Source organism: Canis lupus, chromosome 14 (assembly GCF_048164855.1).
Source record: "Canis lupus baileyi chromosome 14, mCanLup2.hap1, whole genome shotgun sequence".
Lineage (NCBI taxonomy): Eukaryota > Metazoa > Chordata > Mammalia > Carnivora > Canidae > Canis > Canis lupus.
The window spans coordinates 39092719-39214527 of NC_132851.1; the positions used below are offsets into that span (position 1 = coordinate 39092719).

Sequence of the window (121809 nt, forward strand, 5' to 3'; positions counted from 1 at the left end):
GGGCCCACGCGAGGCCAAGGCCGGGGGTCTGCATGTCACCCCGGGCACAGCCCTCCCCCGCGCAGGACCAGGCCGGGCCACCCGGAGGCTTCCGGAGGAGGGGGCGGTGACCGCAGGGAAGGGAAGGGGCGGGGCTTGGAGGGGAGGGGAAGGGGGAGGGGGAGGCGGAGGCCGAGCGAGCCGATCCCGGGGAGTGGGCACCTGGTGAGCTGGGGGCCCCAGGCCGCCCCAGGCCGCCCCGCCGCGGGCTAACGAGCTGACAGCTCGGGCCTGAGCAGCTGAGCGGCGTCACCGTGAACTGGGCCCGCTGAGCCCGCCAACAGCAAATTACTCGTCACTGCTCCGCTGCTGCGGGTCCGCGCGTGGGCGTGCGCGTGGGCGCGGAAGGTGGGCGTGGTGGCCCCCCCCCCCCGCCTCCTCCCCCGTGCGCCCTGCGCCCGCCTCCCGCGTCCCTACAGGCCGCCCCAGCTCAGGGCACACAGGGCCCCCCTGGCCCCAGTGCAGCCCCCACTCTGGCCCCCCTGCTCCCCAGCCCTCCCTGGCTGGCCCTGGCCTGTGCCCCGTCCTGGGGGTACTCCGGCCCTAAGCGCCCTCTCTGGACAGCGGGGTGTGGGGCTGCTGCCCTCCCCACCCGGGACACTGCAGTCGGGGCCCAGCCAAGCCTGCCCCCTGCAGCCCGGCTCCCACCTGCCCCTTCCCTCCTCAGAGAAGCTCCCCCAGCCAGTCAGCTCCAGCCCAGGCCTCCCTGCTTCCCACCAGGGGGCCGGGGTCCCTCCACCCCTCCCTCCCCTACCTCACCTCATCCCTCCTCCGAGCACCGGTGCTGGGTGTCCCCCTGCGCACTGCAGGTCCACCGCTGGGCTGTGCTGGCCGCAGCCCACCCCCATGAGCCCTGCTGGCCAAATTCCCACCTCTGTCCCCGCCTCCTAGGATCTGCACACAGTAGGCACTTAATCAATAGCCTTGAGTGAATAAATGAGTCCCCTCCCACTGTCACAGCCGGCAGAGCTTTCTCCAGGCCAAGAGTCCTGGCTGCCCGATGACGAGGTGGGGTGTCCCTGTGGGGGCCTGCGTGGTGTGGGCTTGGGTCTGGGAGAGGAGGGGCACCCAGGCCTCCCTCCCCTGCCCCCACCCCCCCCCCCCATGCTGGACCCCGTGGCTCAGGAGCTGCTGAACACGCAGCTGGGCCAGGGGAGGTGACACAGCTGGTCCTGCAGTGGGAGCAGCGGGCAGGCCTGGGGACCCTTCTCTGGCCCCCCACAGCCCCTCAGGTGCGGGACAACCCTGCTGGCCGCCTCCGTGGCTGGTCAAGGCTCTGGCTAGTTTGCTTCCCAACAGGCAGAGGAGGAGTCGCAGGCTCCGGGGTCGGGGCACAGCCGAATTTCTTCCTGCTGCTCGCCCTCCCCAAGTCCCCAGGCCCCGGGCCAGGCAGTCCCACGCATGGCCACAGACAAGGTGTGGTTTGGCATTCCTGGGACCCAGAAGGGGCCATGAGCCCAGGCTCCGGGCCCTGCCTCGCAGGCTGGCCTCCCAAGCCCCCCAGCACCCCTCAGGCCCAGCCCCGGCTGCCCCAGGGCCTCCTGAGTGAGTGAGCCCCAACCTGGAGCCCCCAACCCGGCACACTTGGTAACAGTCCAACTGAGGCAGAGGCTCTGTGTCACTTCAGGGGTGGGCGAAGTCTCGGGAAGGCCACGAGGCAAGGAACAGGGTCTCCGTGCAGGGGCGCACCCGGGCCCACGCCGTGGCACTGACGGGCCAGCCTGGGACCCGGGCTGTGAGGAGTCCAGGGCAGGTGGCCCGGGCCGTGGGGTTTACAGACAGGCAGCCGACAGTGGCTGACGACACTTCCCTGTGGTGGCCGGTGTCGGGCCCTCTAGGCTACACGGCCAGAATATGGGGTCAGGGGACCGGGACAGACGAAACTCAAGGGATCCCCGTGTGAAGGTCACATGTGTGTGCGCTGATCTTTATGTGCGCATCCGTGTGCACTCACGTGTGCGTGCCTGCGTGTGGGGGGGTCGAGATTTGTGCATTGTATGCCTCAGTCTACACCCACGGCCACGTGTACGTGCACACGTGCCTGCCTGCGTGTGCCACCGGCTGCAGAGGGTGGAGCTGGGGGGCAGTGGAGAGTGGTGGCTGCAGGCTGCAGAAGGAAGTGGGGTGGTGGGGTGCCCCCAACACAGAGCAGCCCTGGGGCCCCCGTAGGGCCAGCAGCTGGGAGCTGGATTCCTGGGACCCTTAACCAGCTGATGACAAGGGAGCAACTGTGTGGTGTGCGTTCATGTTGGGGTGTGGGGAGCCCTGCAGGCGTCGAGGACGAAGCCCAAGTGGGTGGTACGTGTGGGAGTTGGGGGGCCTGGAATGACGCCCCCAGAGGTGCTGGGACAGCAAGGGTGGGGTGGGGTCTGGGGTGCTGGGAGCGGTCTGGGCTCCCCCCTGGTTAGGAGCAGGGCGGCCATGGCCCAGCGTTGGGGCGTCCCCGCAACCGCTGAGCACAGCTGCTGTGGGTAAGGGTGTGGAGAGCGGCCTCGGTCCAGGGACAGCTGCGGTGGGGGCGGCCATGCAGGGGGCACAGGGGCGGGGCGTGTCGGGCGCTGAGTGTACGCGTGAGTCCGTGCTGGTGATGAGGGTGCCCAGGGCCAGCATGTGTGTGAGGCCCCGTTCTCCCCCGGGTCCCCGGGCTCCGTGTGCACACACAGCCCTTCCCCCGGCTCCTCCGGTCTGTCCCCGCCGCCCGGCCCCCGCCCTGGAGCAGGGGTCCTGGGCCACCGTGCCACCAGCCCTGCCACATGCAAACCTGCACCCAAGTCCTCCCTTCCCCCTGCGCTCAGGAGCCCGGGCAGCTGGGAACTGAGTGACTTCGCTGACTTTACCGCCTCCGTCTGGAGCTCTGGGCCTGGGCTGTCACCTGGGTCCCTGCCGGGCCTGGTACAGAGGACGGAGTCCCAGAAGGAATGAATGCAGGCAGGGTACCGGGCGGGGAGGCCCCAAGGCCTTGGTGCACCGACTCCATCAGAAGACGGCTCCTGGGACCCCTCTGGGGACAGAGGATGACGTGTGCGCTGAGCGGCTGAGGCGACGGTCACCCCTCAGCTGGGGTGGGGGCCTGTCCTGCAGCCTGGCCACTCTGGTCGCCCCGCCCCGGGGCTGCCGGCCTCTGGTCCAGGTGGCTCCAGGTTGCCACCCAAGCTGCCACAGCGCCGCACCCCTGGTCCCCACGGCTTCCCGGCACTCATGACACGCGGGCACGCCCCCGCCGCAGGGCCCCGCTCCGGGATGGCCGGGCAGTAGGTCCTCACGGTCCCTGCGGCGGGGAGGCCCTGAGGAGCCCCGAGCTGCCTCCCCGGCCTCCGGGGCTGCCAGCCTCCAGGCTCATCCCCCCGGTGGGCGCAGAGCACGGAGGAAGGGGGCGGGTGGGGAGGGAGGGGCGGGAGAGCAGAGGCGGGGCCGGGACGCCAAGCCCAGCGCCCCACAAACCCTCGAGGCAGCGGCCAGAGGCGGGGGCTCTGCTTGTGGGGCCGGCCCAGTGGGGGGCTCGAGTGTGGGGCCCGGGAGGCCGGAGCGGGAGCCCGAGGTGGGATGAGTCCGCCCCCACCGCCTCCTCGGAGCCGCCTGGGGCCTCGACGGCTCCTCCGGCCTCTGCGGGTAGCGGGGGCACTCCAGGCTGCTCTTCCTGCGGCAAGTGTCCCCGTCACAAAGCAGCCAGCGGGTCCCACCCACACGCGAAAGGGCACCCCACCCTGGTGACCCTCCGGTGCCCGCCCTCTGTGCCGCAGCCTCCCCCAGCCCGTCCCGCACCCCCACCTTCTACTGCTCTCGCACCAGCACTTCCGACCTCTCCGCGTCTGCCTCTCCCTCCCCTGCTGAGGGCTCGGGACCCCAGCCCCCCGGTTGGCGGATTTTGCTCAAAGCCCCACGAAGACCGGAGACCGACACCCACCGAGCTCTTGCTACAAGTCTCATCCTGAAGCCAAAGGGAGGCGGCGGCCTTCACCTTCTCTCTGGTCCCCCAGGCTGCGCGGAGCAGCTCGGGCCACTCAGCAGCAGCTGTCCCAACCCTGAGGGGGAGCAGCACCGAGAGCTCATCCCCTAAACACACAAACCTTGGACCTTCATGCCTGGCCCCGCCGTGAAGGCGGACAGCCCAGCTCATCCTGGAACTGCCCTGGACCCTCCGGGAGTGAGGCAGGTCGTGAGGTGCCCTGCTGCCCCCGCAGCCCGCGCCCTGGCCCTTTAGAAGACACAGCCAGGCCACCTGTCCCTGGGAGACGGCAGCGTCAGGACTGGGGACGAGCACCTGCCAGCAGCTCGCGATGGCCTTGCGTGTGGAGTCACCGCCATCCTGCGTTGGGGAGCGGGGGGGCCACTGCCTCAGGCCTTCCCCCCAGGCAGCCCCAGAGCGCGGGCAGGGCACAGGCCTGCAGGTGCCACCGGCTGACCCCGCAGCCTCCACTACGACTCTGCTCAGTGTCCCCGGGGGGAGGGAGGGCCCAGGCAGGTCACTCAGAGCTCAGGCAGGGCCCCCGGTCACCCACCTCCTTTTCTTTCCATTCAGGGAGAAACAGGGCAAAAACGAAAGCCACAGAAAAACCAACAACGCTCCAGGGACTTCTGGATCTAAACGGATTTATTTTGTGTTTTTTTCCCCCCTTTTCTCGGCTTCTTAGCAAATGAAAAAATTATCCGACGAAACCCAACAACACAAGAAAAACTTCCAACAACTCCGCGCCTCCCGCTCAGAGCGCTGGGCGGGAGCAGGCCCGGCAGGAGCGCAGGACCCGCTGGAGGCCAGGGGCCTGGCTGTCTTGCAGGGATCCAGCGGCCAGTGGCCACGCTCCCTTCTCCCCACTGGCTTGTCCAAAAAAGCCACTGGGCTTTAAAAAAAAAAAAGGTTCCACCAACAAAACACAATTTAAATTAAAATAAAAACACTTTCTTCACTCGCCCCCATGCCAGGAGATTCAAGCTGAAACCTCCTTTTAAAAAAAAAATTTTTTTTTGTTTGCTAGAAATACTGTGCATTACTTCCCCCCCCCCTTCCGCTTCTCTTGAAGATTAAAATAAGATATATTTCCCCGGGAGTCATAAATACGATCTGGTGCATAGAGAAATAGCAGCAGGGGAGTCCGGGCGGGCCAGCCCCACCCCGCGGCGCGGCGCGCCCCTCCCCCCGTGAGCACAGTAGGGCAGCAGGGCTGGACGCGGTTCCGTCTGGAGGGGACGCCGGCGGGGCGGGGGGCAGGCGGGCGGGCGGGCAGGCAGGGACCGGGCCCCTCCGGGCGGGCGAGCGAGCGAGCGACACATGCTGGGACACGCGGACGTCCGAGGGCTTCCTCCGGGGTTCCGTGTCCTAATCACCGAGCAAAATAAATAGAAATGCTTCGAAAATAAGATCGCTTTAAAAAGGAGTCGTAAAAACGGGCGAGGGAGGTGAGGCGGCCGGCGGGCAGGCGGGCGCCCGAGGGGGTTGGCCCCGGCCCCGTCCGACGGCCCAGCCGGGGGCGCGGGGCGCGGGGCGCGGAGTCCGGCCGGGGGCCGCGCGCTCACAGGAAGAAGTCGGGGGCGCCCTTGGCCCCGCCGGGCCCGGCCTGCGGCTGCGGCGGCGAGGACTCCCGCGGGAAGCCGGCCCCGCCCCGGCCCGCCAGCTTCTCGTATTTCTCCTTGTACAGGTCCCGCTCCTTGGCCAGGCGCCCCACCTCCAGCTTCAGCTGCTCCACCTGGCTCTGGAGCTGGCACTTCTCGCTCTCCAGGATGTGCCGCTGCTGCACGCGCTTGAAGCGGCACGACTGCGCGTAGCCGCGGTTCTTGAGCGTGCGGCGCTTCTGCTTCAGCCGGATGACCTCCTCCTTGCTGAAGCCGCGGAGCTGCCGGTTCAGCTCGCGCACCGACATGGACACCAGCTGGTCGTCGGAGAAGCGCTCCTCCAGGCGCACGTGCAGGCCCGCGCCGCCGTGGGCCGCGGCCGCGTGGTGGTGGTGGTGGTGGTGCGCGGCGTGGTGGTGGTGGTGCGCCGCGTGGTGCGCGCCGTGCGGGGGGCCGGCGCCCAGCTCGTCCGCGCCGCCGCCGCCCGCGAAGCCCGGGCCCCGGAAGGCCTCGTAGGCCGCGGCGGCCGCCGGGTGGTGCGCGCCGTGGTGCCCCGCGTGGTGGCCGCTGCCGAGGAGCGCGTCCACCGCGTCCTCGGGCGTCAGGTGGAGCGCCTCGGGGTTCAGGTGCTGCGGGTAGCCGCTCATCCAGTACAGATCCTCCAGCGCCGGCTTCCCCGCGGCGCCCCCGCCGGCGCCCGGGCCCCCGCCCGGCGGCCCCGCCGCGGCCCCGGCCTGCGCGCCGCCGCCCCCGCCGCCCCCCGCGCCCGCGCCGCCGGTGCCCGGGCTGGGCGCGCAGAAGCTGGGCGAGGAGGGCACGGAGGAGCAGGGCGTGCTGAGCGGCGTCGACGACAGCGAGCCGGGCGGCAGGCGGTGGCAGAAGCGCTCGGCCTCGGGCGGCTCCTTCTTCACCTCGAACTTCATCAGGTCGAAGTCGTTGACGTACTCGATGGCCAGCGGGCTGCTGGGCAGCTCGGCGCCCATCGCCAGCTCCGCGGCCATCGCCCGGGGCGCCGGCTGCGCCCGCCGGGGGGGGAGGGAGCCGCGGCCTCTCCCCCCCCTTCGCTCCGCACGGCCGGCGGGGCCCGGTGGGGGCGGCGCCCGGACGCGCGGGGAAAAGTTTCGCGCGGACAACTTGGGGCCGCCGCCGCTCGGGGCGCCCGGCCGCACCCGGGGGGGACGCAGCGGGCCGCGCTCCCCGTCCCCGCGTCGGCCGCCGGGCGGGTGGCGGCGCGGGTGGCGGTGCGGCCGCCGCCTCGGGCTGCTCGGGCTCCCCGCGCTCCACCCGCGTCCAAGCGGCCCCGCCTCCACGGCCCGGCGCCGCGCCGCGCGCTCCCCTTTATAGAGCCGGGCGCTCGGGCCCGCCTCCCTGGGAGGGGCGCGAGCCTCCAGGCCAATCGGAGCCCCAGACCCGCCGCCCTCATTTGCCTATCCCCATGACAACGCGGAGCCCAGCTGTCAATCTCCTGCGGGAACAGCTGTGGGAAGGGGTGCGGCCGCGCCGGCCGCGGGGGGGGGGAGGCGGAGCCCTCTGGTGGCCGCCGCGGAGCACTGCAGGCGCGGAGGGCGCGGGCCCGAGGGGCGCGGAGGGCGCGCCGCGCGGGGGGCGGGCCTGCGGCCTCGGGGCCCCGCGTCCGCGACCGGGAGCGGACGGCGCCTGGTGGCTCGGCCTCCCCGCAGCCCCGGGAGCGTGGCGCGCCGGGACCTTCCGGCTGCGGACGCCGGGGCCCCGCCGGGAGCGGCGAGGGGAGTGCCGCTTATTTTTAGCCCCGCGGTCCGGGCGGGCGCAGGAATGTAGTCAACAAAGTTGCTGGCACCTCGTCGGCTCCGCGGCTCCACCGCTGGGCGCAGGTGCGGCGGGGCGGGGCGCGGGGAGCGCGGGGCGGGGCGGGGCGGGGGCGTCGCCGGGAGGGGCCCGCCGGGCTTCAGCGTGGCCGAGCCTGGTGACCCCCGGGTTTTCCATGCTGCTGCTGTAGGGCTATTACAATCAACAAACTCAATCTTAAATGTAATCAGTTGTGCATAGAGAGAAAATTCTGGAAGGAACTGGGCAGGAAGTCACTAGGGTCGCTTGTTTTTATGTTGTTCCAGGCATAAATGCTTACTATTTTATGGTAAGAAAAATTCATACAAATGGGAGGGAAACCCCACTTCCTAAGATGTCATGGGGTGGCCGTGCCCGCTGTGCCCGGAGGGCACCACTCACCCCTTCCTCCTCGTCCCTACATCCCCCAGGTGCGGGTAGAGCCCTTCACTGGCCCCTCCTGCCCCCCACTGCCCCATGGCTCAGCGCCAGAAGCGAGGCCCCCCCTGGGTGCAGGCTGGGTGGGTTGTGGGTCTGGCAGTTCACGAGTTCAGAGGGAGGCGCACCCTCAGCCACCACCTAGTCAGGCCAAGTGGGGATAGGTGTCCTGCCTCCCAGGCTGCTGGGCCTCCTCGCCATCACACAGACTCATCCACTGGGCACGTAGCGTTTCTTCATTTCTGCAGCCATTCATTCATGCACTGCCCTGGGGAAGAGGCGGCCTGGGGCCCAGCGGGCCACTGTGTCCCCACTGGCTCCGGCGCTGGCCTTGGGGTCAGACTCGCCAGCAGGCTTGCCCTCAGCTCTCAGCTGCTCTGGGGCCTCAGGAGGAGAAGCCCCCCAAGGTGCAGCAGCCCCCAGGAGGTCCCCAGCTTCCCGCCTGTGGCTGCCCTCCCTGGGGGCTCTCTCCTCGCCAGTCACGGAGGGTCCTGTGGGAAAGGGGCCCGGGGTCCCGCCCGCAGGCTCCGGGGGGGCTCACCCCTGCAGCGTGCCACGTCGCGGACAGGGTGGGCTTCTCCAGCCCAGGGAAGGTGCTGGACTTCCCGCCCTGGACGCCGGCACCAAGCACCTCCCTGTGGTGGCCGAGGGACAGCGTGCCGTGCACCCTGAGCCTCGGTGGCCCCGGAGCAGCCACGGCAGGTGGCCCCAGAGGACGCTGCTCCTTCCTGTCCCTGTGGCCTTCTGGGGCCTCAGGCCTCCCCAACAGTGCTCCAGCCAGGGGAGTTCCTCGGGCCGTGCCCTGGCTCCCCACTAAACGCACCCCACATCTTGCCTGGGACCTGGCCCGCGCCCCGGGCGGCTCCTGGGAGGGAGCGGGAGGCCCCAGAGCTCCTGAGCTTCCTGGGCTCCGTGGGGGGCTGCTCGCCCAGGCCTCGAGGGCTCCCTGCAGCCGGGAGGGCCGGGCAGGGGTGAGGCCTGGCTGGTGGTGGCGGTGGGCTCCCGGCAGCGGGGGCTGCTCCCCAGGGTGAGGGGCCTGCAGAGCGGGGGGCCCTGCAGGGTGAGCGGAGCCTGGCAGGTCTGTGTGCACCCAGCACCCAGAGGCCGGTGGGGACGCCTCGCAGTGACACCCCAGTAAGTGACGCAACGCTACGGAGCGGTGCCCACGCCTGGCGACTTCACCCACGTCAACTAGCTCAGTGCCTGGGGTCCAGGGTCTTGCTGGGCTTGGCGGTCTCGGGGGCGGGCTCCCCAGTGCAGGACACCTGCCCGCTCGGGCTGCCGCCTGGGGTCTGAGGAGCCGGGCCCGCTGCCTGGGGGCTGGGGGTCCCCGGAGCTGCCCCCACCGGGCCCTGAGTCGAGGCTTGCGTCTGTGGGGGGCAAAGTCAGCCAGGTCCTGGGCCTCCCAGGGCGGGGGGTGGGGGGACCGCCAGGCGGGAGCCGCAGAGCAGGGGAGAGGCCAGAGGGGTGGGAGGGCGCCCACCCGCATCCCAGCCGCCCTGCTGCTCAGCCCCCCAGAGGGCCCCTCTCCACCTCCTCCCCACTTAGGGGCACCTTCGCCCTTTTTTTTTTTTTTTTTTTAAAGATTTTATTTATTTATTCATGAGACAGAGAGAGGGAGAGAGAGGCAGAGACACAGGAGGAGGGAGAAGCAGTCTCCATGCCGGGAGCCCGATGTGGGACTCGATCAGGGGACTCCAGGATGGCGCCCTTGGCCAAAGGCAGGCGCTAAACCGCTGACCCAGGGATCCCCGCCTTCGCCCTTGAAACTGTGCTCCAGGCACCGCCCTGGGAAAGGGCTTCCGCTCCCCAATCAGCTTCCTCCGCCCCCGGTGAGGCCAGGCTCCGTCCAACCCCCCTCACTGCTCCCACTTCAGGCTCCTCACTTCACCCGGAGACTACCAACCCCCCAGCTTTGAGCTTAGACGCGACCGAGCTGCGAGCTCACCTCCCATCTATTGGGGCCCAGTGCATCGCCTCCAGCTCGGAGGGTCAGGGTCGGAGCCGGTCCACCAGCCGGCCTGGCGCCCTCAGGGGGCTCCACATCCGTGTGAGGCCAGTCTCGGGAAGTCCCGTGACCCGGCACGCCAGGGCCACCCCAGGAGGGCCTGGGCCTCGGATGGAGAAGTCGAGAAGTCGGGGTGGCCCTTCCAAGGCCTGGAGGAGTTCATGCTGCGCTCTCGGCAAAGGCCAGAGGCTCTGCCTGGAATCCACGTCACCCCAGCGGCACCCTGGTCAGTCGGGGTGGGCCCAGGTGTGGCAGAGGTGACCAGCACTTCATCCCCGAGGGTCTCTGCTGGCCTGCTCCTGGGCTCGAGAAGCCAGAGTGACCAGTGGGCGTGCTCGGCCCAGGGGGCCACCCCCTCCCTGCTCAGGGGCAGACCCTGACCGCACCGACCCCGAGGTCTGCGAGGTCCCCCGATGGGTCGCGGGGAGTGTGGGCAAGCTAGGCCCGGGCCCACAACCACTGGCCGGGCACCTCCCGCTTCCCCGAGTGCCAGCCCTCCCCGAGGCCTCCCTGCTGGCCCACGGCAGGTGGGGGGGCTTCCTGCACCGGGCGGGCAGGCTGGGGGCCGTCCAGCTGCCCCCAGACTGTGGGGAGCCCCCCCAGTGCACCCAGCAGCCCGTGGTGGGTGTGTTCACCCTGAATGGCAGGGCAGGGAGGCCGCGCGGGGGGAGGGCCTGGGGGGGCCACAGCTCACAGCAGGCTGCCCAGCAGGGGTGTCTCTCCATCCGTCCATCTGTCCAGGTGGACGTCTTGTTCTCGGCTGGCCATCTGCGGCCACAGACGCTGGCCGGGCTCCTTGCGATGAACCAGCCCTGGAACCCATCATCTCTGGGGCTGGCACAGCGATGCCACCCCTCCCGGACCTGGACTGGCAGGGAGCAGGATCCCCCCCACCCCCCATCCTCATCGTGGCCTCCGGGGGTGTGGCCGGGGCCGAGGAGGGATCCGCTTTGGCCAAGGGGCGAGAGGACATGGTGCGGGCAGTGGCCCGGGGCTGCACCCCCTGGCCCGCAAGGGACAGGCGGAGGAGGGGCGGTCGGGCGGTGGACCCAACTCCAGGCAGCAGCAGGCCCATGCTCGGGCGTGCAGTGGCACAGAACACCCGGAATGGCCGTGTGCCCCCCCTAGGCCTTGGCCCTGGCCTCCCAGGATCTGTCCCGGGCCCCTGAGCGGTGCAGATGCTCCGGCGTGGGGGGTGTGCGCCTAGAGAAGCTGGCCCCGCCCACCCTCCGTCCTAGTCCTTGGCCCAGCCACTGTCCCAAGACACCCAGAGGAGGGGCTGGGTCAGGAACCTTAGCCTGGGGGACCCTGGCCCAGTCCGTCGCATCCAACACGTCCCCTGGACCACCTCCTGGGCCTCTCACCAAGTCACGTGGGCTTGGCCACGGGGAAACAGGCTGTGCCCAACCCTCTGAGCGCTTCAGGCAGCGGGGAGGACAGCCGACGATCCTGCCCAGGGCCCTTGTGGCCGCCAAGGGCCTGTGGCCAGCCCTTCCTCCTCTGCGAGGCACCCCTCAAAGCCCAGGCCTCCAGGTCCCCTCGTCGGGGGGGCGCCTCTGGGGTCTGTGGGCAAGTGTGTCCGTCCGGGCGGGTGTGCAGCAGGGCCGGGTGGCAACGCGACAGCAGCCAGAAGAGCCAGGCAGACACAGGACAGAATCTTTATTGCTGAACATAAAACACCCACCAGGGAGCCTGGCAGGAGTCCTGGGGGAAGGTGGGGTACGTTGCACAGCTGCTGCTGCACCCACAGTGGGCGCAGGCCTGGCGGGAGGCTGGGTTGTGTGGAGGGTGTGGGGCTGAGGACCCGGGGTGGGCGGTGGGCAAGGGGCTGGCTGGGCAGAGCGGGCCCACGGAGACGGCGAGCCCGGGGCCCACACTGGTCACGGAAGACTGAGAGCCAGGCGGGCAGAGCAACAACCCCGGGGCCCCAGGGGGGGGACTCGGTGGCAGGCGGCCCCTCCTCTGGGGCAGTGGCAGGCGGAGCCTCCTTGTCTCCAGGAACGAGGGACTGAGGTAGGCACAGGCTGGCCCCCCGGGCCCTCACAGACGGGGCTTGATGTGCAGAGTCTTCCCTGTTCCGAGAGGGGCAAAGGTCAGGTGCTGGGAACCCCCCAGCCGGGGAGGAATACCCCCCCACTACCAAAGCTTCTGGGTCAGGCCCAGGCCTGCAGGGGGCGGGGGGGGGGTGGCTTCATCAGCAGCCCTCCCGCCCCCTGCCTGCCCATTCCCATCCCGCAGGTCCCGCGGTCCAGCAGCACAGGTCCAGCAGCGCAGGCCGGGTCACACGCGGGAGCCGCAACAGCCTGTGCGGGGCTTAAATACCAGGTGCTGGCCCCGCGCAGGCCCGACACAGGGCGCACACTCACACCTGCGGCAAGGCTGCAGACGCACACCTGGCGGCTGCACTGTGCCTTCAACCTCAGGAGCCAGGGCACGGGAGCAGCTGCTGGGCAGGGGTGGGAGGGACCTGGTGCCTGTACAGAGTGACAGGGCCTGGAGGTAGGAGGGGCAGGAGGGGCTGGGGCAGGAGGGCAGGGGGCAGGAGGGCAGGGGGCAGGGGCAGGAGGGGGGCTTGGGCGGCAGGAGGGGCTGGGGGCGAGGGGGCAGGAGAGGGTTTTGGGGGCAGGAGGGGCTGGGGCAGGAGGACAGGGGGCAGGAGGGCAGGAGGGGCTGGGGGCGAGGGGGCAGGAGAGGGTTTTGGGGGGCAGGCGGGGCAGGGGGTGGCAAGGGGGGCACAGGAGGGCAGGGGGGGCAGGAGGGGCAAGGAGGGCTTCCCGCAGCAGAGCAGGGGGCCTGAGGACAGAAAGTCCAGTCCAAGGGGGGGCTCCACCTGGGGGCCCCACGCACGCTGGGACTCAGCGCCTCTCCTGTGCTGTGAATACTCAGGCCACCTCTCCGGCTGGCTCCCCACTGACCACGGATGCCTCCATGTGGCTGCCCATGGCATGGCACCATCCACATTTCCCTGAGAGCCCGCCTCTCCCCTGGGACCCCACGACAGGACAGGACAGAGGACTCCCGTCATCTGCTTGGCCAGGCCAGAGCTCAGAGCCAGGCCCAGCAGGGGCTCCAGGCCTCCTGCCCCAGAGCCCTCCCAGGCCCTCCTCCGCCTGCCCCTCCGGCTCTGGGCCCTGGCCGGTCGGGGGAGGCCCGAGCAGGAAATGAAGGCTCGGGAGGGGGGGGGGGGGGCTCTGTAGCCCCCGGGGCCCTGCCCACCCTGCTGGCCTCCAGTGACTCTGGGGTTGGCTGCCTGGGGGGCACCTGCTCCCCGCCCCCCGGAGGCCCGCCCAGATGGAGGGGGCTGCTGCCCTAGTCCCGGCGGCAGGTGGAGGCCTGGCTGCAGCTCTGCGCCCCGCAGTGGGGGCCGCACACGGGCGCCGGCCCAGCCCCTCGGAGGCAGGCGTTTGAGTGTGCTCAGCGGAGCCGTTAGAGAAGGCTGCGGCAAGCATCTTCCATTAACGTTACGACCGTGAAATATGACAATAAAATGATAGCCGTATGGTCGCAAATTTGCAGCCCGCCGAGCTGCGTGGGGTTTATCGTCACTCAAACGCGCGGAGAGCTGTAAAATGTTTACAGAAAGGGTCGTTTGCAGCCATAAAATCCTCTTTTCTCTCCTAAACAAGGCTGAGTGGAGCCATTTACCAAGCCCCAAATGTTCATCAGGGGAGAGGGAACATCTGTTCTCTCCAGGAGCGCGCAGTGATCTTCCAGAACAAATTAACAGAAATGGGTGCTTTCTAATTAAATCAGCCCTCGGCTGGCGTGGTCTGCGCGTGGCCGCGGCTGTGCTCGCACGTCGGCCAGCTCTGCCCCGGGAGGCGCGCACCTGCCAGCGGGGGACGTGGCCAGCGGCACCCAGCCTGTGCCGGCCGCTCACACAGCATCCAGGCCCCACCTGCGAATTCTGACCCGGGGGGTCTGAGGTGGGCACTGAAAGAAGAGCCCCTGGCTGTGCCACGCCGGGCCCCCAGGGCCATGCTACCTACCTGAGTCCCTGGCTGGGGGGCTCCTGGGGGTCCGGGCCCTGGGCTGGCCTCCTGGGCTCGGCGAGGACTGCAGGGAGATGAAGGAGGGCAGCTTGGAGAGGCTGCCGGAGCCCGTCGCTGGCGAGGCAGCCTCCTCCTGGAGAGACAGCTCCTCCTGGTCCAAGGACAGGGAGGGGGTGGAAGGGGAGGGGGAGAAGGGGGAGGAGGAGGAGGGAGGGGAAAGGGGGGAGGAGGGAGAGGGGGAAGAGGGAGGTGGCTTTGATGACAGGGGGGAGCCCGAGGCTGCAGCTAACACCCGAGGGGAGGAGGGAGGGGAGCTGGGCGTCTGTCTGGTGGGGCGCTGGGCAGCCGAGGACTTCCTGCAGGAAAGGAAGGGGGCAGAAGTGTGAGGGTGGGCAGCTGCTCGGCAGGGCTGGGGTCCAGAGGGCGCTGGCGACCAGCTGCGCGGCACCTGTCCCAGCAGCCACGGGGCACCGCCATCCGGCTCTGAGGCCAGCCCTTGACCCCAGAGGACAGGCTGGTGATGACACGCAGCCTCTGGCCCGAAGCAGCGGGGCAAGCCCGGCCAGGGAACCCCGCTCCTCCCTGACCCTGCTCTCAGCACCCCACTCACAAGACCGGTGAGCACACCGTGGGGCCCCAGCCACGAGCATCACCCAGGAGCCTCCCTCTGCTGGGGAGTGGGAGCTGCGGAGGTAGCTGGGGGTAGCTGCGGAGCCCCATGCTTCCACAGAGGCTGGTCTGGGCTGGGGACGTCCTCAGCTCTGTCCAGCCTGGGGACGTCCGGTGGGCACCTCTAGGGGTCACTTGAGCCTCAACTCTGAACTGAGGTTTCTTTTGGGGTCTGAAGCCTTAAGAGCTAGGAAGGGGCGAGAGGCTCCCCATGAGAAGCCGAGAGCAGGGAGGGGCTGCTTCCAGACAATTCCTGGAGCTTACCCACACGGCACCCACTGTCCCTGTCACCTGGGTCCATGGCTGGAGGAGGCCTTGTTCCTGGGAGGCGCGCTACCCGGCTCCGAGGCTGGGGCTGAGGCTGCCCGCCGGCCGAGGCGCTTCTGGTTGCGGTGGAGCAGCTGGCACTGGGCACCCCGGGGGCAGGTGCCCCTGCGAGAGAAGTCAGGGCACAGCAGCGTGTGCTTCTTCTTGCACTGTGGGAGGGAAGAGGGTCAGCGGGGTGAGCCCAGAGTGGCCTGCGCCCCCTCCTATCCACACCCCTTGAGCAATCAGCACGGTGAGGGCGCCACCCTGGTGGTGCCAGCACTGCCTGGTGGGCCCTGGGCCTGGACTGAAGACAGGGACCAGGCTGGCCTAGGGGTCTCGCTCAGCTGCCATGGGGATTCCTGACTGCAGCCCACCCATCCTAGCAGAAGACGGGGACAGAGGCTCAGTGCCCGGGGGACCTCACTGCATGGGGTTTAGGCTTCAAGCCCAGGGGTGCCCAGGTCAGCTGAGGCCAGCGGCACACCCGATCCACCACACCTGTCATGGTGGCTAATTATACCCACTGTGGGGCGCGCCATCCAGCAGGTGCTTGGTGCAACACGAGGCCTCAGCTCTGCCCACCAGGGCCACAGGGAACCACGGAGCTCTGCCCACGGCCTGCCTTTCCTTGGCCCATCTGCTTCCGGGGGTGGGAGCTTGAGGGAGTGATAGGCCCCTTTACAGGCCTGCCATGCACCCATATCCTGCCTGAGGCCGTTCCAGGGGAGGGGTCGTCAGATCTCCACCAGCCCCTCATGCTGGACCAGGCAACGGGAGACACAGTCCCAGACAAGAACCACTGTAGAGTGCCCACCAATCCTACCCAGAGCTCAGTTTAAAACCAGCCTGGGGGGGATCCCTGGGTGGTGCAGCAGTTTGGCGCCTGCCTTTGGCCTAGGGCGTGATCCTGGAGACTTGGGATCGAGTCCCACGTCGGGCTCCGGGTGCATGGAGCCTGCTTCTTCGTCTGCCTATGTCTCTGCCCCTCACTCCCTCTCTCTCTGTGTGTGTGTGACTATCATAAATAAATAAAAATTAAAAAAAATAAATAAATAAAACCAGCCTGGGTGCTGCAGCGCTCACACCCAATACTGGGGCTGTGCACCAGCTGAACCACTTCTCACCAAGCCCCGAAACCTCCCTCCTGGGAACTTGTCCCCAGAGTCCCAATCTTGGTCCTGTTCCCAGCACCCAGGACAAAGAGCCTGGCTGAGGACCCCATGGGGCATGTGCCCCTTCTTGGAGCAGAATCTGGGCACTGGCCCCATTTGTGGCCTTACACCTGCCCCCCTCGCTGTCACCAGGAGGCTAGAAGCTCCTCACACTGGTGCATGGGGGCTGGTGTGGAAACAGCAGGGCCAACTGGGCAGGCAGCAGGACCCCTGAACACCCACTGCACCCCCACACCAGACCCACCCCTGCCCCCGAGAGAAGGCTAATGCTTGCTCACGTGCTCAATTGCCTATGCCCTCCACATGGGGTTGAAGCCTCGTGGGGCCCACCCACAGAGGTACTGAGGCACCGCGGCAAGCGTGGGCCGTGGGCCCAGTGGGTAGGGTCTTGCTGGGGAAGGAGGGCAGTTTGCGTGGGTGGAGAGGGCCTGGCACTGGACAAGAGGAGACCCGCTGCCAGCAGGATCCTCCAACAGCCAGGTCCCCGGATGCCAAGCACATGCTGAGAGACGGAGGCGGGTGCCTGGACCTGTGCTGTCCCGAGCCAAGGCGGGAACACAGGTTTAGTGAAGACGGGAGAGAGTGAAAGGCCACAGTGAGGTTTCCTCCCCGATTGCATGTTGAAACATGAGACAGAGTAACTAAAATTCATTTCATCTGTTCTGTTTTTACTCTTTTAAGGTGGCTACTAGAACACTTGAAATCTCACACGGGGTTCGAGTCTGGCAGGTCTTCCTACTGGACGGTGCTGCTCTGAACTAGAACAGCCAACATCTGGGGTCAGATGTAAAGAGGACCTCGAATCATCCAGGAACTGACGAGGCAGCACAATGATGGCCCACGTCTGCTCGGAAGCACACGGGACACAAACAGAGTCTCCCAATTCCAAAGGCCTGTCATCTTCACGTAGACCCGACCCGCTAAGGAAAGGGCAAAGCCAAACCACCAAACAGAAGCCCCAGGAAATCCCTGAAAGGCCCAGAAATTAAGAAAGATACTACTAATTGCCGGGTCAAATAGGAAACAATGGTGAGAAGCGCTGGGGCTCTGTTAGCTGGGGGGGGGGCACTCTGCATTTGGGGGGAGCAGCAGGATGACCCACGCTCAGCACTCAGCAGAGGGAAGGAAATACAAGGTAAGAACAGAAATAAAATGAAGTAACAAAAGAACAGCAAAAACCAAAAGGGCAAAGAGTCGGTTCGTGGAAGAGATTAATAACTTTGTCCAATACGATGAATCAGAGAGAAGAGGGACACAGCAGCATTAGAACGGATGTGCCCTGACGGTCCATGCCGCAGAGAAACGGCCCCAGCGTGACATCACCAACAAACTTTATGCCAGTGAACCTGAAAACACGGATGGAACTGACAAGTTCCAGAAACCCTGTCAGGAGAGAAACAGAACCCGAGTGAATGTTTCCAGGACCACAAGTGAATGGGAGTCAGAGTGAGCGCAGCCCAGGGTCTTACTGTGGGTTCTCCCAGAGGTCCAAGGAGCCCACCGTGCGGGAACCGGTGCACGGCCCGGGGCAGAGTGGGCGCTCCTCAAGCCCGTTTGCAGGCTGGAGCAACCCTGAGGGCAGCACCCGAGCAGGTGAGATCACTGAGCAACACTTGGCCGTCCTCACGCATGCCTGGGGATTCGGGCGTAGAGTACCGCAGGACTAGGCTGGCTTTACCTCAGGAGTGGGGAGGGTCAACGAGCAGAAATCGGCTCATTGACAGACCACACGGTGGAATCGTATAATCACTTCATTAGATACGAAAAGTGTTTAATAAATTCAGCACTAATTCAAAGTTTAGCAGATTACTGATTGAACTACCTTAGTTTAAGATAAAGGGTTTATTTAAAAAAAAAAAAAGATTTATTTATTTTAGAGAGAGTACACTGGGGGAGGGACAGAGGGAGAGGGAGACAGAGGGTCTCAAGCAGACACCCCCTCCCCAGCACAGAGCCTGATGCAGGGCTCGATCCATGACCCCGAGATCATGACCTGAGACCACATCAAGAGTTGGGACACTCAACCCACTGAGCCACCCAGGCGCCCCAGTATAAAGAGTTTCTTAAAAGAACCTTCCAGAAAGCATCATTCACCCCGGGGGAAAGGCAAGAAGCCCACAACCATCACTAGTTAGCGCCGAGGCAGCAAAGAGAAAGAAAACACATCTGTGTTCCAAGGAGGGAAAGTGGCCCTTATCTGCAAAATACCTGTTTATGTAGGAAGTCCGAGAGTCGGAGAGTCTGGGTTCACTGTAACCATCACTAATACAGTTTAGCTGGGCTCCTGGAGACAACGTCAGTATAAAGAATTGCATGTCTACCAATGAACAGTGAAAAAATACAATCTGAAAATGTTATTTATAATAATAATAAAAAAGACAGCAACAAGTCTCACAAAGACAAAGCACTTCAGTGAGTGGCGTCGAGAAGTGGCCTGTGTGACCGGAGCCAGATGCCTGCTCTTGGGCAGGAAGACGGGACCAAGTCTCACCGAACAGAGACACTATTTAGGACAATTTTAATCAAATTTCCAACTTTTTTTGTTTTACTTACACTGGATCTACAATAGAGCTCTGGAAGGCGAGGGAGCAGGGGTGGTGACAGCGGCGGTGAGAAGGATGAGGGGAGGGAACACTAGCCAGGCCACAGGCCCGGCTCTAGGTACACAGGGGGAGCCGAGGGCCCCACCTCAGGGGAGCCGCTTGCAGCCCCGCGGGTCCCGGGCTTTCCACTGCAAGGCACCCTGACCTCACACCAGACACCTGGAACAAAGGAGACAGGCCCACGTGGGAAGGGCCAGCCCACGGGGCTTCTGGAAAGTGGCGAGAGTTTGCCTACAAGACACAAGGGTGCCCGCTGTAAGCAAAGACCAGTAAAACCATTTCCATTATAATCAAGAACTTCTGTTCTTCAAAATAAACCATGAAGAAGATATTTGCCACTTCTAGGACTGACAAAAGGCTAATGTCCAGAATATCTGATGTATTTTTCTGTTCATACTTATATTTCATACTTTATAAATTTCCTGTGAATCAGCAAAAAAAAAACCAATCCAGTGGAAAACTGCTCCCACTTGCACCTAAGAAGACCAACAGAACCCCAAGTGTTTTTCAGAAGGAAAGGTCCAAAAGGTTTAAACACAGGGAAGGCGTTTGGCCTCCCTGAGCCGTGAGTCCAGTAAAGGCAAATTAAAAAATACAGTGAAGTAACTTCTTGTCCTGCAACTGTTCAAAGAGGAAAAAGGATGTTGAATGTCACCACCAAGTGCTGTCAAGAAAACCAGTCCACAAGTGTGAACAGGCATAAGCCACCTGGAAACTGTCTCCAGAGTGCACCACGGCTGACAGCCTCCCTCCAGACCCGTGGCCTGCGCCTTGCTGAAGACACACGCTAAAGCCCTGATCCCCACAGGCCACCCATGGAGCCTGTGACACAGACGGTTCCCCAAGATGCCAGCCTGCCCCCCATGAAGCACCTCCCAGAGAGGGGAGGCCAGGCCCAACCGCGATGCCCACCTGTGCTTGCCCCCAGAGCCAATGGGGCTCCCAGGGCCCTTTCCCACTGGCGGCCTGCTCCAGGCCAGGCACTCTGTGTCTCCACAGCGCTCTCCCTTGGTCAAAATTTTCCATCTAGCTCATCTACAGTAGCCTCCAATGCAGGTGCCATGCCGCCTGTCCCTTCTGGGGGCCGGGTCCCACTTCTATTGCCAGCAACACAAGTGGGGTGGTTCACCAAGGTCCCCAGTGACTCACCAACTGCCTCCCCACCCTCCCACATCAAAGCTACCCCTTGCGCACCTTGGAGATGGTCCCGGATCCCCTCTCTCTCTGTCCCTCCTCTGACTATGCCCAACCACTCTCCCTCTGAACATCCCCGAAGCCACCCATCCTCGTCCCTTCCTGCAGTCACTTGGGTCAAGGCCTCACAGTCACTCATTCCAAAATGCTAATAACCATATCCAATGGCTACCCCAGAACAGAAAACGGAAATTAGTGGGAAACTGGACAGAGTGCAGACAGACCCTGGAGTCAGGCTGGCAGGAATGTGCCATGCTACTCTCCCTCTTTTCAGTAAATCCACAATTATTACAAACAATAAGTTTATCAAACACAGGAAATGTCACAGCACAGGATTCTCTGTGCTGGGCCCTAAATAGTGAATAAGCACCCAGAGGAGGCAGCAGAGGCAGGTAGCTGGGGGCACTGGGTGCTACACATGTGACAACCACAGGAAGGTTCTCTAAGAGACCTAGGGACCAATGTAGAAGTGGGTCCCTGGGACTTCCTTCTGCTTTATCATTCCTGACTTGGGGCTGAAGAAGCAACCTGGATGTGTCAACAGGTGCAGATAGAGGGTAGTCCAGCCAGCAAGAAGCCTCAAAACACTGTGACCCCACCCTACTCAGGCTAGCAAAGACTGGGTGGGGAGACCTGGCCCCCAGCATCCCTCCCTGCCTTGCTAGGGTGGTGCCACAGTAGGTCCTGAAGAAGCAGGACCTTCCCCTTCCAATCAGGGACTACCACCCACCCAAGAGGACTAGGGAAGCCGTTCCTCAGGTGTCAGTGGAGGCCAAGTGGGAGACCTGGATGTGGACCTCCACCTGGCAAGGATGAGACACCCATGGTATCACAGAAAACCAGCTGAAAAAGATGGTTTAAATAAGATCCAGACCCTCAAACACAACAGTCAAAATGTCCAGGTTTCAATAAAAAATGACTCATCATACTAGAAAAAGGTAAGACCCTGGGTAGCCCCGATGGCTCAGCGGTTTGGCGCCACCTGCAGCCAGGGGTGTGATCCTGAAGACCCGGGATCGAGTCCCACATTGGGCTCCCTGCATGGAGCCTGCTTCTCCCTCTGTCTGTGTTTCTGCCTCTCTCTGTGTCTATGAATAAATAAATAAAATCTTCTAAAAAAATTAAAAAAAAGAAAAGAAAAAGGTAAGACCTCAAACCGAATGGAATTCCAGATAATCAGTGCACGAGGCAACAGAGGTGTTGGGAGTTTTTTGACAACGATTTTAAAGGAATACCACAAATGTGTTTATTTTATTTTTAAGTAATTTCTACACCCAAAGCAGGGCTCAAACTCACAACCTTGAAATCAGGAGTTGCACACTCCACTGACCAAGCGCTCCAGGCTCCCCCATAAATGTGTTTTTTTTCCCATAAATGTGTTTTAACAAGCAATTAAAAACATGTTGGAAACAATGAAAACATAGAAAGTCTCAACTAAGAAAAAAAACATAAAGAACCAAATGGAAATTTTATAACTGAAAAGTACAATAACTGAAAACAAAACAGATAACCACCTCAGTGTATGGGCTCAACAGCAGAAGGGAGGTACAGAGGAAAGATTCTGTGAGCGGGAAGACAGAATGACAGAATTAACCAATCTGAGTGACTTTCAAACATGGAGAGTATCTCAAGGGCCTGTGGAAATGTCCCATCCATGCATCAGAGCTATAGAAGGAGAGAAGAAAGAGTACAAGAGTAATGGCTGAAAATGTCCCAAACTTGGCAAAAAAACATAACCCTACAGATTCAAGAAGTTGAGTAAACCCCAAACAGTAAAAAAGCAAAGAAATTCCCCCCCAAATGCACCAGTCAAACTTGTAAAAGCTACAAAGAATCCTCCAAACAGCCAGAGAGAAATGACACTACCTGTGGGGGGCAAAGTTCAAATGGCAGTGGATCTCTCCTTAAGCACCGCTGGGGCCAGTGCTCAAAGGGAAGACCTATCAGCTCAGAAACCCACAGTCAGTAAAAAATATCCTTCAAGAATGTGGGGAAATCCAGACATTCTTAGATGAAGGAAAACCGAGAGAATTGGTCATGAGCAGACCTGCTCTAGAAATGGCTACAGTAGGTTCTCTAGACAGTAAGGAAACAATAAAAGACAAAGCTCTGGAACAACAGAAAGGCAGACTGAGATACATGGGCAAATGTACCAGATGTTTCTTGGGTCTCCTAAATTATGTTTGATTATTGAAGCAAAAATGGTCAGGGTCTGTTGTGGTTCTAAATGTCTGTGGAAGAGATATGTAAGGCAGTTACAGATGGGTAAGGGGTAAAGACACAGAAAGGTAGCTGCGGTTTCACTCTTCACCTGTACTGGAAAATGACAACACCAGGGGTAAGCTATGGTTATACAACAGAATGCTTAGTACAACCACTAGAAAAGCTATGCAGAAATATATACACACTCAAAAGTACTAACAGATAAATCAAAACAAAATTCTAAAATTGTTCAAGTAACCCCTAAGACAGAAGTGAAAAACATCAAGAACAAAAACCAGACACTAATCAGAAGTCAAATTGCAGATGTAAGCCCTAGCATAGCAATAATTACATTAAGTGTAAATGGCCTAAATATACCAAATAAAAGATGGAGATTGGCAAAGTAAATTTTAAAACATGACCCAAATATCTGCTGTCTACAAGAAAGGTACTTCAAATATAATGCGACAGGTAAGTTGAAAGCAAAGGGATGGAAGTAAGTTATATCATGCAAATGCTGATCAAAAGATAGCAGGAATGGCCATATTAATACCACATAAAGCAGACTTAGAAGGGAAAAAATTACAGACAGGGAGGCACACTTTATAATGATAAAAAGATCAATATCTATCAAAGACAGAGCAATCTGAAATTTACATGTGCAAGATAAGAGAGCTATGAAATACATGAAGTAAAAGCTGAGAGATATGGAGAAAGAAACAAGTCCAAAATTACAGGTGGTGACTTCAAGTTCCCTCTCACAACAACTGATTGAACAACTAAATAGAAAATCAGCAAGGACAGAGAACAACTAAAAAAAAAAAAAAAAAAAGCCCTTACCCAGCAAAACCTAATCAACATTTATAAAGCATTACACTGTATGCAACAAGAGTGGAGTGTATATTTTCAAGTGCACATAGAACATATACCAAGCATATCCTGGTCCATAAAACAAAGCCCAAAAAACTTAAAATAATTAAAATCATACAGGGTATATTCTCTACCATCATAGACTCAAACTTGAAATCACTCACAGAAAGATAACAGGAAAATATCCAAACACTTGGAAATCAAACAATAATATGTGAATCAAAAAGAAAGTCTCAAAGGGAGGCAAGGAGAGACAACGAACAAAAAACAACCAAAACTAAATGAAAACATATCTCAAAATTTATAGGACCCAGCTAACTAAATTCATACATAAAAGGAAAAAAAAATTATTTTATTTTATTTTTTAATTTGTTTTAGGAAAAAAATATTTAAAAGATATTACTTATTTATTCATAAGAGACACACAGAGAGAGGCAGAGACACAGGCAGAGGGAGAAGCAGGCTCCATGCAGGGAGCCTGATGCGGGACTCGATCCCAGGACTGCAGGATCACGCACTGGGCTGAAGGCAGATGCTCAACCCCTGAGCCACCCAGGTGTCCCAAGAGGAAAAATTTTAAATCAATAGTCTAACTCCTACCTCAAGACCCTGGGGGGGGGGGGGGGGGGAGAGCAAAATAAACCTAAAGCAGTAGTAAGAAACAGAAATGATACAAGCAGAAATCAAGAAAACAAAACAAAACAAAACAAAACAAACAAACAAACAAAAAAAACAATAAGAGAAAAATCAATGAAACAAAGAGCTGGCCCTTTAAAAAGATCAATTAATATTGACAAACCTCTAGCAAAACAAACAAAGAAAAAAAGATAAAAGTCACAAATTTCCAATATCAGGAACGAAACAGAGATCACTACAGACATCAGAAGGATAATTAGGGCAAACTTCAAACAATTCTACAAACATAATTTTAACAATTTAGATGAGATGGACAAATTCATCGAGATACACAATCTACCAAAACTGACTCAAGAAGAAAGAGAAACTCCGACTAGCTCTCTATATAGTAAGGAGACTGAATCAGTAATCAGGAACCTCCCAATAGGGCAGTCCTGGTGGCACAGCGGTTTAGCACCGCCTACAGCCCAGGGTGTGATCCTGGAGACCCGGGATTGAGTCCCACATCAGGTTCTCTGCATGGGGCCTGCTTCTCCCTCTACCTGTGTCTCTGCCTCTCATTCTGTCTCTCTATGTCTCTATGAATAAATAAATAAAATCTAAAAAAAAAAAAAAGAAAGAAAAAGAAACCTCCCAATAAAGAGTATCTCAAGATCAGAGGGCTTCACTGGTGAATTCTACTGAATGTGTAAAGAAGAATGAACACCTATTCTTCTCAATTCTTCCAAAAAACTGAAGAGTAAGGAATCCTTCCTAACTCTAAATGGCCAAACTGTGAGGCTAGCCCTACCCTGATACCAAAACCAGACAAAGATACTACAAGAAAGGAACTAGAGATCAATATTCCTCATAAATATAGATGCAAAAATCATCAACAGAATACTAGAAACTGAAATCAGCAGTGGGATTTATTCTTAGAATGCAAGGATAGTCAACATATAAAAATCACCCAACATAACTGTTATTCAAGGTGGTCCACGTGACTGATTGGCCACATTAACAGAATGAGGGAAGAAGAAAACTGTGTGATCATCTCAACTGATGCAAAAAAGATTTGACAAGATTCAACACCTTTTATGATAAAGACACCAAATAAACTAGGAATAGAAAGGAACACCCTCAACAAGATAAAAATCATATGTAAAAAGCCAACAGCTAACAATCACACTCAATGGTGAAAGACTGAAAGCTTTTCCTCTGATAAAGAACCAGACAAGGATGCCCCCCTTTGCCACTTTTATTCAACATAGTACTAGAAATTTTAACGAGAACAATTAGGCTAAGTAAATATTAAAAATATATTTAAAATCTAAATTTAAAAGGAAGAAAATTATTTCTGTTAGCAGGTGACATGATCTTATATAGAGAAAACCCTAAAGAAGCCACAAAAAATTGTCAGAGCTAAGATATGTAGTCAGTAAAATTCCAATTATAAAAACAACACACACACATACACACACACAAAATAAATAAATAAATAAATAAATAAATAAATAAATAAATAAATAAAATAAAAAACAACACACACACATAAAATCAACTTATTACTACATACTTGCAACAAACAATCTAAAAAGGGAAATAAAGTTCCATTTACAATAACATAAAAAAATAGAAGACATTTACAGGAATAAATTTAACCAAGGAGGCAGAAGCCTTAGACGGTAAAAAATGTAACACACTGCTGAAATAAAAAAATGAAGGTCTAAATACATAGAAAGACATCCCATGTTCATGGACTGGAAGACTTCCTTTTATCACCCAGAGTGATCTACGGATTCAATGCAATCCCTACCAAAATTCCAAAGGCCTTTATTTATTTTTTATTTTTTAAAAGATTTCATTTACCCATTCACGAGAGACACAGAGAGGAAGGCAGAGACATAGGGAGAAGCAGGCTCCCTGCAGGGAACCCGACGCAGAACTCGATCCCAGGACCCCAGGATCACAACCCAAGCCAAAGGCAGACGCTCAACCACTGAGCCACCCAGGCATCCCTAAAAGCTTTTGGAAAGGAAAAGGAAAAGGAAAAGGAAAAGGAAAAGGAAAAGGAAAAGGAAAAGGAAAAGGAAAAGAATCCATCCTAAAATTCATATGGAATCTCAAAGGACTCTGACAAGTCAAAATAATATTGGGAAAGAAGAAAAAAAATTGAGGGATTTACATTTCCTGGTTTCAAAACTTATTATAAAGCTATTGTAATCAAAATACTTGCTTAAGGATAGACATAGAGACCCATGGAACAGAACACAGCACCTGGAAACCAACCACCATATTTATGGTGAACGGACTTTTTTTTTTTTTTTTAAGATTTTATTTATTTATTCATGAGAGACACAGAGAGAGAGGCAGAGAACAGGCAGAGGGAGACGCAGGCTCCATACAGGGAGCCCGATGCGGGACTCGATCCCAGACCCCGGGAACATGCCCTGAGCCAAAGGCAAATGCTCAACCACTGAGCCACCCAGGCGTCTGAATGGACTTTCAACAAAAGTGCCATGACCATTAGGTGGGGGAAGCACAGCCTTTTCAGCAAATGATGCTGGGCAAACTCCCCACACACAGGAGACTGATGCTGGGCCCTCATCTCATACCACGTACGAAAATGGACTTTCAAAATGGACCGAAAACCTAAACTTAAGAACTGAAAACTATTCAACTCTTATGAAAAAACATAGGGAAAAGCTTTGCTGACATTGGGTTTGACAAGTATTTCTTGGATATAAAACCCAAAGCACATGCAATAAAAAAAAAGAAGAGATCGGGATGCCTGGTGGCTCAGCGGTTGAGCATCTGACTTTAGCTCAGGGTGCGATCCTGGAGACCCGGGATCGAGTCCCACATCAGGCTCCCCGCAGGGAGCCTGCTTCTCCCTCCACCTGTGTCTCTGCCTCTCTCTCTGTGTCTCTCATGAATAAATAAAATCTTTTTTTAAAAAAAGGATAAATTTTACTTAATCAATGAAAAACTCTATGTGTCAGAATACACTGCCAAGAGAGTGAAAAGACAATGGGAGGAAAGAGTCATACATCGTGTCCTGATAAGGGTTTACTTTCCAGATCATATAAAAAAGTCTTAACAACAAAACACCCCCAAATAACCCCATTCAAAAATCGGCAAAACAGGTGGACAGACATTTCTGCAAAGAAGATGTACCAATGATCAACAAGCACATGAAAAGGTGCTGCGTCCTTAGTCTTTAGGGAGATGCAAATTGAAACAACTAGATACTCACTAGGATGCCTATTAAAAAAGGGGGAGGTAGGGCAGCCCCGGTGGCGCAGCAGTTTAGCGCCACCTGCAGCCCAGGGTGTGATCCTGGAGACCCTGGATCGAGTCCTACGTCAGGCGCTCTGTGTGGAGCCTGCTTCTCCCTCTGCCTGTATCTCTGCCTCTCTCTCTCTCTCTGTGTCTCTATGAATAAATAAATACAATCTTTTTTAAAAAATTAAAAAAAAGGGGGGGGGGAGGTGGGGGCAGCCCGGGTGGCTCAGTGGTTTAGCGCCGCCTTCAGCCCAGGATGTGACCCTGGGGTCCCGGGATCGAGTCCCGCGTCGGGCTCCCTGCATGAAGCCTGCTTCTCCCTCTGCCTGTGTCTCTGCCTCTCTCTCTCTCTCTCTCTGTGTCTCTCATGAATAAATAAAATCTTTAAAAAAAAAGGAACGGCCAATAAATGCACAGTGTTCAACCTCATTAGCTGTCAGAGAATGCAACATGAAGCCACAGTGAGCCCGCCTGCACCCCGAGAGGCTGAGGTCACCGGGGCAGGTAACGAATGACAAGCATGTGACAGAACAAAAGCGTCACTGGCTCCTGGCGCCCGGTAGTGAGGCCTACCTACAGCTGCCAGGTGACCCGGCAGCCCCGCCTACAGGGGTCTACCCCAGAGAGACAGAAGCCTGTGCACTCACCAAGATCCAGTCAGACGTCCACACACTGACCGCTGACCACCGAATGAGCACAACGTGGTCTCTGCACACACCGGAGCACCGTCCAGCCACCAAGTGGGAAGTAGGCCTGGTGCAGAATGCGACTGGATGGCCCTCAGAAACCCGTTAGACAGGCGGGACAGCTTTGCTGCAGGACTCCCGTGGGGGGCACGTCCAGAAAAACCCAGCGCACGGAGGCAGGGGTGGATCACTACGTCTGGCTGGGTGGGTGTGGGGGGAGCAGGTGGGATTGAGCACGAAGGGAGCAGGGAGGGCATGGGGTGATGGACGTGTTCCAAAACTGGATGCCGGGGGTGGCTACACAGCCCTGCCTGCGCCGTGAACCGGGTGACACTGAACTGGACCTCCCCGAGGCTGGGCTCTTTAAAACTGGCACCCAAAGCAGAGAGGAGAGAAGGGGTGTCTCATCCGCAGTTCTGGGGGACAGGGTCTACTGTGTGGAGGAAGCCAACCCAACGACAGCTAACACTTGCCCAAGGCCAGCTCAAAAGGCAGCAAATGAAGCCTTCATTGTCCCCATCCCCTCCTGCAGCAGCGACTCTCATTAGCCTAATTTTACCCAAAAAGCAGAGGTCCAGAGGGGTGAGGTAACAGGTGTGCAGTGGACCTCACGCGGTGGGGACCAGGTCAGGTGAGGTCTGAGCCCCTGCTCTGGGGCCTGAGGAGGACGGAGGAGAGTCCTTGTGGCCTTGGGACGGGGCAGGTCCAGGAACAAGGCCACAGGGGGAACGTTCTGGAAGGACCCAGCCCACAAAACGCAGGAAGGATTTCAGCTGAAGGAAGGACATCACAGGCAAAGTCAGCAGGTGATGACAGCCACGGAAACTCGGCCTGTGACCCTGAAGCCAAAGAGTGACGTCCAGAGGACACGAGAGCTTCAATGAGGCAGGGTGAGCTAGGGGACAGGAGCGGTCATGAAGGGGGCGTCCCCAGCAAGTCAGCGCATGCCAGGAGCCCCACTAGCAAGCAGAGCACCCTGCACAGGCCGTGCACTGACGTGCAGGAGATGGACGGACAGGGAGGCCCGCCGAGGCACAAGAAGAGCGCACGCTGGGCACCAGCAGGGCCATGGCCAAGGGCTGAGTGACGCCCACAGGCACACGGGCGCCCCCCAGTTCTGTACCCCCGCGGCCTGCGGCATCAGGTGGGCCAGAGTGGGAGGAGTGCCTGCCACACACATGGAGGGCCGCGGAGCGCTGACCTAGACGGTGAGCACGGCAGGCTGTGGCCCCCCATGCACAGCAGGAGCCCCAGGTCCACGGCACACACGCCTAGACGGGGAGGAAGGGGTGCCAGGAAGGAGAAGGGGGCACGCGAGACCCCCCAGGGGTAGGAAAACTAGCAGGTGACAATGCGGTCCTCCTGAGTCTCCAAGTGTCTCCTTCAACACAGGCATCACCCAGAGAGGGGACCAGCGCAGCCCCAGCTGACACCCCGTCAAGTAGCTACGGGGGGCACAGTCCTCGCTGGGACGGTGGAGAAACAGCCCAGGGCAATGCCGTGTCACCTGGTGTCAGGCCCCCCAAGGGAAGGACAGCATACTTGGCGATGTGTCCTGAGCGGCTGCGGGACAGAAGGGATGTTCCTGAGGGAAGGACAGGAGATGGCCCAGGGGCTGGGGGCCAGCGGCAGGTCCCGCGGCACCGTGTGGCCCCCGAAGACAGAAAGGAGTGCAGATTTACTCCTAGCCTAAATTATTCACAAGAAAAGGGAGCGCGCCTCTTTAACAAGCCACGGCTTTATGAAGCAAGGTTAACAATTTCACTTGATTCAGTGGAATATTATAAACTCTCTGGGGCCCGTTTGAGGACTTGTACATCAGGCACAAGGCGACGACTCAGCACTTTTTATATTATTTAGAGAATAAAATTAACCCTCGCCGGCCCAGGCCGCTGCCTCCCCTCCCGCTGGATCTGGCCTGCTCAGCGCTTTCCCCCATATATAATTACAAGCCGCTATCCATCATGTGGCAGCCACGCAGCGCCAACACGCCGAAAGGGACGCAGTAAGCACTTCCGCTAATAGAAGCACAACTTAAATATCACTTTGATATTTTCATTTACGCTGGAATATCTTATAATGATCACGCACAGCCTGCGTGGAGGGGTCCCGCCACCCCACCCCTGGGCCCGGCCTCACTGGGAGGGCCCCCTGCGGGGATCTGGGTGTCCTTCATGATGATCCGCTGGCTGCGGGTCAGGCCGCCAGCTCTGCCAAGCCTGGCTGGGCCCAGCCCATCTTCGTGGCAGGAGGGAGAGGACGTGGGGAAAGAATGGGCCTGGGCCCCACGGTGTGAAGTGGGGGTGGAGTGGGGGAGGGTCGGCAGGGTGCCCCCTCTCAGGCCCATCCCTGCCGCCCTGCCCACTGGGGGTGCCCAGGGAGCCTGATTCGGACTGCAGGCCCTGCGCCGGCGAGCAGGCTCCCCCTTGGGGCCCCCGAGACTAAAGAGGCCCGTCCTGGGGTTCCCAGCCCAGGGCCCCACCTGCAGGCGGGGGGTGGGGGGGGTGGGGATGAGGAGGGGCGACAGCGTCCCCTCTAGAGAGCAGGATAGCAATTATGCAGGGAAGGAGCCAGGTGCTCAGCTGTCCTCAGCTGTCGGGAACTTCCCACCACAGCAGCATTCTCGCAGACAGGTGAGGGTGACAGGCGGCCCTCGGGACCCAGTTCCCTAATTCCCTTTGCCCTAGCCCACTTCCACCCCCCGTCACCCTGTCACTCGAGCTCCAAGGAAGGCACTGAGGTGCACGACTGGCCCACTGCTGGGGGCCCGGTGCTGCCCACGGCCCACCCCTGCCCCTCACCTTTGCGCCCAGCGGGCAGTAGCCTTTGAGGAAGTCCGTGCAGACCTCCGCCTTCCGGGACACATAGACATGGCTGTAGGGACAGTTGCTGTTGCTGCAAATCCCCTTCAGGAAGTAGGAGCACACAGGCATCTGCGGGGGCCAGAGGACCGGTGGTGAGGGTTAGCAGACTCCCGTGGCTCCCTTTGGCACAGGGGCCCAGTCTGCCCAGTGCTCACCGACCCCCACCTCCCTCCAACCCTGCGTCAGGAGCCTATACCTCGCTGACAGATAAAACACCTGGACTCGAAGGACCTGCTGAGGGTCCCAAGGCCAGGCATGAGCCACAGAGAGACTGGCTGGAGACCCCCACCCCCCAGGGAGAAACGGGCACCCAGTGCTGGCCCGCAGGAGCGCAGCCATCAGGGCCCAAGGGCACCTGGGCCATGCCAGGGGAGGGCTGCCCACCCTAAAGGCAGGTCCTCAGTTTCCCCAGAAGGCAGGGCACACACGCCCTCACAGTCCAGGTGAAGATCCCCCTGCAGGTGGCTCAGGTCCAGGTGTCCTATTACCTGCTCTGAGACTGCCCAGTTTCCAGGCAGTGGGGCCATGGAGGGGTTGGTGTCTGGAAGATATGGGGACAGAGCATGGGGGCTCTAGGTGGGGCAACAGCCTACAGGGCCTGGACACCTGGCAGTGTCCATGGGCTGTGACCTGATTCCACCCAGGGAAGCCTAGGGATGGACTCTGGGTAGGCAGGGAGATGCCCTGGAGCAGCCCAGGGGGGCGCTGAACACAGGCTGGCATTGTGCAGGCCTGGCAGGGGGCCCGGCTCCAGTGCCCTGGCCAGCAGGTGGGCCCTGGGCACAACTGGATGGGGAAGGGGGACACAGAGAAGGCAGCCTGGGCAGGGCCCCACAGCCCAGCAGTCCCTGGCCCCCCAGTTGGGAGAGAGAAATGCAGCCCACGTTCTCCCCACTGGAGGAAACTGAGGCCTGAGAGCCAGCGAGGAGGGCTCTCTGGTCTTGCCCACCCTGACCTCTGCAGCTTCCACTTTGCCAAGCGACTCTCCTCTGGGGCCCCTTTCTGGGCATCCGCTGGGCCGTCTAGTCAGGCCCGTTACCCCTGCAGGAGCCCCTCTGGGAGCTCGCCCTCTTCTCCTCTCCGCTGCTGGACCCACCCCTCGGGCACCCTGCGGCGCCCCTGGGCTCAGCTCCCCCTCACATGTCCACACTGAGCTTGGCCAGCCCGCCAGGGGCCCCACACCGGGGCTTCCAGGGCAGGGCAGAGGGGAGGCCAGGGCGGGGATGAGGGAGAAAGCAAAGAAACAAAGGGTGATTTAACGTGCAAGAGTTTATTTTTAATTGTCTTTTAACTGCAGCGCACAGGGGAGAAGGGCTGGCCCGTTTGGGGCTGGCGGTGGTGCGGCTGCAAACAATTCCCTTAATGTGGCTTTTGATATAGAGCCCAAATTAGCTCTAATAAAAAGGGATAATAAAGCCAACTCTTACACCAAACGGAACTCCTCCTAGCTGTCAGCACGGCCGTTATCGAGAGGAAACTGCATTCTCATTTCAATTAACCTTGTTTGCACCCACCACGTCCACACAAATAACAATAACATTAATTCAGGGCGCGAGTGCGGGCGTCCACATTAGACAGCTCAGAATGTGCACCGGCTTCGGAGCCGGAGCTAATGAACCTGAAACTCGACGTGAATTTCCAAATTGCTCACAACAGAGTTTCGAAGCTCTATTAGGGAGAAAAATGCTGATTCTTTTCAAGTTCCTCAAGGGGAAAAGCTGTTGTAGCGGCAGCCTTGGCCCGATCCCGCCTCCCCTAACCCTGCCGAGGCCCCAGAGTGGGGGCGGGTGGCAGGCAGCCCAGCCAGCACCGAGCCCTCGCCTCAGGGCTCCCAGTATGCTGGTACCCGGGCCCCAGCACCACCCTGGCCTCCTGCCCCGGTGTGGGCACTGTGTGAGGGTCCCCACGCTCACAGCGCTGGGGGGAGGGCCTGCCACAGAGGGCCCGGCTGGGCGCCTACCTCTCCTCCCCCACCCTTCCAGCACACCCTGCCTCACCCCGCCGCCTTTCACCCATCCGGGGCTGGATCTCAGGCTGGGTGGCAGCTGGGGGCTGCTGCCCCTGGGCACATGGTAGGGGTGGCCACGCAGCCAGCTCCCCGCCGTAGCACAACTGCAGGGCAGGGCCTGTGGGAGGCTCAGGGCGGGCGTGCCTGGGGAGCTCACCTTTTCCTTTGACACGTGGTGGGAGAAGGGGCACGTCCCATCGGTCTTCTTGCACGTGCCTCGGAGAAACCTGTGTAAAGGGGGGAAGAGGGCCAGAGGCGCTGGTGAGCCCAGGGGCAGGGGGCCTGCACAGCCCCTGCGGTGCCCGCCAGCCCCACGCCCCAGAGGCCCACCTGGTGCACACGGCCACCTTGTCGGGGTCGTGGATGTAGGGGCAGTGCTCGCCGTGGTTGCACCTGCCGAAGCGGTTGTAGTACATGCAGTACTCCTGTCGCTGCTTCCGCCGCCGCTGCCTCGCCTGCCGGACGATGGCCAGGCTGCGCTGGACGGCCCGGCTGAGGACAGAGGCAGAGGTTCATGAGCCCGAGGGACCACCCTCACCAACCCGTGAGCCCCAAGCCCCACCCCGAGGGACGTACCTGGCCAGGGAACGGCTGCAGCTGGTGGTAGGGTCCAACCGGCCTGTGGGGAAAGAGGCCAGGTCATGCCAGGCGCACAGGCCCCGGGTTCTCCCGCTGCCTGCCGCTGCCCGCCGAGCTGCTCAGAGTAGCCCTCTCAGGGTTTCGGCTCTCACCTCGGGCACTGCTGCCCCCTAAGGGAAGCCGCCTGCCCTCCCTTCGGGCTGGGTGGCATACCATACTGGGACCCTGCCAGCCCCCCACCCGTCCAGGGGCCAGATCTCGCTGCTGCCTGGTGGCGTCGCCTCGAGACAGGTGGTCCCAGGATCCGAATATGGTGGGGGCCTCCTTGCCACCTCCCTCTGCCGGGGGCAGGGCCCAGGGGACATGAGTGGGGTCCAGGAATGCCACCTAGCTTTGTAGTAACCAGTAATGATTTCTATGTGTTGATGGAATCATACAACAAAAACGTAATAGTAAGTACGCAGCTGCAAAGCCTGAGGTCCTCACTCCCAGGCTCTGGGGGACTACGTGCTGACCTCAGCCTACACAGACCCCACACAAGCACATCTGGCTCTGAGGCCCTCACGGACCATGGCAGGTGCCTATTCCTCAAAACCCTGAGCACGCAAACCCATCAAGTTCCCTCTGAGGTCACTGACTGGCCCAAAGGGGAGGTGTTCATGAAATGGGCAGGGGTGACAAGTGAGCAGTGACAGGATGCTCATAACGGGGGCAGCTGGGGGCCACAGGGCACAAGGGGCCGGTGGGCAATGCTTGTCCTGAGTGGGAAGGGGAGGAGTCCAGGCTGACGTGCAGCCCCTGACCCCCGTCTCAGGCCCGATGTCTCTGCGCCCCAGGGCCAAGGTGGGCAGGTCGGGGCCAGAGCCTGCTCAGATGGTCATGGAGGCCCGTGGTCCCCCCCACCCCATACACGCGTGAACCTTCTCAGACCAGATCCAATTTCCCACAGGCAGCTGCTGAAATGCATCTGGTGGTAAGAGGCAGAAGTGACATCACTCAGAAATTCTAGGGACCTGAGGCAATGACAAAGCATCCCGGGCTTCAAAAGGGATGTCCCCAAGCTGCCTGGCCCTGAGCCGCCCCCATCGGAAGTGCATGGAGGCCCCTCCCTTGACCTCCCCAGGACGACCTCTGCCAGGGCTCAAGCAGCTCAGTGTCCTCTTCTTCTTCTTCTTTTTTTTTTTTTTTTTTTAAAGATTTATTTATTTATCTATGAGAGAGAGAGAGAGAGGCAGAGACACAGGAGGAGGGAGAAGCAGGCTCCATGCTGGGAGCCTGACGTGGGACTCGATCCCGGGACTCCAGGACCGCGCCCTGGGCCAAAGGCAGGCACCAAACCGCTGAGCCACCCAGGGATCCCCTCAGTGTCCTCTTCTGAGCTCCAGGCCTGCTCACGAGAGCTACTTGGCCTGTCCACGCCCAAATTCCACCGCGCCCCCCAGGCCTGACCATCAGGCACTCCCTCCCACGTCTAGCCGCTGCCCAATGCCCTCTGGGCTGTGCCTTCGGGCTGCTGTCTGCCCCTCTCTGAGCCTCAGTGTCCTCCAGCCAAGAGGGCGTAGCTCCAGGGCTGACAGTGAGACCCCGATGGGGGGAGGAGCAGGGCAGCCCCAGGCCACCGTGTGGTCCGGGTTTCCGAGCCGAGCCGGGGACACCAACCGGGGGGTTCACATGGGAGGCCATCCAGGTGGCACGTGGTGCCGCACACCTGCCAGCCCGGGCTCGATGCAGTGTAATCTGATAGCTGCCTGGGAGCGCGGCTCCCAGGCTGTCACCCAGGCTGCCGGTGCCGCTGTGGCGCCATCTGCTCCCGCCAGGGACCGCTGTCAACATGTGTCTGCCTGTCAGACTTGGGCCCCCAGGCCTGGCCTCTGAGGGGGCGGGGCAGGGGCAGGTTTACTCCCTCACCGCCTCCACCACCAGTTTGCTCTTAAAAAATGCCAGTGTGGGGCTCACAGTGGGAGGCAGCATTCAACTGCTGTACGGTGTTAAAAAATGCACATAAAGTAGCTGGCTGGAAAAGAGGCCGCGAGGTGCTGGGGGTGCTACAGGGTTCAGCTGAAACCCTTGGCAGCCGCTGCTCCGCTGCTCCAGAGAGCTTGCGCTGCCCCGGGATCTTCCCAAAATAGACCCCTCCGCCCCGCCCCCAGTCCCTGCCAGTCCCACCCCACAGCGCCTCGCCCTTCCCAGGCCGGGGAGAGTCGGGGCTCTGGGGTCTGGGGGAGCAGTGGGCAGGTCTGCAGCCCCACGGTGCCCCAGCTCCACTCACCCGTCCGAGGCAGAGGGAGTCCGGGGAAGAGGCACCTGGAAGGGAGGAGGTGGGGGGGGGGCTCCTGTGCCCTCTCATGCCAGGCTGAGCGACCTCTCAACACACAGGGCAGGTCGGCAGGTCACAGATGAGGACACGAAGCACAGGGACCCATGACCTGCCAGGGCTGTGTGGTGGCCAGCAAGTAGCAGGGAGCTCACCACAAACCTGTGTCCCTCCGGGGCCTGGGGGCTCACGATGAACCCGGGGCTGCTGTTCCACCGTGGGCTCTTGGGGCTGCGACGCACACCAGGCCCAGGGGAGCAGGCATTGCAGCCCACATGCTGGTGCACAAGGGAGGGGCACCCTGGTCAGGCCCTCTGGTTGGGAAGGTCTTGGACCCAGAGGGACCCTTGTTCACAGGGCTGGGAGTGGGGGGCAAGGCTCTGCACCTCCCTTCCTGCCAGCCCATCCACATGGCTCAGGTACCCCACCAGGGGTGGGCACTGTCCCAGGGAAGCCCAGCAGCCAGGAGGAGCCAGGAGGACAAGTCAGGAGGAGCAGAGGTGGAGCCCCTGACCTTCCAAGAAGGGCTGTGCTTCCTTCCCCAAGTCAGAGTTCTGCTGACACCAGAGAAGAAAATTTATTCCTTTAATTATTATTCGTCTAAGAAAGCCGCTGGGTCAGTGGGCACTCCCGCAGCTGGGAAGCACCCACCTTCCTCACAGCAAGGAGCCGGCCACCCATGTGGGTATCTGGGCGGCTGGAGCCGGAGGTGGTGGGGTGTCTCTTGGGCTCTGGCTCACACCGGGGACAGGCCACCCTCTGGTCTGTGTTCCCAATCCCACCTCCCTGCCCCTGCCTGCCCTGAAGTTGGGAGGGCTGAGCCCCAGGACTGGCCCCCAGCAGCCAAGAAGGCTGGTCAGCAGGGCAGACAGCTGCCACCTGCAGAGGCCTCCTGGGAACCCACCTGCTCCTGTGGCCTGGGTGCTCAGGAGGGGCTGGAGGCCAGGACATGGTGCTGTGCTGTAAGAGGAGGTCAGCGTTGTGGGGGAGGGGGCTTGGCAGCCAGGCCCCCACAGGCCTGTGCTGGGAGAAAAGGACGGAACGCTCCACGACCCCGAAGCTGGCCCACCTGCTCTCCACCCTGAGGTGGCGACAGCAGCATTGGCCTGGGCTCCCCCAGCCCTGGCTCTCCTCCCTTGTACCCTCCTCTCAAGCGGCTGCCAAGTGGTTCACACGGGCCTCCTCCTCTGTCTCCAGGTGCCTCTCCTCCCACCGCAGACTTGAGTGGCCAGGCAGGGTACAGCCCCACCCCAAAGGCCTATCCAGCCCCCTGGAGATCAGAGTCCATATGGAGAGACCCACACACAGCCCAGGGCACGTGGGCAGCGGGGCCCTGGCAACGGGCCATGGTGGCCCCAAACCATAATCCACCTCTGGGTCCCTGTATGTACAGTGTGAACCCCAGGGAGGAATCCCGCAGACCTCATCACTGGGGCAGACAGGAAGGAAGGGTGCTGGAGAGGCTGCTGTGGCCTGTGACGTGCTGGGCTGAGGAAATGTCAGCAGAATGGGCGTCCCCAGTAAGCTCCATCCAGTCCCCACACGAGGACAGCAGGGACAGAGCCTGGGTCCTGCCTGCTGGGCTGGCTGTGGGGTCAGGGGTGGCAGGTGGGGGCAGAAAGAATGATGACTGGGAAAGGCCAGCTCGTCTTTCACTAAGGAGGCCCAGGGGGAGGTTGGGGTGAGTGGGTGCAACCTATAGAGAAGCCCCATCAGCCGGGGCCACCCAGAAACACCCTGCAGAGAGGCGGCCCAGAAGCCCTCTCTGGCTCCATCAAGTCCACACACCAGCCTGGCTAGGGACGCTCTGTGAAAGACCAACAGCAGCGTGTGGGGTCTCACAGACCACAAACACCGATGCCATGGGCCTGCCGAGCTCTAGGGTCAGAGGCTCAGAGTGGGGCCTGCCGAGAGGAGGGGGCCGTCTGCTGACCTTGGGGCTGAGTCTCATGAAGGCCCCGTGAGGAAGCGCAGGCAATGCTCTGCACCTGCTCCTCCACCGGGGGACCTAGCTGAAGCCAAGGTGGAAGGGCCCTTAGATGACACAGCCCAATCCCTTGAGAATGGGACGGGGAAATGGAGGCATGGAGACGGAGCAGAGCCATGGCCTTTGGGCCCCCAGTGCCTTCCAGGGGAGCCCAGCACCCCCACGCCTCCCTCCCTCCTCCCAGTCCCACAGAGGCCGGCTTGCCCTTCCCAGGCCGGGGAGAGTCGGGGCTTTTAGAACGGCCCCCAGCCTGCAGCTGGCCCCAGTGCCCCACCTCTGCCCTGGGCCAGGCCTCCTCTCCCTCCCGCTGGGTGGGGCAGCCGGGCCTCTGCAGGCCCCATACTGCCTGCAACCTCACCCTTTTTTTCTTGACAGAAAAGGATAGGGATAAAATTGGACTGAAACCAAAATATTTTCTAGTTAATTTGTATAATAAGTGAATCCAAAGCATTTCCTTCTCCTTGGCCTGTTTCCCCAGGCCGCGGGGGCACGTGCGGTGGCGGTGGCTGCCTCCAGACACAGTTGGGAGGCATTGCCAATGAGATTAGGGGGCGCTGCGGCCCCAGGTGTTCCCTCGCCAGGGCCGTGTTTACAATACCTGGCTCATCTCCTTTGTCCAGGAGCAAAACATGGAAAATCTCGGCCTGCTCAGCCAAGCGAGAGGCAGCACACTGGAGGGGGGCTCCCCAGGGGACACAGAGGCCGAGAGGCCTCCCCATGTGTCCCGCCTGCTCCAGCCGCCCCATCAGCTCCGGCAGGGACAGCCACAGGGGACCTCCCGCCTGGCCCGGGGCCCTTGTGGGGAGCAGTTTCCCGCGTCAGCCCTCGGAGAGCCCTAGGCCCGCCTGCCTCAGGTCATGGTCAAGCCGCTGCTGCCACTGCCTGATCCATGATCCATGGATCCATGACGCAGGGTGGGGGTGGGGGCGGCGAGCGGGGAGGTGGGGAGTGCACAGCCTCACCTGTGCGCAGGAGGGGCCTGCTACCGTCCCCACTGGGCCGGCTGTAGGTCTTGGAGAGCTTGTTGGCCGACACCTTGTACAGGACCCCTCCAATGCAGCGGTAGCCTCTGTTCCGCCACCGAGGAGAGCCAGGCTGGGCCTTCCCACCCGCAGCAGCGGGGCGCAGGCGGTTCAGCACCAGAGACCTGTGGAGACAGGGAGACCCCGCTGTGGGTGGAAAGGGCACAGGTAGGGCACAGGCCCCCCCCCGCCCAGCACATACACCCCTGGTACATCCCTTCTGGCAGGGCCTCTTGAGAAGGCTCCGCACAGAGGCTGGTGCTCCTCACCACTGCCCACCTGCCCCACCTGCCCCCAGATGCTGCCCCAGCACATACCACCCTGGCCTTTGGGACAGCGGATGCTCTGGCGTCAGCAGGCTCTACTGCCTGCCCCTCCGTCCACCATATGGGAGCCCAGCATCGAATGGGAAGGGACAGCCTCACAGACTCCCACCCAGGCAAGCTGGGTGCCTTAGCATCACAGGCTGGAGGAGGCCTGGCACAGCCTTTGGGATTAGCTCAGTGGATAACCCAGGTGGTCATATGCCCTCTGCCTCCCTCCAAATTCTCCTCCATCAGGGTCCTGGGCCCTATCCTGCCAGACGCCTGCACTTCCCCTCTTTGCCAGGAAGCCAAGGGCAGGGTTGGGAGGAGGCCCCAGATGTCCATGCTCAGATGCCCCATGCAGACAGCACGGCTGCAGTGGGCAGTGGGTGTGCCCAGACAGCACCAACCGTGGGCGTGCAGCTGTCCTGGCTGACCCCCTCCCCACAGCTGTCACATGGGCAGGCTGCCACTTCAGTGAGGTGACAAGGCCGTCCTACTCGGGTGCCTGGCGTGGAGACCAGCCAGCTTCATGACTCCAGAGGGGCGTGAGGCCTTCCCCTCAGGACGTATTTCAGCGATAATTTGTTTATGCAAATTGACCTTAATTCCATATTAGTTCAGACTTGCTCATAATGTTATTACTACCGAGTGTACACGCTGCACCCCACCGGCAAACCTGGGCCTGTGCGTGCTGGGGCCTCTAAGCAGCGGGAGGGGCAGGGCGTGATGAGAGCAGTCCTCACCATAGCCACCACCGCTAGTGGGACCCGGAGGGGACCCGGCCGAAGCAGGAGGGTGGTCAGGTCCAGTGCAAGCGTCACGCACCTAACCTTCTGGGCTCTCTGACTGTCCTCATGTCGCAGGCCTGATGAGAGCACAGACACCCCCAAATCCCCATCTGGGGCAGTAGCAGACCCTTTCCCGGGCACCCAGGGATGGGGAAGAGTGCCCCCATACACGATCTGATGAGTGCAGGAGGGACAGGACAGGCCTCGGGGCACCTGGGCACACAGGCTGGTGCTGCAGCACACCCCCAGTGACAGACTCACCCAGCAATGAGATACTGGAGGTGGAGCAGCCCTGCTCTTGGGCGCAGCTGCCACCCCGACCCCGTGGCCCCATGGCCCCCTGGGCCTTGGTCTCTCTTCAAGTTGGGGGTGTGGCTGCCAGCCCAAAGCCTCTGAGGGCATGTTAGACAAACACTGCGCAAGTGAGCTGGGCACTGGGGAGGCCCAAAGCTGCAGTGTAAGGACAAAGTCCAGGCAGAGACGGACACCGCAGCTGTACGGCACTTAACCCAGCTTCCCTTAATTAAAATTCAAGTTCACAAACACCAATCTTGGGGAAACGTCCTGCCAAGGGACCCCCGGCTGGCCTAACTCGTGTTGTCCATGCCCGACAGGCTCCAGCTGTCCCCACATACGGCACGTCTCGGCAGGAAAAGGTGAGGTGGGGTGGGTGGGCATCCCCTGGGGGAGGCAGACAAGCTTTCAGATTTTCCTCAGACCCTGGGACCTCAGCTCTGCCCACCTAGGTCCCAGAGTATCTGCATGTCCGGTGAGTACCTGTCTCAGCCCCTTGGCTCGCTCAGAGGCCAGGCCAAGGTACGAGGAGGGTGAGGCCAGGCAGGGTCATCATCTGTGCCAGCCCCCGCTGCAAACCCTGTGGTGAGCCCTGGGGGCTCAGCAGGGGCTCTGGAGCTGCTGCACGAGCTGTGGTCACTGTCCACAGGGCAGGGCTTGGCCAACTGAGAGCTGAGCCTAGGGCCAGGGGCCACTAGAGCTCGCTTAGCCAGAGGGCAACAGGCCCCCTACAGCCCAGGCCCCCAGCCCCATGTGTCCTGAGCCCTCAGGGGTCTCACCACCGACGAGGCAGCTGCTCCTTCATATGCCACACGGGCCAGGGGCGGCACCGGGAAGCCTCCACTCCAGCAGCCCTGGAAGCTGAGCGCAGCGGCAGCAAGCCCAGCCCGTGCACACAACACATGCATCTGTCAGGGCCAGACTCCAGACCTCCCGACAGGCCCTGCAGCCAGAGGAAGCAGCAGCCGTTTACAGGAACAAGGACACCACTCTTAGCTGCTTCTGCCTTTGGGGGACGGACCCTCCTCTCCTGGGCCCCTACCCACCCCCTATGTGCACCAGAGGACGCCACAGAGCATGAGGACAGGCCTGTACCCCACCTAGCCACCTGGGCACAGCGTCTCAGGACCCCACATGCCCCAGAAACCTAGCCCTTCAAAGGGTGAGGAAGCTCACCCGTGGGCATGTGCCCCTGGCTGAGGCCAGACAGGGACCTGTGGAGACGGAGGCTGGCAGGACCTTGGTTGAGAAGGAACTAGAAGCTTCAGGACAGATTATGTTCCAGCCCCAAGGGTGGAACCATCCAGGCCCACCCCACAGCTCTGACATAGAGGAGCCTCAGTCTGGGGCTGGTAATAGCTCACCCCAAAGAACGGGCTCCAGGGACGCCCTCCTGACTCCCAGGCCAGGGACTGGGGCCACACGTCGCCAACGCCCACCTCTGGAGAAGTACCCTTCATGATTTGTTTTGGCTAAAAGGCTTATCTCAGGTGACACTTCTCTCCCGGACATTGTTGATTATTCCCACAGTTATTTTTATGGATGAATGTGACTAATAGATCTGTCTCCTACTCCCACCAAAAACCATGCCCCTGGGTCTTAAGGCAATTACAGGATGATCGTAGACTACAGGGGGCGGCGGGGGGGCGGGGGGGGGGAGGCCTAGCAGCTCTTCTGTTCTGTCCTGGCCCAGGGTTTACGGTCTATGCACATGCACCTACCCAAGGGACCCTGGGAACAGCCGCGGGGCCTGCAGCCTCCAGGGGCATAGCCAGGAGCCCAGTGGAGCCACGGGGGCTACTCAGAGGATGTGGATGCACCCACGGAACTGGGGGGGTGGGGGGGGGCTGGCCAGGACTGCAGAGGGGCCCACCTGCCCACGGCAAATGAGCCCCATCTGCAGCCACGCAGACCACCTCTGCCCTTCCCTCACCCCTGCCAGGCCGGCTCGCTGACTCGGGACCTGTGGCCAGGCGGGCGCCGAGTGGGCAGGGGGCTGCCTTGTAGCTTTTCATTGCCGTGGGTGTCACAGCACTCCGGTAAATTGTTACCCTAATGGAGAGGACAGGCTTTGGAAACCAACTGTATTGAGAAGAGGGGATAAAATTAATGAGATAATAGCCGGGCCAAGGACCCGGAGAACGCTCCTGCCCTCGCCGCGAGGGCCCTGTAATTCCTTTTCTACAACAGGAGCCTCAGATCTAAAGGCTTCTCCCATCCGTCCGGCAGGCCCACGCCGCCAGGAAATTTCATTAACGCTGGAAAATAGGAAAGGTATTAAGCGTGGATAATGAAGGCCAGGGAGGGAACCGTGCCTTAAGATAGTCCTCTTTCTCGCCTTTGTAATGGGAGGCATGAACTTTCCCTTCAAATCCATTTCTAATCCATTTGAAATACTACAGCAAATTATCTTTCCTTCAGCCCGAAAGCGGCCAGCCAATTTACTCCGAATAGAAGTGACAATGCCCCAGGATTTATCACCATAACCTTGACTACACCAGGGTGAGGGCTGGGCCCCCTCACCCCCCCGGGGGGCACGAGGAACGGGTGGGGGGAGATAACATTTTAAATGAATAGCAGTGGTAATGGGGAGACAGACACACAAACCACAGAAGTCGGTTTAAGAAGAAAAGCCATCCACGTGGCCAGGGCCCGGGCAGCAGCCGGCAAGTCCGGCCCGTGGCCGTGAGGTGCTGCGGGTGCCAGGCAAGGGCGCCCAGGAGGGCGGGATGACATCGGGGTCTGGGCCAGTCGGGTGGGCACGGCGCGGGCCTGCTCACCCAGCGAGCCGGGGCCCCAAGGGCCGACCCGCACCCTCACACGGCAGGGTGAGTGGGCCCCGAGGCGCCCTGGGCTCCACCGCTCCCAAACCCAGCTGCGCCAGCTGCACCGGCGCCCTGCCCAGCCTGGGAGCGGGACCCGCCGATCAGCAGCCCCTCCCGACACCCCACAGCGGGTGCCGCGCTCTGCTCCCCGGACCCGGGGCTGAGGCCAGCCAGCCCCCTGGGCCACCTCGGGTCAACCCCGGGGAGAGGTTCGCTCCTGGCCAAGGGCACACGCGGGTGCAAGTGGGCGGGGGGGCAAGGGAGGTGGCCCCAGTCCCTGGGGGACCCTGGGTAGGGGAGTCCCAAACTGGAAGCTGGCCTGGATGCCCAGGCCTCCTCACAGGCGTCGGCGATGGCACCTCTACACAAACCCCGCTCAGGCCGCCCTGCACAGCAGCTCCCACTAGCTCGTCCTGAGGACACAGCACAGGGTACCCAGTCCCAAGGCTCCCATCACAGGCCATGTGGACCTGGAGAGGCCAAGACAGACCTACAGGTAGGACCAGCGGGACCCGGTGGCCACAGTGAACCATCAGGCATACAGGCGGTCTGCGGGGGGTCCCTCCCAGCCCCTCCAGGACGGCTCCTGGACCCTGCATGTCCACACTGTCTGCTCCCCACGTTCCACACAGACCCCTCCCGTCCCCTCCCTCCCTGGGGACCCCCACCCAGCCAGCGACTGCAGTCACCGACGGAACCTACCACACCTAAGCTCTCGCTCCCGAGGCAGGCTGGGGGCCCATCCTGCTTCACAGCTCCCTGGAGAGGGGTCTGCACCTCCCTGTCCCACTGGCTGATTTGAAAACAGCACGTGGGATCCAGTTCTGTCCACATTCCACTTGCACTCTGCAGCAGCCCCCACACCCCTCGAGGGGAGGTCTGTGAGGAGACCCCACAGGCTGGGCTGTCAGGCCCTCCTGGGCCACTGTCCCCACGCGCCCTCCAGCGGCCAGGACTCCAGCGCCACACTGGACAGCTCTGCTTCCCAGGAAGTGTTGTGGTGCCTCCTTGCAGGGGCCTCTGCACGTGCAGACCCTATGCCTACTATGGGGGTCGTCCTGAGACTAGGCTCAGACGTCAGGTCCTCAGGACGCCTTCCCCTATGCCCGCCCCCCACAGCTCATTGTCACAGGCCCCCAGCCCTGGCACAGGGCATTAAGGCACCCTGGAGCAGCTGGGGCAGTTTACTGCGGTGCCCCTGACCCAAGGCCATGCTGGTGTATGGGCGCTCTGTTGGTCTGAGCCGAGTGCTGCATGGGTTCCTCTTGGGGCTCACGTCAGGTGAGAGACGCAGAGAGGACACGTGCCAGGGCAGGCAGAAGGGGCAGGAGGGGCTCCCGGGAACAGAGCAGCCTGAACACACTGCTGGAGGACGCACATGGAGCCTGGACCCCTGGAAAGACCCTGGGGCGTGAACGCAGTGGGTGGGTGGACCGAAGCTGGGAGGCTGTGGCCACTGTCCAGGGCTGTGGGGGCACAGGTTGTGGGTGACAAGACCCAAGGCCACGGGTGCAGTTGCTAGCAGAGGGGCTCAGCCGGGCTCCTGGCCAGAGCTTGACCTCCAACCCCTATTGGCTGGGCAGGGTCAGTGCGTGGCCAAGGACCCAGCAGCCTCTAGGTCAGGCCATGCAAGCCGTGGTGACCGTGCAGGAGGTGGGCAGGCTGGCTGGGGAGCAGAGAAAACAACCGGGGAAGCATTTTTCAGGAAATGGAGCACGGTTCTGCGAAGCTTCGAGGCGAGCGGGGAGTGCGCCGTCAGCAGAAGCGGAGTGCCCGGGGGAGGCGGCTCTGCACAGCGAATCCCAAGTAGGTCAGGCTCAGCCGCCACCGTGACAGGCTGCAAAGTGCTTAAGTGGGCTTTCCACGGAAACGCTGACGGGCGCCACCTCAGCTCAGCTCGGAGGCCGTGGGTGTGCACCCTCATGTGCTGCCGGGGGTCAGCCTACAGCCCATGCCCGGTGCAGGGGCGGGGGCCTGGCAAGGTGGGGTGGTCTGCAGGGAGGGGGGCCCACGCAGGACCAGCAGGGTGGGAGGGGAGAGGACAGTGCAGGAAAGTGCAGGCCTAATGGAAGAGTCTCAGAAACAGGGCTCAGTTGCCGGGGACCCCACACGAGGCACAGGCCTCAGGACGACCAGGGCCACCTGCTCTCCTAAGACCCTCCTCCACCCCCACAACTGGCTCCTCCAGGTGTGGCCCACAGCCAGCTCCAGGGGACCGCCCCCCCGCCCCCACCCCGCTCCTGCTGAGTCAGGGCTGGGGCTCACACCTGGCTGCGGCCGTCACCCTACAGCTGGCTATAGGTATTGACCTCCCCACCTGGACTCGGGCCACCTTGGTGCAGGGGTGAGCCGAGTGCTCAGCCTCTTGGGCACATCTCATAGGAGACTATGGGCCTGGGTGGGAGCTGAGGCCTCGGGGGCTGGGTGACCTGGGGGTGGGCTTGCCACTGGGCCAGGACATGCCCACAGTGGAGGCCAAGCACCTAAGAGTGGCCCTGGAGGGTGGGTGGGGGTGGGGTCTGACCTGCAGGGCCACCCGAAGGCTTCAGCACTGAGGCTGCCACTCCATCCCGAGGGACCCCGCCCCCCCGTCCCATGGCTCCCCAGGAATGAGCAGAAGTGATTCAGGACGTCCCTGGCCAGCCAGCACGCTGGCGGGCAACACTAATTGTGCTGTGCCCCCATTACAAATGCTGCGGCTCCATTATGAGGGGCTGGGACTGTTTTATGTGCTCACATCTATTCAATTGGTATTTCGATCAATGGATGCATTACAAGCTTTCCCTTTAAGAGCCTAATAAACAACAAGATGGAAAGTAAAATTCTCCATAAAATGACACTTTTAAAAATCCATTTCAGCTGCAGCTACTGGTGCTCTGTACGTTAGCTGCAAACACCACGTATTACTGGGCTTCAGCGGCCCCACGGGGCAGGGTTTAGCTGTTGGGGCGGAGGGCAGGCGCCCGGGCTGGGCCGCTCAGGACAGGGCCCTCCATTCCCTGCACCTGGGCATCACCCTCCGAGCTGGGCTCTCAGCCTTGGTGCCGAGGCAGCTGCTGAGGGGCAGGGCTGACCCCACCTCTGCTCCCTTGCCCACCCCCAATGTCTCTCCCTTCCTCTCTCTCTTAGGACAGCAACCCCCTGCCCCCCTCATCCCTATTCACTGTGCACAGCGAGTCCCCACTGACCATTCCTCCAGCCCTGAAGTGGCCCTTGTCCCCACAACTGCATCTGGCACAGGCTGCATGTTAGGGACTAGGGACGAGCCCACGGAGGAGCAGAACTCAGCTCCTCCCACGACTCTCTGGGAAGACCTGGCAGGTCATGACCCCAGCTGGCTTCTGGCTCCTTGGTCGACAGTCCCCAAGGGAGCCCTGCGTGAGCCGCCTGGCCCACCTTGTCCACCACCCTCCCGACAACAGCCCAGGAACAAGGTCACCCCCAGGGACATTCAAAACACGCTGAACCTCAACCCTCTCTCCACAGCCCCACCCCCCCAGCCTCCAGACCCCGAGCTCTGTACCTCTGAGCCCTGGGGACACTTCCCCAAGGCTCCCTCCTCAAAGCTGGACCTGCCAAGGTGGCCTCCACCTCCAGCCTGTGTCCCTGGTGAGAGCTGGGCTAGGCCTCCTCACCACCCCTGCTGCCTGTACACTGTCCACACAGCGACCCCTTTCCTGTGCCCTCCTTGTGGGGGCCCCTGAGACCTAGGCCAGAGGGGGCCCTTGCTGAGCCCTGGCATCCAATGTCTGCCATCCTCCCCTCGGGACAGGTCTTCTCAAGGCCCCAGTGAGCAGCCCGGTGTCCTGGCCTCCTTCACAAGGCCTCCTCTTGCTTGCGTGGAGGCTCCTGCCCTCACACCTGTGCTCTCAACCAGGATGTCTGCGGGGCCTGGCCCCTCCAGACATAGCCGTTCCGCCCTCCCTCTCTGGTCCCCGGTGCCCACTCCACTGTTCCAGGCAGGGGACCCTAGCTGCCTCACCCCCTACCATCCAGCTCCATCACTCCCAGCACCACGGCCCCCTCCCGCCTGCCACAGCACACCCTCCTCACCCCCAACTCTCACACGAGTTACACCCACCCCTCTGGAGACGCCCTAGGACACGCACGCTTGCCCAGTGACGAAAGGGCCCTAGCATCTGCAGAGTCGAGCTGAGGGACGCAGGAGGGCGGCTCACACCACAGGCATGTGACAAAGTGAAAATGTAACAAGAGCCACACAGAACGCATGAGTCCTGGCGCTCGTCATGCTAAGGAGATGACCAAGCAAGGGGATGGAAGAGCCAGGGGCCCCCACCCCGTCGCCACCTTGCAGAGTGGACCACACAGCACGTGTGGCCCGGCTCCCCCAGAAAGGGACTGGTGTCCCCAGTGAGCCACGCAGCTGGCACAGACAGCAGGAAAAGGCACGGGCTCAGCACTCAAAGGTCCCGAGAGCCCGAAGGTGAGCAGCCCAGCTCGCGGTGAGAACCCGGCAGAGCCAGCACCCTTCCGGGACCCGGCAAGACCCGGCCGCAACATCCAAAGAACAGCAGCACCGACTCACCCTGACGGAAGCCCGTGGTCAGCGCACCCAGCGGCCGTGCAGAAGCCATGGGCCGGCAGGTCCCTGCGCAGCCGGGGGGAGAGAAAATAAAATGCAATTCAGCCGGTTTGGAGGCTGATTGGTTGGGGAAGGCTGAGAAACTGAGCCAACGTTTCTAACGTTCACCTGGAAAAACAAATGTTCAGAAGCAATGAAGACAAGACAGGCCAGGGGTAAGGACCTGGGGTCCAGGAACAGCACTGTCTCCAGTCCCCTGGACGCTAGCAGGGCGAGCACTCATGTCAATAAGCACGTCTGTGGGGCGCGTTGGGCAGTGAGTTGGTCAAGTGTCCCACTGTTGGCTTCAGCTCAGGTTGTGATCTCAGGGTCATGAGACACAGCCCCACATCAGGTTCCACGCTGGGCGTGGAGTCTGCTGGAGATTCTCCACCCCTCTGCCTGTCCCCACACCCTGCTCCCCTCTATAAAAAACAAAACAAACCACACTCCCGCAGCATGGTTACATCCAGGGAGCAGCAGGTGCCGGTGAGGCCATGGGAGGCCAGAGCGCTCTCCTGCTGAGGACGTGCGTCTGAGGACAGTCATGGTGGGCGCCAGCCTCACTGCTGCTGTTCAGCACCCCCACCCTCCGATGGAACAGGTCCACAGCAACGAGGGCTCCAAGTCAGTGGGCAACATGCCCAACAAGACAAGGGAGCGGCAAAGACTAGAAATACCCCCATCAATGTGTCATTTAGCACAGCGACTGAACTGTGGTATGCCCACACCTCGAGGGCAAAGTACAGGCTACTGCTACCCACAGTGACCCCCTTGGACCTGGGCAATCTCGGGGTCTCGGCCAGCTCGGGCTGCTGGACAGCACCCCAGACGCAGCCAGCATGGCTGCTTGCTGACAAGGCCTCTCCTTCCTGCCGAGCAGGTACCACCCCGTGCGTGTCCTCACGAGGGGCTCCTTCCGTACGCCTGCAGAGAGAGCTCAGTGTCTCTTCCTCTGCTCCTAGGACTCCAACCCTATCAGATCAGGGCCCCATTCCAGAGACCTCATTTAACCTTGCTTACATCTGGGAAGGCCCCATCTCCACACACAGCCCCACGGGGGGCAGGGCGAACATTAGACCATTCGGTCTAACAAATGGTGAGCAAATGAGGTTAGACACCAAACGGGATCAACTGTGATTCCATTCACTGAAGCTCAAGGACCCGAGGCTGAGCCGGTCTAGACCAACAAAGGCCAGAGCAGTGGTCATCTGCGGGATGAGGTGGGGTGCTGGGGGGCACCCGAGGGAGACTCGGAGGCGGGGCTGGATCTGCCTGAAACCCCCTGCCTGAGGGGGGAGGGTTGACAAAAGAAAAAATCCATAAAATGATCACTGAAGATACAAACCGTGATTGTTTTGCAAAGGGAAAATCAAAGGGGAAGATCTGTGCAGAAAGCCAGGTACGGGAGGAGCATTTGTACGCAAGAAAGGTGACATTTGCAAATAATGGAAAAAGCCTTGAGACAACCAAATAACTATCAAACAAAATTAAATTTGAACTTTAATCTTATACCACATCCCCAAATAAATTCCAGGTAGATTAAAGTTTTAAATGCAAAACTCGAAACCTTAGCACTAGAAGAAAATATAACTGAGCTCCTATAACCTTGGGGTGGGGAAGGCTGTTCTAAACAATCAATAGACTAAGTCTTAAAAGACTGACGGATGCAGAAAAGCAAAGAAGAATCCTAAGAATCCTAAGAATCCTCATACACAAAACTGGAAGGCAAAATTCAAACTGAGAAACAATGGATCGTCTCTGATAAAACAAAGGGTGACACCCTGAATACTCAAGAGTCTTGCAAACTTGTAAGAAACGGGCTGAAGGCAAACGAACAGTAAACATAAAAAATGTTGAACTTGACAAAGAATATGAATAAAAATGAAATTAAAACTGGATAGCATTCTCCTCCACTAAGCTGTGGCAAAGTTTTTGGCAGTGGCCGCTGCGAGGGCTGGGAGGGCTGCGGGGGTGACCGCTGGGCCCTGCCCCAACAGCCAGAACGGGGCTGAACAAAACAATGATGGAGAGGCACAACTTCAACTGCCAGGGCCCGAGGGTCCCACCGGGAGATCAGGCTGTGTCTGCCTAGCTGGCATGTCACCTCCTCCAAGAAGCCTTCCAGTCTGCAGAGCAGGGTGCAAAGGCCATAGGTAGCAGGGAGGAGGTGGCGGCTGAGTCTGGCACCAGCCCGCCGGGTCCACTCCCCGCGGACTCAGGGCGTTGACGCGCACCCAAGGCCTTGCCAGCACCAGGTGGCTCCCCAGGCAGGAGGTGGGGCTGGGGTGAGCGGGGCGGGTCGGGGGCTGTGCGCAGGCCGGGCCGGGCCGTAGGGGGTTGCTAGGGCTCCCGGCAGGCCCCGCCCACCGCAGGCCGGGAGGGGCGGGGCGTGGGCGGGGCGTGGGCGGGGCCCGGCCGACCTCCTCCCGCCTGCCCCGCCCCCCGACCAGGGGCCCGCCTAGGGGACCCGCTCCCATAATTTATGCTCCCCCGCCTATGCTTTATGGCTTTCTTAATTCGGCTCCTGCTACTATTAATGTAGTTAATGCTGAGATTATATCTATTTTCTGGCGTCAGGCGGTGATTTATTCAGGCCATTTTTCCGGTGGAGGCTCCCACGCTGTTAAATCAAGTGCCTTGCCAATTAAGTGCTGACTTGGGAAGTGGACGCAATCTTAACAGACATCTAACCGCAAATTAAACCGGGGCTCCTCACTCCGGGGGAGTGGGCGGGGCAGCCGGGGAAACCTTGCTGACTTGCAGGAAAGTCACAGGAAAGCCAGAGCACTCACTCCTCGGGCAGTGGTGGGGCCGGGGCGTGGGGCCGTGGGGCCAGGCCAGCAAGGTGGGGTGCTGTGGGAGGGCAGGCAGGGGTCGGCCGGCCTTCCCCAACCCAAGATGTAACACTGAAAACAAAGCACCTCTCAGATATCCCCACCATCCCCTGGCCGCCCCGCAGCCTCAGAAGGGTGCCAGGCGGGACACGGGGGAGGTGGGCCCCCAGCACTGGACAGCCCGTAGCCGGGCTCTGGCAGCTCCCACCAGAGCAGAGCCCATGAGGGTGAGCCAAGGCCCCAGGGAGGAGAGCAGGTGGAGGCGGGGCTCACCCAGCCATCCCTGAGGCCACGCACCACCCTCCGGAGGGGTGGGGAGGTGGGTACAGAGGAAGGTAGGCAGCACAAGGACCAGGACCAGGCAGGGAAGGACACCTGTGCCAAGGCCCAGCACCTCTGGAACCGCCCAGAGAACCTGCAGGTGACACAGGGCAGGGCGCATGCTGGAAGAGGCAGCCAGGGGCCCTTCCGGCATGGTCCTCAGCAGCTGGGAGGCTCCCCAACCCTAGAGTAACGTCTCCTGCACCCGCCTTCAGAGGCCCTGGCCCAGCCTGAGAGGAGAATCATGTTTTGGGGTAAGAGCAGCCTAAACGGTTGATATATGCAAAGAGTTAAATATGATATTGATTATCTGAGCGATGCTTTACTACTCCCTCTAAAACCAGGATAAAAGTGGTATTTAAAACGCTGTTTGATTGTGTAAGGCACCCAGGTACTACTGGGCGACAAGGACATTTTATTTCTTCCTGTCAGAGGCAATATTTTCAGCTTCCTCTGCTCCTCATCTCCAGGGACATCTGGGGTCACCAGTGCTGGCACAGGAGGGCCCACAGTGCTGGCCAGCTGTGGCCAGGGGGCCCAGGCACAACCTGAGGGCAATCTCCCCAGAGTTCCACAGGGAGAAACTCTATTTTTTTAAAGATTTATTTATTTATTCATGAGAGACACACAGAGAGAGGCAGAGACACAGGCAGAGGGAGAAGCAGGCTCCATGCAGGGAGCCCCATCTGGGACTTGATCCCAGGACCCTGGGGTCACGCCCTGAGCGAAAGGCAGAAGCTCCACCACTGAGCCACCCAGGTGCTCCCTCCACAGGGAGAAACTTAACAAGACCTTCTGAGGCTTCCTTCACAATAGTCCTGCTAGCTTCTAGAAGAAGCTTCCCTCTGGCAAACCAAAGGGACACACGTGCTCTCTCTCACTTTGTCATGAAACACCTAACCCTAGCCGATGGATCTCTTCCTCCGTGAGCCACTGGCCCACAGGAGGCCGCACCATGGCTTGTGGCTTAGCCGTGGCAGTGGCAGCTCTTACAAGGTCCTGTCCCCCTTGGGATTTGCCCCCAAGGATGAAGCCTGGGCAAGGCACCTGCCTGCCTGGCCCCTTTCCCACTGCTTCCCCCAACGGGCTGGCCTGAAAGCTGCCTGGCAGGCCTCAGCCACTCAATCCAACTCCCAAAGGACAAAGAAGTCGTCTGTACGTAACATGGATCAAGACACAGCGCGCTACGGCAGGCGAGACAGGCTGGCCCAGGCAAGGGGACACAGCTTGCCAGCATGGCCATCCAGGGGCAGATGGCCCAAGGCCCATGCACGTCAGGGATGGGAGGTGGCTGGGGAAGCAGGATGGCTGCCAGAGGGGTCTGGAACCTGCCCTGGGCCACTGCTGAGGCCTGTGTGCACACAGGCCCTAGAGCCCCGGATACCCGCTTCTCTTGGCTTCCCAGTGAAGGAGGGAACCCTGTTCCTGGAACCCGCAGCATGCCCGAGGAGCCAGCATGTGGGGGCTCCACACATGGCGGCTCCACTCACGGACAAAGAGTGCCAGGCAACAGGAGCAGGACAGGAGGACACACATGTCTGTGCAGAGCCAGGGACAGAGAGAGCAGAAATGAGAAACCCAGACACATGGTGGCGGTGACAGAAGCAGCAAGGCACAGACCAAGGACGGGGCAGCCAAAGGCTCGAGGGTCAGAGACACAGTCACAGACGTGAGCCCCGCAAGGCTAGAGGGCTGCCGGTGACGGAGACTGTCCCAGAGGGGATGCACGGCACAGCATGCTGGCCTTCCCAGGGGCTGCTGGGCCCAGTGGTGGCTCCATCCCCCTAGGGCCTCCTCCCTACCAGCATGGGCTCTGGGACAGACACCAGGAGCCCCCAGAGGGAGGTGAGCACCCCTACTTGATGCACAGGCCCAGCCTGAGGTGGCGCGAGCAGGTGTCTGTCCCCTCCCTTCCCACGAGGGCATCACCCGTCCCAGGGCCCCTCCCCTCCCATGCCATTCACAGACGGAGCCTGGGAGCTACCCTAACACGCTCTCACCACACAGGCTGTGGCTGTGATGCCTGTGACCCCAGGCCAGATGCCTGCAGTCCCCATGGCCAGCAGGGAGGCAGTGACATAAACAGTATGGGGGGGGGGGGCAACGGTCACGGGGCCACATGATCACCAAGCAGGACGGGCCAGGGGCTCAGGCTGACAGGAGATGTTAGGTCAGCCCCATCCTGGCCCCCGCCCCAGCCAAGGGCCTGATGGCCGTAGGGGCTCCTCGCCCTGACCCCCTCACTGCCCTCCATCATTACACGGGGCCGTCCCAGAGGTGCCCACACAGGCGGGGACAGGGACCGAAGGTGTGAACAGACCCCGGACCCAGAGGGACTAGCTGGCCTGTTGCTGGGGTCCCGAGGGCCTGATGCCAGAGGGGCTCTGGGAGAGGCTTCAATGTGCCACCTGACACTGGGCAGGTGTTTGACCATGAACACAGACCGCAGGGAGGCAGCAGGGCCCCTCTCGGCCAGTGTAGCAGCCAGACCCTGGCACACAGGGGCCTCTCCTCACTCCACAGGGTCCTGCATCCCAGGCCCAGTGCTGCCAGTGAAGGGCTGGGCACTACCACCTGGAAAAGGTCCCTACCTTCTGGATGAGGTTCCAGTGACAGCAGGTGTCTCTGACCGTGTCCTGGCCTCAGCACCCATCGGGACCGACAGGGCCGCGGCGAGGTTGGTCCTCCTCCCTTCCCTTCCACTGAGGGGGTGAGGGGTCAGGGCCCCGCATTCCCACCAAACCCCGGCCCCTCCCCACACTCTGCCAAGGAGCAGGGGCAGGTGTTCGGGCCTCAGGAGGACCCGCTCAGCCCTGCTGCCACGGGGCTGCTGACAGCTGAAAGGCCCGTTTGCTTCAAACAGACACAGAAATAAATAAATAAGGTAGACGCGCTTTGAACCGACTTCCAAATTAAGAGTTGCATCCTTGCTGTCAGGCCCCCGCCAGCAGTTTCTGTGGCACCTCCCGAGCAGAAACGCACCTCAGCCCATTTATTAGAATGATGAAGGCAAAGGGACCTACAATTGCACTCCTTCCTTAATGAGCAGCCGAAGGGATCGGTAAGCATAATTTCAGAGGCCAGTAATATTTTATATAATCGCCGAGTGGTTTAAATTGAAAACCCCCAACTGAATCAATATTTACTGCATTGAAACGAAATGAATAGTAATAAGTCACTAAGCTCCCTGTCCTGTTTCATAAAATAAAAAATTATAAAAATGAGCACAGGCGCAGGGAGGCCATCACATTAACTTTTACGGCACTTGGGGAGCCGTAACCGCCTGTTCTCATAAAATAAAATTCTAAAAAACCTGCCGGAGGAGACCTGCTTCAGCACTGCACGGGAAAGCAGGCGGGGCCCGGGTCACCCCCACGGGCTCTCTCCCAGGACCTGCCCAGGACCTGCCCAGGGCCCAGCAAGTCAGCACCTGCCCTCTCTGCCACCCCCAGGCCCAACTTCCTGCTCTCGCCTCTTCACCTAGCGAGGGGACAGGACAGGTGCTGGCCGATGGGTGCTCCCCACGTCCAGAGGAAAAGCTGTTCTCTGGCCAGGCCAGGGCCCCAGGCCAGCAAGGGACATGAGTGAGTGAAGGCGGAGGATGGGTCCAGCCACTGTGCCCTGTCAGAAAGCCCCAAACAGGAGCCTGAACCCCCCCGGACAGGACCACGGTGGCCTAGAAAGGGCCAGGCTTTCCCTCAGGAGCTCCAGGTTCCCCAGGGAGACCACGGCCTACAGGGTTCCCGGGGTCCTTCTGGGTCGGGGACGCAGCAATGCTGACAGAGGCCAGAGCCAAGGGAGAGCCCCCTGGCAGACAGGGGTGTCCTTCACTCGGCACTCTGAACCAGGGGCAGGGCCATGAGTCCCCAGAGGGCCGGGGGCTCCCCTGCATCCCCCACCGGACTCCCAGGCGGTAAATAAGTTCCACGCGCTCCTGTGGCTCAAGAACAAAGGACAGACCAACTTAAGAATAGGCCAAGGAGCCCAAATGGCCTTAAGTCGGCCCCCGAGTACGTGCTCCACCCCACAGGCAGTCAGGGAAACGAAGACGAAATCACAACGAGGTGCCGCCACAGGCAAAGTGTGAAAATCAGAGAAACCAGAACACCAAGCGCTGTGATGGGGACAGAGGGGCATCTCTGCTCTGGGAAGTCAGACACGCACCTCTGGTGTCCCCGCACCCCCGCTCCTGGGGACACACCATGGAGAGGACGCTGGTCTCCAGGGGCTGGGCAGGAACAGTGATCCGCCGTCCTCCACGGTGATCCAAAGTGGAATAACTCACGCGTCCATCAAGGAGAGAGCTATTAAACGTGTGTGGGCAAACCACAAAAGCCACTCGGCAATAAAAAGTGAAGTGCTGGTGCCGGGGGGCGGGGGGGGGGGGCGCAGCTGCACGCATGTGATGCCCCAGATCAAGCCCGACAAATCCTCAGGGCAGACCCTCAGCACGGACATCCTGGCTATGGGCTGGCGACGGGGCGAGCGTGAGGGCACTTGACGACAGAACGTCTCAACCACGACCGAGGCTGAGCCACAAACTCGGATCCAGCATGTCACTGGATGTAAATGAATGTGGGGCTCCAGCGAGTGCACACGCCAAGGGTGAGGGACCAGGTGTCCCCCGAGGGAGAGGAGCCACACCCCCGCGGGAAGGAAGCAGCGGCGCAGAACCGGAACCGACTGTATCAGCGAGCACGCCAGCTCTGCAATCCAGAGAGAGCCGTGTAAAGACTGCCTCAAGGGTGCCTGGAAGCAGAGATGCACAGCCCCAACCAGGACTCCCCCTCATGCACCCCCCCGTCACCCCAGGGCCACGAGAGCCTCGGCTGTGGGGGACACGGTGCAGCCAAGAGCCGGGTTCTGCGGGCAGCGGGCTAGTTCCAAGCTAGGGACAGAGAGTTCCAGGCGAGCCTGGAAGCCACAGGGAGCCACACGCAAAGGTCCCAGGCCACCCAAAGGGGCTTCCACAGGCCGGGGGCGGCCCAAACTGAGGATCCAGATGAATCACAGTAACAGACTACAGGCTGTAGAATAAAATAAAACAGAAACACCTGGACTCCACGCTGCCAGAAATAAGTCAAGGAATGTACAATGTGGTGGGGGATGAGGGACAGTGGATCCTGGCAGGAGAGGGTCGGAAATCATGAAGGGTCTAGAAGGCGTGGGGGCAACCCAGCGAGGAACAGAGCGCCCCGCGCAGGGTGGACAGGCCTCTCCGGCCAGACGCCAGGCCCGCAGGCCGCAGGGAGGGGCCGCCCGCGCTCCCATGGCAGCCCCGCTACCGGCCGACTGAGTTTTCTGGTGCACGCTGGCCTCCTGGCCCACAGACGCTGCACAAAGTGCCTGGCCCCCATTATCCAAAACTCAGGGTCGGCAAAGTCGGAGCAAGGCTGAGGGCCGGCTCCAGGCTCCAGGCCTCTGAACAGACGCAGAGCCCAGATGCCGAGGGGGTGCACAGCCAGCTCTGACTCCAGGCAGCACTCCCTAGTCTCCCTGGGGGACCACACGCAGCGGCCGGTCAGGGGGCACCGAGTCTCCAATTTCCACACAAATGGTTATACAAGAATAGATGGGGAGAAAATGATACAGCACAGAGGCAAAGTACAAGCAGCCAGAGAACTCAGGCAAAGAATACAGTTTTTTGAACTTTCCCGTAAGTACAAAAGGGTATCGGGATGAACTTAGAGGCAAGACACCCCACGACCGTCTGCCAGGCCGGCCAGGGATAGATGTGGTATCGTGGTCTGCAAGGTCCTGCGTGGCCAGATGCCCTGCGGAGGAAGCTGGGCCAGGGTCACTCACCACCTGCCCAGCATTGCCGAGCCAAGGCTCCCCAATGGGTTCCGGGGTATTGCGCATCGCCCAGGCTAGTCCAGCCTCTGCACTTGAACTTGCTCGCCCCACCCCTCCGGCTTTGCGCTGTGCATGCCATTTCCTCTGCCAGGAGACCCCGCCATGCGCGGCCACCTCCCCATTCACCAGCGCCAGGCCTGGGCGAGATCCACAGCTAGAGAGGCCCGGCTGGGCACAGCTCCCAGGCCTGCTGCCCGGGGACAGGTGAGCAGCTGCCTCCTCGGGGTCTGTCCCCTCCTGAGCCACAGCTTCCACACAGGCATCCTCCACACACCTCAGGCTGTGGCCAGAGAAGGGAAAGGGCAGGTAGGAGCCACTAGTGCCACCACCTGGGGGCCTCCCCGTCCTGCCAGGGACTGACCTGCACTTCAACAGCCCAGAACAGGGAGAGATGGCTCAAGGACCACCCAGTGAAGAGCCACGACCACACTACCCCCGAATTCAAGCCAGGGTCAAAGGCCATCTCCCACAGCATGCAGGGCCTAGAAGTCCCCGTCAGTGTGGTCAGGAGCCCCCTGCACTGAGTGTCACTGTGTCATCAGAGCTCATGACCTGGATGTCAACAACCAAACTGCATGGTCCACACCAGGTGGGTGGCTCCCCTCTTTCCCTACTGCCCTCGGCGGGGACACGGATGTGAGCCACAGGGGCTGGGGGGGCTAATGTGGCTCAGGTCACCCCACCAGCCCTGGCCCCAGGCACCCCCCGTAGCCCTTGGCAGTAGCTCCTCACCTCACACAGGTCTGGCCATCCCAGTCAGTTCTAGAAACCCCAAGTGTGGATGGTGATGCCCCCACCCGGTCCTCCGTGGCTGGAGAGGGTCAGGGGCCCGTGGGCTCTCTGGTCCCCACTGAGAAGAGTGGGCAGCAGGCTTTCCCCAGGGCCCAAAGGACAGGCCATTCCTGAGGGTCGTCCACACAGGCATATACCACCACCGACTCCAGCAAGGAAAGCCCCGTGGGGGGCAGAGAGCAGTCCCTGCAGCGCACATCGGGCACTCCTCCTGACCCGCTCTCGCCCTACGGAGATAGCGCCCTCTCTTCCACGGGCATACCCAGGTGGATGGAGCCCCACATGCATCCAAGCCAGGCCTTCCCTGCGTCTGACAGAAAACCAGGACGGCCCGACTGCCTGCCGCACGAAGCAGGCCGGGGCCGGAGTGGGTCTCCCACACCCAGACCCCAGCACCCGTGTGGAAGCAGCCAGACAGCTCTCTCAGCTCGAAGTAGACACGTCTGTCAGAATCAATTTAAGGGGATCCCTGGGTGGCTCGGCGGTTTGGCGCCTGCCTTTGGCCCAGGGTGCAATCCTGGAGTCCTGGGATTGAGTCCCGCTTCGGGCTCCCTGCATGGAGCCTGCTTCTCCCTCTGCCTGTGTCTCCTGCCTCTCTCTCTCTCTCTCTCTCTCTCATGAATAAATATAAATAAATAAATAAATAAATAAATAAATAAATAAATAAATTCTAGTTCATTAAAAAAAAAAGAAACAATTCAAAATCCTGCTGCATTGGCCATGGCCGCTCAGCATGCTCACGGGCAGCGGGAGCCGTGCCCGGCCTGGCACGCTTCTCAGGCTGTTGGTAAAGGCTGCGCCCGGCAGAGTCATCACGGGGCAGCTGGGGGCCCTAGATGTAGCCGGGCACAGTGAATGACTTCCTGGGCTCCGCATCAAAGGGAAGGCAGGTTGCAGGCAGGCACCCCCAGGAACATGCAGGCAGGTCAAGATCAAGGTTGGCCACTGCCCTGGGCCTAAACAGCAGTTACAGCCTGGGAAGGGGTTTGCCGGGAGGAAGGGCTGCAGCCCCTTGACGCACCCCCACCCCCACCCCTGCCAGCCCAGCAGCAGGGCTCCAGGCCCCAACTTCAATACCACCTCTAGGTGGCCCCTGCCCTCTGAGCAAGACATTCCAGGCTCCTTCCCCAGGCCCCCTTGGAAGGCCCTAGAAACATGGCCACACAGACCACACCTGCCCCACCCCTAGAGCAGCCTTCTCTGGGCATCCCTGAGCACCCATCCACCCTGGGTAGATCTCAGCACTTCCCAGCACTGAGCACCCCATGGATGTACATGCTTCACCCATCTGCTTGCCTCCTGCTGGGAGGAGAGCACTGTGGGCAGAGTGGGCACCTGGCACAGGTGGGGAAGCCCTGCCGCCTAGCACCAGGCGCTCTCTAGCCCTGTTGGTCCTGACCTGGGCTGAGCAAGAGGGGCCCACGTGCACACCGCCAAGCGGGGCCCTCACCAGGCACAGAGCAGGGCCTGGGGTTGCTGGCCATGAAATGCAGGGAGCACCCCTTTCCTGGGCGGGCTCAACCAGAGCTCCTCTCACTGCCATAGGTCAGGAGGCTGTGGGAGCCCCAGTTCCACTAGCCTGGTCAGGGCAGGTCTGGGGAGGAGCAGGCATTCCCCAGATGGACCAAATGTGCCCTCCAAAGTCCTCCTGGAACCTTAACCGCAAGGGCATGGTGTCTGGAGGTGGGCCTTTGAGAAGTGCTCAGGGTTTGACAGTCAACAGGACGAGGCCCCCACAATGGGACCGGTGCCCTTACAAAAGGAGGAGAGACACCAGAGCACTGTGTGCGCCGAGGGAGGACATGGCGAGAAGGCTCCGTGCAGCCTGGACAGGAGCCCGCCATGCCAGCACCCTGACCTCACGGGTCCGGCTCCAGAACAGAGACAACACACGTCCACTGCTTAGGTGGGCCAGGCTTCGGAGCTGTGCCATAACACCCCGAGAGCCGGGGCAGGCAGACAGGGGTGCTGAGGGGAGCACAGAGGACCCCATGGCCACCCTCAAGGGGATGCGGCCCATCCTCAGGCTGAATTCCTCTTTAATGAGACGTCACCACGGAGAAGCATTTCAGAGCCTTCAAAATCGCAGCCCAAACCTCGTCAAACCACCCGGAGATTACTTAAGATTTACCGCACAGACACAAAAATAAAATAAAATAAAGCACAGCAGCCCTGCACGCAGCAGCCCCTGTGACAGCACCATTTGTAGTCGGGACAGAGCGGCCTCCAGACTCATCTGCTTAAGCACAGCGGCTCCTGTGTACTCCGCGCTTTCACGTCAAATGAATTTGGAAAGAGAAAAAAAGTGACAGGCAGTTTAGGGATATAAGTCACATTTCAGCTTCAGTTCAGATTAATGAACTTGCTGGAAACCGCCGAGGGCACAGGCAAATCCACAAATCTGAGAACAAAAACATTAAATCCTGGCTCAGTGTGAGCCTCAGCCCTATGGTGAGCTCGTGGGACCCTCTGGGGCCCCCCAGGGCTGTGCTGGGCGGCAGTGGTACGGGGTCCCAGGGGCCCAGCCCAGCCCCCTGGGGGTCCCGAACTGATCCAGCCCACAGCCTCTGAGGCCAGCAAGCGCTGGCCCTGCATCCAGGTGGCCCGAGGCCAGGAGCCTGCTGGCCAGGGGGTGGTAGTTGGTACCACAGACAACCCCCCCACCACACACACACACAGTTAAGTGTCCTTCCCAGGAGGAGCTTGCCGCCTCCAGTCATTCTAATGCCAGGTCCCTTGTGGCGCAGGATTGAGTGTGGCAAGCCCCCCACCACAATGAGGGGTGTCATCCCTCAGAACAGGGAGGGCAGGGGCTTGTCAAGCCACTGGCCGTTAGCTGTAGGGCCCTGCTCAGCATGCCTGGCTCCTCTGGGCCGAGAGCCTTGTCCCCTGGCCTTCCTGCCTGCCCAGGCCACAGCACGGGCTACTCACCAGTGCTCCCCGGGCTCCCCAGGGATGCAGCAGCTCCACGCACACACAGCTTCCGCTCTGCAGTGAGTGTGTGCGGGAGGGTGGGATCCAGGGCTACCCCATGCCAGCGGGGGCACTCTTGGCCACTGGGTCACCTGCCTTACTTCCCATCTGTGTGTACCAGCCCCCAACACTGCCGACTGAAACTTCTAGGACTGTTGGGGCTTGCCTGCCGCTCCCCCTACGGGTGTTCCCCTCTGGGGTGGGTGCAGATCAGGAGGCCCAAGGAGAGCTCAGGGCCCCTAGGCTCAGGCTGGTTACCTGGCAGGAAGTCCTGCTTTCTCACCACTGCAGCCCTGATCCCTGGCGCCTGGGCCCAGCCACCAGCCCAATCCCTCCTTCTGCCCAGGGAAAAGCTAAAGAGCCTGCAGATGCACGGGGCAGAGATCAAGGCCACATCCAAGGCCAGTCAGCCAGAGCCTCCCTGGGGCCCGCTGACCACACACAGGCAGCCAACAGCTCTGATGGAGCTGAAGGTGGCAGGGAGGTGAGCACCAGACTGGATGTTGGGCCCGGAGACAGGCCCTTTCTGCTGCCTCGACAAGCCAGGCCCAGGTGTACGCAGCCAACAGTGAGGCCAGGCAGCTGGCAGGTGGCCACTCCTGAGGGTCCAGGTGACCTTGGGCAAAGGAAGCCCGGCCCACGGGCAGACACATTTCCCAGGACCCGAGCCACTCAGCCCTCAGCACCCACCACTGCAGGCCCACCAAGCCCAAGGCCTGGCTCCCCAAGAATCCAGGGCTCTGTGCTCAGGATATGTCCTGGATGCCTGTGGCAAAATGGTCAGGGCAGACAGAGACCCCAGTGAGAAAAGCCTCTGCATGTGGCCTGTTACCGTGCAGCCATCCTGAGGGCGAACTCAGCCACACAGGCATGCCCGGGGAGGGCTCTAAGGCCAGGGCACCTGGGGACCTGCCCTGAGCCGCAGCCACCATGCACAAGCCGGGACTACAGGACGTGAGCCGTCTGGCACCCAGCATGGCCTGGGAGAGGCAGGCCTCTGGGCTCTGCATAGAGCCATCCTGGGCAGGGGCCCCCTAGCTGCTCCCACCCAGCAGAGCGACAATTGGGCCCCTGGGCCAGGCCACCCAGGCAACCACAGCCCTCCCTGTGAGGCAGCTGGCCGGCCCCATCTCCGCTAGGATGAGGAACTTGTGAGAAGCAGTGGCCGTGCGGGGATGTCCTGTCCGTTCTCAGCCTTGCCTATAGCACCCACAGCACCGGGCTGCCTCCCCTCATAGCCCACCCATCTACCTGACCCATACCTGCCCACGTGGCTCTCTCAGTTCCCACCTGCTCCTCACCTCCGAAACTGAAAAGGCATATTCCCTGTCCTGCCACCCCCCTGGGCTGTTCTCCACCTTACGGGCTTGACATTCTGACTGGTTACAAGGTGGCTACTGTTTAGGGGGCGCCCTCAGCACCCCTCTTCCCCAGGAGCCCTCACCCCATAAGGCCTGGCACCCGTTTCTGCTTGGTGGCCCCTGCAGGCCCAGCATGCTCAGAACTGGCCCAGCTGAACCCAAACCCGGGGGCTCCTTGGCACTCAGAGACAAAAGCTAACCCCAGCCCCTACCACATGCCCAGGGAGAGGCAGGCCGGGCCGGGGCTGGATGCAGGCTGGAATGCGGACTGCAGGAGGGGAGGCAGGAGCAAGAATCAATAAATCTGAACCTCATTCACGATGATCTGGGGCTCTTATTAAGTAAATTAATTTAAGTTAATTTAGCTCGATCATGACTCCCGATCACAGTGATTTAGTGAGGGGGAAATTGCATTAGGAAAGGCCATGCTCACTAGATAGGAGAACGGAAGAAAATTAGACCCACTTAGCACTGTGAATTAATATGGAAATAGCAGGTGTAAATTTAACCTTATCGAGAGAGTGAAAATTATCTTCATAAATTTATAGAAATAGCCCCCAAGATACTTATAAATCTATTTAAAACAAAAATATTACAAAAAGTGCAGTAAAATTAATTTAAAATATACTTCCAGCTATTGCCTCCAGAAAAATCGGCAGCAGGGCCAAGTTTAGTGCAGCCTCGTGGTAAGGGAGGAGGGCAGTGGACGCTGCCGCCTGCCTGCGAGGGCTGGTCGCCCGGTACACCTGCCAGGGGCGGGAAGGAGGCACTTGCTTTCATGGCCCCGAGCCTGGCAGCCACTGTCGGCAGGGGGCTCATGGTAGGCTAGCATCTGCCCAGGCCTCCAGGTGGTCCAGCCCCTGGGAGCACAACAATCCCTTGCCCCACAGCCTCCAGCCGAAGTTACGTGCCCTAGAGCGCCCACTGCAGCCAGGTGGAAGCCTACGGGATGCAGGAGCTCCCCCAGGAAGGAGGGGGTACAGGACAGAGGGCGAGGGTCTTCCCACCTACTCGCCAGAGCTGTAACCCCCCCCACCTCATCAAAGGAAGGGGCCACACCTCACGTTGGGTCTCTCCTGAGGCCCCAGGGCTGAGCAGGCTCATAAGTGAGACCCCCAACTTCTGTCCCCCAGTGCTCCTTGTCCCAGCTAGCCCTCTGACTTCTGGGCCTGGGGCACCCAGAAAAGAAGGGGGAACTGCCCCCACCCTGCAAGCTGCCAGCGTGGAGCACCTGTGTGGGGGCAGCACAGAGAGGGCCTCAGCCTCATCTCCTGCCTCCAATAATCAGTATGTCAATGCAAAGGCGGGACCACGGCCTCCAGAGGGCTGCTCAGGGCCCAGACTCTGACCGCAAGTCCCTCCCTGTAGGACGCCCAGGCACAGCTCCCGGAGTGGCCGCAATGCCTGGATGAGGGCCTCCTACCTGGACAGGGAGAGCCGCCGTGCCCGCCAGGAGGGCAGGGCCAGAGGAAACTGGGGGGCGTTGAGAGGAGACACTGGGGTCTTCTTGACGATGCGGTAGCGGGTCTTGATCACTTTGCTGGTAGGAGGGGTCCGCAGGGTGTGCAGGCTGGATGCTGAAGAGAAAACCCACATAGAGGGGCTCAGTGGAGGTCAGCAGCTCCCACTCCCGCCCCATGGTGCACACGTGGCCCCAGGGCACCCAGTGGCCCAGGGCTGCAGGAGAGCTGGGCCTAGGCCTGGAGCCCTGAGATGCAAGACATCAGGGACACGCAGTGACTCGGGCAAGGAAACGGGCCGCCCAGTCTCCCGGGAACAGTCGACGAGGGCAGCATCACGGGCTGGTGCCCCTCAGCAGGCGGGACCTAAGTGCCCAGCCTCAGGGCTGGCCCCACTGCCCAGAACTTCCAGCGAGCAGCGAGGAGAGGACCGCGGGCAGGCCCGGGAGGCCAGGGGTGCAGAGCGCTCACCTCCCTCCCCGGGCACCGCCCCGCCACATGCTCACGCAGATTTATGTATTTAATCACCAGTTTTCATAACATCTTGCGGGGTGATGAACGCCACAGCTTTTCTTCTTGCTGAATGTTTCATGCAATTAACAGGGATCTGTTTTGCCCCAGTTCCCTTCCACTTGATAGCCGGCAATTTCTCCACAGCTTCGAGGAATGTACCTAATTGCCCGGCTCTCATAATATACAGCTCTAACTGCCCAGATAATTAAAGCGAACGCGGCGCGGGCCGCAGGCGCCGAAGCCTCTCCTGACCCACCCTCGGGCGGCAGCCTCCCAGGAAGCTCCCCTCTCGGACAGGCGCTCCTCCGTCCAACCTGCCTGCGCAGCAACCGGGAGCTCGGCTAGGGCCCCGGCAGCGGGTGCTTGCCTGCGGCTCCCAGTCCCAGAGACACCGCACCAGGAGCTGACCCCAACATCACGCCGGGCAGCACGGCCAAGCAGCCAGGTGGCAGGAGGGGAGCCAGGTGAGGCCCCCAGCACAAGGCACGTGGTGCATCAGCACCAGAGTGGGCCCGTGACCCTTCGGATGAAGCCCGCCCGGAGTGCAGGATGGCCCAGGAGAGGGAGCAGGGCAGGCACACAGCAGCACCAGACCCACAGACCCCACGCTAACTGCCCAGTGCCAGCCACTCCACTCCCGTGACAGCACAGACCGGAGAGCTCCGTGACCTCTACCTGCCCCCCAGGACCCCAAGGATGCACCCTCCCAGCACCCACAAACTGGTCCAGACTGGGGTCCTCCCTGTTACCTGCCCACAGGAAGGAGCTGTTACAAGTCTATGGACAGCATCTAAAAATCATCTTCCACAGCTCTAGACCCAAGACACCTCTTGCCCACCACCAGGCCCCCAAATTAGCACCTTGGCCCACAAACCTCCTCTCCAGGCTTGCCCAGCCCCCCAGAACCCACTCTACCGTGGGGGACGCCTCCTGGCCAGAAGCAAGGACAAGCCTACCCCATGGGCACCACTGCACCCAGAGCCAGTAACTGGCTGGTAAGTGGCACTGTGCTTCCTTGTGCAGATGCCAAAAGGGACCCTCCTCCAGGTGTCCCCCCACCCTCTGCCAGGGCTCCCATCCACCCACGAGGCAAGGCCAGGACACGGCGAGGTTCAGAGCCCTCCCAAGTGCCCCCAGACCAGAACGCCTACCCCTGCTGTCAGACCAAGGGGGATGTGTAGGCCCCTCACACCTGTCAGGGGGTGAACACGGGGCCTCGTGGCCCAAAGAGTGCTAGGGCAGGACACGGCTCTGGTCACCGACGTGTGGCAGGGACCCACAGCCACAGGCCACCAACGGGGTCACAACATGTGCAGGTGAGACCGGACCAGACACCCCCGCACAGGACAGGCCCCCTCCCCCACTTCTCTCTGGCTCTCCCTGTCTCCCCTTCATTCTCCCTCCCTCCACAAGCAGCAGCTCTAGGGAGTCAGGGAGAAAAAAGAAACTCAGCAAAAGCAAAGGGCGCCATGGCGTCACCAGGGACACCTGGTCTTGCTGAGCAACCAAAGTGAGTAGATCGTTCACTCTGGGCACCCCACACACACTTGGGACGCAGGGGAGAGCCCAGCAGGCAGTGGGCATCGGTAGACAAATGTTTGCTGAATTGAATTTTCAAGGTCTTACAAGCAAAGATAGACCAAAGAAAATCAATAATACCTCGTTCCAACTAAGAGATTCCTTAGGTCGTCCCAGCCCCTAGCTACCCCCACCGCCTCCGACCACCGCGACCTCCCGGCTCTGCAGCCCCTGCACCTGAACAGCACCCCTGCCTGTAGCCCATGGCCCCTGCTCAAGGGCTGCCCCCACCCACCAGCGCCACACAGCCCTGGCTCTGCAGCCGGATCCCTGCTTGGCGGCACTGGGCCTCACCAGCCTCTTCCCCTTCCTCCTAAGCACACTCTGCTCCCCTCTTCGGAACGCACCACACTGCCACCTCCTCCAGGAAGCCCCCGGCCCCCATGCCCAAAGGCTCGGGCTCTGCGCTCAGGGTGATGGGCAGCACGATCTGTAACACGCCCCTGCACACTGCAGGCCTGTCCTCAAGTCAGGTTTTCACTAATCAGTGTCCGATCACCATAGTTTCTAGGAGAAGACAAAGGGACAGAGCGGACCTTCTCTTAAGAGGCCAATGGGTGTCAGTGCCCTCAGGGCGGCATCAGTTAGGCCCGCACCCCACCCCCCAGCAGCCAGCACCCTGCCCCCTGCAGGCCACTCCTGGTCAGGCGGTGTGGACACAGACAGCAGAAGTGCTCCTGACAGTGACCGCAGACAGAGCTGCCCGGGGCGTCCGTGCACAGGGCACAGAGATGGGTCACAGGGATCACAATGCTGGGGTACAGGGAGCAAAGGCAGAGTGGCCAGCGCGGGCTGGCCGAGAGGCCCCGAGGCCATGGCACGGCGCCCGGGGCTCGCCCTGACCCCGCGGCTGGGAAGGCCGGCCCAGCAGCAGCCTGCCGTTCCTCCCGGCTGGCGGAGGGTTTGTGTAGATAATCATGTTATTTAGATAGGATGTGGGTTTAATTCCCTTCATTACAGACTCCCAGGGTTGTAATTTTTTTTCTCCGCATGATGTATTCCCTGTGGCACATTTCACTCAAATCAAACCCTCCGCGCCTTTATTGCCAACGAGGCCCGGGCGCCGCGTTATCAGGCCCACACACACAGCCCTCTCCGCCCTGCTGTGCAGAGGTCACTTCTAATGACTAATCGATCTCATTAGCTTTCCTAATTAAAAACTTTACTACCGCAATGGAAGACAAACTACAAAAAAACTGCTGGCATCATATTTGAGTGGGATATGAGCCCATCTATCAGCAGAGCCCATGCACCCGCAGCAGGCCCAGAGCCCAGGCCGCCCCCCCACCCCCCCACCCCCGCGTTCCCATGCCCAGGGGCCCTGCGCAGGGGGGCGGGGCAGGGGGAGACGCCACCACCAGGGGCCCTCCTGGGCTCCAGGCACAGGTCCTGCAGGCATAGGCAGGCATGCTGCCAGGGACGGGGGCCACTGAGGCCCAGAGAGCCGGGGACCCGTCCGGGATGGAGCACAGGGCACGGCCCTCTGTGAGCCTGTTGTGGAAGCCCGGAGCACGCCAGCCCCTGGCCAGCCCCTCCCAGGGCCGCCAGGCACGGGGCGGATGGCAGAGAAGGGAGGGCTGGGGGCCGTCCAGGCTTGTCTGCCGCAAACCCCGGGCCCAGCTCCCCAGCTCCCCAGACAAGCCACCCAGATGGCACAGCCCATCAGACGGAGGTCACAGCTCGCTCTCTCTGATGTAATGCAGCGCAGGAGTTGAGATGGAGTTCAGATTTTTATGGAACTTCAAAGGGCAATAACTAGGTAGAAAATGAGTTGCTAATTTCACAATTGTTTAATGAATAAGAAGATGATGAAGGCTTTGTGCTAAGACCTGCCTGAAGACGGGACCAGCAGGGGCGGCTGCGTCCAAAACAGGCCTGGCAAAGCCAGGGCCACAAGAGTGTTCCCTGCAGGCCCCGGCTGTCCATATGTGCTCCCCCGGGACCCCGTGTCCCAGGCCCCATACCCCGTAGCCCCTTGTCCCCCAGCCTCTGGGCTTGCCTAGCAATGGGCCATGGATGGGGACACTGGAGCCTCCAGAAACAGGCCAGCTGAGCAACAGGCTGAGGGTACCCGAAGAAGGCAGCGGCTCAGTCCACAGCTGGGTTTCCCACCCCCTGTTCCAGAAGCCTCTTCCCTGAGCCTCCAGGGGCTAGGCAGCGTGAGGAGGCAGCTGGGGTGCTGCGGGTAGAGGCACAGCCCAAGGGCACGCTGCCTCCAGCCCTGCCTCTCAGCCAGGAGATGGGACAGCTGAGTGTGACCAGCACCTGAGCACAGAATTCACCAGAATCAGCCACACAAGACACCCGTGCCAATGGCGCAGGACTGAATGGAGCCTGAACACAGATAATCCAATGTGCCTGGAAACCAAGCTATGCTCCTGAAGGAGGGGCCCCAGGCCCCTGTCCCCCGGGGCCACTGCAGCATGACGGGGGAGAGACCCCCTGGCTGAGGGTGGGGAACCAGGCTGTTGGGGGGCCGTGCATGGAGGCCCTCTCCCGGGCCCGGCTCCCCAGCGCACGCTGGCTGAGATCCTCGCCCTATGCAAACTGCTGGCTGTGCTTCCCACCAACGGCGACCCTGACACCTGGGCACCTCCGAAGTGCCCACGCCCCTCACTGGCTGAAGACTGTTCTAAAACGCTGTGTCGTGGCTCAGCATTTCAGAAGCCACACTGACTTCCGCTCTTCTCCCCCAGAAACCACTCCCCACTCCCAGTTGGCTCAGGTCACAGCTGGCCTGTGGTCAAGCCGTCGGCAGATAGTGCCCCCACCTGCTGCCCTCAGGCCGCCCACAGCCCTTCACTGGGATGGGCGCGGGGGCCCCTACCTGACCGGGGCCTGTGGGTGCCAATTACAAGCAACTAACACACCCCCAAACTCGCCCTTCCGCGGTCTGAAAGGTCTTTTCTTCCATGGCAGTCTTTGATGAGGTGCCAACTTCGGCCCGGCCCAGGATCTGGCCCTGGTGTCCTCGACCCTGGCATAAGGCAGATGAGAGGGGACAGTGCAGGCAAGGTGTCAGGCCATGGGAACCAGCCCGCTCCCCTCCTTGGCAAAGATGCGGGACAGCACCGGGCAGGGGTGCTGTTGGTGCACCCCAGAGAGAGGGCAGGAGGCCATGGTGAGTGCCTGGGGACCCGTAAGCTGGTGGGGTAGGGGCACACCCACAGATCCCTCCCCTGCAAGGCCTCTTCCCTGAGCTCCCACAGCCTTCAGGGTGGGCCCTGCACACGATCCTGTTCTCCAGTGACAGCAAGACTCTCAGATCCTAAGAGGCTGCTTACGGTTGTGACTATACTGGATGGTGATCAGTGATGCAAAGAGGGGCACACCACGGCGGGCCCCATGGGAAGCACCTCCCGGCAGGGACATCGCCAGCTCAGAAGGAGCAGAAGGGGCCTGAGTGGGCCCAAAGGGAGGGGACAGTGTGGCCACAGGCCCCAGACAATGAGAAGCAGGGCACAGCTCTAGGCAGGCAATGCTCTGGCTTCTCCCAGCAGAATTGGGGAGGTGGACTAGGGGGCTACAGGGAGCCTGGGGAGGAGCTGGCTGGCACAGGGTCTGGGCTTGCCCCACACTCCCTTCAGGTTGGCAAAAGGCTCGCACCTGTGACCAGGGCCTCGCCGTGCTCCCAGACTCTGCAGGACCCCAGGGACAGTGACAGGGGCGGACTTGAGGCCAAGCTGGGCCAAGCAGGACAGGTGGGTCCAGACAGTGGGCAGGCAGCAAGGAGTCCACAGAACCTGAGCTGGGGAAGGGTCCCCAGAGAGCCAACGGGAGGACTGAACGCAGGCAGACTGCTGGCACCCGGCTCAAGATGAGTCACGTGGCCCTCCAGGCCCTAACCTTCCCACCCTGACAGGACCGCCAGCCCCTCGAGGGGCAGGCAGGCCCAGGGAGGCACAGGCCAGCCCAGAGCCCCCCAGTCTGTGCAGCAGGAGGTGCCATCAGGCCCTCGCTCCCCCTGGCCGCGGCTAGGTGGCCCGAGGGACACGAGGCCGTGTGCCAGAGCACGTGCAGGATCCCGGGGTAGGGGCTGTGCCAGCAGCTTCTCCCCAACAACGCTCCCCTGCACTCTTGGGGACACGGCCACGGACACCAAGCAGAAGAACAAGCACACACTCTGGAAAAGCCTTCAACAGGTAGTGCTATCCCCACATCTGAAACCCTGCCATGCATCTGAGCTGTCCACAGAGCCTTGAGCCTGGCGGGACACCCGTGCCCACTGCCAGGGCCACAGCCCACGTTGGCAGGACGTCCTCTCCGCTGGGGTGGGCAGGCGCTACCAGCAGAAGCCCAGATGCTTACACCTCCTGGCCGAGGGCCAGGACCCAGAGCACCCCCTGGAAGGCACGGCAGCCCGCGCAGCCACAGCAGGCGAGGCCTGGCCCGGGGGAGGGCTGGGGAGTGGGCCCCACACCCTACTCCATCTCAGAGCAGTGAGGTGCGCCCGCCCTCTCCAGACACGGCCCCTCCACCAGGGCGTTTCTGAAAATCAACCTCATCTGAGCTGTCCCCTTGGTGACCCTCATGGTCCTGGACACGGTGACAGCCGGGCTGCACTGGGGGTGGAAACGGCCTGAGCGTCCTCGGAGGGGCAGGCAGGCCCCAGAGGCCACCAGGAAAGACTCCATGGATGCGTGCCACTTGCAGGAGGCGGAAGAAAGGCCCTGTGGTGACAGGCTCTGGTCCTCAGCTGCGGGGAGGGGTTCCCAGCAGCACCCTCCCACTCCGCGGCCCCCCAAGGCTCAGGCTGGCTCCTCTCGGGAAGAGCTGCCAAGGGACAGCTGGCCTGGAGGCTGCCCCAGCAACGCTGCGCCCCGCTCCCCGCCCGCGGCTGCGCCACGGCACACACCCTGTTGCCCACGACCGCACCTTGGACGGCGTTTCCCGCTCACGGCCTGGCACCCAGTGCCCCGTAACCCACTGGGGCTTTCCATACCCCGGTCCCCGGCCCTTCCGCTCCACGCTTAGCCAGGAGGGGTGCGTCCGGTGGAGGGCTGGGGGCTCCCAGCGTGTCCTGTCTGCACGCTGCTGGAGCTGGGCAGCCGGATCGGGGTCCGGCCCTGGGCCCTGGGGAGGACGCCCACAGCCCGGCTTCCACTGCCGCTGCTGAGGCGAGGGCTCAGCTACACCACCCGCCCCCCAGCTCGGGCCGAGCCACAGGCTTCCGCCAGACACCGAAGGACACCCTGGCCATCCGTCCCCACTGGGCTGGACCACCCCCTCCCTCCCTGGCCCCTGGCCCTACCGCAGGGCAAAGATCCAGCAAAGGGCCCCGGTCAACTGGGGGCCCGCTCCACCCCAGGACGCCTGCGGGGCTCCCCTTGCTCCCAGATGGCATCGAGGCCACACGCACAACCCCAGCCCGGGTCCCGTCCACACAGGCATGGATACCACAGGGGAGGCAGGCTCCGGCGGCCAGAGGAGAGGAAGGAACTCCACTGTGTCACACCCAAGGCCCAGCCCCTCGGGCCTGTTGCCTCTTCAGCCCGCTGGGCAGCCCACCTTCCAGAACAAAGACAAACAGCCCGTGCCCACACATGGCTCTCCGCCTGGCCTGGCCTGGGCCCACCCCGCCCCGGATGTGCAGCCTGCTCCCGAGGAAGACGTGTGCTAAGGAGGCCAAGCACGCAGAGCAACTCCCAAGGGAAGCTCCCCGGAGGACTCAGCTGGGCGGGCAGCAGCCATGGAAGGCGTCCGGCCCTGAGGGTCCAAGCCTTGTCCAGGTCCCCAGGAGGCCAGTGGACAGGTGACAGCAGCACCCATGCCAGCCCCAGCACACGTCTCTCTGCCCCAGAGCTGAGGTGCACCAGCACCCCCAGGGCACGGGGGACAAGGGGACGGCACCCACCCGGGAGCACACTGAAGGCCTTCTCTGTTCCTGCAGGGGTCCCAGCCTACACACGGTCTTTTAGTGTACTCCCCACCTTGCCAGGGCCCAATGTCCAAGAGCAGCCTATGTCGGGTTTAGTTCTCTCTAGTGATGATCTCGGCCTTGTGACTGAGCCAGGAGTTCAGGCCACTGAGCGCAGGGAGTAGGACGCCTGCGTGCACAGCTTGCGAGAGCCGTCCGCGGCACTCTCAGTGCTGCCTGGGGCCTACCGGGTGGTGCCTGGGCCTCCCACCCCCCAGGCCCGTGTGCACGCTGCTGTCATGGGGCAAGAAGCATGGAGGCTCCTCCACCTGTCCTGGTCAGCACCCTTGACCTCTTCCATCATCCCCGCCAGGGGCAGCCGGCTCAGCCATGGTGCCTGCCACAGCACCCTACAAACGCACCCCCCTTGCCCGGACTCGGGGGTGCTCAGGGAACCTCCTCTGCCCGCCCCCCCCCCACCGCAGCAGCTCAGAGAGCGCCCCCCAGGCCCGCCCAGCACCCACAGCATGCTGCTCCCAGAGCTGGTGCTGCCTCCCTGCCGCCTTCACCGCAGTCAGCGAGGATCGCTGCACAGCCCACAGGGCGCAGCGAGGGGATGTGGGAGATTAGTGCTGATGAGCACCACTTCCCACCCATCAAGCGTGAAGCCAGCTGCCTGCAGGTGGCCACACAGCCGGGAGGCGACAGGGACCCCATCGCGGCCTGTGCGGAAGCGGGGGGATGTACTTTCCACAGAGGCTCAGGCCCTGCCCTCCAGGCCCCTCTGCTGTTGGCAGGGGCTCCCTAGGCAGGGTTGGCCATGGCACAGCCTCGTCAGAGGGGGGAGCCTCCATCCCCTTGCCCCGCCACAGGAACACACGATGCCCAGAGCACGGCAGGGCAGAGCGATGGGGCATGTTGGCCCCTCGGGGACAGATGCAGGAAGCGGCGCGGGCTGGGTCAGGGCGGCTCCAGGCTACCGGGCCTTTGCCCAGGGTCCCACAGGAAGGAGAGAATAGGGCCCGACTCCTACGGACCCCAGCTAGGCACCAGCTGCCGGCAGGCACACGTCTCCACCCCTTGAAGACCTCCACCTGCCCTCTTTCACGTGTGCCGTTCGCCTGGCGGGGCCCGGCGTCCACCTGGCCCTGGGTGGCCCCAGCCCAGGCCCCACAGGTGCAAGGAGCACACGGGTGACAGGGCCTGGCCCCCACCCATGCGAACACCGCCGCGACATAACAAAGCCCCCGCCTCGTCAACAGTTATTCATGTGCTCACGGGGGCCCGTCCGTTTCTCCAAATGAGGCGTGACAGCAGCCACACAGAGGCCGCGGGTGCCCCGCCCCGCGCTCTCCCGGCAGGAGCTGCCAGGCACGGAGCTCTAACAAGCTTCAGTAGCGGGATGGCTGGAATCACAAGTATGAATTTTTATGAGTCTAATAAATCACTCCACTTTTCCTGTGTTTGATGGTTCCCAGCACTTTGAATGCTGGAAAAGCCCGGCTGCAAGGGGACGGTCCGGGCCCTGTCCCAGCGGCGGCCACGGGCAAGGGGACGGGGCAGCTGGAGACCCTCCCAGGCACGTGGAATGGCCCCTGCTCTGCACCCCGAGGCCAGGGAAGAGGCCCAGGCTCCCAAGGGCTCCTCGGCAGGCCCTCAGGAAGGCTCCGCCTCCCCCCTGCTCAGAGACCGGCCCACAGAGAGGCGCTGCCAGGACCCCTCGGGCAGTGCGCCCCAGCCCGAGCAGCACGGGGTGGCATCAGGAGGCCGTGCGGACCCCAGCACTCACACCTCTGGGTCGGAACCTGAGGAAGGGGCTCTGATGGGCAGCAGGCGGCCCGGCCCCGGCGGTGTCCCACCTGTACCCCGCGGCCTGCGGGGGCCTGACCTGCCGTCCGCAGCACTGTCGCCTCTGAGCCGAGGCCCGGCCGCTGACAAACAGTTACCGATTATCAAATCACAGAGGCAGCCCGACAGGCTGTACGTCACCGAGCAGCCGGCGGCACCACAGCCTGAGAGCCCGGACAGCTCGCTGATGACAAACCACTGCTGTCAGCCGCCTGTCCCCCAGCGGGCCGCACTAGCTGTTGTCCCACACTACCTGGTGTTTAATGACGACACTGTCAGCCCAAGACGCGGCGCCAACGCCGCCACGGACTGTCAGGGCCCTATTAGAGGAAAGATTGAGACCCTACTCTTCTTAAACTCACTCAAGCAACACAAGCCGCTAGTTCCTATAATTATTGTGCGCAAGCCATCGATCGTGCCGACACCTGACCCGTCTGTACGAAATGGGAGTAGTTTGCTCCGTGACAGTCGCTATAGATTATAAGGGTGGGTCGTCCCTCCCCTTTTAACCATGGTGCTCCATGAGAAGGGGGACGTGGGCACCTCTTACCACCCAGCCCGCCCACCGGCATGGGGTGCAAGAAGCCCCCACACCCCGGGGGGGTCAGGAAGCGCCCCTCCCCCACACCGGGAAGCTCCAGGTGGTAATGTGGCCAGCAGCCCGGGGACTCCAGGCAAGGAGAGAGGATCGGGTGGGGCACCCCAAGTGAGGGTGGTGGCTCTGCGCCACAGAGACGGCTCACCCGCCCTAGGACCCTCCTCCACAGAGGAGCACGGCTGGGGAGCGGTACCCGCCCTGGCACGGACCCAGGCAGCTCGGGGCCACATTCCTCCGTCCCCGCAGCACCCCATCTGACCTTGGCCAGAACAGTGAGGACAGGACGTCCTGGGACTGGGTATCCCTTCACCTGTCCACTGTCACTCTCTCCAGCACTTCGAATCCACCTCCTGCATAGGACCAAGGGCAGGCCCCTCTCGGGCTCGGCAGGCCCCCAGGCTCCCAGGCCCCCACGTGGGGAGTGTGCAGATGCGTCAACACAAGCACCTCAGGGCTGCACACGTGGCGGCAAGCATATGCACATCAGGGAGCAGCAGCGTCCATCGGAGCTCAAGAACCCGCCACGGTGCATGCTGGGTCCTGGGGCTTGGCTCCAACCTCACAAAGGCAGAGTTCATGACCAGGGCCCCCTGTGCCCCTCTTCCCCTCCGCCCTCGGGGCCAGGACAGGCCTGCGCCCTCCCGTGCTCAGAGCCCAGCCCTGATCTCAGTGGCCCTGGGGACCCCTCAACCCTCCTGAGGCCAGCCCGCTGCTCCAGCTGCGTGTAGCCTCCAGGTCCAGCACCACAGAGCCCCCGGAGCCACTGGCCCACTCACTGGATTCGCTTCAGCCCAGGAGATGTGGGGCCAGTCACCCACAGCCAGATGCTGAGCCAGGCCAGCTCACCCCACAGCCCCTGCCTCTGCGTCCTGAGGTCCATGTACTAGCCACATGGATCAAGCGGCCAGGACAGGAGGGGCCCCCAGGACACACATCAGAAGGAGCAGTGGCAGTACCTGTAGCCCAGCCTGATGCCAGCCTGATGCTGGAGTTCTCCCTCCAGCCCACTGCAGGTCTCCCCACCTGGCCAGCCCAGTGCTGGTGGCCTGTCCTCCCTGTGACCCAGGGGGGACCAAGCACAGAGCTGGGGGCTGCCCGCCAGGACCCTTGTGCAGGTAAACACAGAGGTGGCCCTGGCACGCCCCACACGGGCCTCACTCAGCCTGGTTCCCTACACCTGCCCAGGGACAGGACTCGGAGCCAGCCCAGCAGCAGAGGCCCTGGAGCAGGCCCACGTATCACCCCCAGGCTTCCTGCCTATGCTGTGGCTGGGGCCCACGTGCCCAGTGCAGCGGCCCAAGGCCACAGCCCTGCCAAGGTGGGACCAGGTGTCGGCCAACACTTAACCCCATGCTGGGCCTGCTAGTGTGTGCTCTCTGCCCTCACACATCCCTTGCCAGGGATGCCAGTCCTCTGTCATCTGTGCACCCCCTTCTATTTCCAGGCCTGGCCACCCAGGGCCAGGAAGGCTCAGCCAGGCTGAGACCCCAGGAGACTTGAGGCTCTGGGGAGCCACTTGGGGGCTCCCAAGTCCCTCAGGGAGACTCTCACCAAGAGCACCAGGGCCAGCACTTGAGCTGGGCTGGACCAGCCAAGGGGACAGAGCCTGGCCCACGAAACGGAGGCCCACCTACCCTGTCCTGGTGGCTGCTGCCCGGGGACATCAGCGAAGGGCCCACCACTTCCAGACAAACAGACAAGCCCACCGTCTGAGCCATGACACATGTGGAATGGGCCAGTTCCCTGTCCCGGGTGCAGGCTTGACACCGATGCTGGCTCAGGGGGCAGGCAGGGCGTGGACCACACCCCGTCCTCCCTGTGGGTGCGGAACGTGAGGCTGACAGCGAGGCAGTGGAGCCACACTGCCCACGGGATAGAGGGCTCACACGGCCCTGCCTCCTCCCTGCTGACACCCTGTTCTCACAGGGATGGGAGCACACAGAAGGGAAGCTCCCCCGGGTGGGCAGTATGGCCCCACAGGTTACGACAGGCACTTGGCTTCGGCTGTCCCAGGGACCTGCAGCTTGTGACGGCCACCACGCAGCCTGCCTTCACCTGGGCGAGGCCTGGCCAGAGTCCCCGGGAGCTGGGCAGCTGCTGTGGCCTGTGGTCCCAGCTCCCAAGGTAGCCCATGGCCTCTTGCAAGGGCACAGCGCCCCGCTCACCACAGCCAGGCCTTCCCTGGGTCCCTGCCCACTGCTTCCTCTGAGTCAGGGCTGAAGAGGGATGCTTGCCAGGGAGCCTGGAAATAACCCCTCTATAAAAAGCAGCAGTTGTCACAGAAAACCATGTGTCCCCCTCACAAAACCCAGGACTCTCTCCTGGCGACCGCTGGTTTCCCGCTGGGACACTGCCTTTCTGGTGGCCACAGGGTTGGGCTACGGCAGGAGCAGCATGTGGGCCACGGGGAGGAGCGTCCAGACCCTGGGTGGGCCCCGGCCTCCCTCACGCTGCGTGCTCCTTGGGAGTCGGTCGTGGCTGCCACAGGGCAGAGACAGCCTGCCGAGGCAGCGGGGACAGCAGTGTGGGACACACACCTCCCACAGGGCTCTAGCTCCGTCACAGCTTCAGGGAGGCATGTACGAGCTGGCTCATGCTTCCACGTGCACAGAGGGACTGCCCAGCAGGGTGGGGACAGCGTGGGTGACGGGGACCTGGCCAGGACGGGACCACAGGGGCAGAGCTGGGGACACAGCTGGTCTGAGCGGGACCGGCGCTGGTGCTACCAGCCTGGCAGGTGGCCCCCCTCTCCCGGGGGCCCTCAGGCCACAGCACAGGGCAGAAAGTCCCCGAGCCATCAGCAGCACCTGTCTCAGTGATGCCCCTGAGCACACGGCCAGCAGAGGCCATGAGGAGTCAACGTAAGGGCCGGGGCAGCTTGAGGAGGCTCCCCCTAAAGACACAGGCCTCAGCCCTCTGTGGGTGGGAAGGAGGGGGGAGCAGGAAGGGGAAGGGGGCCAGAAGAGGGAAGGACGGGGGAGGGCAGAGGAGGGGCCGAGGGCGCAGGGCCCGCCAGGGCGGGGTGGGTGTCAGGGCAGGCAGCGGCCAAGGCCCATCGGCCCTCAGGGGCTGCTCTCAGACCACCTCACAGGAAGCCCCACCACACACTGCCCCCCAAACAGGCCCCCTAAGGGTCCCCACGGCCTCCTGCACTCACACACAGGTGGGTACACACCCGCGGCCAGGCTGTGGACCAGGCAGCCAGGAGCAGCCAGCCCCCAGAACCGGGAGACGGCAACAGGACAGTCCCGGCGCCGCAGCCCACCGTGCTGCGCTGGCACGCCGGTGTGGATACGCCGGTGTGGATCAGGTCCCTGAGGCCCCACCCCTGTGCGGTCCGGCCCACACCCCTGCCAACATTCCAGACGCCCACGAGGGCTCACACGGAGCGGTGACGGGACAGCTGGGACATGAGCGCTCTTCTGAACTGCCCCAGACATATGGGACGCTGGAAGGGCCCAGGGCCTGTCCCCGTCCCCCACGTGTTGCACAGACACACAGCAAGCGTCCCTCACTCACTCTTCCGCAGTCTGGAGAGTGGGGGTTTTCCGATGCCCCAAGCCTGTCCTTCCACATTTCCTCACACAGTGAGGTAAGCCCCATCCCCCAGACACCCCAGGCCCTGCTGGCCAGCACCACACCCCCTGGGATGGGGAGGGGAGGCAGCAGGTGCAGAGCCCCAGCTGGATCGGGTGGGCCTGCTGCCTCGTGCGGGTGGGCATCCCTGGGTGGAGCCGTCCACACAGCGCAGCCTGGGGCCTGCTCCCCACTCGCCTCACACTCCCTGTCCCATCCTCCTATCCTGCGATCTCCTCCGGATGCCCCCCACCCGAGAGGAAGCGGCCGCCCAGCCACCAGGCCTACGACCACACTGCCCCTACCCCCAGCCACAGTCCCACGAGGGAGGGGCAGGCTCTCAGCTTCAGCTGCAAACAGCTGGCCTGGGAGGAGGGGAGGGCAGCAGGTGCGCAGCCACACCACACTCACCAGTGGCAGCCACAGCCCCGCAGTTCTGAGCGGCGGTCGCAGGTCCCTGGTGGAGGGACCCAAGGAGAGGATCGGCCTGGAGAGAACCCGCCCTGGGGCGCAACCACGTGCCCCTGCCCACCGCTCCCGGCCAGCCTTCCCGGGGCGGGGCAGGGCAGAGGGACATATAAAACCTGAAATAAAACTTAATGAGCTCGGTCTCAGCAGAGCCCAAAGCCCTGCAGAGACTCTAGGGCTCACAGCGCCCCGTCCCCTTACAGACACGGCATACCGCGCCTCAGGGGCGCCCACAAGAGCCTCTCTCTGACTAAAGTCCTACCTCCTCTGGCTCACTGCTAACTTCCTTTGGTCACTGAGCGAACGCCCAGCCCAGCCCAGGCCAGCATCGTCTTGTCCACTGCTCCTGAGTCTCTAGGGACAACAGCCACACGGTGCAGGCAGATGGCACTAAGGCAGGAACTGTAGTCCCTTCTATTCCAAACACTGTGGGGGGCAGGCCTGGCAGCAGGCTTGTGCCCTGGCCAGAGGTGACCTAGGACCAGGCCTCTGCTCCCCGGAGCCAGGTGGGGGCACGGCCCTGAAGAAGGGACTGGGGACCAAAATCGGGTCACCTGGTCACTCTGGCATTTCCCACTGCTGCCCACGGGCTACTCAGCAGCCCCGGTGCTGGCAGGCAAAGCCAAGGGTGACTTGGTGGCCTGGGCCCGGCCCCACGACCCATCTTGCACACTGCCCCTGCCCACGACAGTCTGGGGCCTGGCAGGCACACGGGAGCCCTCAGGCAGCTTGCCAGTGCAGCGGTGGCGGCACCTGAAAGCGGCCTCCTCCGCCCTCCCAGAGGTCTTGGCCCAAAAGGCTCCCGCGGGCCCCAAAGCCCTGCGTGGACGGTGGTTCGCGTCCCATGGCGCGCGGGGCCCCAGAGGCAGGGTGGGGGGAGCCACCACCCTGCCCAGCCCAGGCAGGCCCTTTGCTGTCGAGCGGCCACCGCGTCCAGGCCCGGCGCAGGGTGGTGGCCCTGGGACAGCTCGCACCACTGAGACACGCTCCCCACCGCCTCACTCTGCCGCTGATGCGGAAAGGGCAATTAGGAGAGAAGCTGCCAAAGCCCATCACGGATCCGCGCGGCTCAGAAGACGCAGCGAGAAGGAAGCACAACAGCTCCAGAATTAATTTAAAAAGTGGAGAGCCCCGCAGAATGACAACAAACGGCCCAACAGATGGCCTGAGAGCTGGGGCGCGGGGAGGGCCACGGTGGCCCCGGGGCGCTCGGCCAGCTCCCCGTGCGCAGACGGGCAGGGGACGCAGAAGGGCCGGCACCCCTCTTCCATCCCTTCCACACCCCAGAACCTGGATGAGCTGGGAGGGGGCAAGTGTGCCAGGGACCCAGAAGGGCCCAGAGCCCAGGGTTTACCCGAGGCCAGGACTCCTACCTGCCAGGCCTGGGAGACGCTCAGGCAAACCAACAAATAACCGGGCACTTAACGACGAGAGGCCGCGGGATTTACGGTCGCCGTGCACGGCTAGAAGTTTCCTTTGCAAATTCCATCCATTCTGTGCAGTCACAACAAAGCTTGTCACTGAAAAGCTACCTGTGTGAGCTCGGAGAGCCCCAGGCCACAAGGGTGACCCCCGGCGGCTCCAGAAAGGCCCCCGCAGCCTGCCCCCTCCAGCGCGGGCTCCACCTGGAAAACACCCTGCCCGCCACCACCCCCAGGGGTGCCAGCAGCGGCGAGCAGCGGCCCCTACCCGTGACCGGGTCGCTGTCAACAGGTCTTGGGGGAAGCTGCTGTCACCTCTGAAGGACCCAAGAATGGGGATGAGAAAGCAGGAAGGCCACAAGGAAAGGGGGCCCCGTGGACACAGGCACTGTTTCCAGGGTCATACTATCTGTCTAGAAGCTCTGACAGCTGAAGGAGGACACACGACCTCGCCCTGACACCCCAGGTCTCCCTCCCTCAGTATAGCCACCTGCAGGACCCAGCTGGCCAGAAATAAGAGATCTCAGCTCAGGCCCCGGGGTAAGGGAGGCCTAGCCTCACGCCCATCATGAGGGGCTCCACCTGTGTCAACAGTCCTGTGAGGACACAGGCAGTGGGGCCGACTGCAGGGACAGCGCCCTGGGTGTCTCCAAGGAGAGCACCAGCACCTGCCAACCTACCCGCCAGCCCCTGGCAAAGTGCCTTTCCCGCCTTGGTGTCCCAGAGCTCCCCACAAGAAGTGGGGCCCCCGGTGCAGAGGTATAGTGTCCCCAGACCCTCGCTCTCCCAGCCACCAGCAGCTCTGGCCACTGAGGGCTATGAGAGCAGGGCCAGCTGCTCAGAAAATCTGAGGCCCACCCTAGCCCCCCACCCCTATAGGGAGAAGCCCTCCACCCTCCCGGCCCTCCCATTCCCACAGAGCACCCTTCATGCTCAGGTGGGCCCCAACCTCCCAGACAAAGAGGAGTCAGTTCGGGTCAGGTCCTGGGAGGGAGCCAGAGGCCCCCTGCCCCAGCGCCACTGTGAGAGGCCCAAGACACTCCTGGACTGTCCCCCGGGGCCTGCTGGCACAAGCACCCCCCCGGCTGTCACTCAAGCCCACTCAGCCACTCAGTGCCCACCCTGGGCAGCATGTGCCCTCAGGCTCCTCACCCATCCCCATGGCCTGCGCTGTATACCAGGCATGCCCGCCTCCGCCACACAGGCTCCAATCCTCACAGGGCACGGCTACTGGAGCTGCGGCCAGGAGAAGCCTACCGGAGGGAGGCCACCGTCCAGGAGGACCACAGGCTGCCCTGTCGACACTACCCCCAGACTTCTCAGGGGGCAGAGGTGCGTGAACCACTGCGGTCCCCAGTACGCAGTCATCCTTCCTCCCCAGCCAATCACACACTGGCCACGGGAAGGGCAGTCCAGTGCACTCATCCTGCAGCTGGGAAAGTGGGTTCCCAATGCCCCCCCTGCATCCCTCCTCCCGCTGGCAGAGTAAGCAGCCCAGGCAGTGCTGTCCAAAGGGAGCTGGGGCCAGCAGCCCCCCGCCGAGGGACCCACACGCCTGCCCCAGGCCCAGCAAATAGCCCCTCCCCAGGCAGGACACAGCCCCCTGGCAGGCAGCCTGTTCTCACTCCTGGGCATGCACTCCCCACACCACCCAGAACTCTGCACGTCTACCACCCTGCAGGGCCCCACATCTTGTCTGGGGAAAGATAACATCATCCATCCTTGAATTATCTCACAACTCCACACACAATCCTACCACTCAATACAAAATTACCAGACCAGGGCGCCTGGCAGGCTCAGTCGGTGGAGAACATGACTCTTAATCTTGGGGTCATGAGCTTGAGCCCCACATTGGGTGTAGTGTTCACTTAAAAGAAGAACAAACAAACAAACAAAAATGGCCTTTAAATATGATTAATATGTTCCAGGGCTTGAGAACAAGATTGCAAATTTTGGCAGAGACCAAGATACAATTTAAAAAAGACCAATGGAGGGGTGCCTGGGTGAAGCTTCGGTGAAGCGTCTGCCTTCATGATCTCAGGGTCCTGGGATGGAGCCCTGCACCAGGCCCCCTGCTCAGTGGGGAGCCTGCTTCTCCCCTGCTTGTGCTCTCTCCCTGTGTCAAATAAATAAATAAAATCTTTAAAAAGAGGGCAGCCCCGGTGGCCCAGCGGTTTGGCGCCGCCTTCAGCCCAGGGCATGATCCTGGGGACCTGGGATCGAGTCCCACGTCGGGCTCCCTGCATGGAGCCTGCTTCTCCCTCTGCCTGTGTCTCTGCCTTTCTCTCTGTCATGAATAAATAAAATCTTTAAAAAAAAAAAAAATCTTTAAAAAGAATAGTTAAGTTAAATGATATAAATAAATAAAACAAATGGAAACTTTAGAATTTACAAATAACTGAAACCAAACAACCCTCGACAAATGGATTTTTTTTTTTTTTTTTAATTTTTATTTATTTATGATAGTCACAGAGAGAGAGAGAGAGAGGCAGAGACACAGGCAGAGGGAGAAGCAGGCTCCATGCACCGGGAGCCCGACGTGGGATTCGATCCCGGGTCTCCAGGATCGCGCCCTGGGCCAAAGGCAGGCGCCAAACCGCTGCGCCACCCAGGGATCCCTCGACAAATGGATTTAACAGCAGACGACACAAAGCTGAATGGACAACCAGCAACCTAGAAAATGAGTGAGAAGAAACCATCGAGATTAAAGTGTGGACAGAAAAAAACGATGACAGATACAGAGAAGAACGTAGGAAACACAGAACACAGTGAAGAGGTTTAACAGAATGGTCGCTGAGGCCCCAGAAAGCAAGAATGGAGTCAAAGCAGTATTGAAGGAATGATGGTTGAGTTTTCCCAAACTGATAAAAAGCATCTGGCCACAGATTCAAGAAATACCACAAAGCCCAAGCGGGGCCCTAACAAGAGCACCGAGCACGCCCTGCGCAGCATGCTGCTACAGCCGGGCAGGCGCCGGCACAGCCAGAGGGAGGCCGCGCCACCGGCGAAGGGAGGCCAGCCCAACCTCGCTGGCCTGCAAGGGAACCCTGCCAGCCCCGAGGCTTTACAACTGTGAAAACCATTCGGAGATGAAGGCAAAAATCAGGACTGTTCAGACCAACACCTATGATGAGAAAAGGTCCTCAGCAGACCTGCAATTTTTCAGAAAACGTTAAGAGGTGTTCTTTAATCAGAAAAAAAAAAAAAAAAAGAAAAGGCAGAAAAGATGCACAGGTAAATGTGAGCAAATGCTGACTGTGTAAACTGTCTCATGGAGTCTACGGCAGAGGGAGAATTAGGATCACGACAGGTACAGCACAGAACGCGGGATGGGGGACAGAGCACAGTGCTCCAAGCAGCTCATGCTACCTGGGCAGCAACCACAGGGTAACTCTCTCCGTATCAAGAACAGTAAGTACAAAACGCACATTATAACCTCTGGGGAGACCACTGAGAAAAGAATAAAAGAATATATAGTAAGCTAGCTGAGGAAAAAACGGAATTTAAAAAAGGCACCTAAAGGAACAACGACAGAGGGGCTCCTGGGTGTCTCAGTCCATTAAGTGGGCAGCTCTTGATCTCAGCTCAGGTCTCCATCTCAGCGCTGTGAGGTGGGCTCACTCTCGCTGGCGGTGGGGCCCGCTCAAAAAAAAACAGAACAAGGGGATCCCTGGGTAGCTCAGCAGTTGAGAGCCTGCCTTCAGCCCAGGGCGTGATCCTGGAGTCCCAGGATCAGTCCCACGTTGGGCTCCGTGCATAGAGCCTGCTTCTCCCTCTGCCTGTGTCTCTGCCTCTCTCTCTCTCTGTCTCTCATGAATAAATAAATAAAATCTTTAAAAAAAAAAAAAAAAGAACAAGAAGAAATAAAAGAGAAAAGAGCACAAGAGTGGAACAAAGAAAAAGCCTATAGGAAGACAGGACATTTAAACCAAAGTAGGTGATTACGGCAAGCGTGAGCGCACTAAATCTTTCTTTACAACAATTTCAGACTGCGATTAAAACTATTTGCTGCACACAAAAAACACCTAAACATAATAGAGAAGCTGAAGTAAACACGCAACTGCACACATGCAACACTCAGGAGCATGCATGTCACACACACACGCGTCTGTGTTCGCACACGTTTTACTCCAGCAAAGCCACTGTGGCTAGACTTGCATCAGAGAAAATAGCCCTTTAAGGGCGAGAAGCATTACCAGACATAAAAAAGAACATTTCATAACCTTAAAATATTCCATCCACTGGGGAGATACCACAGTTTTGAACTGGTTGCCCTCAGTTAAGTGGCCTCAAAATATTTAACACAGAATTGACAGCTAGAGGCCTGGCGGGCCGGCGTGGAGGAAGACGTACACGCGGCTCCCCGGCTCCCCCCGGCTCCCCCGGCTCCGTGGTGGCAGGAGGGCCCCCTGCTGCCTGGCCTGAGCTTCAGGGAGCCCCGGGGAGCCCCGCAGGGCAGCAGGGACCCGACCGGCAGCTGCACCGCCGAATCCCACACGCGGCACGGGGCGGCGTGAAGCTAGATGGCAGCGACTATGAAGGACTTCCAAGCCCTCATGGGTCAGAAGCAAAACGCCCTTCTACAAAACCCAGGGTCAAAACAGAGGAAAAAATGTGGAGGAAAACATGAATAATTAACTGGTGGGACACAGCCATGCTTAGGAGAACGCAGAGCCTTAGCACGGCCTGCTTTCCCAAAGGAACCTGGGGCCTTCATCCAGGCGCCTGGTCCCCGCCAGTCCCCAGCCTCTGCTCCCCAAGGGCTGGCCCTCGGGGCTCACTCTCAGGGCGCCAGGGGGAGGGCATACACGCCAGCCAGGCCCAGCGCCTAGGGCAGCCAGCAGGGTGGGGGGGCTCTGCGGCCGCTCGCCCCACTCCCCCCGCCCTTCACAGCCCAGGGGACAAGAGGCATGGGGGACGCAGCCCGGCCGGGTCCCGACGACAGCCCCGCGCGGCACCTTCCCCTCTACAACATGAGGGCCAAGGAGAGTCCGGGGACAGAGAACTCCAAAGGAGAGACACGTTTCCAGACCTCCTTTGCCAGATGCCCACCTTGGCCGCTCCGAGCCCCGCGCCAAGCAGAGGAACCGCAGAGGGCCCTCGGGCCTGACCCGGGGCCACACCACTGGCTCTCAGAGTCTCACAGGTAGAGTCCAGCATGTCGCTCGCTGCCAGGGGCGCACAGGGCCCGGCCGAGGTGTGCAGGGGAGAGGGCTGTCCGAGCAGGTCCCTGGGAGCAACCGCCCCCTCACCTTGCCTCTCCCATGGAGCCAGGCCCCAAAGACACAACCCTCTGGCTGCAGAGCCCACAGAAGGGGGACAGACCACAGGGCCACTGTCCCCTACCGCGCTCAGCTCCAGTCCCTCTCCAGAGGCCTGGACCAAGGGCCCCGCCTGGGGACAGCGTGTCCCTCCATGTGTCCTCCTCCTTCACCCAGCTGTCTTCAGCAGGAAAGCATTCCACCCCCAACGCTGAGGCCTCAGGAGCCCCCCCTCCCAGGCAGCTCTTGTGGACCTCATCAGCCCCGAGGGGACGATGCTCCTCTGGCACCTCAGTCCCAGAGCCAGGGGTCTGCCATCAGCCCCCGTGAGCACAGGACAAAGGAGGCACTGGGAGGTGCCCAGGCCCCACCGGTGCCACCCAGCCCGAAAGCCTCTGCCCGCACCATCAAGCAGCATGCCCGCTGTGTCCTGGATGCTGCACTGGGATTCCAGCACTCGGGACACAGGCACGGCGGCAGCCTGGCCCTCTGCCTGCACCAGATTCTTACCAAGGACCCAGGGTGGGGCCAGCAGACAAGAGCGGGGCTGGAGGGCCGTCCCTCACACCGTCTCCCAGCCCACCTCCTCGCCTGGCTGGACTCAGCTGGGTGTAGCAGCCCTGGGCCTCCATCCCCACCTGGGACCGCTGGCCTCCTCCGGCCCGGCCTGCCTTGGTGGGGCTGCCCGGCGTTCTCTCCGCAGCTGGCATGGAGCCCAGAGGGTTGGCCCATCCTGGGAGTGTGGCTTGCAGGCCACAGAGGGGGGCACAGACTGATGCAGACCGCTGCCCGCAGAGGGGGGCCCAGTGTTTCCCCAGCCTCACTTTCTGCCTCTGGGAGTTGGGTCACCCGGGGCTCACCGTAGACAGCAGTCACCCAGCAAACTTCTCTCGGCTCTTTTCCCCTCCCTGGGCAGCCTCCCCGCGAGCCCCGTGCCCAGGACAGCTCCGGTCTGTGCTGGGCACAGCCACCCACGTAAAAGGGGCCTGGCAGCCTGACGGCGGAGGCAGAGCAGAAAATCGCTAACAGGGCTGACGAAGCCCAAGGGACTAACGCCTGGAAGCCAGCCTTCCCAGGGCTGGGGGGGCGGCAGCGTGCGACAGCTCTGCCCCCTGCCCTGGGCACGCACCATGCCCTCTGCAGAGTGCCCCCCGTGCCCCGGGCTCCTCTCACCTCTGGCCCTCGGGAAGCCCTGCCCAGCCAGGCGCCCCCTCCCAGGCTCCCTACCAGCTGGCCGGTCCCTCCATCTTCTCTCGGCCAGAGTCCCATCTGGGCTGTCGTCACTCCTTTTTACCCCCATGCTGCTGGGGCCTTACCGGGCCACGTGCCTAGCAGTGCTTAGGGCCTGGTGACAGGGATATTCACTTGCTGGGGGCAGACACAGCACAGAGAAGAACAAGCAGCGGGAGGACAACGGGCCCCACGGCGAGGGCGGGAGGCACTGGCTGAGCTGTGTGCCCTCCCACAGGCCTTCCCTGCCTGCCCCGCCCCTGCTCCTGCCCTGCCAGCCCAGCACTCGGCAGGAGACACCGAAGGGAACCAGCACCTCCTTCCCGCTAGGGCCTCGCCCCAGCATGCCAGCAGACGCCCAGCATGGGAAGCTGGGAACCTGAGGTCAGGTGGGAACACGGGGGCCCCCTGATGGGGACGCACATCCACGTGGGGCCCTGCCCTGTGTGGATCCCCCAGCACGGAGCACACGGAGGGCCTGGAGCCACTGCAGGTGCCCTGGCAAGGGGGGACAGAGGAAGCAGGGGGATGCTCCAGCAGGAGGAATGGACCCCAGGGCCTGGAGAGGGTGCCCAGCACCACTGTGACCACTGTGGAGAGAAGGTGCCAACTCTCCGGAGACCTGAAAGGCCATAACCCCACCTCTAGGAGGTAGGCAAACCCACGCCCGCTCACCGGATGGCTCTGAGGCTGGCTCCCTTCCCCAAAGGTGGGAGGGGTTAGACCCAGGGAAGCTGGCAGGACAGACCACCTGAAGGGCGGCAAGAAGAGCACCGGGACCGGGAGGAAGGGCTGAGCCTTGGGGTGGCAGCTGGGGGCCCGGGACAGTAGGGGCAGAGCCACCATCCTACAGCCCAGCGCCCGCTGACAGGCAGGCCCCACGGTGCCCCCCAGGCTGAGAGGGATTCTCAAACCAGGCTGGGCTCAGCAGACAAGGAGGCCAGGACTTAGGGGCAGACCAGCCTCAGCACATCCCGGTCATCAGACAGCAGGAGCAGCCCTAGCTGGCCCCAACCCGGAGACCCAGGCCCACCGGCAGGGGCTCCCGCTCCCCAGGGACACGAGCTCCAGCCGTCCCGAGGACACACCCCCCTTCCCCAGCCAGGCAGGCTTCAGCTCCATGGTCCCACTGGGGAGTCCCAGCTCTGGGGGGGTCATGACCTCCCTAAAGGCTCCGAAACTGCCTGGGGGGCCCCGCACAGGCCACACGCTCACCGGCTCCCGGGGACTAATGAATTCCCGCAGTCACGACAAGCCCAGTCCAGGCCTCAGACGCGGCTGCTGATTCCCGCGAGGCTCGGGGATTACTGTGGCCTACTCTGCGGCCCCTAGTTCAGCACTTTCTCTTCCCCTATGAAAGCAGGACAGCAGATTTAACTGCTCTTTGCATTTGTCCCGGTGAGACCGAGCCACCCCCCCGCGGGGCAGCAAGCCACCCCACGCATGCGGGTCCCTCCGTGGCCGCCCCAAGGCCCTGAGCACCCGGCTACTGCGGCCAGCAAAGTGGCCCCCTGAACAGCCCTCAGCCCCGCTACACATGTGGAAATGGGAAGCCAGCGAGGCTCCTCATCTGGGCCCCTCAGCAAGATTCCAACACGCTCGCTGGCTTCCCAGCACTCAGATGGACAGAAGCCACCCAGCCCCGGCCCTCCCTGGCCTCCCCCCGCCCCCCGGCCCCATGCCATGACACAGGGAGCCTGTCTGCATCCTCCTCTCGGCGGTGGGGTGGGAGTCAGGGCCCTCCTGGGGCTTGGCCAGAACTGCCAAGCATCCCCACCTGTGACATGGGGCCTGAGAGGCATCCTTGATGTCAACAGGTGCCGCACCCCCCCGTCCCCCCACCCCGTCCCACGAGGCTAGAACGGGTGGCCTCGGGCTAACTCGGTAGAGGAGAGCTAGCCAGCACCACAGAAGGTCCAAGAGGCCAGCACCGTGTCACGCCCCAGAGGCTGGCCCTGGACACACAGTGCCCCTCCCCCCCAGGCTTCTTTGCTCCGGGCGCTTGAGTCTGAGTGCCACCCACCAGCCTGCACTCCGCGAGGGTCAGCCTCCTGACAAGCCCACCAGCTCAGAGGGTCCAGCCAGCTCCCGGCTGCACTGCAGGGTGGGGGTGCAGCCACCCTAAGCCGGCGACCCCTCTGCTGCCAATCACCCCAACGCACCCCGTGAGCACCAGGGGTGAGAACGTGCCTCCCTCCCGTGGAGGCTCAGGGTAAGGAGGCTCTGCTCCCCGTGCCCCCCCGGCCTGCCCGCAGCCTTGAGGCCAGCAGCGGCCACACAGCCCAGCCCAAGCAGGGGTACTGCTGCCATGCTGCTGCCTGGCTCACCCCCTGCCCTGTCACTGGGCGCCCTGGCCGGAGGGGGCAGGGCCCAGCAGGTGGGGAGAGCTGGACCCTTCTAGGCACCTTCAGAGGAGGAAGGCTCCCCTGGCAGCTGCTTGAGGAGAGAAGTAGCAGTGGGTGTGGCCTGAGCCCTCCAAGCTGCCACCTGCTCCGCAAGAACCCCACAAGTGCCTCACACAAAGTGAGCACATCCAGATGGGCTCTGATGCCCAGGAGTCTGACAAGGCCTGTGCTGACCTCTCCAGAAGCACGGGCACAGCCCCAAGGCAGGCCCTTCAAGCCCCGGACAGTGGGCCAGGGACACTCAGCCCCCAAGGAGCCAGGAGGGGGTGGGCAAGGAGCAAGACAGCCCATGGGGACCCGGGGAGATGGGGAGATCCACCGCTGAGAAAGCCCTGTGGCCCCCCTCTGCGGTGAGGGGGAAGGTACAAGGGCCACCCAAGGGGCTTTATGAGGGCCCCGAGTGCTAGAGGAGGGGCCAGGAGGGCCCTTGGGAGCTCTCACGGGGACAACTCCCTGAGCACTTCCTTGTACAAACTTGGGACACAGGAAATGCGTGTCCCACTTCTTTTTTAAAAAAGATTTTATTTAGGGGCTCCTGGGTGGCTCAGTTGAAGCATCTGCCTGCGGCTCAGGTCACAACCTTGGGGTCCTGGGATCAAGCCCCGAGTCAGCAGGGAGTCTGCTTCTCTCTCGCCCTCAGCCTCCTTCCCCTGCTTGTGCGCTCTCTGTCTGTCTCAAACAAATAAAACCTTAAAAAAAATTATTTCAAAGAAGAGAAAATGAGCAGGTGCATACAGGCGCTGGGGGGAGAAGCAGAGAGAGAGAGAGAATCCCAGGCAGACATAGTACTAAGTTCATGGCCCAATGTGGGGCTCAATCGCATGACCCCAAGATCATGACCTGAGCCAAAATCAAGAGTTGGACGTTTAACCGAGCCACCCAGGTGCCCCTTAGGGGTCCCACTTCTGGCTGGAGTGGCAGGTGGCCCGCCCAACACTGGGCCATCCCAGCCAGAGGTGCTTCTTGCTGGACGCCACCACCAGGGGACGGGGACTGTCAGTGGGGGCTGCATGGTGAAGACCTGGCAAGATCCAGAGAAGGGTCCGAGACCACAGCTGCCTTTTTGGGGAGTGGACACTCCACTTCTGGTCTGCACATTGGTGACAGCAGTTTCTCAAGACCACGTGGCCAAGATGGGGGCCTGAGGGATGGGTGGCAAGCTCTCACCCAAGGTAAAGTGGCGGTGCAAGGCCTGGCTCCTGTGAAAGCCTCGGTAACCCTCAATGTGCCCGAGGCCACTGTGAGAACTGGGCTCTTCCCATCACCTGTGGTCTTGCCCCTGCAGCCCTGAGCAACCACGCAGGCCCACGCTCTCCCCCACCACACTAGCCGCTCTTCTGCGCAAGGACCCAGACCCAAGGGGAGGAAGGAGGGCTCCCACCGTGCTGGGCAGGTGAGCCAGAGGGACCCTCTTACCTAAGGGACTTCTGGGAGGTGACACCTGCCCACCCATGGGTTCTCTGTGGCACACAAAAGCCAACATTGCCAAGTGGTTGGAGGGAACCTCGTGACCTGTGGCCACTCTGGAGCATACTGGCCTAGGGCACAGGTACGTGTGGGCCAGGAAGTACCCACTCTGAAGACACGCTCGGTGGCACGCATCAAGCCTGCAGCCTCAGGGTGGCCCGAGTCATGGCACTGGGCCCAGCGTGGACAGAGACAAGCCGAGCTGGCCCCGCGGTGGAGCAAGAGCCCACATGAGCCTTGTGTGCTATAAACACCAAAGCTGGGATCGCTAATTGCCACAATTACATGGGTGGGAAATCGGAAACCATTCTTGAGGTCTGTAAACGGTTTTCTTCTCTCTGCTTTCTGCAGTGTCTGTCCATCCTGCGACAGGTCAAGCAGGGTCTCTGAGCCGTGCAGCCAAAATGTGATAGACCCCCCAACAGTCCTCAGCAAACGAGGCTCCCCTGGGCCCTTTCTTGGGTATCATCCCTTGATCCCCCCAGCTGCCAACAGACTCATCACCAGGAGATAAAGCGAAGGGAGGCAGGCTAGAGGCAGAGGCGGGGAGGGGGGGTAGTGATGAGGCCACCTGCCTCACCCCCCAACAAAAGTCTGACTATAGGTGAGCTGGGCAGGAGGGTCTGAGAGCAGGGCAGCTGGAGAGGGAAGGCAGAGGCGGGAAAGCAGGAGGAGGAGTCAGGATGGATCTTCATAATGCTCGGTCCCCAAGGCGCAAGGCACCAGCGGCCACACGGCTGCTGAACAATGCAGTTTTGAATTCAATTAAAGCGATTATCTGTTGTGCCAAATAAATTGTGTACAGCATATATCCTGCGGCACTTTACACCTCCGGGCTCATTATTCCCTAACTGTTTCCTCCTGTTTATGCGCTCTCAAATTAAATTGCTGATAATATGCGCCAAAATAAAAAATGAGCGCACCTTGTCCCAAGAAAATTGATTCTCCCTTTTCCTGAACTGGCGATTGCCAGGTTTTATATACTCTGTTCCTGGTGATCATTAGTAATTCAATTTTCTTTTTATTAGCCCCCTTATCTGCTGAGCAATATAGTGGCAGAGCTGACCTCTTTCGCGCGGGTAAATGTTTAAAATCTTTTCCCTGATTAATTTTGCCAGTTAAGAAAAAGAGGAGAAATGGCCCGGCTCTTAGCCATCACAATGAATAAAGCTTAATGTTGATTGTGATGGAATTTCTAATGCCAGGGAAATTGATTGAGCGCGGCAATTACACGGGAACAGGAACTCCAGGGAGATGGGATCGCTCTCTCCTGGCCACAGCCTTTTGGTTATTTAAAACAATCCAATTTGCAAGGATAATTATGTATTAGTGTTTTATCTGCCACTTGAAATGAACAGGGGAGTTTCGATACTGGCCTAGCATTAGCAGGTTATTGCTGCAAATTACTTGATATCTGCTTTCTTTCACATAAAGAGGAAATTAGGCAATCAATTACCAGAAAGAGGTGGACAGAGAGATAAGAGGGGCGAGTGCGCCCTCTGCTGGCCAGCGGCAGCCGGCGGGGTAACAAGGGACAGCCTGGGCCAGTCGGGGTCCCTGTCGTTGTCCCCCTACGCCAGCGCCCACGGCGCGTCAGCTCCCTCCCCTACAGGCTCAGGGCCAGCCCACACCTGGGCCAATGGTCTGGGCGGGGAAGCCGCCTGTCCGCCACAGGGAGGCACTGCCCCCAGCCTGAGCCCCGCAGCCCCTGGTCTGCACCCCATAAGTGCACAGCACTCACGAAAGCTTGCGTGGCCCGCAGCCAGCAGTTGGCTGGGGCTTGCCCAGGAGCCCCTAGCCCAGGGCCTGGGGCCAGGAAGATGGAGCAGGGAAAGAGGGAGACAGGAGAGGGAAGCAGAAAGGGGCCTGGGGACTTCCCACTGACTCCTTAGTGGCCCTCAGCCTGGGAAACGCTCGTCCTCACCCCTGTCCCCACCACCACCGCCTCTGCCAGGCTCAGGCTCTCAGGGTGGTGTCTGGACCTGCCCGTCCGCGTTTCAGGCCTGTGCACAAGCATCTTCCAGGAATTCCCTGCCCACCTCTGAGAATGAGGACCCCACTCCTTGACCCCACATTCAAGACCTTACTGCGAGCTCTTCCTTGCTTACTGCCCCCTACAGGCCTGCTGGACACCCCTGGGGACCCCAACACAGCCCTGGGGACCCCAACACAGCTCGGCCCTGCCTGGCCTCATCCCTGAGCACATTCATGCAGGTCCGAGGTCCCTCCTCTCAGGCAGCCAGAACCACCCCCTTCCCTTCCCTGTGGCCCTACTGGGCTCTCCCTCCCATCACCTGGTCCCGCCCTCCCAGATGCCTGCCACACAGGACCTCTCGGCTCCTGCGCCCCGGCAGAGCTCATTCCCACCTGCGCCCTTCGCCTGCAGAGGTGCACTTCCCTCCTCTCTCCTCCTCACGCAGAACTTGGTGTACAGGTCACCTCCTCAGAGACACCAGCTGCCTGGCTCAGGCTGACCACCCTCCCCACAGCTCTCCACTACACTACCCCACTTCCTTCTCTGCGCACTTTCTCCACCTCAGAGTATCTTTCCAGGTTATTTACAAGGACCCAGGTAACTGTTTGTCCTCACAGCTGTAATATAGCTGCAGCACCCACAGTGCCCACCGGAGCCAGCACACTTCCCGCACCAGATGTACTCACTGCATGCTTGTTGGCTAGGTGGGGCGGGGGGGTGGCTGGCTGAATGGTAGAGAGCACAGATGGATAAAGCATGAATGGAAGATAGATGCAAGACAGAACAGATGAGGGAAGGACAGACAGAAGAACACGTAAGTGATAAACAGGTGGATGTACAGACAATGACTGGTGGATGGAGGGTGGGTGGGTGGGTGGATGGGTGGGTGGGTGGGTGGATGAGTGAGCGGCAGCCTTCTCCAAGCTCTTCCCCTGGCAGGACCCTCCCCATCCCTCCCCATCCCTCCCAGGGCCTTCTGCACCACAGTCAGCACATCCATCTACAACCGCGAGCTGACCCGTTCACCTCCTAGTGGAGAGAAGTATGAAGGCAGGGATCATGTCAGCCCCCCACCCCATCCCCACCCCCATCTTGCTTGGCCCCAAGCTTTCTCCTCCTCTCCCAATAGCACCACACCCACCCTACGGGCAGGAGGCAGTCTCCCTACTGGGCTGCACCTGGGACTGCTCTAGGCCCAACGAGAAAACCGGTGGTCCCGGGCCAACAAGCATGGGATACGGCAAGCACGGCCTAAGCCCGCAGACCCAGCATCCCCCTCTCCTTAACCCTCCAGGCCATGGTCCCCCTGGCAGGCAGTGAGAATCCTAGAACATCCTGGCCTGTGTCACTATGTGAGGATGCCAGCTCCAGCCCATGGCCCCAGGATGCTGCCCCTGTGGCCGTTGCCCTGCTCTCCCAGTGGCACTCAGCCAGCAGCTCCTGTCAAAAGCCTGTGCACAGCTGGGCTGTTCCCGGCCTCGGACAGTCCCCGTTCCAGCCCTCGTCCCAGCCCCCACGCACACCAGGCACTCCTGCCGGGAGCTGGTAAGAGCACATCAGACCACCTGCCTGGAGGGAAAGCTCAGTGTGTGTGGAGGATCCCCGGTGTCGACTCCCTCTTGCCCCATCTGGAGAGAGGTCCTCAGCTGCAGGCCCTCAGCACACAAGACAGGCGTTCTTCAACCGAATGGCGCTCCTTCCTCAGGGGTGCCTGCTATAGGGGATGACTATGGTCTGGCTCAGGCCTGTCTGCCTCCAAACCAGGTTCCTCGGCGACAGAGACAGCCTAGGCCTGGCCAGGCCCCCATCAAGGCCAGCTCTGCTCAACTCTGGGGAGAGCGGCAAATGTACCCCAGGAGCATGGGCTGAAGAGGTCAAAGCGTGCCCACCAGGATGCCCCACAAGTCCCTCAGTGCCCGTCCCAGCATTAGGACAGGGAGCCCTGGCAGACACGGAGGGTGACAGGAGGCCCAGGGCCTGGCTGCTCTTACCCTGTCCCACTCAACACCTAGCTCAGCACTTGCTCCTCAAGCACTTGCTTCCAGGCCCAGCGAGGAGGCCAGACTCCCAGCAGATGCCCACTGGCACTCCAGGAATCCAGCCCTCCAGGGTGCCCTGGCGCCAGGACAGGCTGCCTCTGACCGGGACACCCCTTCCCCAAGCCACCTCATGCCACCATCTGCACACCACATCCCTGTGCTTCGAGTCTTACTGAAGTACTGCCATCCGGGGGCACCGGCCTGGCCACCCAACTCCATTTGCCCCGATCCACTCTCCCCGCGGCAAGTCACTACAGAAGCGTCCCAGTGTCTCGTGGGCTAGGGTGCAGGAGGGCAGAAGGACACTCCCGGCTCCTGCCTGATGTGCACCTGGAGCAGGATGCAGAGAGGCCTGGGGACAAATGCACCTGCCACAGCCAGGCCTGAGCCCCATCATGCTCACAAGTGGCCGTCCCCGTGTGATGGCTCATCTGTGGGGACAGATCTCCCTCATTCAGCAGGACCGCTCTGCCAGCTGTGACAACACTGTGACCGAGGAGCGGAGGCAGAGCCAGGAATCCCTGCAAAGGCCCGAATGGATGCCCCCGGACATCACTTTCTGACGTGTCTCCAGGCTGCCCCAATCTCCCGGGGGCTCGGCCACCCCCTGCCAGCCTCCCAAAGCGAGGGACGTTCGCGTCACGCCTGGCACAGCCTGGCCATTGGTCCACCCACAGCCAAAGCCCAACCCTCAATCCGGCCCCCTCGCTGCGGCCACCAGGGATGAGGTCCACACTCCCCTGGCAGCCAAAGGTCAGATGGGTGGCCAGCACCCCCAGCCCCGCTTCCCCACCCCTTCTCACGGCCCCAGTCGGCCCTGTGCCTGAGCCCCTAAACTCCACTCTCCCGTGGCCAGCTCCCAGGCGCTCAGCTCTGCCCAGGCACCGCCTCCTCTCACAGCTGTGTCCAAAGCCCTGCTGGCCCCTCTATGGACCCCCCAAATGCCTGCTGCAAAACAGCCACCAGGGCGCAAGTCCCAAGTCCGACGGCACAGGGCCCGAACCCCATCATCTCCAGACCCCACATGCATCAGCCTGGGGAGCCGCCGCCACGCAGGGATGCCACAGGACCAGGTCTGCCCAGAGGAACCCCAGGCTTGCCAGGACACCGCGTCACAGGTGATCACCTCGCCCTTCCCCACTCCCCATGGCCAGAGACCCCCACCCAGATGGCCAGCACCTGCCAGCTCCTCAGTGTGTGGCCAACGGCTCACAGTGGGGGGCCATCCTTCTTAAGGGAACCATGACCCCAAGGCTCTTCCTCCCCTGCACCCTTCACCAAATCCACAGCAACTCAGGAAGCGACCTGCAACTCAGGTCGGCAAAGCTGACCCCTCCCAGGCCAGCGCAGGGTTCCTGAGGAAGAGGCAGCGACCAACGGAGAGGCCCCACTGGCCTGTCGGCCCAGGACAGATGGCAGAGACCTAGGGCACAGGAGCCCCGGGCAGTATAAACCACAGCTCCCCTCCCCACAGGGTACATGGCTGCTACCCTCTCGTCTGCTTTCTGGCTCCTTCCACCAAGAGGAACAGGACCAGGTATACAGGAGAGACACGCTACAAAGGCCACCACACACCTGGCCATAGCATCTCCCCCCGGAGAGCAGGGTACAACGGTCCAGCCTTCGCCCCGCTCTCCAGCCCAAGCCAGCCACTGCCCAGCAGGCTGAGTGCGATCGGGCTGGGGCACCGAAAGAGCAAGGTAGCTGGTGAGGTCAGGGCTCACAGACCTGGCTGAGCAAGCTTTCCAGAACCCCAACGCCTGGTCATACCTTCTTTGGTGGGGAGGTGGGCCCGGCCTGGAGGCAGGCAGCACAGCCGGTGCCTGGTGACCTGCATCAGGCCCTTGCTGGGGGTCTTCTTTAGAACGGGGCTGCTCTTTGCCCGGAGGACCTGCCTCCGCCGCAGGCTGAACTGGGTCTTAGCAGTGGCAGCAGGTGGGGGGCTGCTCTTCTTCTCCCCAGGAAGGCTGCAGAGACAAAAAGCAGGCAGTTTCCAATGGGCTCCCCCAGTGTGGGAGCTGTCCCCACTCACCCTTGCCCACCCAGACCCCAGCAGCACGGGATCCGCCCCAGGAGGCAACCAGCCCCAGTGGTCCCAGCCTTCCCACATAACCGGCAGCGGCTGACAGCTGTCACACTCCCCCTCACTCCTCGTCCCCTTCAGAGCCGGGAGTGAGGGCCGGGGGGAGCAGCCCCAACCTTGATACCCTCAGGGGACATCTGCACCAGGTCTCCTGTGGCTCCCCAGGGCAGATGAACTCCCCGCTGGGGGAGGCCCTGAGGAGCCACAGCAGAGGAGAAGCGGCCCCCAGCCTCCCCAGGCAGCTGCCAAAGACCAAAGTCAGGCAGCGGGAAAGACCTGGGCGGGAGACACACCTCACGGTGTTAATGGCTACCGTGACTGAGGCCCTGACCCCAGACCAAGCACTGAGCCACGATGCCACTTTTCGGCCTCCTCACAGTCCTTGACGGTGGAGGAGCAGGGAGGTGACAGGTGCTCAGCGAGACAGTGACTCACCTGGTCACTTGGCCGCCAAGAGAGCAGACTTCCCCCTGGTGCCCCCCGGTCTCTCACCCCGTGTCTGGCCTGGGTATAAAGCAATCATCCACAAACCCTGCGCAGAACCAAAGCTCCTCCGGCGGCCTCTGGTCTGTCACCAGCAGGAGAGGGCAGACTTGTTGGCGCCCTGCCCGCATCCTCACTCAGCCCCGGTCACTCAGCTCTAAGGGAGAGCACCAAGCCTCCTTCGCACTGGGTATGTGAACGCCACCACACACACCCAGGCTGGCCCAGTAGCAGGTGGTGCTCCTTTCCCTCATCCCCCACTCCTGCAGGTGGGCCCTCCCACAGCTCTGCACACCAAGCAGGCAGCTCGCGAGGCCCAGGCCTGTCCCCTGCCCGCCCGGACAGAACCCCAGGGTGGCAGCAGGGGCACCTACCTAGCACCACCCCGCCTCCGGACGATCTTGGTGCGGCTCTTTACTTTGTAAGCTGACAGTGGGGTCTCACTGAAGAGGGGCTTCAAACTGCTGGATCCTACTGCTGGTCTGTCCCCTGGGGGGGACCGAGATGGGACTGGAGAGAGCTGGGAGGCATGGTCCTTGCTGCCAGCTTCTGACTGCCAACGGAAGGAGGAGGACGAGGAGACCGAGGGGCTGGAGGCCTTCCACTTGTACTTGCTGGGGGAGGCCCCAGGCGTGGAGGACACAGCCGCCCTCCTGGGCTTAGCATTCGGGTCAGCTCGGAGCTGTGGCTTCTCCACCTGTTCCTCTGTGCCAAAGGGGGCCTTGCACATGTTCTCTGAGGCTGCTCTGGGGCTGAGGGCCCTCCGAGTGGCCCGGGGGCTCTTTGCTGAAGCAGCCACCCACTTGTAGTTGTTTTTTCGGAACTTGGTGGTTCGACAGGACGCAAGCAGAGAGGACTCTCGGGCCTGCCTGGGTCCAGAAGCTGGTCTAGCAGGGCCTGCCACCAAGCCACAAGAAGCCGGCTGATCTGGATGGCCAGCATTCACTCTCCTGTCTCCAAAGAGCTGTGCGACACAGCTGGCCACAGAGTGTGAGGCCACCTTCCGTCCCACAGCCATGCCACTACGCTGGGGCAGACCGGAGGACACAAGGCGAGCCTTGACGGCAACAGCACTCTCACTGACAGTCCGCCGGGGCTCGGAGGGGCTGTCACTCATGCTGCTCACAGACTTTACCACCCGGGGCTTGCCGGGCTCCTTCTGGCAGACCAGAAGGGGGTCCTCTGCACTGCAGCTCCCCTTGACTCTTCCTGGCTTTGAGGGTTGCCGCTGCCCACCAGGGGGCTCGCCCGCCCCCTCCTGAGGCCTATGGTCGCTCCAGGGGGGGTTCTCATATTCTTCCAAGGAGCCCCGGGGGACCCCTGCAGTGCTAGCCGAGCCCGGTTTCGATGGCGGTTTGATCTTGATAACCATGTTCTGATCTGAACTAAGCTGCACCTGCCTCTCCAGGACATACTGCTGGGGGTCAGGACCCTGGCTGCCCTCAGCCCTGAGGGGCGGCTGCACAGCACAGTCACCGGGTGGGTCTGAAGATCCCGGGGGTCGATTCACAAGCGAGTACTTCTTGCGCCACGCGGGCCCGTGGTTCAGGGGGAAGCCCCTCCGGCTTGGACGAGGGTAGCAGGCACTGAAGGACCTGCTGCTGTTGTAAGCAGGTGGTTGCCACCCGGAAGCAGCTGCGGTGCCTGGAGCAGAGGCATTGCCATGGAGGTTTTTGTAGTCATCGATCAGACCTGAGAAGGAGGAATCACAGGCTCGATTAGCCAGGGGGTGAAAGTAAAATCACAACAGTCCTCTGGCAGCACACAGCTGACAGAACACCGCACAGACCCCCTCACTCCTGGGCCTGTGGGTCCCCAGCAAGGACAGGCAGCCCCTCGTGCCTGAGAACCGTGGACAGTTCAGCCCAAACTCCCTCCTCTGTTTTCCGTGAGCCTTTTCCCACACGTTCTACTCCAGTCCTATTTCTGGTTATTCATCCTGAAGATGCACCCATGTCACCCCTAATTTTCTGGAATATGAAATGGGTTCAACTGTCCTCTAAGGTGGGGTGTCATTCAATATATCCCAGGAAGCTCCTGCATAGCTACCATGGTGCAGGGGGGTACAGGCTGGCAGTGGGCCCCCCGACAACCCCCCATCACAAGTCCTGTCCCCCGGCCTGACACCCCCCATCACAGGTCCTGTCCCCCCCGACACCCCCCATCACAGGTCCTGTCCCCCCCCGACACCCCCCGTCACAGGTCCTGTCCCCCCCACACCCCCCGTCACAGGTCCTGTCCCCCCCACACCCCCCGTCACAGGTCCTGTCCTGACACCCCCCATCACAGGTCCTGTCCCCCCCCGACACCCCCCGTCACAAGTCCTATCCCGACACCCCCCGTCACAGGTCCTGTCCCCCCCGACACCCCCCGTCACAGGTCCTGTCCCCTCCCACACCCCGTTACAGGTCCTGTCCCCCCTGACACCCCCTGTCACAGGTCCTGTCCCCCCCACACCCCCCGTCACAGGTCCTGTCCCCCCCGACACCCCCCGTCACAGGTCCTGTCCCCCCCACACCCCCCGTCACAGGTCCTATCGCCCCCACACCCCCCGTCACAGGTCCTGTCCCCCCCACACCCCCCATCACAGGTCCTGTCCCCCCCACACCCCCCGTCACAGGTCCTGTCCTGACACCCCCCCATCACAGGTCCTGTCCCCCCCCCGACACCCCCGTCACAAGTCCTGTCCCCCCGACACCCCCCGTCACAGGTCCTGTCCCCCCGCGACACCCTCCATCACAGGTCCTGTCCCCCCCACACCCCCTGTCACAGATCCTGTCCCCCCCTGACACCTCCCGTCACAGGTCCTGTCCCCCCCGACACCCCCCGTCACAGGTCCTGTCCCCCCCGACACCCCCCGTCACAGATCCTGTCCCCCCCGACACCCCCCGTCACAGGTCCTGTCCCCCCCACACCCCCCATGACAGGTCCTGCCTCCCCCATCAGGTCCTCCCCGGCGCAGGCCCAGTGGCGTCCCGCGCACGCAGGCCAGGAGCCCACGAAGCCCGGGCCGCTGGACCCCCGCCCGGCCCCTCCCGACGGCCGCTTTCCAAGGCCGGAGTCTTGAGGAGGATCCGCGCAAACGGGAATGTGCGCGTTGGAAAGCGGAAGCCGGGGGCCGGGCCGGGCCACGCAGGGCAGGAGCCGATGCACACGTCCAGGGCCCCGCCGCACCGCCCGGCCCCGGACGAGGGGCGCCGGCGGACGGGATGGCGGACGCCTCCCGCGGTTACTAGACGACCGCCCGCCGCCGCCGCCGGGACCCGCACTAACCGTCCGCCGAAACCCGGGCGCGGACCGACCCCGGCCGCCCCCTCCGGGCCCCCCCACCCGCCCGACCCGCCGCCGGCACTGCAGGCGGGGAGCGACGCCCTCCGGGGGCGGGCAGGGCTCGCTGCGCAGCAAGGGCACAGCGAAGGACGCGGGGGCCGGGCCGGCCCGACCCACCCTGCAGCAGGCGGATCTGTCGCCGTAATTGCTCCTTTTCCTCCATCTCCGGAGTCCGCGACGCCCGGCCAGGCCCCCGCCACGTCATCGCCGCGCGACTGTTTTTCCCCCGCGGGCGGGGCGGGGCGGAGTCGGGCCGGGCCGGGGCGGGCCGGGGCGAGAGCCGGGCGGGAGCGGGGCGGGGCCCGCGGGAGCGCCGAGACTGCGCACTGCCAGCCAGGCCGGAGCGTTGGCGGGGCCTCGGGGGACGCGCCGTTGTCCTGGCGACGCCCGTGGAAAGGCGGGGCCGCGCGTGCGCAGAGCGAGGGACGGGCGACGTCAGTAGGGAGCGCCGGCAAGTGGCGCAAGCTCCCGGGGCGGGGCCGCGGAGGGGGCGGGGCCGCGGAGGGGGCGGGGCCGCGGAGGGGGCGGGGCCGCGGAGGGGGCGGGGCCGCGGAGGGGCGGGGCCGCGGAGGGGCGGGGCCGCGGAGGGCCTGGGGTCTCCGCGCCCCCCGCTGCCGTACGGTTGGGCTGTGCGGCTTCCGCGGGGGCGGCCGGTGGGGCTGCTAACGCTGCTCCGTGGGTCGGGGCGGGAGGAGCAGCCGCCGAGAGCGGGAGAGCCTCGGTGTGTCGGCGGAAACGGACGAACGCAGGCTCGCAGCCTGGCCGCGGGGCCGCGAGCCCGAAGGGAGGGGGCGTGGTGGGCGGCGGACCAGCCCTGCGGCGCCGCGAGGGCGCGTCGGGAAGCGGCGCTGCCGCGTGGACCGACCTCGCACGACCCGCGAGCCGCGGAGGGCGAGCCCGGGAGGCTTGCGGAGAAGGCACGGTGGGGCCGGACGCTCAGCAGCCGAACCTAGAGGCCGCGCGGGAGCCGGCGGGCGGGGGAGCGGGGCGGCGGGGCGGCGGCAGGTGCCGAGGGAAGAGGAAGCTGGCCGGGGAGGGGGCCGCCTGCGGAAGGAAGAGCTACCGCAGGAGCAGGAAAAGCGTGGACCACAGCGCTGATCCCGCAGCACCGACCGTAGGGTTATTTTTTTTAAGATTTTATTTATTTATGAATGACAGAGAGAGGCAGAGACCCAGGCAGAGGGAGGAGCAGGCTCCCTGCACGGAGCCCGATGCGGGACTCGATCCCGGGACCCCGGGGGTCACGGCCTGGGCCAAAGGCAGGTGCTCCACCGCTGAGCCCCCCACCCCCCCCGGATCCCCCTACCGGGGATGAAACGCGTGCCAGCAACGAGGCCAGGCGTTCACAGGCGCTGTGTCTGCAGGGGGGACAGCCCCGCCCGCTCTGCGGACAGCGACAGCGGTGGACACTCTGGAGCCTCTTGGGGGGCGCGTGCCAGGCTGAGAAGACGAGGGTGGAACCGCAGCTGGGCGTCCCTCTCAGCCCAGAGGCCTTTGAGGAGTGGAATCTATCTGGAACCATCTTTGCTTCCTGCGCCCTTTCTGGTCCCTCTGCAGGCACCACCCGGCCTGTCCATGCTCTGTCCCACCCCCTGCCCTCCTCCCCCACAGGCAGCCTAGGCGCCCTAGGAGGGAGGCCGGGCGGGACGGCCCAGGGTGCCCTGCGTACTTGCCAAAACCCTGAGGGCAGGGGAGGGAATTGTCACAATAAATGGGAAGGGAGTTGTCACAGGGATCCTGAAAAGCACTCCTTTGGGTCCTTTGGGCTCGTCCTGCGTTGCTTCCCTTGAGATTCCTACAACCATCACCCCGTGAACGCGTCGGCTGGCCCGGTGGAGGACAGAACCGAGCAGCTCTGCCGCCAGCGCTCTCACCATCAGCCACCTGCCAAACACGGGACAGGACTGGTAGCCAGCCGGCAGCTGTGAACCCAGGCAATGCCCCGGGGGCAGGGACGGCCCACTTCTGCTGTGTCCAGCCTAGATGGCGTAATTCAGGACGACTCCCACGTTTATGCTTGACTCAGCGGGCGTCGGTCACGCCACTGAGGTGGGGGTATTTCCTGAGATTTGCGAGTCTGGCCCTAAGCCTGTTCTCTTCTGTTATGGGACAAGTGGTCCAGTCCTGCGGTGGCAGAGAGGAGAGCCCAGCCACCCCCAGAGGGCACAGCCTTGGGGATTGTCCCCGGGGTGAGAAACTAGCAAGGACGTCCTGCTGCCCCAGCTAACTCACCAAAACTGATCCTAACAGTTACGCTCAAAACTCGTTGACGCTCCTCAAACTGGCAAAAACGGAAACACTGTTCAGTGTTGGCACGGGGTGTGGGGGGCACAGAAATGCACACTACTCCGGACATCGGCAAAGCCTTAACGAAAGGCAACTTGAAATGTGCGCCAAGGCCCTGAGGGTTTTTCGAGTAATTTCGTTTTTAGGAACCCTCCTCAAAATGCAACAGGACGGGGCAGCCCAGGTGGCCCAGCGGTTTAGTGCCGCCTTCAGTCCAGGGCATAACCCCAGGGTCCCGGGATCGAGTCCTGCATCGGGCTCCCTGCATAGAGCCTGCTTCTCCCTCTGCCTGGGTCTCTGCCTCTCTCTCTCTCTCTCTGTGTCTCTATGAATAAATAAAATCTTTTTTAAAAATGCAACAGGACATTTTTTTTTTATTTGAGAGAGAGAAAGAGCAAGCAGGGGGAGTGGGAGAAGGAGAAGCAGACTCTGTGCTGAGCATGGAGCCCGACGTGGGGCTTGATCCCAGGACCCGAGATCCTGACCTGAGCCCAAGGCAGAGGCTTCACTGACAGCCCCCAGGCCCCGAGACGTGGCGCGTTCTCTATGATCAGCAGACAAACACACCGAGCACACTGTAGCCCTTCACAGCAGGCCAGGCGCCGCTCTGGTGTCAGGACATCAGCACAGCCAGTTCCCACGACAACCGTCTTCAGGGGTCACTTCTGGAGGCAGGTGTCCGTCCTGGGCCCTCCTGAGCCCCACGTGCCGTCTCCCCCGCAGTGCTTGCTTCCTGCTGACCACCGTCCTCCCGCAGCCTTTCTCACCGCCCCCCCAGCCCTGACCTGAGCCGCACCCTCCCAGGGCTGCCCGGGGCAGGCAGGGGCGGCCCAAGGTCTCCACCGCAGACGTTCAGCAGACAAGCCCTGGAGTGAGGCCTGCTGCTCCCCACCTTCCCCACGCCCAGCTGCCACTCTCCTGCTGCTGCTGCTTCCGCCACAGCACAAAGCTGCCCCGCAAGTGCACCACCACTCTGAAGGGGCAGGGCCTATTAAGGAGAGCGCAGCAGCGTAGCCATACCAGGCACGTTCTCAGGGAACGTCAAGGTGTCAGATCTGTCCTGCTACCCGCCTCCTTCTACCCACCCCGGCACTCCCACCCCTCCTACCAACTCCTTCCCTCTGGAGCTGCGCGCAGGTGGGAGCCAGGCTTGCCAGGCCTTGGGGGGGGGGGGGGAAACAGGCGCTTGGCAGGCTGGGACCGCGACCCCATGGACGCCCCCTCGCCTTTCATCCCAGAGGGAAGGGAGCAGGTGTCCCTGCGGGAGACGGCTGCCCCCAAGGACCTGGGGATCCCTGCGTCACCCCAGCATCACCTCCCACACCTAACCCTCGCTAAAAAGCATGACCCTCAGACTCTTAGCCAGGTCCAGTCTGGAAGAAAGGTGTTGGGGTCTACTGTGCCCTAAAGCACGGCGTTTCCACAATATGCTCAGGGACAACCCACATGCCTGGACCTAAGCAAACCTCAAGTGGGGCCCGCCAGTAACCACTCCCCTCCTGCCCCAGCGATACCTGGATTCAGGCAGTGAGCGCTCCTCCCAGCTGGGGCAGTGAAGTAAGGCCCAGAAAACCAGGAGCGTGAGCAAGGGGGCTGCTTTCTCCTGCAGAGGTCCCATTGGGGCGGGATAGGGTCCTGCGGCCCCCACTGCAGCAGGCAGAAAGCCCAGCAAACCAGACAGATCACTGCAGGGCCCAGTGCAGGGGCCTTCCTGCTGCCCTTGCCCCCAGACCCCTGGGTGCCCCTGAGCCGCCCCTGAGACCAGCCCGCCCTGCTCTGCAGCTGACCCCGCCGCCCTGAGATCCGCACAACATTGACTGAGCGACTGCTGGCCAGGTCATTGCAGTTGTGCCCCAAGGCCCATAGCTACTGACCCCCTGGGTGGCCGTGGGGATGGAGCGGGAGGGATGCCAGGGTGAGGGGGGACTTAATTCTCAGAAGACTTCTGGGACTTCGTCTGCACTCAGCACTCTCTTGGCCCTGGGCCGCCGCCACAGGGAAGTCTCTAATCCTGACTGATTTTTGGAGCGAGGGACCCCAGTAGCCCAGGGGGCGCGACAGAGACGTGAGCACAGGGCAGAAGCAGTGATGGGGGCTGGTGGGGAGGCTGCGGAGGGCGTGGGCGCGGACTTCCAGGAATGCCCCTGTAACGGTCGCCACCGGCTGTAGCCGGCCCTGGGCTGCTTGTGCTGGGGGTGCTGGGGCCTGCCCTGTGTGCTCCCAACGCTCGGGCCGGGGTACCTGGGGCGGTGCCCTCCACCTAGTGCTCTGGGTTACCCCCAGGCCCCGCACACAGCCCGAGGTGCCCGCGGCCTCCCCGTCTGGGGTCACAACCTGCCATCCCTGTAGACCCCCAGGGCCTTGGCCAGGGCAGCCTCACCTGTGATCATGTGACATAGGGTGGGCTTGAGGAGGACATAGTGTCGCCCTGGAGTTCCTGGCCCTCAAAGTGTCCAGCTGGCCACACTTCCCCTCTTGAATGGGAGCCAGGGAGGGGACAGGGCACAGAGGCAGCCCCTCCCACCTCTTGTCCCCACAGGCCGTGCCAGGGCTGACCTCTGTCCTCGCAGGAAGCCAGGAGCCTGGGAGATAGACACGCAGCGGGCTGGGCTTGGCCAGTGCCTCGTATTTTGGTTATTGGCAGAAACTGAAACCGAAAGAGGAATTGCGGCAGCCTTGCCCCGGCCCCCACCCTCCCCCCCCCCGTCAGGGCTGTGGCAGGGCCCTGCACAGCAGCCTGCCCACGGATGCCCGCCAGCTCCTCCACCTCGGACCCAGGGCCCCGGGGGCGGCCGCGCGGGAGCAGGGGAAGCAGCAGACTGTGCCTGAGGAGACAGGCCCCAGGCGGGACAGCCTCCCAGCATCAGCAGCCGCGGCCCGGCCTTGGCCTCGCGGCCTCCACACAGGTATGCACACGACACATGTGTACAGGCACACATGTGTGCAAGCGCAAATAGCGCACACAGCAAACGCGTGAGCACACACGGGCTCCCCGCTCAGGCTCTTGGAGCCTCCTGCTCCTGGCAGCAGTGGCCTCCAGGGGCGGGCCTGCAGCTGCGGCCACCACAAGCACCCACCGCCCCCGAGGGGCAGCCGGCCGAGCCTCGCCCCGTGCGGCCTCCAGGGTGTCAGGGCTGGGAGCGCGGGAGGGGGAGCCCGCGGGGCTCCCGCTGGCTGTCCTGCCCTGGCCGTGACTGTCGCTGCCCAGCACCAGTGGGACGACAGCCTGGATGTTGAAAACCTGACTCCAGGGCGGCCCGGGTGGCTCAGCGGTTTAGCAACGCAGTCAGCCGGGGGCGTGATCCTGGGGTCCCGGATAGAGTCCCACCTCGGGCTCCCCACAAGGAGGCTGCTTCTCCCTCTGCCTCGGTCTCTGCCTCTCTCTCTCTCTCTCTCTCTCACACACATAAATAAATAAATAAAATCTTAAAGAAAAAAAAAAAAAACTCCTGACTGCAGGTTTTCTCAGCAACAGCTGTATGGACGAGCGGTCCACACGGCATACGACTCGCTTCAGTGCGTCTGGAGTCGTGACAGCAGCGCCACGGCCGACCTCAGAGCCTTTCGTCTCCTCAAAAGAAACGGGGTACCTACGGGCTGTCCCCCCACCCCCACCGGCGCCCAGGCCGCTCTCGCTGACCCTCTGAACGTTTTCTTTGCAGAAACGTCGACGGACCCGAGCGAGCGTAGGAAGGAAACCTCAGAAGGGCTGCAGCTGGAGGCGAGGCCCTGGGGCTGGGTGGCTGGGCGGGAGGAGGCGCCCCACCCCCCCTCCCCGTTGCGGGCTGGGGTGTTTCCGGGAGTGGTTGCTGGCGTCAAGAGGCCAAAGTTTCACTTTCGGTCCGGGCGCTGGCTACGCTTGCTTGGAGGCTCCTCAGCAGAGCAGCGCCGCCCTGGTCTTGGGGCGGACTTGCTTCCCGTCGCGGGCCTGGAGCCGGGGGTGACAGTCACAGTGAGCTGCTCCCTGTGCCCAGTACGTTCCCTCTACCTGGTCCGGGGGGGGGGGGCGGGTGGCTCGCGCTGAGCGGGGGCAATGCCCACTCTTTGGGGCACACCTGCTCACGGCCCCTCCCCGGCTCCCTGTAGACCCAGACCCGTTGGGGAAGTCTGAGGCCTCTCGGAAGCCCATCTGGGTTTGCCTCCCAGGCACCCCTGGCCTCCTCCACACACGGACCAGCACTGACCCACCGCAGTGGCTGGGGCCGGCCGGCTCCCCTGCCTGGGATCCAGGCCTCCCATGTCCCGGGGTCAGGCCTGCTTTGGCCTCTGGTCCCTGAGGCCTCAGCCTTGGACAGGCGGCTCATGGAACTCCGGGCACAGAGAAAGCCCCGAGGACATCCTGGGAAGCGGGGGACGCTGTGGCTGCGCCAGGCTGCGGGCCCCTGTGCCCAGTGTCCAGAAGCTCGGTGCTTCCTATTTCTTCCCCTGCCCTCGGGATGCTTCAGCGGGGGACCCGGCTGTTGTAGAGCACTGTCCTGGCGTCACTCTCCTGCTTTGCCCTTCCCTCCCTCAGTGGCGGCTTTTTGTGAGTGGCTCTAAGCCACGTTGGGTGGACAAAGTGACAAAGGTCTCTGTGGGTGGCTGACGGCCGCCCCCCGCCCCCCCAAGCACTGAGAGCCCCCCCCGGGGCCCTCTGGGTACAGATGGTGTGAATGGCCTGAGCCCCGCCGAGGGCTGCGAATGCCATCCCTCCTAGAGGTGCCTACCAGCCCCGCGGAGAGACAGTCGAGTGGCTGTCAGGGTAGATGCTGCCCGTCAGGGCATCCAGGACCAGAGGTGTCCCGCCCCCTCTTCCAGCCCCGAGGGCAGAATGGCTGAGCCCCCTGTCCTCCTCAGGAGCAATGGGATCTGCCTTTGAGGGAGTGATCAAGAGCGTGATCCGGGAGCTGGACCACAGAGGCAAGCTCATCCCCGTGGACAGTCTGCGGAGCTCCACCAGCTTCCAGCCCTACTGCTTGCTGGCCAGGAAGCTCTCAAGACTGTGGTTCTGGAAACCCCGCTACAAGTGCATCAACCTGTCCATCAGGGACATTCTGGAGCCTAATGACCCAGAACCAGGTACCCAGCCTGGTGGGAAGGGCGTCAGCTGGCCGGCCTGCTGCCCGCGCTGGGCCTTGGGCTTCCTGCCTTCCAGGCCATCTGCCCAGGTTGGATGGGTGGCAGGTGGGAGGACAGGGGCCTCAGCTCTGGTCTGGCTCTAGATGTGAAATGTGATGGCCCCTTCCACGTATGCGACTTCATGGACGGGCAGCTGCAGGGCTCTGTGGAGCTGGCACCCCCAGGACAGGTGCAGCTGGCAGGGGAGGCGACAGTGGCTGACAACCTCAGCACCTCGATGAACGTGTGTACACTGCGAGTGGTCCCCAACACCTGGGACACCATGCGCCAAGAGAGGTGAGCCCCGGGGGGGACCTGCCAACCCCAGGCAGCCACCGGGTCACAGCCTGGGGCGTCAGGAGTCCCAGGGAGTCTGTGCCGGGCCCCTCATCTCTGCTCTGGCTGCATCTGGAGGTTCTGCGGATGTCCACTTGGCACCCCTGGGTCTTGTGCCCCCTCTCCACACAGGCTACCCCTCCCACAAACATCATCGGGAGCCCCCAGGGAGGGAAGGATGGGAATCCTGTCTCTGGGCACCCACAGAGCTCCCGGCCACCCCGGGGCTGGCACAAAGGCTGAGGTCCCAGGAGGGAAGCTGGTCCCATGACCCGGGGGTGGGGAGGGCCAGACACACCCCTGCAGCTTCCAGGCCAACCACTTGCCACAGGCGCCTGCGTCAGCCCCAGCACAAAGTCCTAGAGCAGCTGCGGAACTGTGGCAACGACATATTCGTGGTGACAGAAGTGCTGCAGACACAGAAGGAGGTGACAGTCACCTGGATCTATAAGCAGGAGGGCTCCGGCCAGTTTTCCCTGCCTGGAGCCCTGTCCCTCCAGGTGTGTGGTATGGGCTGGGGAGGCAGGAGGGGGTGCCCCCAGGCAGACCCCCAGCCCCAGCACCCAGCCTACCCAACCCCACAACCCAGAGCCCCGTCCTGAGCCCACATCCACCCCTCAGGGCCAGGGCCATCTGAGGCGGAAGAAGACAGTCACCATCCCCTCAGGCAGCATCCTAGCATTCGAGGTGGCCCAGCTGGTTATCGGCCCTGACTGGGGTGAGCTGGGGTTGGGGTGACTTCTGGGGCCCAGGCTCCAGGACAGATAGGCAGGGAAGCAGGGGACGAACTGCCAGTTGGCTGGGGTGCTGCAAGCACCTGGCTGGACCACTTCCCAGGCCGAGGGGGCCGAGGGGGCCGAGGGGGCCCATGCTCTGGGAAGTGGGAGGTTGGGGCACGCGGGGCCAATGGTGTAGGGTGGCCCCAGTGGGTGAGGGGAGGCTTGGGTCACCGGCCAACGTGCCCCCCATCTCTGCTCTGGCTGCCAGATGTCCTCCTCTTCCCGAACAAGAAGCAGAGGACCTTCAAGCAGTCCAAGAAAAGTGAGGCCTGTGGGCGCCCCCAGACGGGGCCTCTGCACAGCTCAGCTCAGCAGAGAGGCTCCTGAGGACCAGGCGTGGAAGTAGACACATACACACGCACACACATGCATAGACACATGCGCATATGCATGCACACACATACACATGCAGACACGCACACATGCACAGACACATGCATACATGTGCACAGACACGCACACACACGGACACACATACACGTGCACAGATACCCACACATGGACACGTGCACGCATGTATGGACACGCATACATGTGCACACATACACGCACACACATGTACAGACACACACTAGCACACATGCACACACGTGCATGGACAGGCATACACATGCATGGACACATGCACACACGGACACATCCACACACATGTACAGACACACATGTGCAGGCATGCACAGACACACATATACAGATATGTGCACGCACATGCATGGACACACACGTGCACACACAGGCTGGGCGGGGCAGCTACAAGGCAGCGCTGACACCGGCCTGGCACAGCCTCACACCCGCCCGGGCTGCCAGTGTTGGGGTGGTGATGGGTTGTGAGGGCCCAGGGGCTTGCACGCCACCCTAACTCTGTCCCTTCCAGATCACAAGCCCACGAGCAGCGCAGGCTCCAAAATACAGTCGGGTCAGTACCTTATTGACAACCCTGGAACCCTTTTCTGCCCCTGGGAGTCTGCCCTTCCCGACCAGGGCTCTCCTGGGGCCTGTGGGCAGCCGGGCAGTTCCAGCCATCTCCCCGCAGACGGGTTTGGCGAGGACTTGGTGGCAGTCACAGAAGACTTCCAGGGCCTGCTGGCAGAGGTGGGGACCCAGGCTGAGGGCCTGCGGGGCTTGTCCAGGGGCCTGTGCGACCAGCTGCTGGCAGGCCTGGTGCGGGTGCTGCAGGAGGAGCCAGCCCTGCAAACCCTGGAGGAGGCGGTGAGTGGGCCTGCTGGAGTGGGTGCAGGGGGGGGCTGCACCCGGGCCATCGGGCTCACAGCCCCTCCCTGTGTCCACAGCTGGAACAGGGCCTGTTCTGTGGGTGGGTGGCACCCCTGGAAGGTCCGGTGGGCACTGTCCTCGAGTGCCTGGTGCATACCTCCAGAGCACTAGAAGAGCAACTTGCCAGACCCGTTCTCTACCTGGTGGACTTGCTGACTGGTGAGCCGCTGCTGGGGCGGGGCAGGTCGGGGCAGAGATGCGGGCTTCTCCAGCTGGGCTTTCTGGACCCTTCTTACCTCAAGTCTCCTCCCAGGGCTGAGTGAAACCCAGCTCAAGCTGCTCACAAAGGTCCTGGAGACAGGAGAGCTGTCCCGGCCCTTCAAGCTGGTAAGAGAGCACAGATCGCTGGGAGAAGGGGCCGCTGTGCTGAGGGGCCCCAGGTGCTTCTAGGATGGAGTGCTGCGGGCAGGTGCTGGATGCTGGGGCGGCGTGGGAAGAGTTGCTCAGGGACAAGCCCCCACCCTGTCCTACCAGGTGCAGAGCATTTTGGAGCAGAGCACCCCCTGGCAGGAGCGCAGGGCTGTGTCCCTGCCACAGGGGCTCCTGGAGGGCAGCTGGGATGCAGAGGCACCTGCCTGGGTCTTGCTGGAGGAGTGTGGCCTCGAGCTGCAGGTGGACGACCCCCAGGTGTGCTGGGAGCCAGAGGCCCGGGACCACACGTGTACACTCTATGCCTGTCTGGCACTGCTGTTATGCCTGAGCGAGGACCCCTGTTAGGGCTGACCGGCTCTGCCCGCCAGCGTGCTGGGCAGCTCTCCAGACGGCGTGGGGCTCATGCCCACCTGGCTGCCCGCACCGGGAAGGCGAGAGCCCCACCCAGCCGTGCGGCCAGTGCATCCTGGGGTGGAGAGCTGGGGAAAGTCAGTAAATGTGATACACAAAGGAAAGATGGGTCACCGAGTTTTTGAGGGGCCCTAGATCTGGGTGGGGAGCAGGGACCGTCTCTTGTTTGGCTTCCTGTGCCCACTCGGGGTGGGGAGAGACATGGGGGCCAAGCAGGGGGGGTCTCCTCCATGGTCTCCACCCTGGATCCTGTGACACCGCGGGGCTCCCTGTCCTCCTGGGGCTCATGGGGCTCTGGACACGCAGTGAAATCCCTCCTTGCCCCAGAGGCAGATCCCTGGGCATTCAGCCTCCCATGGTGGGAGCGCCCCGGGGGTAGGGACAGGTGGTGTCCTTCCCCATCTCCAGGAATACGCTCAGCCGGGAGACAGATCCCTCTCCCGGTGGAAGATGCAGTCATGCGGGAGGGTGGAGGAAGCTGTGCTGTCCTACCGTCACAGCCCGCTGCTGACACAGCTTCGGGGACCCCCCACCCTGGACCAGGGCTCGTGAGTCCAGCCATCGCCAGGACAAGAGCTCGGGAGGACGTGTGGCATCCAAACCCAACGGCAGAATGAGTATCAGAACAAAAGCGGACCGCCCCGGAAACGTCCCAGATCCCGGTTCCAGAAACCCTCTAGGTGCGCCTCCCACACACGGAGGGAGGCAGGCAGTGCCAGGCCTGTTGGGCTTCTCCAGGACCCACGCTTCTCTTTTGGGAGTCCTGGTCCGGGGCGCTGCCAAGGAAACCATGGTGCGTGAACGGGACCTAGGCCAGATCTCGGGAAGCATTCCAGAGGCAGGAGCACCTGCGGCCCCTCTGCGGGCAGGTCCGGTGGAGCCAGTCAGCCTAGACCCCTCCCCGGGCTGGAAACGCTCACCTGGCACACAGCTGAGCAGCGCCACAGGGCGGGACAGCCACACTCCCAGGGCCCAGCCACCGTCTGGGCCTTCGGGCCACGTGGACGTCGCATGGACCCCACACCTGGAGGGCGGCTGGTCCAGTGGTCCTGGGTGGGGGCCAAGGAATGGGGATGGGCACGGGGCCGCCAGCAGGACGATGCGTCATGCAAGAGACAGCCTGCGCCCCTGCTAAGGGGTGGGAAGGGAAGCACAGCCCGCCCGAGCTTCCATGGTGGCTGGGGCCTCCTCTGGAGAAGGCCTCCGTCCCACCGGGCTCCCCTTGGTGAGAAGCGGGCCCCTGAGGCCTGGCTCCCGGGCTGCAGCTGTGGGGAGGCCAGGCTGGCTTCTGGCCTCAGGGGCCGCCACCAAGGGCAGCCTGAGGCTCCTGCTCTGCCTGGCTTATGGCCCCGATTGAGTTAGAGCCCTGAGGATGCTCCCCCCACACCGGCTGCCTCCAGGGAAACTGAGGAGGGAGACCCAGCCCCGCACAGCACCTGTCTTGGGAGCCCAAGGGCACCCAGGCCAGCACGGCCTCCCGGGATGCTCCCACCAACCCTTTGCTTCCCCTCCCGCCCTCCCTTCCCTGGAGTCTGAGGGCCTCCTGGCCTGGCCTGCGTCCTCCCTACGTTTCTTACGGCTTAATCTTGTTTTGCATCTGCTCTGGAGCCTGCGAATTAACACCCAAGCCCTGCCTGGCTCCCTGCAGACCTGCGCCCTCAGCCTGACCCTGCCTGGCCCCAGAGACACCTCACCTCCCTCCTGCCTGAGCTCCTGAGCTTTCTCTTCCTTATCTCAGGCTGAGCCCCGCCTGACCCTGGCCACAGACCTGGACTCTGAACCAGCCTGACTCTCACCCCGCCACCGGGTGGATCCTTATTCCTGGCTACACTGCCTCACGTGTGATCCTCAGCCACACGCTGGACCAGGCAGAGGTCATCAGAATCCATCCTGGGCACAGACCCCGTCCCAGACACATGCTACAGCCCTTTCATCCACCTGTGTTTATTTTAAACACTTCCCACAGGGCCCCAAGGGGTCTCCAGACTGGGAGGATTGCTCTCAGCCCCCCAAGAGGCTGTGAGCCAAGGCCTCTCTGAGGCGGGAGAGAGAATAGTTCAAGGTAGGCGTTCTGGAGGAGCCGGGCTTCCAGAGGGCCTTCCTCCCTGCATGTCCAGTCGTGCTGTCCTCGTCCAAGCCCACGCAGGGCGCTGGAGAGCCGGTGTGAGGGCCCGGCCTGGTGGGGTGCTGACAGTGGTACCTCACACCTGAAGCCACAGGTGTCGTCCCAAGCCTCCAGCGGGGACGTCAGGGGAAACCAGGAGAAGGCTCAGGTGGTGTGACACGATAAGCAGGAATGGGGTGGGGGCACGGAGACAGGCCAGTGAGGACTGGGACACGGGACGGGGGACGGGGGTTGAGGGGCTGCTGGGGAGGAGAGCCCAGATGGGCCGGGGAGGCCGAGCCGGGCTGTGCGCAGGCCCAGAAAGCAGGCAGCCTATGGTGGCGCCGGCTCCCAGGGTCAGGCCAGTTTCACGATGTCCCCACCAGACCCCAGCTTGCGAGGCAGGGTGCCGTCCAGGGTGCAAGAGGCATAGGAGGCTGAGAACAAGCTGTTGCTGGGACAAGAGGCACCGCTGTCCTAGGCCCCGAGGCTGCCGGGCGGAGCGCTCCTGGACGGGGAGGGTGTGTGTGCACCCAGGACCAGGCCCAGGCTGCCCACCAGCACTCCTGTGGGCCTCCTCTGCAGACCCGCCCTGGCCATACTGGCCAGAGCCTGACTTGGCCCCAGGCACCCTCCGGGCTGGCTCCGTTTGGGCTCAGCCAGGTCCCACGCAGCCCCAGCGGCCTATGAAGCTGCGGGGCTGGAACGGGCTGTTGTCGAAGGCCGGTGGGGGCCGGCGGGGGCAGGGCTGGGGCCAGAGGCCCTCTGGGAGGAGTCGCAGGCTGCGGGGCCGGGCCTGTGCGTGGGTCAGCAGCGCCACCTGTTGGGCGGACACGTGGGCGGCGGCCACCACGGCGGGCTCCGGGTCACTCTGCAGCTGCTCCAGGTCTGCAGGCACAGGGCGGCTCGGGCAGGAGGGTGGGGGCAGCTTCTCAGGGCCACCACGTACCCCAGGCCCTGGCCCTCCAGCCCATTCCCACCCACCCCGGCCTTGTGCCTACAGCCTCTCCAGGACCCCACACCCCAGCGAGCAAGCTGGGCCCTACCCTGCGACAGGGAGTCCAGCAGGTCCTGGCTGATGCAGCCCGGGCACGTGTGGTGGATGAGGAAGCCTGGACCGAGGCACACCTGTGAGCGCTGGCCCCAGACCCCAACAGGGAGGGGCCTGTCCAGCTCCCAGAGCCCTGAGTGACAGCAGGATGGCCTCACCTAGGAGCACGGCCGCTGCCCAGCGCAAGGGGTCCTGTGGGCTCCGCAGGTAGCCCTGGGTCTGGCTCAGGAAGCTGGGTACGTGACTCGGGTACTGCTGCACCTGGGAGCGATGGGCTCATGGCAGCACGTGCAAGCCCCCAGGCTGGGGTCCCCTGGGGAGCCCCCAGGGCAAGGCAGCAGGCCCTGAGGTCTTAGGCCTGCCACCACCTTGGCTGGGGGAGTGAGGAGACTCAGTCTGGGGGGCCTGGTGTCCACTGCAGCCCGTGGGCGGCCGACCATACCCCGTCCCAGGCACTGTCCTCCCCTACTGACCAGGCAGTGGCAGATGCGGCTTAGGGCCTCAGGGCTGTCGTAGTGGGCCACCGTGACCATGTCCTCCAGCAGGCCCCAATGCAAGGCCTGGTCACAGCGGGCCAGGGTCCACTCTGAACTCTAGGACAGGGGACGGGGTCAGGGTTAGGTCCAGAAAGTGACAAGAGGGACGGGGGGGGGGGGTGGGGGGGTGGGGTGGGGGGTGGCGGCCAGGACGAGGGCCCGAGCAGCCCAGGGTAAGCGGCCCAGGAAAGGCCAGGCACCCGGGAGCCCCCGACGTGGGCGTCCCTGGAGGAGTCTCTGACCTCAGACTTCACAGATGCCCCGGGGGGATGGGGAGGGCCGGATGGGGACAGCAGTGGGACAGTCTAGGGGGCGGCTGACCTCAGCAGCGTCCCGGCTGGGATCTTGCAGGCGCAACAGCAGAGGGACTAGGCTCCGGAGCACCAGCTTCCGCAGGGGGCCGCGGAGCCCCACCCGGAGCCCGCCCCGGCCCCGCCGCACCAGCGTCCCCAGAAGCCCGACGGCCGAGGCGCGCACCGAGTCCCGGGCCTGCGTGGGAGGACGCGCTCGGGGCAGACCCAGGACCCGGAGAGCCTGGTGAGGGCGGCGTCCCCGTGGGGTTGGGGAGGGGGAGGGACGGGGGGCGGGAGGGGGGAGAGGGCACCGCGGCAAGGTGGGGGCTGGGGGGCGGGGCCCTGTAGAGAGGGGCGGGGCGGGGTCCTGCGGGGGCGGGGCGGGGCTTACGTCGTCCAGCAGCGGCGGGAGGCGGGGCCCCAGCTCGGCGCTCAGCAGCCGCACGGGAGCCCGAGGCCGCAGCAGGAGCCTTCGCAGGGCGCCCAGCGCGGCGTCCACGAGCCTCGCGTCGCCCTCGCCCAGCGCGCCCAGCAGTGCGGGCAGCACCCTGCTCACGTGCCGCACCTGCGGGGGCAGGGGCTCTCGTGGGCGGCCGTTCGCCCCCGCCCCGGTGCCCCCCGCCCCCCACCTTGCCGCAGCGCCCTCTCGCCCCTCCCCCACCCCGTGCCCTCTCCACCCCCCGCCCCGGTGTCCCTCCCCCACCTTGCCGGTGCGCCCCTTCCCCCGGCCCCCACCTTGCCGCGGTGCCCTCCCCTCTCCCTCCCCCTCCCCCCGGCCCCCACCTTGCCGCGGTTCAGCGCCAGGTGGCCCAGGCCCAGCAGGCCCAGCCAGCGCACAGTGGGCTCGCGGTCGCCCTGCCAGGCGCAGAGCCGCTCCAGGATGCTCTCCTCCCTCAGGAGGCCTGCTGTGGGCCGGCTCTGCAACAGCTGAGGGGGCGGCGGGTCAGCACTCAGGCATCCACGGCCACCCCTCACCGCCGCGGGGAAGCAGGCTCACCCCCGTGAAGAAGGCCATGGCCGTAAGGCGCTGCGTGTCGTCGGGGCTGCGCAGCTGGGGCAGCACGTTCCCAAAAAGGCCCCGCAGGTGGTGGTCAGCGTGGGCCACCATGGCACTGGGGTGGGGCGGAAATGGGCGTTCTCTGTCCTGCTGCTGCCGGGCTCCCCCTAACCAGTAACCCCCCACCCCCCGCCCCCCTGCCCGCAGCACCTGGCCAGCAGCAGGACACCTTCTAGGTGGGTGTGGGCTCCCACCAGCCTTCTCCAGCCCCCGGCCTGCTCCATGCACGTGACCACCATGCGGCCACCATCCCCGGTGAGCAGAGCCTTCAAGGCTTCCACAGCACAGCTGCAGGGCCGGCGGCAGGGGGTCAGGGTGAGGAGGGCGCTGGCCCAGCCCCCACTTCTCCCTGGCGCTTGCCCCTCACCTGACGTGGCTGTGCGGGGGCCCTCGGTGCCATGGGGCCTGCACCTTAGGGGCGTCCGGGGAGCGCACACGCCGCGCCAGCCGGTGTAGCTGCGTGACCAGCACGAGCAGGAGGTGTGGGTAGAAGCCCCGAGTGGCACCCACGCAGCCAGACACAGCCAGCATCTCCCCGAGGGCCCGAGTGGCCTGCAGAACAAGGAGCTGGGCTCAGGCCCTGGTGCCCCGCACACCGAGAGCTCCAGGACAAAGCCGCGGACACCTGAGGACCAGACTGAGGAGCAGCTGCCGCCCCGGCTCCTGCCCCTGGGCCCTGGGGAGTCTCCTACCGCCAGCGCCTCCAGCTCAGGCCCGGCTTCGTTCCTCAACGCCCACAGCAGCTGGACCAGCACCTGCCCGTTTACGCGCTGGTTCCGGCTCAGGCTGCGCCACAGCTCGGCGGCTGCCCTGGGGGGACGGAGCACCTGAGACGGGGAGTCCCCCTGCCCCCGCAAACCCCGGAGAACCAGAATGAGTGGCGTCTGTGTAGACTACCCCAAACCCCGCGTAGAGCCAGCAGCAGGGAAACGAAGCTGGATTGCACGTGGTCACTGCAGAGGATGAAACCAAAGAAAACGTCTCCTGGGCAGGTTAACAGAGGAGCCAGGGGCCTTGGGGCCAAGAAGCCAGCTGGCTTGCTCGTCCCACCCTGGAGCCCTGGGCTGGGCTCCCAGCGTGACCTGGGGGCAATGGCAGGGCCCCGAGCCGGGCCCCCCAGGTGCGAGGGCAGGGCGATAGGTGGTGGAGGGAATTCAGAGGCTCTGCCCCCCTCCTTCCCCCCCCCACTGGGGCTAAACTCCACCGCCAATCAGGAAGGATCAGGAAGAGGAAGGAAGCTGCATGGGGAAGGAGGCTCGGGGATGTGGCTGCAGCCTGGGTGCGGCAGGTTACCGGTCGGGGGGCAGCGAGCTTGGGAGCAGCGCACACACCACTTCCCGCGCATGCTCCAGGGCCAGTGCGCTCAGCACCCGCAGAGCCGCCTGCCGGGGCCTCCCTTGGGCCAAGCTGGGCACCTGCGCCAGCAGCCCTCGCACCAGGGCATACACCTGTACAGGGGAGCGGGCATCAGGGCTCCGCCGCTCTCTGCGCCCCCACAGGGCAGGTGCAGCCTGCAGCCTGTGCGCTGGTCGGGCCGCTTGCTTGTCCCCCCACCTTGGAACTCAGCGGCAGGAGTGTCGGGGGCCCTGGGGGGGGTGGCTTACGTTGTCCTCCAGATGCTCCCCCCGGGCCTCCAGAGCGGAGGACAGCATGAGCGCTGTTGCTTGGGTCCCTGCAACGCCAGCCTCTTCCAGGCAGGCAGCCGTGTACAAGGCCAGGTCAGCTAGCGCCCCCTCTTCCCAGGAACTCTGGGGTTCCTAGGACAGGATGGGCGGGAAGTATAAAGTCTTGCCTCGCCTGATTCTGTTCCCCAGTGCCCCCCAACCTCCTTCCTGGGGTCCCCTTGGCCTCCCTTCCCTCCACACTCACCTGGTGGGGTCCCTCAGGGGCAGGACCTTGCCCCCTGGGCGAGGGGCAGGGCTCCCTACCGGCTGGGGGGATGGCACTTGCACTCCGAGGCTCCACCTCAGGTTCAAGCGCACGTTCAGGCTGAGGGCCAGCAGAAGAGCGACCCGGGGTCTGTCCTTGGTTGGCCTGGATGCCTTCAGCCAGAGCCGACAGGGTTAGAGCCCCCACAGGGCCCCCTCGGGCCCTGCCCCACAGTCCCCAGGCCATGGCCACCGCACACCCCAAGCTGCTCAGCTGAGCCCGGCCTGCAGCACCTGTGCTGGTTCTCCCGGGAAGTCGTGCCCGGGCCTGACCTAGAAGCTGGCCCTGGGCAGGTAGGACCGGGGACAGGCGTGGTGGCGCATGCGTGCGAGCGTTGTGTGTGGGGGTTGGGGCGTTCCAGACACCCCCAGGTGTAGGCATCAGTGGCTTGTGAAGGGCCCTCCCGCCCTCGCAATGAGTAGCCAGCCTGGAGCTCGAGTGTGTGGGTTCTGGCTGTGCCCGCCAGGGCCCTGCGGAAGGGATGGGATCCCTGGGATGGTGGACCTGTACCCCAACATCCATCCCCCTGGGTGGGGAGACCCCAGGCAAGTGTGGACAGCCCTCAGCAGGCCCCAGCAGGGTCCAGAAGTCCGGGCCGGCCCTGAGCTAAGGCCTTGCCTGGTTCAGCCCTAGAGGAGCCGGTGGGGCCTGGAGCTGGGCTGTCCCCGCCGCATTCTGACCTAGCCAGGTGTCCTGGGGATGAGGGGGGTCGAGAGAGCTGTCCCCACCTCTGAGCTCAGGCAGGGCAGGGGTGGAGCTGGGGGGAGAGGAGTGTGCCTGCAGCCACTCGGGCGCCCTTGCTGGGACCGCTGTTGTTGGGGTGGGCCTTCTGCATCCTGGTCAGTTGTAAGGTCAGGGCCCCTGGGCCCCGTGCAGAGGACGTGGTGACCTGTGGGTCCCTAGGGCCTGGTGAATCCTGTACCCCTCTGAGCCTCATGCCCCCCAGGGCTGGCCTGATCAGGCCTCTGTCCCAGATCCTGGCATGCTCCCCCGGTGACACGGGGCACTGCCCAACCTAACCCAGCCTTGGGACCCAGAAGAGCCAGTCTGGTCAGATACCTGAAGAGGCGGAAGTGTCGTAGGAAGGGCCCCAGGAAGCCAGCACCTCTCCACACCCTTGCCCTGCCTGCCTTTGCCGCCCTTGTGCTGCCTGCATCCGAGAGCCCCTGCCCCCCCGCAGCCCACAGCACGGAGAACATCTCGCCCAAGTGATTCTCTGGAAGCTGAGTTGCTCCCTGCGCAGAGGCAGGCCCAGCATGGCTCATCTCCTCCCTGGCTCCCCTCCCTTTGGGAGGCTGCTGGGTCAGGAGCTGGCTCCCTCTAAGGTCCAGGCCTGGTGACAGATGCCAAGCCAGTAGGGTGGAGCCCATGAGCGCAGTGTCCCCGTGGCAGTCCCGTAGGGTTGGCAGCAGCAGTGGCCAGGGACACCTGGGCTGCTCTTCGGCTCGGGAGGCTTGACGTGCCCATGGTCGGTGTGCAGTCTGCGGCCATGCCTGGATGCAGGAAGTCCCCCAGGCCCTCTTTCTGGCACCTCATTCCCATCCCATGGCTCCCCGCCCCCAGGCTCCCACAACTCCCCCAAATCCTAGATAGACACTAGAAGCCCCCGTCTCCCCACAGTCCTGTGCCCTCCAGCCTCAGATCTGCCCCCCGAGTCCAGCTCCATGAGCCTCAGGCACTCCCAGCCTTGGCCTCCCCTGGGAGCTGGACCGACACTCCAATCCCAGACTCCAGCCCACCTGCCCCAGGGGGTATAGGGAGCAGCAGGCTGGGTGAAAAAAATGACACAGGACAAGTTGTGCAGGACAGTGAGTGATGTGTTGACTTCAGGCAAACCCCAGCTTGATTCTTTTTTTTTTTTTTTTTTTAAGATTTTCTTTTTTTAAAGATTTTATTTATTCATGAGAGAGAGAGAGAGGCAGAGACACAGGCAGAGGGAGAAGCAGGTTCCAGGCAGGGAGCCCGATATGGGAGCTAAACCACCAAGTCCCCAGGGCTGCCCCCCAAGCATGGTTCTCACGAGGATCCTCCCGCACCCAGTCTGTCCACCAGGGCCCGGAGCTTATCAGACAATGCAACCTGTGGGAAGAAGAGAGGCTGGCGAGAGCCGTTGGGACAGAGGGTCCCAGGGCCAGCTGAGGATGTGGCCGTGCACCAACCTGGTAGAGCGCGGGCCACTCCAGCCGCTTGTGCTCAGGGCTCAGACGGCTCAGGGACAGCTGGGCGAAGGCTCTAGATTCGGCCAGAGATGGGAGCGGCTCGCACAGCTGGGGGGAAGACGGAAAGAAGGGGCTGGGTCAGGGGCCAGAGCCAGGGCTCAACTCCGGCTGAAGGTGCAGACTACGGGAGGAGCTGGAGGCGCCCACCTGTCCCTGCTGGACCCAGAGCCTCAGCAGGGGCTCCACGCCGGCAGGCCTCACGGTACAGGCTTCCCGGGCCCCATGAGGCCAGACCCGCAGCTCCTGGCCAGCCTGGGGTGGTGGCTCCTCTGCCAGCTGCAGCACATCCAACAGCAGGGACCCTGTGTGTGCATCAAGAATGAAGAGGGGGCCCAGGGACTTGAGAAGGGCCTTGGAGGGCTGGGAGGGGCTCACCTTCAGGGCCCAGGAGCCGGAAGGCAGCCTTGCTCCCAGGCAGCGTCTGTTTCTCGGGGTCCTCAGTCAGCTTCATTCGTGGTTGGCCTCCCACAGACACCAGCTGCAAAAACGTGTGCTGGGATCGCTGGACTCCTCCCCAACCCGAGATCCCTCTGGCCTGCTCCACCGGGTCCCCCTATCCGCTACCTTATAGACGCAGCCCAGGGAAGGCTGGCGGGGACACGTGACCACATTGGTGCCAATGCCTATGACGTTCACCTCACTGCCCTGGAGGAGAAGAGGGTGGCACTGGCCTTCTTAACATCTGCAGGCCCAGAGCCCTCCTAGCCACGCTCTGGCTTGCCCCCACCCCGCCCTGCCCCACCCCACCTCACCTCCTGGGCCAGCCGGGCCAGCTCCTTCTCATCAATGTTGTTGCTGACGGCGATGGAAATAGATTCCAGCCAGGGCATCTGGAACCTGTGATGGGGGCAGCCCCTCCAATGTTCCCCGATGTACCTGGTCACATGCACCCCCCAGTGATGCCCCCCCCCCCGCCAGGCCACCAACACCAGCCAAGGGTCTGTCTTCAGCCGTGCAGGTTTTGGCCTTTTGCTTCAGCCCCTGGGTGAACCCACCCAATTTGCCCACCAAGGGCCCAATGTCTCTACTGAGGTAGCAACTGGATCAGAGCTCCTCACTTTGGGAGGGGCAAACTGCTTCCTCCCTCTGCCCCATCCCAACATTCCTGCCCCCCCCATGGGATCTCTCCGCAGGCATAACTGTCCGGGGGACTCACCGGGCCGAGACGGTCCTGAAGACCCCGCGGATCTCCTGGGCCTGCTGAAGCAAGTCACCGCTGTCCAATCGTATGCCTACTGCGCGGTAGCCCAGTTCCCCCAGGGCCAGGGCTACTGCCAGGAAGTTAGGAAGACCGCTCCTGTGGGCGGGTACAAGAAGGGTGCGTGAGGGGCTGTGGCCGCTCTGCAGAGCCCACCCAGGGGAGCACCTGGGCCTCACCTTTGCACGCTGTAGGTGTCCAGCAGGCCCTGGAAGGCCTGGGGAAAAGCCAGGGCATAGGCCACAAAGGCTGCCCGCTCCCCCCGGTGGGGCTCCTGCACCCCCAGCCCCAGATGGGCACACACGCCATCCAGCCATGCCTCCACACGAGCAGTCAGGTCCACCTTGGGTCCTGGACTGGCGGCTGGAGCCAACATCTACGGAGAGGGCTCAGTGAAGGCTGGGCAGTCCCTCGTGCAGGGGGAGGTCTGAGCGGGGGCAGTGCCACCACCGGGGCTACCTGCCAGGGTGGCTCAGGTGGACCACCCTCCCCTGAGCAAGGACTGGCTTTGGGGTCTGCTGTCTGGAGTGCAGCAGGGATGAGAGGTACTGACCGGGTCGGGGGGCACCTCAGTGCCCGAAAAGGAGGTGACGAAAGAGTGGGCCAGGGTTCCCGCCAGGGGCACACCCCGCAGCTGTCCTGCAAGCACATTGCTGCTGCCATCAAAACCTGGGCCGGGGGTCAGGCGTGGGGTCAGGCGGGGCTGGAGGGCTCCGGGCAGGTCTCCTTCCCCGCCCCTGCCTCCCTCCTCCGGCTCTCACCGCCTAGGTAGCTGTAGGTGGAGGCCGTGAGACCCCCATCGGGGCCCTGGGCTCGCCGCAGCCCCATCTCCAACAGCCGCTTCTCGGGGCCCGCGATCAGGCGAAGGCGCGCAGCGTTGGTGGCGATGAGGCTGTGGGGGCAAGGGAGCCGGGGCCGCGCGGGGCGGGGCGTCGGGAGGTCACCGGGGGGGGGCCCCTCTCCAGGGCCCAGGGCCCGCCCCCGCAGCCCCGACCCCACTCCTCCGGGGACCCCACCTGGCGTAGCTGACCAGGCAGAGGAGGGGCGTCTCCAGCAGCTGCACCACCAGGAGCGGCCCCGACACCTGCAACAACGGCACCTGCGGGGGCGGAGGGGTGTCGGCTGGGCGACTCCCGGCGGGCCCGCGCCCTGTGCGCCCCGCGCGCCCCGCTCACCCCACACTCACGTTGGGGAAGGCGAGGGAGCCCTCGGGCAGGGCCCGCACCGTCACATCCGAGCAGTCGAGGGCACGAAGGTGCTCGAAGAACGCGGGGTCCGTGTCGGGGGGCAGCACCGAGGCCAGAAACTGCACGTCTGGGGGGACAGAGGCCCTCACCGCTGGAGCCAGCGCAGGACGCGTCGGGGCCGGAGCCGGAAGCCTCGGGCTCACGGGAGGCTCGGCCCGGGCTCGGCGGGCGGCGGGGGGCGGGGGGCGTCTCATCTAGGCGGCGGGGGACCGGGGCGGGGGGCGAGGGCCGGGGCCGGGGCCGGGCTACCTGCGTCCCGAAGGCGGAAGGCGCGCAGGAAGCGCACGCAGTCGCGGAGCCCGGCCGCCAAGGCGAAGGCGCCGCCGAACGGGCAGCCGCGGAAGAAGAGCTCGAACTCGGCCTGCTCCCGCGCCCGGCCCGCGCGCCAGTAGCCCAGCGCCATGGTGGCCTGGTACAGGTCGGTGAGCAGCGGCCGGGCCGCCGCGCGCGCCTCGGAGTCCTGCTCCGCCGCCATCTCGCCCCCGCCCGGGACTCGAATCCGCGCCCCGGCCCCGCCCCCCGGACTCCGACCCCCGCCCGCGGCCTCTGACTCGGACTCCGACCCCCGCCCCGCCCCCGGGTTCCGGCCCCGCCCCCGGGTTCCGGCGCGCTCCCGCCCCGCCCCCCGCAGGGCCGGGTCCGCTCGCGGCTCCGCCCCCCTCCAGCCGGGACTGGGGACTGGCGCTGCAGGGCGGGTGGGAAGGGGCAGGTCCGGGGAGGGGCCTCGAACCTGCCCCAGGTGGGCATCTACGTGGCGCAACACTATGTACAGCTCAGGGTGTGTGCTGACAAAGGGCAAGGGGGCGTTTGTCCACCCTCCGCGGGCGCCCGGACTCTTGCACCCCCAGGGAACGCTGTAGTGGTGTGCAGGGCCCCCCCGAAGGGGG

The 121809-nt window shown here is 62.5% G+C and overlaps 5 protein-coding genes and 2 long non-coding RNA genes across 20 annotated transcripts; 3 read left to right on the forward strand and 4 right to left on the reverse strand.

The window, feature by feature from the left end:
* Positions 1-4612: 4612 nt before the first annotated feature.
* Positions 4613-6631, reverse strand: MAFA (MAF bZIP transcription factor A). Its single transcript, XM_072773893.1, has one exon. It carries the CDS (start codon positions 6585-6587, stop codon positions 5547-5549), a length of 1041 nt encoding a protein of 346 aa, XP_072629994.1. The 5' UTR covers positions 6588-6631; the 3' UTR covers positions 4613-5546.
* Positions 6632-11477: 4846 nt separating this feature from the next.
* On the reverse strand, positions 11478-99010 carry ZC3H3 (zinc finger CCCH-type containing 3). 2 transcript variants are annotated; one of them, XM_072774781.1, is made up of 12 exons: positions 98853-99010; positions 95780-97097; positions 94610-94806; positions 62567-62720; positions 38147-38331; positions 32881-32923; positions 32635-32796; positions 32462-32531; positions 30234-30365; positions 14788-14972; positions 13825-13891; positions 11478-11907 (listed from the first exon to the last, which is right to left on the reverse strand). In XM_072774781.1, exons 1-12 carry the CDS (start codon positions 98938-98940, stop codon positions 11716-11718), a joined length of 2793 nt encoding a protein of 930 aa, XP_072630882.1. In that variant the 5' UTR covers positions 98941-99010; the 3' UTR covers positions 11478-11715. The 2 variants fall into 2 exon arrangements, with proteins under 2 accessions (XP_072630882.1, XP_072630881.1); XM_072774780.1 differs by having other exon boundaries at positions 13825-14183.
* A 319-nt stretch (positions 99011-99329) lies between these two features.
* Positions 99330-100470, forward strand: LOC140603959 (uncharacterized). Its single transcript, XR_012006999.1, has 2 exons — positions 99330-99657; positions 100100-100470. It is a non-coding gene; the product is annotated as an uncharacterized lncRNA (long non-coding RNA).
* A 3233-nt stretch (positions 100471-103703) lies between these two features.
* GSDMD (gasdermin D) lies at positions 103704-109392 on the forward strand. Of its 10 annotated transcripts, none has more exons than XM_072774784.1 (12): positions 103704-103927; positions 104481-104607; positions 104684-104742; positions 105858-106079; positions 106223-106415; positions 106786-106954; positions 107076-107172; positions 107442-107495; positions 108108-108442; positions 108523-108664; positions 108759-108832; positions 108980-109392. In XM_072774784.1, exons 4-12 carry the CDS (start codon positions 105863-105865, stop codon positions 109220-109222), a joined length of 1524 nt encoding a protein of 507 aa, XP_072630885.1. In that variant the 5' UTR covers positions 103704-103927; positions 104481-104607; positions 104684-104742; positions 105858-105862; the 3' UTR covers positions 109223-109392. The 10 variants fall into 10 exon arrangements, with proteins under 10 accessions (XP_072630885.1, XP_072630886.1, XP_072630890.1 ...); XM_072774785.1 differs by having other exon boundaries at positions 104491-104607; XM_072774789.1 differs by lacking the exon at positions 104481-104607 and having other exon boundaries at positions 108108-108149; positions 108267-108442.
* A 1824-nt stretch (positions 109393-111216) lies between these two features.
* On the reverse strand, positions 111217-117817 carry MROH6 (maestro heat like repeat family member 6). The gene is made up of 14 exons (XM_072774796.1): positions 116199-117817; positions 115934-116086; positions 115623-115777; positions 115022-115139; positions 114697-114881; positions 114480-114617; positions 114270-114384; positions 114056-114199; positions 113664-113837; positions 113301-113468; positions 112917-113036; positions 112602-112704; positions 112439-112504; positions 111217-112280 (listed from the first exon to the last, which is right to left on the reverse strand). Exons 1-14 carry the CDS (start codon positions 116778-116780, stop codon positions 112048-112050), a joined length of 2454 nt encoding a protein of 817 aa, XP_072630897.1. The 5' UTR covers positions 116781-117817; the 3' UTR covers positions 111217-112047.
* On the forward strand, positions 114087-120571 carry LOC140603963 (uncharacterized). The gene is made up of 3 exons (XR_012007001.1): positions 114087-114356; positions 114477-115449; positions 119611-120571. It is a non-coding gene; the product is annotated as an uncharacterized lncRNA (long non-coding RNA).
* Positions 118131-121476, reverse strand: NAPRT (nicotinate phosphoribosyltransferase). 4 transcript variants are annotated; one of them, XR_012007000.1, is made up of 13 exons: positions 121172-121476; positions 120862-120989; positions 120692-120774; positions 120437-120567; positions 120229-120344; positions 119855-120051; positions 119634-119774; positions 119230-119314; positions 119042-119122; positions 118853-118955; positions 118625-118753; positions 118418-118525; positions 118131-118337 (listed from the first exon to the last, which is right to left on the reverse strand). XR_012007000.1 is itself a non-coding variant. In XM_072774795.1 (13 exons), the coding sequence occupies exons 1-13, from the start codon at positions 121395-121397 to the stop codon at positions 118275-118277; spliced, it is 1617 nt and encodes a 538-aa protein (XP_072630896.1). In that variant the 5' UTR covers positions 121398-121476; the 3' UTR covers positions 118131-118274. The 4 variants fall into 4 exon arrangements, 3 of the variants coding, with proteins under 3 accessions (XP_072630896.1, XP_072630895.1, XP_072630894.1); XM_072774795.1 differs by having other exon boundaries at positions 118625-118779; XM_072774794.1 differs by having other exon boundaries at positions 118131-118525; positions 118625-118779; positions 120229-120314.
* Positions 121477-121809: the final 333 nt, after the last annotated feature.

Bases quoted from the DNA above. Each gene is read 5' to 3' on its own strand.
- NAPRT (XM_072774793.1), bottom strand. From the start codon at position 121,397: ATGGCGGCGGAGCAGGACTCCGAGGCGCGCGCGGCGGCCCGGCCGCTG. The intron at 119,123-119,229 runs GTGAGGTGGGGT...CTTCTCCTCCAG, and splicing joins TGGCCCGGCTGGCCCAGGAG to GGCAGTGAGGTGAACGTCAT. The intron at 118,780-118,852 runs GTGAGCCCCTCC...ATGCACACACAG, and splicing joins CCGGCTCCTGGGCCCTGAAG to GGTCCCTGCTGTTGGATGTG.
- ZC3H3 (XM_072774780.1), bottom strand. From the start codon at position 98,940: ATGACGTGGCGGGGGCCTGGCCGGGCGTCGCGGACTCCGGAGATGGAG. The intron at 97,098-98,852 runs GTGGGTCGGGCC...CCTCCTTCTCAG, and splicing joins ACAGATCCGCCTGCTGCAGG to GTCTGATCGATGACTACAAA. The intron at 14,184-14,787 runs GTGACAGGGACA...CCTTTCCTGCAG, and splicing joins TCCTCCAGCCATGGACCCAG to GAAGTCCTCGGCTGCCCAGC.
- MROH6 (XM_072774796.1), bottom strand. From the start codon at position 116,780: ATGGATGTTGGGGTACAGGTCCACCATCCCAGGGATCCCATCCCTTCC. The intron at 115,778-115,933 runs GTAAGCCACCCC...TCCCCTGTACAG, and splicing joins GGGAGCATCTGGAGGACAAC to GTGTATGCCCTGGTGCGAGG. The intron at 115,140-115,622 runs GTAACCTGCCGC...CCGTCCCCCCAG, and splicing joins AGCTCGCTGCCCCCCGACCG to GGCAGCCGCCGAGCTGTGGC.
- GSDMD (XM_072774784.1), top strand. From the start codon at position 105,863: ATGGGATCTGCCTTTGAGGGAGTGATCAAGAGCGTGATCCGGGAGCTG. The intron at 106,955-107,075 runs GTGTGTGGTATG...TCCACCCCTCAG, and splicing joins CTGGAGCCCTGTCCCTCCAG to GGCCAGGGCCATCTGAGGCG. The intron at 108,833-108,979 runs GTAAGAGAGCAC...CTGTCCTACCAG, and splicing joins TGTCCCGGCCCTTCAAGCTG to GTGCAGAGCATTTTGGAGCA.
- MAFA (XM_072773893.1), bottom strand. From the start codon at position 6,587: ATGGCCGCGGAGCTGGCGATGGGCGCCGAGCTGCCCAGCAGCCCGCTG.